The 144,179-nt window shown below is 38.2% G+C and overlaps 1 protein-coding gene across 4 annotated transcripts; it reads right to left on the bottom strand.

Annotated features, from left to right (window-relative positions):
• Nucleotides 1–61,935: 61,935 nt before the first annotated feature.
• Nucleotides 61,936–130,378, bottom strand: KCNN2 (potassium calcium-activated channel subfamily N member 2). Of its 4 annotated transcripts, XM_040090000.2 has the most exons (8): nucleotides 129,230–130,378; nucleotides 128,952–129,047; nucleotides 110,020–110,438; nucleotides 85,242–85,383; nucleotides 72,485–72,595; nucleotides 69,857–69,984; nucleotides 65,255–65,324; nucleotides 61,936–63,425 (listed from the first exon to the last, which is right to left on the bottom strand). In XM_040090000.2, exons 1-8 carry the CDS (start codon nucleotides 130,376–130,378, stop codon nucleotides 63,138–63,140), a joined length of 2,403 nt encoding a protein of 800 aa, XP_039945934.2. In that variant the 3' UTR covers nucleotides 61,936–63,137. The 4 variants fall into 4 exon arrangements, with proteins under 4 accessions (XP_039945934.2, XP_039945935.1, XP_039945937.1 ...); XM_040090001.2 differs by lacking the exon at nucleotides 72,485–72,595 and having other exon boundaries at nucleotides 129,230–130,266; XM_040090003.2 differs by lacking the exons at nucleotides 110,020–110,438; nucleotides 128,952–129,047; nucleotides 129,230–130,378 and adding exons at nucleotides 95,479–95,517; nucleotides 101,819–101,984.
• Between the last annotated feature and the right edge of the window lie 13,801 nt (nucleotides 130,379–144,179).

Genomic DNA, 144,179 nt, shown 5'->3' with positions numbered 1-144,179 from the left:
AGAACATTTCTGGCCAGAGCAGCTCATCTCAAATTCGTCCCAGACCGACAGACCTCCAGGGGCCCTGGAATCCGTCATCGTGAAACCTGCTGGTCAGCGATCAGGAGACCTCTGAGGCGAATTCAACAACAGCTGCACACAAGCCTTTGTACTTTGGTAAGAACAGTTGGATCTAGATCATGGTGGGGACGGCTTCCCAAGAACAAATCTCTATTTTAGCAGCCCTAAGGGGGTTGGTCTCAACACACGGTGTGGCTCTCAAGGAAAAAGAACTTCAGGTGTTGATGCTCTGGGTCCGTTGTAATTATCCTCACTGTGAGACCCGTGTCCTATTTGAGCCAGGATTTTGGCAGGAAGCAAATAGTGAGTTGTATGATAGAGCCACAAAGAAGGACAAAATAGCTGCTAAGCTGTTGTTCACGGGTAGAATTATGTTAGAAGCTATATCAGAGAATACCAGTGCAAGTCCCAGGACTGGGCAGCTGCCAAGTGGCAGGTGGGAGGACAGTAGCGCTTTATCTGTCGGCCAGTCAGAGGGAGGAGACAGACAGCTACTTTCCCCAGGTTTAATACCTCCTCTGGGAGATGGAGGAGGGGGGAGCTCTCAGCTCTCCCAAGGTTTGCCACAAAAAACGGCAAAAGCTGATCAAATGCCAGTCCCAGGAAAGACGAAACTTCTGATTCATCCTAGTGATCAAGAAGAACTGGACATGCTTTACTTTGAAGCAGTTCCTGAGGGTACATCACGCTCATCCCAAGAGCGGGGGGAGACAGGTCCAACACAGAGTCCACCTCGGAGCCCCTTCACCCCCCCACAGTCACCGCACAGCAGCAGCCCACCGCTCCTTTCCCTTTCTGCGCAGAAACAGGGTGCGTGGAGGGAGGAGGGAGTGAGGGGGATGCCGGGAGAACAGCAAGTCCCCATCGAGTCGGTAATGGAGGGCGGCACTGCAGCGCGTGTGCACGGGAGCGATCCTAACCTTTCTTGCTGGGGAGTGGAACGTGGCGGAGCGTGGTTGGGAAGAGTGTCGTGTAGGGAGGGGGCAGATCGCGAGGGAGAACAGTTCGCAGATGAGTGGCACGAGGTCGCGAGTGGCAGGACTGAGGCATTGGGGGAGGCGGGACCCATACCAGCAGTTCGGCGCATGGTGATGACGCAAGCTACTGGAAGCAGCACAGTTCAAGATACATCGCGGGGCGCAGGGTGGAGGTCGGAACGGGAAACGCCAAGCAGGGTACTACAAACCCCAGAAACACCAGCGGCGGGTCCAGGCGCAGGCACGGCAGGGGCGGGATGAAGCCCGAAATGCAATCCTGCTCTGGGCGGGGCAAATTCTGATGATGAAGGAGAAGGGGCAGCCTTTGGGCGTGAGCAGGGAGGGGACACTCCGTTAGGCGCCACCGGGCCAGGACAGGCAGGGGCTGGGCAGGCGGAGGCAGAACAGGTGCGGACAGGGCGTGGCCAAGGTGGAGAGTGTCTCCAGGGTGCCACCCCCACGCGGCAAATGTCACAGAGCTCGACTCTGCCCACCAGCGGCACACAGATCGTGGAACTGCCTGCGTGCGGTGATTCAAACACAGCTGCTGCGTTTCTGCAGATGGGTGCACGTCCAAAATTATCTCAGATTTTACAAATGGACCCAGAAATGGAAAGCCTTTGGAGAACTCGACATACTCTGTCAAAGGTTGTGAAGGAAATTTCAGATCCAAATAGTACCGCGAGCCAGCAGATGCCAACTGTCGACGTGTCATCGTCACCTAGGGGCGGGACTGTGAAACCACAACAATCACAATGAGCATCAGGCACACCAAGTGAAGCACCTTCCAGCAGTGACACAACCAGGTTACATCGCTTTTTTCCAGTTTCATATAAAAAATCAACTTCTTCAGAACAGCAATTCAAACAAAAGCCAAGAGATCCTTCGTCGATGGTGAGGGATGATGAAGCTGCACAAGAAGAACAAGACATGTCAATCACTGATGACGACATCATCCGCATCACTGCTTCGGAGGGCATTCCTATCCAGAAAGCAAAAGCATTTGAGTTTTCACGTCAAGCATCATCATTTTTGTTATCTAAGGACTTTATGAGGCAGTTTTTCTGGCAATTCAGTGAAGCAGTTTCAGAATTCCAACACTACCTAATGACTTCTTTCCCTTGAATTTTTCTTCCAAGGAAAGGTGTTGAAGAGAAATTGTGTGATGCCCAGCAATCCCTGGTTCCTGTTCTTCAAGAAAAGGAAAAGGAAACAAAACAGGATGAGGTAAAGCCTCAAAAACAGGTAGATCCTGGAAAGGATGAAGCAGCAGTGAAGCTGCAAACACAGCAATCAATTCCAGTGTCAGACAAGACACAGGTTTGTGGTGCACGGGAATTTCTTGCAACAGATTGGACTGAAATAAGAAAGCATGCATTGAAAGGGGAGACGCTTCAGATAGGTTCAAGAAGTGTGGCAATGCCAGTGACTTATGATGCACAGGATGCAAACCTAAGATGGGAGCGATTGGATCATGAAGTCATCAAATATCTGATGAAAGCCATTCATGATAATGGATTGGGGTCTCCGTACTTCAAACAACTTTTAAAAGGGACATTCAATATATATGATTTAACACCATTTGACCTCAAATCCCTTGCTTCAATGATCCTCACTGACTCGCAGTTCATGATTTGGGAAGCAAAACGGAGAAGAGCTCTTAATGGGCTCAGAGACAAATATCAAGGAGGAGCGAATGCAGGCCTCACCACTGCACAATTGGCCGGTGATCTACCACTTGACAATCCAGCTCGTCAAGCTAGACTTTTTCCTCGGGAAGTGTTGACAGACATCAAGAATGCAGACAGAAAGGCAATGGTGCAAATTCCACTGACAGGAGTTACAGAAAGTAGTTATACAGACATAAAGCAAGGTCCTTCAGAATCATTCACCTCATTCATTGATCGTCTCACACAAGCAGTGGACAGGCAAGTCAGTGACGATGGGGTGAAACCACATTTGATTTGGTGTCTTGCATTTGCAAATGCCAATCCAGAATGCAAATGTGTCATCAGTGCGATGCCAGGCCAACCCTCTTTGGCAGAAATGATAGAGGCATGCAGCAAGGTGGGGACACCACAGCACGTTGCAATGATTTTGGGGGATCAAGTGGAAAAGGTTGTCAAAGATGCATTTGAAAATTTTCAACAAAGGCAGTGCTACAAGTGTGGCAAACAAGGGCACTTCAAGAAGGACTGCCCACAAGTTAGGAAGAGTGCAGACTCATCAGATGCTTGTCCAACATGCGGGAAAGGGAAACATCAGGCAAGTCATCACCCTGCAAGAAACAATGCGAATGGAAGAACTCAGTAGGGAAACTTCAAAAGGAGCACGAGTTGTCAACGCATGACGACACAAGTAATGGCGATGACTCAGGAACAGGCTCCACAACAGGGACAATCATTGGGGAATGACAGTCCAGCGCTCTCAGCAGGACAATCAGCAGAATCCCCTGTGATCCAAAGTTGCTGCCACCAGGGGCGCAATGTGACTTGGCAACTTCCAAAATGATATGTTTTTTGGATGACAATCACACAATAATACCCACTGGTGTCACTGGAACTTCATGGAAAAGACAGGACTTTTTAATCATAGGTAAGGACAAGAGCAGTATTTTAGGACTTGTTATTTACCCTTCTATCATTTCAGCAGATCGCAATGATGAGTTGACAGTTTTAGTGAAGCCTCATCAACCTCCATTGATCATTCCTCAGAACACATCGATTGCCAGGGCGATTGCATTGCCACCCCATGCTGCAGAATAAGTCATGCCAGCGCTCCAGGAACAAGATTCTTCTTCAAGTGAGCACGTGGAGGTTCATGCCTCATAGGTGAAACACATAGGCCGAGACAGACCAATTCTTGTCTGTGAATTGACCCGTGGTGAGAAAACAATCGCAATCAAAGGAATGCTTGATACAGGGGCAGACATCACAGTAATTTCATGTCTTTTTTAGCCCAAGAGTTGGAACTTAATTGCTCCCTTGAGTCCTCTTTCAGGCATAGGGGGAAATTCCTTATGTCTGCAGAGTGAAGATGCGATTGTTGTCTTGGGACCAGGAGGTAAGACTGCAATCGTTCGCCCATTTGTTGTGCAGGGGCCCATCACAGTGTGGGGGAGAGACATTTTAGTACAATGGGGTGTGAGGTTGGAAGTGGATTTTTAGTGAGGGCCACTGTGGCACTCACCACTTTGAAACTGACCTGGAAAACAGACAGTCCTGTCTGGGTGGATCAGTGGCCCCTCGAGAGAGAAAAATTGAGTGCTCTCAAAAGTTTGGTCAGGGAACAATTGGAAAAGGGACACATTGTAACAACAAACAGTCCCTGGAATTCCCCAGTGTTTGTCATTCGCAAGAAAGTCTCTGGCTCGTGGAGATTGCTTCATGATCTCAGGAAGATCAATGAAGTGCTTCATGATCTCAGGAAGATCAATGAAGTCATTGAGGAAATGGGACCACTTCATCTGGGGCTTCCATCTCTCTCAATGATTCCGAGAGTTTGGCCACTTGTGACCATTGATCTCAAAGATTGTTTTTTCAACATCCCACTTCATCCAGATGATGCTCCTCAATTTGCTTTTTCCATCCCAAGCGTCAACAGGGAGGAGCCTCTGCAGAGATACCATTGGGTTGTTCTTCCACAAGGTCTCAAGAACTCCCATATCATCTGCCAATGGTTCATTGCACGAGCACTGTCTCCAGGGCGGGAAAAACATCCAGGAGCAAAGATCATTCATTACATGGATGATCTGCTCATTGCAGCACTGACACAACAAGAATTGCAGAAAGCTTGTGACTGTGTGATCGCAGAAGTGCAACATGCAGGACTGGAAATTTCAAAAATTCAAGAGGTTGCACCTTGGAAATACCTAGGATGGAAAATCACTGAACAAACAGTGAAACCACAGAAAACTGAAATTAAAGCAGAAGTCAACAACTTACAGGATTTACAACAACTTTTGGGAGAAATCAACTGGATGAGACTGATCTTAGGGGTCACAAACTATGAACTTGCATCATTGTTCAATCTCTTGAGAGGGGACAACAACATCAAATCTCCCAGAAATATCACTCCCGAAGCTCAGGAGGCCCTTGAGAAAATTGCTGGAGCCCTCCAGCAGAGACAGGCACATCGCTTTGTAACATCATTACCATTCTTTCTTACAGTGTTGGGGGAAAAAATACAGTTGTATGGGTTGATTTTTCAGTGGGACTCATCACAAAAAGACCCATTGTTGATTTTAGAGCAGATTTTTTTATCTTACAGGTCTCCAAGGACGATCCTCTCAAGTCTGGAGATGATAGCTCAGATCATCATCAAAGCTAAGACCAGGCTGCTGACAATGTCAGGGAAAGATTTTACAAGAATTTACCCGCCTTTGAAAAAAGATTATTTTGATTGGACATTGCAGAAATCAGAGGACTTGCAAATTGCATTGTTAGATTACTCTGGTGTTTGTACTATTCATTTCCCAAGCCATAAGCTTCTGAAGGCAAAAATAAGTTTTAGGGAAAAGCCAAAAATAAGTGAGGTGCCGTTGGATGCAATAACGATATTTACCAACAGCTCAGGGAAAACTCACAAATCAGTAAGCACATGGCAGGATGCCATCACGGGGGAGTGGAAATCAGATATAAGAATAGTACAAGATTCACCACAAATAGTGGAATTAGCAGCAGTGGTCAGAACTTTTGAGCTGTTTCAGCAACCTTTTAACTTGATCACAGATTCAGCTTATGTAGCTAATGTAGTCAAGAGACTTGAGAGTTCGCTCCTGAAGGAGGTTGACAACGAAGATTTGTATTCATACTTGTTGTGCATGAAGACATTGTTGCAGAACAGAAAACATAAATACTTTGTCTCTCACATCAGGGCATATTCATCCCTCCTGGGATTTTTAGTAGAAGCTAAAGCACTTGCAGACAAATTGACCATGCCAATTTCAAGGACTTTACCAAACATTTTTGAACAGGCAAAATTGAGTCATGCATTCTTCCATCAGAATGCTCAAGCACTAATGGAAACTTTTCACATTTCCAAAAGTCACGCAAAGGAAATCATTAGTGCTTGCCCAGATTGTCAGCTTGTACAGCCTCCTGCTTCCATGGGAGCAGTCAATCCAAGAGGATTGCACAGTTTGCAGTTATGGCAAACCGATGTCACAAAATATCCATCTTTTGGGAAACTCAAAAATGTTCATGTTTCAGTTGACACATTTTCAGGTGCAGTCTTCGCATCGTTCCACACAGGTGAGACAGCACAACATGCTTGTCAACATTTCTTGCAGGCATTTGCATCATTGGGTGAGCTGCAAGAAATCAAAACAGATAACAGACCAACATATATAGGGAAAGTGCTTGAAAAATTCCTGAAGAGGTGGGGTGTCCATCATACCTTTGGTATCCCACGCTCTCCAAGGTCAAGCAATCATTGAAAGGACACATCACACATTGAAATCCCTTTCAGACAGACAAAAAAGAGGATAAGCAGACGCAACACCATACATGTGCTTGAATAAAGCCTTGTATGTGTTGAGTTTTCTAATGGCTCTTTTGCAGAGCCAGCTCCACCAATTGTCAGACACTTTTCAAACAGCACAAGAGCAAAGCTAAAGGAAAATCCTTTGGTTTTGGTCAGAAACCCAGAAACAGGACAGATTGAAGGGCCATTCAAATTAATAACTTGGGGCAAGGGATATGCTTGTGTCTCCACAGCAGTCGGACCGAAGTGGCTAGCAGCGAGGCACGTGAGACCGTAGTGAGTCCAGACGCAAGCAGAGGCGGACCCCAAGACCGGAGAAAGAGAAGTGGGCACGCAGATGTGAGCCGGTGTCAAGACAGCAGACATCCCTTCGTTCAATGTGCGAAAGAGACTCTGGGACTTGAGTTTTCTTTGGGGTTCGGGTTTTCTTTGGAACTTGGGTAGTGTTGCATTTTTAGGGATTCCCATGGGAAAAGGGCCATTGAACATGAAAAAACTATACTTGTGCCTCATTCTCTCCTTGGTTGCCTTGAGCAATGTGGCAGTTTTGCCCATGGCCCAACCAAAAGAGAATGTTTGGGAAACTCTAGCCAAATCATCAAGTTTGGACACCATCACTGCTTGACACACTCAAAGCCAGGGAAACCCTTCTCAACATGTTTAGTGGGGTTGCCAGTGAGCGAATGGCCAATTCCAGAAAGCATCCCTCCAGCCATTTCAAAGTCCATTGTAAATCTGGTGGACAGGTGGGATGTTTGGATGAAGTTCCTTCCTGTGGCTCCTTTTGAACCTCAGGAACTGGAAATCCTTGGATCGGTCCAAATGCAATTTTGTGTGAAATTCGGCCTTTCTGGAGTGGCACAAAACAAAACAATAGACATCACTCCAAACATCAATTTTTACAGAAATTCATCATCTCAGTGTAATTACTCTAAGATGCTGGACAAGCCATCCAACCATGTTCCAGTGCAATTACCGAGAGGAATATTTTTCATATGCGGGGACAGAATTTGGCCCGCAATCCCCGCAAATGTCAAAGGTGGTCCATGCAGCATTGGAATGCTTTCATTGCTGACATCCAACATGACATTGCTGAGAGAACAAATATATAGAGGGAAAAGATCTATCAAAATGTATGATCCAAATTGTGATGACAATGTTCACACGTGAGACAAGGCTCAGAGAATTGCGGTTGCACTTTTTTCACCACAAGCAGCATCAGGAGTAGCCTTGATACAATTGGATCACGTGGGTTGTTGGCTGAGGAAACATGCCCGAGCCACCTCTCTTGCACTGAGTGACATGTTATTGGACGTTGACAGTGTAAGACGAGCAAGTCTCCAAAACAGAGCAGCAATAGATGATCTATTGCTGACACACGGGCAAAAGTGTGAGGAATTTGAGGGAATGTGTTGCATGAATTTGTCAGATCATTCCAAGTCCATTCATGAGAACATCAAACAATTGCAGGAGAGTGTGAACAAACTTGGAGAGGTAACTGGGTCATGGATGGATGGTGCGTTCAATTAGTTTGACCTTTCACCATTGTGGAAGGGAATTTTAAAAACATTTGTATACATTTTAGTAGGGCTTGTAATTCTTCTCATGATCTTGCCGTGTTTGCTTCGATGCATACGGCAGGCCATAGACAGAATTGCCAAAGAGATGTTTTTAGTTCAAACAGGAGGGGGAGATGTTGGAGTACAGGGCATTCCTTTGGCTGCTCTGCAGGCTCAGAGACCTGGACAAGGGGGTCTGGGACCCTAGAACAGAGCCCAGAAAGACACTGGCTTTGATCTCAGTCCATGGGAAGGGCTTCCTGCACTGCGGGAAGGATTGCAAGCCACAAGAGTGTGAAAGATAGTAGTTTAGCTTATCACAGGGTGAGAAAACAGTAGGTTTGGGTTTTCAATATGGAGGTGAATGGGAGCAAGATGGAGGATTTGGGGCATTGTCTCCTGCTTCTTCTTTCTTCTTCCTTCTTCCCTCATTCCATTTTCTGCAGTGATGGTGGCACAAAGTAGTTCAAAGAGATTGGGTCAAAGTAGAGATGACCTGTTCAGTGTAAGTGATAGGTATTGGCAAATAATGATAAATAAAGAACTCGTAACAATTAGTATAAAAGATGGTGACAGCCCAGTCCAGGAGGAGTCACCAGATGCCCGAGCAGCTGCATAGACCTTAGTTGGGCACTGAGAAAATTGTAAGATAAGAAACAATAAACAAAGCACGCAACCTTGAAAAATCAGAACCTGAAGACTCTGTCTCTTTCTTGCATCTGGCTCAGAGATTTGCAGAAGGCAAAAAGACTCTAAAATCACCTGAATCCCAGAACAAAAACTGAAAGATGGCCATCATCAATTGATGCTATCAATTACCTGCTGGCCATCACACAATGTTAAACACATGACAGATAAACCAAGGGAATGCTGAAATCTTTCTGTACAGTAGATTGACATAGAAGACTGTGAGCTGTAATTACGGTGAAGACTTCTTTTTACTGTGTTGAAGTTGCTAGATTCAAAGTAAAGCTGATTCAGAGCAATTGTCTTAGATTCCTGGGCTCATTAGATGTCTTTAGGATTAGTATTGTAGAGAAAGATATTTTGACAGTGTTTCTTGACAAACTGTCCCTCTTTATTTTGAGGCACATTGCTAACTTTTAGAGTTCTGCTTCCTATTCTACACCTTTAATTGATTAAAAGTTCCTGCCCAGGAAGTGGTGTTTAAAAGACCTGTGCTTAGGAACATGATTTAGTGGACTTGGCATAGTCAGGTGTATAGTTGGACTCAATGTTACTGTGTTCCTTCCAACCTAAATGATTCTGTAGTTTTGTGATTGTAGGTTTTCATCTGCCTACCTCAGTTTTCTTTGCAAATTGGTCAAGCATCTTAACTAAGTTAAATCCAAAACTCTGAAGATGCATGTATTCCTTGCCTAATAATTACTCAGCTGAGTTTCCTGTAATCTGAATAAACATACAAGTGTTATACTGAACCAGCTAGGAATTTCTGAGCACTAACAGTCCCATGGTATTCTAGTTTTAAGAGAAGCCATGTTACTGGCAAACTGAAATTTATGTTGTTTTACTCAACCATGCAGTTGGGTTTTGTCGAGTTTTCTTTTAAAAATGCTGTTCTGTGCAATCTACTCAACAGCAGTAAGAAAACTGATTCAGCATGGGACTTGAACATCTGCCTGACAGTAAGCATTCAGTAATTCCACTGATTACAATTAAAGGGTTCATGTGTTTAAAGTTAAACACATTTAAAGTGCTCTTCTGAGTGGAACAAGTTTTAAACTGATGTCACTCAACTACCAAGAATATAACAATAGGCCTAGAGATGCTTATAATCAGACTAATTAAGACAAAATACTTAAGACTACTATTGCCTAGGCAATGTAATTTCCCGGACTGTGTTTCTAGTTTTCTTCCCTTCAGTACAATAAAATCAGCATTAGATCTCCCCAGATTTTTCATGACAGCCTTGGAGTGTTTTTCCTTTTTTATGTCCACTTTCTGACTTTACAATTTCAAGTGTTGCCTACATTTTTTTCTATAAGAAGCCATTAGGAATTTAATTAAATTATTCAAATGTACTTGTTACCTAGACTCAGAAGGGCTTCCTGCTTGCTGCCAAAACCAGGTAATCATTTAGGGTTGACCCTCCATGTTGTCATGCAGGGCATCCTACAGTTGCAGAAAAAAGCAGGGACTTCAGTTAGAAAAATTCATGTAGGCCATATGCTAACTTTACTTGGGACTGCAATTTTTGGAATGAGGTGCTCTGGTTTTGTTCTTGAATGTCAGCTTCCCCCTCCCCACATACCCCCAAATCCCAGGATGTCTGAAGACATTCCTACCTGTGTGAAACTTAAGGAGGAAAATAGGGAAAAAATAGGGCATATGGCAGATTCACTGAAAATTGTAATGTTTTAAAAGTGTATTTATTTATTCCAGGTGTGTCATAGCTATGTGTACTTCTTGAGCTGAATAAAATTTTCAGATCGATGCAATTCTCAGTCTTTCATATTTTTTTCATTTAGGATGCTACTCAAACTATAATAATGAATGTCTGTAGTAATGTTACTTATGACCGTCTATTATTTTTTAGTACCTAAACAAATAATTGTCTAATTTTAGACGCTGCTTATCACAGCAACTCTTCTCATTTGCATTTAGTGGTCATTGAATAACCTTACAGAAGTCTATATCTAGTTATAAAAAAGTGCTAACCTTATGAGCTACCTGCATAATTAATTTGCTGCCATTTTCTTCCTCTGGTGTGTGTTGCGCATGGCTGGAAACTGAAGAGATGAGCTCTAAAAACCTCTGTTTATTTTCACAGTCTCCACTTAAAATGGGCTGGTGTTTCCTCTTATAAAATCCTGCTTTCTGGAGTCTCTGCAGTTGTGAAATGTGTGCAAGTGAAGAGGTAGGTTGAGATTTCCAAGCCCAAGAGAGTCACTCTAGCAAATGGTCTTCTAGATGTTGTCTTCTGATTGGAAGGCTGCAAATGTTACAAGTCTGATGGGTGTTCTGATGAAATCTGATGACTACTGCTCAGTAAATGAAATCAAGTATTGACCTTGATCATCAAATGTGATTATTGATGCCAAGTTCATACACTTTTAAAGTACTTTCACCATATAAACCTGAAATTTTGCTGCCTTTTTGTTTTGTTTTTTTTTTTTTAAACCTTCCTCACTGAAAAGGAAATCATGGGGTAAATAATCTGGAGAAAGAAACAAATTTGAAACAATTATGAAAACTAAGCAGTACATAGCATGTGTAGAAGTGATTAATTAAAGGTCTGTCTGTTGCCGTACCAAGAAAACCCACACAAACTATTAGATCTCAGTCTGCCGTTCCACAAAGAGTGCCTAATATACAATTTCCTGTTTTCCTCTTTTCTCCCACATATCCTTGGCTTAAGTTTGAAAACATATAGAGTGGACAATTTTATGTTGCGTTGGATGGTGATTTCAGGTAATTTGCACACTGCAGTGTTGATTAATATATTTAACAAACAACACCAATCAACAGAAGATTGCAATGAAACAGTGATAGAAACCATGTTTTGGAAATTAAGAAAGCAGCTCAATCAGGAAATTAGTCATAATCAGAGTCCAGAAAGAAAAAAAAAAAAGCATCAAAAGCATTTTAAAATTCAGGTGCTTTCTGTGTAACTCTAAACCCCTCCTACAAACTCACAGCAAGGCAAGTATCATAATGTAAATAATTAATTTAGTTGGTGTCCTGGTGTAGGGACAAATTTGGGGGAAAACCCCTGAATAGGATCCCTCTGGGAAGCAAGCCCAAGTGGCCCCTCCGTACAACCTGTCCGGCAAAAAACTTTTTTGGAGAAAAGAGGAAAAAACTATTTTACTTAACAAACAAAGTGCATACAAGTAAAAAGAATGAATAATATGAAACAATAAAACCTCTCCTTCTGAAGTGAGATGGCAAATTGAGAAAGTCCTTGCCGTGGGTGTAGCTCGGCTCTCTCTCAGTCTCTCCTCAGTCCCAGTCCCTCCGGCGCTGCTGGAAAATGCCGAGCTCCAGGCCCCGGTGGGCTGCAGGTGCAGCCCCCAGTGCTCCCCTGGGTTTACAGTCCAGAGCAGGTTTAAACAGTTCCAAGAAAAAGGAAAAAAAAAACAGTCCAGGGAACTTCTCTGCCCTAGCTAGCTGAAACTAACTAAAAGTAAAAAAAAATCTCTGTCCTGCAGTCTCTCCAAACCTCCACCGAACACCCCGTCCGCAGAAGAATGTGGAGGAGTCAGGCAGTTTTCTCAAAACAAACTCCGCGCTTCTCCTTACTCTTAGGACCAGTCTTAAAGGCACAGAACTCAATATACAGCACAAACAGAACAGAAGACTGGGGATACAAGCATCATAGGACAGTTGGAAATAAAACTGTTTCTAAATTGTTTTAAATAACCTAGAGAAAACCAGTCTTGAAGTAATCTGAAAGTCATTGGAAAATTCTTCTGGCCTCTCTAAACTACCTGGAGTCTGATGTCTGATTAAACTCCCCAGGCTTAGAAGAAAGGATTCTTTACAGAGCCTACACAGCCAGCAATAATTTGTGCAGTTTAATTCAAATTACAGTAATTTTCACAGTTCAGTTGATTTTATGCATAGACAAGGATCCTGATCAAAATGGGATTCCTTTCCTGTCTTTACTTGGCAATGACTTGACTTGCTGCTCCTTGCTTGCTTTTTTTCTCACTGTTTTACAATGTCTACTGCAGTTACATCTTTTAACTCTTTCTTTTATGTTTGTTTTCTTTGTTTGTCTTCTGAGTGCATTTAATTTTTTGATTACTCTTCAACTAGGTTCCTTGAGGATGTGTATTCCCTTGGACTGCTTCAACTTTGAAGAATTTCCAGCTTTATCACAGAAGCTGTCCTCTTGAAATGCACCATAACCTTCCATTCTTTTTTTCTTTCTTAAATTTTCCTTTCTTCTTCTCATCTCCTTTTCATCATCAGATCATACAAGCCATCATGAGGTGGTGACAGTTCAATAGTGTTGCTCAGTTCAGGGAGTTTTGTAGGACTGCTTTCTTCAGAGCTGCAAGTATGAGCAAGTCTACCACTGTGTTCTACCTGAGAGTGTTCACTAGGGCTGCTAGTGGGTAGCAGGAAGCATTAGGTCATTCTGGTTCCCTGATTTCAATTTGAAATCTTCTGCAGTGACACCATTGCACTCTCTCTCAATGGCACAACAGCTCCCCCTCAGCCTCTCATGTGGGGCTTTGCCTCACATCCCTTTCGACCTCCACCACCTGGCCATGAGGATGGTGAAGAGCCTTGAGGGGAAGCCGTGGGTGGCTGAGGTTGCTTGGAGAAGTCACTGCAGCTACAACTTCTTGTGAGGGGAGGAGGATGGGCAGACACTGATCTCTTCTTTCTTGTAAACAGCAACAGGACTGAGGGTAATGGTATGAAGTTGTGTCAGGAGAGGTTTAGGCTGGATATTAGAAAAAGTTCTTCATCCGGAGGGTGGCTGGAACAGGCTCTCCAGGGAAGTGGTCACAGTACCAGCCTGACAGAGCTCAAGAGGCATTTGGACAATGCTCTCAGGCACATGGTGTGACTCTTGGGGATAGTCCTGCAGAGGGCCAGGAACTGGGGTTGATGATCATTGTGTTTCCCTTCCAACTCAGCATATTCTGTGATTCTGTGATAATTTCTTCCAATCTCAACTCTTTATTTTCCCTTTGCTTGCTAAACATCTATTCAAGCTGTGTGTAATAACCCCACTGAATGTGTGGATCATACTTTCTAAATGTTTTATAATAGCTTGAAGCCACTATCAACTGAAGGACAATTTACAGTAATTTGGTGTAGCAGTAGGGAGGAAATCTACTTTGTGTGCACTCCACAGAAACAGGTTCTCAACAGGTCAGACTTCTTTCTTTTAAAGCAGAATACATCCTGCAGAGAAAATTTTGAACACATTAATCATTGCTTCTGACAAAATTTTTTCAACTGCATTAAACATTAGCAATTAACATTTTCCCCATCAATCTTCTAAAGTCACTGTTTTTTTAGAAAGAACAGATTATGGTTTTCTATTAAAAAAAAAAAATCATCTATAAACCCAAAATTCTATTTACACTGATTGTTTGGTTGAGTTGGACACTCAGTACTCTGCACTCCCAAAAATTGATGCAGGTTCGCTTCTTATACACAGCCTTCATTGCCTTCCCATTGAAATATGGGCAGACCTCTGCATAAAATAATCACTGACTTTTTATGTTCTGAAAACTTCTTTTCCTCTTTTTCTTTGTACAGTCATTATTTTGCAGGTTTGGGTAATAAGTCAAGCAATCTTTATTTTTGTATCTTTGTATTAACTCATTTTAGGGGTATATCTTCATGAATGACAAATTAGCAAGACCTATTTTACTGTGAAAAAGACCTTATAAATGTTTATTTATATTCTGTACTTCAAAATAACGGTAAATGAAGATTGATTTGTAGGGAAAAGAAATAGAAAAAGAAAAACTCATAGAAAGGGGCAAAAATTTTCAAAATATCTATAAGAATTTAAAACATAAAGTAGACCATGCTTTTACCTCACAATTTCTGTCTGAAACAGAAAGAAAATAGTATTCTGAGGCATTTTATATGCCTTTTGGAAAGCAGAAGATACATGTTGTGAAATCCTTTTCTCTTGAAAATTTCCTTGAAAAATTGTGTACTTTCCATATTTCTTAACTCATTTTATATTGATCATGAACATTCCTGCATACCTGGGAAAGAAGACACATATTTTTTCATTTTAATCAGGTAATAGCTTCTATTTCCACTTGAGGAAAGCCAGTAAAGAACAATTATCTGGTTACCATTGAAAAGAACGCCTTCTTTATTATTTGGGAGTCTGATTCTGAACCTAAATCTTCTCTATGAAAAGCAGCTTTGAAGAAATAAGTGAAGACTTGAATTTAGTTATACAACTATTTAAGATGTAGTAGAAATTGGCTGCAATTTAATGAGCCAATGTGAAGATATGATTTGTGAGGTAGACTTTAAAAAAGACACAACAGGAGTCATACCATAGTCACAGATGTTAGTAGTAAATATTTAATTAAGGAAAAAAAAAGATATTCTGTTCTCTGCCTTGTATTAAATAACCTTGCTCTAACAAGGACACCAAACTTTGAATAAACACTAATAGAGAAAATTTCCAAATAATTAAGGAAGATATTAGTATACTGACACAATTTTTTTATCCTATATAGTCCTGCCATATTTTGCAAAAGCAGCATGTTAGATGACTAGGCTGTGGCAATATGACTGTGCCCAGAGACTGAAATTTGCCCCTGCAAACCTCAAAATGATATGTAGACCTCTCCAGACAAAACTCTCATTGATAAACAACTCAGCTAGAAGTTAAATACATTATCTAGTATATCTACCTTTGATACTTTCTTGAGAATTCAGTAAAATATATAGAAATAATTTGAAATCTGTGATTATATCACAGTGCTTCATAAATATGAGATTTGGAACAAACCTTTCACTGGGAGCTATAGGCTTACTGTAAGCTGCTACCAAGTTATTTCACCAGTCTGAAGCTTTAGGTGATCCGTTCCAAATCTTGTGGAAGCTGAAAGGTAACAACAAATATGTCACAACACAGTCGACTTTTCTAGTAGGACATGACCCCAATGACATCCATAGGAATAGATGTAGACTGAACTATATTTCAAATATTATGACATAAATATTGCCATCCTTTTCTCTACCTGTTTTTCAGGTCATCTCCACAGTGTAAAACATGGTCAATTCTTTGAATCAAAATATATAATAAAGTCTTACTAAACAACCCCTTATTAAAAAAAAAAAAAAAAAAAAAAAAAAGAACCCGAAGTCTGGCAACTAGATATTACTAATATTTAGCTTTTTAAACGACAGATTTTTCAGTTCAAACTCATTTCTATTTTTAATGGAATCTAATGACTTGATGCTCACTGTTGTTCCTTTCTTGTGTAAGTATTACCTCTGCTATTACCAATAAATATTGCATTCACTTACAAAAATAAATGCATCTTAGTGGACTAATTTACTCTCTGTTGGGATATTTCCAGACTGACGATTCTTACTAACATTAATGAAATTGCTATATGGCATGCAGTGTTGGGGAAGGCCTTGATAAAAGCGACAGCCTGAAGTAGTGTACCCTTTCATAAAATAAGAATGTGTTTAAATTTAAAAATGTAGCCAAAAGAGCTAACTAAATTAATTATGACATCTGCAAAATTCAAAAGTTGTACAACTTTCTTGACTTCTCTGTCTCACAGCCACCACACAAAATTCAGCTTTGCTGGTTTTCTTAGTTCTTAGTTCATCATCGTTTGAATAATAACTTGTCTGAAATTAAACTGCCTCTAGTTGCTAAAAACAAGCTTTAGCTATTTCGAAATGCACAGAACAGTCATATGTATGGACATAGCATATAGTAAGTATATATGTAGACACTAAGGCATCAGATCTCTCAAAGAATTATTAGCAATGGTGTGTTTTGCTATACCTCATTATACTGTTAGTTGTTTGTTTTTTTAAAGTTTACAGTCTTCAGTAATCCAAATATGGCACATAAACTGCATAAATGTCACCAAAGAGCTGCACTCTGAAAGGCAGAAACTGTGATCCATGCGAGGTAGAAGCTCTGTGGGTCATTTCCTTTAATAATGCTTTGCTTCTTCATCTCCATCTGCAACATACAGAAGTCCCAGCTCTATACACACAAATGCAGGAATAGCAGTCCCTTGTTTTTCCTAAATTTCTGGATGCCTTCAGTTGCTGAAAAAGAAATGTTTGTAAAGGTACTTCTATCTATTGTATGAAGTGCCTATGGAGAACTTTGAGAGTCATGACAAGACCATATATATAATATATTATCTATAATAGTAATGAGTTAGTTGTCATATTGATTTTTTTTTTCCAAAAATAAACAAGGACAGCTCTTAATATCTAAGTACCTTTCAAACTCAAGAGAACGATTTTGTCCAAGAATCCCCGTTCTCTTTTTGCTGTCTAAGAAATATTATCTGACAGACCCCAGAAACCATCATGCCCTGACATTTGAATAGGGTCTCTAAGCTTCAAGCTATGCCTCTGAAATTCTTAGTTATTGTTAACCATTATATCATCTGTACGACTTATCACCACACCCAGTCTAGGGCTGGTACATGTTCTTCTATATGTCATTGTTTAATTATAGAGTGTATAAGCATTTTTAGTTTTCCTACAATACTAACATCATTTTTTTTTTGGAAAGAGACCATGGAAGTCTCACAGTCTTTCTGTGTTTAAAAGTAGGACTTTGAATTTACTGGCTTGTGTGCACTGTCAATTTTTGCCGATGAATTGAAATTACAATAAGTAATACCATAAATAAAAAATAGAAAAATCAAGAGTCCAGAGATGAAAATTACTGACAAAACCAGAGACCTTTTGCATCTGTACCTGCCTCTGCACAGTTTGTTATCCAGTATTCTGGGATTTTTTTGGTTTTGAAGAGCTACCTTTTTTCATGGGACTGCATTCCACATGCAAGGTGATGAATTGTATTGAGCTATTCCTTGTATGTCTGATACCCTCATACCCTTTGTCCTTTAAGTTAATATTTTAGAATTATATTTTGCTATAATGTTGTAAGTTCAGGTCCATTTTCTCAAGTTAAGAAATTCTTGGATAAACAGAGGAAATCTGGCAACTTTGCCCATTAGAATAGTGGGGAAAAAAAATGATCTTTAAAATTCCTAGGTGCACAGATTCTTTTTACATCTATGGTTATCAGTGGCAAGTGTGGTGGGATCTAATCCATAGCTGAGTTCCTATGTAATATTGAAGTTCAAATTAAAATTTACCTAATTAAAAGTAGCTGTGTGTAAGAACAACTTTCAAAGTGGATAGATATGTTACATAATATAGGAATTTTCCATGAAAATTATTTTTACATTTCACTGAGGAAGTTTGACATTAGTGAGCAGAGCTCAACCTGCAGTATTCATAGCAGAATTATAGCAGAGGCTGTGTATGTCTTGGTGTTATCATCCCGACTGTTCAGCTGCAGTGCACAGAAGCCTACTCAGTGATGTTTGAAACAAAAAAGTGGGCATGCAGAATTACCAAAGTTCTAAATTCTTAAATACAAAACCTAGAGAATTTTATTTTAAAACAAACTTTTTACCCAGTTCCATTGTAATTTACATAATTTGCTAGTAAATATAAATTCATTTTTTCACGTGTTATCTTTTATAAAAGTTTGACAATTATAATTCATAAGTGGTCGTCCTATATATAACTTACTTGAATACCTCTGTATTTTTAGAGGTAACAGTTATACTTTGACTCAGCAGTGATTCAGCTGAATGATTCCTTTGGAACAATAATGAACGTATATACTAGGCATATTTAATCTGCTATTTTTTATGACACATTTATATTAAAAAAACCAAACCACAGCTATATGCTGGGGATAAATGTGTGCATTTTATGATTTCTGGAAAAAATGAAACATTATTACTATTTGATCTCAGAGAAATATTATAGACAATTATTCTTTTGTAATTCTTTTCACTAGTCACATCCAGAGAAGTATGTAATAGCATCTAACACTTCCTATTATAACGTTAGATTTGCTGCAAAACTTCTACAATAGTTTCAGTGTAAACATGGTTGTGATGGTTTTTACCAGTCCTAAAACCAAGGAGCCAGACACAGGTGATAAAATGCAGTTATCTTTATAATGGATCCTTTACGGTGTGCAACACACCGAAATACACACCGAAAATGCACCAAAGATGCACACCGTAACATAAAGCAGACACAACTTTATATATTTAGCAAATCAGCATGTGTGACAAGAATCCCCAGCTGGAGACATAAGTGATGAGGTAAGTCCCCTTTGGTTTGATTCTTGTCTAAAACTCTCCCTTTAGATACTAACTAAATTTTGTTTATGTAAAAGTTTCTCAAGTTGTTTTAACCTTGCTTCTCAGAGGAAGCAAGATTAGTATTGGAGGCTTTAGGAATGTGTTTTGCCTTTCTGTCTGAAAGAGTAAGTGAAATACTAGTTATGAATCTATGTGGTTATACAGTAATAGGATCCCAAGCTACAAACATACATACATACATATACACATATACATACATAAATACATACACACACACACATACATACATATACATATACATATACATATACATATACATATACATATACATATACATATACATAATGGCAAAAATCAGTTTGGCAGCAGTTGGACAGAATCAAATGGTGAATTACAAGATAAAACATATGGATAATCTGTCTCTCCATGTATCTTCTTAGAAGTTTATAGAGTAATAATTAAAATTATGAAACCTGAGCACTTACAAAACACCAGGGGAAATGCACCAGAGGGATCCAGGACCAAGAGGACACAGTGAGTTCAAGCAAAATTTCCTAAGCATATAAAGAGGTTCCATTCCCTTTCAAATCTGTCCTTTACAGTCATAATGTGTTTCAGACCAAAATGGGTAAGGAACCAGATGTCCCTTCCACAATACTTGCCTAAGAAAGAGGCTAACTGGTGAAAGAATCAGAAAGCATAGATCCTGTTAGACCAAAAACATTGTTCCACTGTGAAAAATGTCTAATGTTCACTCGTGCCACCTGACAACCTGGAGTATTAGATACACATATAACATGGTTTGCTGTATTTGTAGCTGTTAAAGACAAAGGAACTCCTTTCTTTTAACAGAAATTAAGTATTAAATATCTTTGCCAAATTCAGCTCTCTTTTTTAGTGTGGTTTTGAGACCCTGCTCAATACAAAGCACAGATATGACACCTGTTTTAGCTCAGGTTTGGCTTGCTGCAACTACCGCTGTTCTGCCTTGTCTTGGCAGCACAGCCTCCATCAGGAGACTGGGAATCCCAGTGATGCCAGCAGCGGGTTTTAGTATCCCCCACAAAGGAAGGCTTAGCTGAAGTGCCTAAGGAGAGAAACAATGATTTGCTTTGTAACAGAAAGAATTTATTAGGGTCCCTCAAGTGAGAAAGAGAGAAAGAAATGGAAAAAATGGAAGTCAGGCATCTTACAGTTACTACAAGTAGAAAAATTCGCTGTCCTTGAAGTGAAAAAAGTGATGTGAGATTCAGGATATCCAAAATCCAAATGAAACGTCAGTAAACATGTGAAACACTGTAACACTTACCTCCCTCAAAGAAACAGACTACAAATGAAAGCTTTGTCTTTTGAATTTGTTTGAACTGAGCTTTTTACAGCAAAACGAACAGTGGTTCCATGAAGAAGAGTAGGGTATGACACCATGATAAGTATAACCTTTTGAATATGATATTCATGAAATACCTTGAAACTCTTCTCATTTTGGAATTAGAGCAAACCCAGTGTAAAATGTCCAGCAGACCATGTCGGTCTAATAGAAACCATTTAGTAACACCATCCAGGATGATGTTCCAGCACAGAATGGAGGCTCTTTCTCACTTCTAATTCAGTCAAGGAGAGTGCTACCTACTCACGCTGCAATGTTTCACTGACACAGCAGAGTGGAGCACCGTGCATCTCTGGTACCAGCTATGACTTGGAGGATACAAACATACATTAAAGCACTTCCTCTCGTCAAGCGCACAGCTAAGCTGAAATAGCAGTTTTAAATAATACAAGAAAAAGTCTTCAAAAAATGTACTTTGTCAATATCTGGCTCATCATTTATTTCTTCTCCCCTCTCAATGACAAATGAAGGACAGCAGGGCTTTTTCTACACTAAATACTTTTAATTTCCACGTGATTTTTAAAGACGGTTTCATTATGAGGATATTCAGGGAATCTTTCTTTAGAACTGAATTTGTTATTATCCACAATATTACTTCTAAATTTCCTGAGCATAAAATAATAGGATCAATCTTAAGACCTCTTTTTTAATTATAACAAATTAATGGTTAAAGTGTTCCAAAAATTAGCTTAGAGATTAATTCTGAGTAAAAAATATGCAGTTCAGTTTCAGTTTCTGCACATAAATTACAGTCTTGGAATTTTTTCGTGGCATCTGATCTGTGGTTGTTTTTCAGTTAGTTCAAGTCGGTCTTTATCAGCTTCTCCATGAACACTTATACATTTTGAATAACTATAATATCAAGAGAAATGTATCACCTGTTGTACTCTACTCTTATAAATAGGGTACCAAGAAATTACTCCAATGTACCTTATTTTACCTTATCTATTTATCTATCTATCTATCTATCTATCTATCTATCTATCTATCTATCTATCTATCTATCCATCCATCCATCCATATATATATATATATGGACATATATATATATATCTCCCTTTAGCTGTGATCTTAATGGCAAGCATATTTCTGAGTAGAAAAGACAACAGTCAAGCACCTATGTATTCCAGTAATTGCTTGCAATCAGAAGAGGTAGAAAGGGCCAGGATACAGCCACTCATGAGTGAAAACAGTGCTGAGTAAACTCTAATTAATCACAGAGACTAGAATTTTCTTTGTTCCTTATGGCAGATATATGAGGAAAAATCAGGGAAAATGCAAAGACCAGTCCATGATAATAATTTTCAGCAATGCATGAATATCTAGAGTCCTATCAAAGTACAAACACACTTCTGTTTGAGTGAGTGGCTAAAAATTATAATGAATGCCCTTTATTTTACCACTGTAAGCGGAAAGCATGCTTTTACATCTAGAGATATAGTACACTTGTATCACATTAAATTATTCTGGATGAGGAAATGACCTCATACACTACTGTTAATGTTACATTTAGGCCTCTTCTATGATTCTGTGGAGAAAAGAAAAAATCCTTTCTTATGGAAAGGATGCAAATTTGAGATTCAGAACCTTAGCTCCCTTATGTCTATTTAAAATAATTCTTAACTTCTAGTAGTTGTGTGTTGCCATATTATGAATATAGCAACAATTGCGGTTAACGGATGTGCTAATTCTAGTAGTACTTGGTTAATTATGATTAATGTTCACAGCTCTCAGGTTTCAGTGCCTGAGAGAGATACCCCTCAAACATTCTTGATATTTCTGTTCTATTATCTCAAGTGGGTAAAATTACTTTATTCTTAGTCCACACTATCTTTATAAAACTACTCACTTGATATATCAAATTATTGTTTGCATCCTAAGTAGCAAAAGTCTGACAGATGGAAATTTGATTTATAGTCATAACTTCTGAGAACAAAGTAGTTAAGTTTATTCCTCTGTTATTTCAAATTTAAAAGAAAAATAAAACCAAACAACTAATTTTTTTATCTCTTGTCTGAGTAAGAGGTTATGGTTTGTTTCATAAATAAATGTGTGAATGCAGATTTTTGAAAAATACTTTCCTTTGACCTAATAGAGAATAAAATACTTTTTGCTCTTTCCTAGCAATTTACCCTACTGGGGTAGATAGATAATCAAAATATTATGTGCTGTAAGATTAGGAGAGCCTTGGTGTTTGCCTGCATAAGAAATTCTTCAAAGAGAATGTTTGATAATTGAGGCTTTTGTACTTTTTTTGGATAATTTTGATAATTTTAATAATTGAGGCTTTTTTTGAGGGTAGTACTCCCCTGCTTGTCCTTGAACCTGCTGTAATAACACAGCTATCCTTTGCAATCTAAAACACAGGTTGGAAGACTTTGAGTTTCTCATTTGAATGCAGAGAGTACTGGATCATGAGTAAACTGTCTCCACAGACAGTCACCTGAAATTTTTGAGGGATTGTGATCATATATGTGGAGCCTGTGGTCCAAGTGCCATGTGTTGCTGTGCAGTGCCAACCTGTGCCCCTCAGTCTGTTGAGATAACTCACTGTAGGAGACAGAGCTCAGCCAGCAGGCAGTGGAGCTCATGCTTTCCTTCAAGTAACAAGTAGCTATGGCTGTGAACTAGAATTTATCCTTAAATGGAGTAGAAACAAGATTTTGGGGACTTCTTTACAAAAATAGTTGTAGGTGTGACATAGTCTTGAAGAGGAAATGAAAAAGCTACATTGTGAACTTGTAAGTACAAGAATTAAGTACAAGAATAAGATTTAATGGCAGCTTGCTAAAAGGTTCCTATCACAGAGGCTTTCAGTATGGAAGCGGCATAGTTATTTTCCCAGTAGAAACAACCCCAGAAAAAAATTTCCAAAGGATTCCTTACAACATTCAATCTGCTGTTGAAAATGTATGTGGAATACTTCAGTGCCAATCCTGCTAGACAAGTCTTGTTGGTTATCCAGGAGGGTCTTTCTGAGGTTGGTGTGAGCCCACAAATTGACTTCTAGGATAACAATCTCTCTCTCAGTCTTTCCTTTAAAAATTATGGTGGTACTACTCTCAGCTTTACCTGGGTCTTAATTGGTCATATATTATTTATTCTCTTTCCAGCATACAAAGCTAAAGTTTCAAATTTACTTCCTTCAGGATGTTACATTTTAAAAAAGAAAAGATTACTTCTCTGGCTATTTTGTCATGCAACTTAGAATGCAAAATATAACGACTGTTGCCTTTTTCTCTAATGACTTCCTCTTGCATTAAAGATTTCTTTGAATTCCCTGATGTCATCAAACCAGCAACAGAACACTTCTTAGGTAGCAACAGGCTTTCAAAGCCTATTCCATTTTTTCCCAATTTATAGTATGGCCTGTTGAACACAGCAAAGACTAGGTCCTTGAAAAAACATATCTAAAGATAACAGTAACTTCAAGAGAAAGATTTTAAAAGTAGTTAATGTATTATCCTGGTGGTACAATTTTTTTAATTTTTTTTTTTTTTTTTTTTGTAGTAGTAGTAGTAGTAGTAGTAGTAGTAGTGCTTAAGTAGTTTAAGTACTGCTCTGCACAACCTAATTTTAAATCCTAAGCACAGGATAACACATTCCTCTTTTACTGCTGCATGACTTGGGATATGCTCATCAGTTGTCACTCCTATGGTCTGATGCTTCATTATATAGAGAAAAATAGTAACTAAGGGAATCTTCTTGTATTTGAAGGGAAACTTCTGCATATCAGTGATATGGAGAAGCATGCTAATTTTTACATAGGTCAACTTTTGCTAGGAATCAGCTACAGTCTTCTCAGTTTCTCAGAATTAGTAGTAATAGTGTAGTATGTCCTGAGGAAGAGTCACAACACTGAATGGCATAGGCTGTGGTTTGAGTCATCCTTTCAGAGATGCTGATCAGCACAGGACTCTTCTCCATCCTGAATCTGGCAATCTCTGCTGGTCTCAGACCTTCTTTGAGTTTTCTGTATGTGCCTTTCCACATATTCCCTACTCCAAGCAGCTGGATGCTTCTCATCCCAGACCTGAGCTCTGCCTGGGGGCAGCCACTGGAGGTGCCCAGTTTGTCAGCTGTGCTCATATTGCACACACCTGGAATGAAGGTACAGAGAGAAGCAAACTACTCTGGACAGATTGAGCATTTCTAGTAAACAAGGTGAGCAAAAGAACGATCTGCAAGATGTTAGCCATGTATGAGTGTTTAATACATAGGACTGTCTGCAATGTGAGAAGTAGGTTGAAAACTGAAATGCTGAAGAAGATGCTGACAGCAGCTAAATTTATGAGAAGGAGGAGTCTGTATGAATGAGAGAGGATATGGAGGGGGAGACAGCAGAGGAACAGGTGTCCAGGGCTGAGCATATGATTTAACCTGTGGGAAAAGATAGACAAGGGTTGTGTGTGTCCTCCTTTCTGCCTCCCTGAGCACAGTCCTAAACTCTCTGCTGAAGCAGCTGCCAAGGACATGACAGTGCAGAACAGAAATGTGGGTGCTTCTCAGTTTTGCTAACAATAGTTCTCTTTTTAAAAGAGTGGAAGGAAAATGGTAGAGAAATGTGGGGTTTTTAGCAGTGTGGTTGGTTCTGAAGCCTGAAATGCGTCTCAATATCCTCATTATCAGGCATAGATATTTCAGGATCAGCAGCTCTTTCTTATTTTACTGTAAGATCAACTTTGTCCAAAATTCTTGTTAAACCTGTCCTTTGGTTTTTCTTTCTTGTTTACTCCAGTTTGCCTCTATTTCCCTATAAGGAAATATCCTAGAAATAAGTGCTCTGTTTTGCATACAGCCATAGTAAATCCACTTAGTTGGAATTTGTATTCTTCCTTTATCTCTGATTGGAATTGGAAACTGTGCTGCTCCTTTTATAATACCCATGGCCTTGCACGTGCACGCATTTGCAATTTACCACTACTGGCACAATAAATCTTTTAGCTGCTTAGCTGCTCAGGTTCTCCTGACTTTTCAACATCTTTTTCCTGAACCTTATCCAGGAAAGTGCTCTTACTATGAGTAGCAAGGAAAACAATTTCATGCCTGTAGTCTTTTTAATTTACAGATTTTCTTCTTCCACTATTTCTTGGGCTCCAGCCTGTTAAGTCTTCCAGAACTATCCAGAAGTAACCTTACTATTTTGAAATTCATATTTTCTACCTTCTCAGTTTTACAGATATGTGATTTGACTAAATATATAAAAAAAATTGGTACAAACATCAGAACATTCTCTTAATTTATCTGTCTCTAGAACTTCCAGTAGTTTTTATGTGAGAATGAAGGCCCTATTGTTTTTAAAAAGTAAATAAAATACTTTTATGTCCCATCCTCCTTTGCACTCCTTGTTTCTATGTGGTGAAGTCTTTGCTCAGTAATTTTGTTCATTTCCCTTTCCTAGATGTTTATATGTTCTCAGAGTTTAATCTTTTTATGTAGTCAAAGGTAAGTATCCTGAAGATCTTAATGGATATTCATGAGGATTTTTCTATTACTTATGGATTTAAACAAAACCTTAAAGAAATCTTATTCTAAAATAATACCAACATTTTGAATTCATCAGGAATCTGTTTCTCTGCAGTGTTGTCCTACACATCAGTCAAGACATGGAGTCTTTATGAATCCAGATCCTGTGTTCCAGGTAGCAACAAAACAACACAAGGTTTTTATAACAAAGCTATGAGATGTGATATTGAATAAGATCTGTGTATGAGCTGCTGTGCCAGTAGACAAGGTAAGAGTTAGAGTTTCATAATAGGACCTTGTGATGGTTTATTGGTTGGTGTCATAAACAAAGGAAATATAACTCACTGGGTCATCAAGGTGATGCTTCTGAACATCTCAGAAAGGGCTTAAGTGTACACACAAGAAAAAAGGGCTCTAAGAACTGTGGAAAAACCCTGCTAGACTCTACGTGAGCACTTTAAATAGCAAGAAAACTTCTTTCTGAGATTTGTGAAATTCATGACAAAAAGTGGTGGCATGGACAGGGTGTAAAGAATTATATGTGAATAGAAGTATGGCCTTAAAGTAATCAATTAAATCAGATGACACAGCCAGGGCACGGAACAACATTTTTCATTACATATGCCCTATGAAACAACAAGTTTAAAGTGAAGTAAAATTTAAGTTAGCCAGTTACTCAGCTAGACAAATGTCAGGGATAGGAAGTGTATGGGGCAGAAGGGAAGCTAAGCAAAGAGGAAAGTGACTTGGAATCAGCTGCAGCTTGAGGAACTGTCATCTCCTGCTGGCTGCGTATTATGGCCAATGCAAGTCCTCTCAGGCAAGTGTCCAATGCAAAGTCAATCAGGAACACACTGGATTAGTTTTCAAGACCTTAATTCATGGCTGCAGAGCCAGCTTGCTCAAGTGAAGATCTGAATGATTTGAAGACCCCCAAGGTTACAAGAGTAGGTATTGAGAAGGCATCAGTATACCTTTTAAATAAACATTATGGTCTGTGGCACTATGTAGCTCCTTCTGTGTTTCCTTTGCATCTTTGAAGATGTGAATGGAAAAAGGAATATCTTTTCATTTTGGGTGCTGGCATATTTCTGATATATTCATGTTATTGTTATGCACAAAAGTCAAGGTGACATTTCTCATATCTTCCTACAATCCCTGCATGACTATTGAGACATGAGAATGAACACTACAGTTCCAGCACTTGTGTGCTGGGTCCTAAATTTCCTAACCTGTGCCTTATGCTGAGCTTTAAAAGAAACTAAGCTCCTGTGGGGATAAAAATAATAGTGTGGTACAAGATAAATAAAAGAAAAAGGGAAAATATCTTTTGTTCTGGAGAGTCCTGCATCACCCACCTGGCCTCCTGCTTCCTGAATGGAGAGACAGGAAAGGTAATTTTCTTTATCTTATGTCCATTGAAGTATCAAAATGCAACTGTATCATAGCCATTTCTCCCAAAATAATGTACAATAATTTTAATAGCTTACTGAATAAGAAAAAATAAAAGTTTGCTCACAGAACTGCTCCACAATTGAGTGTTTACTATGATAAAAAACAGCATCTAAGTCATAGAGGTGCAATCAATTCTGTACTGAATACTTCAGAAAAGGTGGTTAGTATCACTTTCTGCAATGCTTAGCTTGCTTTTAAAGCAGTGACTAGTCTTGAGACTACTGACTGTTGTATGAGAGAAGATCAGTGGTACTGGTGACTTGGTTGCCGTGGAAGGAAGAGTAACCCTGTAAGAGATGATAATAAAACATTGGAATACAGCAAAAAAAGGTTTAAGCATTGTGAGAAAATTGCTAGAAAGACTAAATGAGCACTTAAAATCAAAAAGACTTAGAGCTGAATTATGCTGTGGGATTTGAATGGTGCTCATTTTCAGAGTACTGCACTGGAAAAGCGGAGACTTTAATGTACTTGAGTTAGTATCTGCCTTCATGATACCTGAAGTTACAGTATGTTGAGAGTCATAACATCCAATGGCAAATTGTCATCAGAGAGGTTAAAAACTGTTATAATTAATCAGTATGCCATAGGAAAAATCCAGAATTCACTGTTCTGTGTGAAGAAAATTAACTGGGAGCCATGTAATTATTCTTGTCTCTAGGTGACTGTCAGTTTCCAATTAGAGAGGAAAAAAAATTCATACTAAAACATTTTTTATCTCCTTAACTAGAAAAAAATAACTTTACATAGTCTACTACTACTACTGTTGTAAGTAGTGTGAAATGCTAATTTACTGAGAACATCTAATAAAAAGAGATAATATCCCCTGAGACTTCTGGAATGTACATTAAAAAGAGCAACAGAAGGACACAATCTCAAAGCTGAAAATAGCTGATATAAAACGAGCACCACTGCTTAACTCTGGGGTAAAGGGAGGGATTGAAAAGTCTAGGATATCATCAGGGAGCTAACACTCTTTTAAGAGCCAGAAGAAAGTAGTGAGGGTGTTAAGAAGGTTGGCATGCAGTATGATGTATCAGCCCACGTGCAAACCCATCACATCTTAACAAAGAGAGTGCTGTAGAGCTGGGCAGAGTGATCAAGGATGGCCAAGAGATCTGTGGCCACCACAGCTGCACCACTGAGGAAGATGGTCCAGGAAGCCAATTCAGCAGGTCAAGGATGGCCAGGGTCTGCCTGAGCTGTCATGCAGTTCCCAAGCCAGGAAGGCAGAGGTGGTCAGCAAGTCATTGCACAGCTCACTCTTCTTTCTCATTGTGTTTTCCCAGTAGCTCCATTCAAGGTTTCACCATGGCAGAGATGACCTTGAATGCAGGCATTCAAACACTTATGGCAGAGGGGGACAGCATTTGAGACATTAACTTTAACAGTGCCAGGCCATGAAGCAGTGGTTAGTTTCCCCTCAGCATAAAAAACAGTCTTGTGTTAACTAATGTTAAAGCAGAAGGCTCGGGAAAAAAGAACTGGTGTAGTTACAAAAACCAGTGGAGAGATATTTAATGAATATGGTAGAGTTGTTTATCTCCCAATAACTTTGTGTGTGCTTCCCATGGAACAGAATTTACTTGTAAGTGTAAGGGTCATTGTCTTATAAATGTCTCTTCCATTTTTCGACTGCTGCTTCCACAGTCATAAAACAGGATGGACACAGTATGAACTCAAGTCACTCATGGATGAAAATCTGACTGGGCATGGCATGGGACCACAATTCCGAAGAACTTGTCAAATGATGTGGTAAAGAAAATACAACAAGCAAAACCTTGTCTTTCATTAATTTGCCAGGATAAAACTAGCCAAAGCCTGCTTAAGAAAAACTGACCTTTTTGCGAGAATGTTATCTACTCACAATAGTTTATGCCACAGCAGTTCATGGCTGCATCTTCTTCTGGTCCAGCACTGAGAGTTCAAGAGCTAAAGGCACTGTGTTCCTAGCACTGTAGAGTAAATACCTTTGTTGTCTCATGGACAGACAGATTCAATGCCACCAGAATCTCATCTAGATCATCTCACTCAAACTTAATGTTCACACATTAATTTTATCCCACCTTGAAAATTGACTCTTGTGCAAATGGGAAGTGTATTTAGAAAAGAGATGAAATTTTGTTTTCATGGAGTTACAAAGTGGACTGCCTCTAGTTCACTAGCGTAAATTTATTTTTAAAGAATGCATTGCTTTCATTCTTTATTTTTCTTTTAAAATGTTCTCTGAATTATGTAAGATTACAAAATTCTTTGAAACCTTTAATCTAAAAGGATGATGCAGGTTGATGTCTTGCTGTGACCCATGAACCTAACATAACCATGTTTGGTCTTTACAATGATGACTGACTCTCAGTGGGAAAAACACTTTCTATTTGAGCTGGTCTTACATATTCCCTACTGCAGGAAATATCCAGCAGTGTCTAGTTCACCTATGCTGGCATTTATACCTCTGTGGTGGTTCATTCCCCCCTACCCCTTTTCAGGCTGCAGTGCAATCTGAAAAACTCTTGTAAGGCTTTGGCCTTGAAAGCAGTACCTGAGTTCACCTCTTTCCAAGATTATCAGAAACACAGTCTGTTCCCAGGAATTGCTAACAAGCTCCTGTTTACCTGATGATGAGCCTTGGAAAATATTCCTCTGGCCTGAATGGCATAACATTCCTGTTCTTACACTTTCAAAGAAAGAGCTGATCCAAACTGTGGCTGCGATGAAATGTTGTCACTAAAACCTGCTCTCTTGTGACCCTATAAACAGTGGTCCAAAATGGGCCCTTTGAGCTCTCCTGGACCACAGTGGGCTTGTGACCAGCAATGTCCCTCTGAGTTGGATGCCTTTTAGAGCCAGCAAACCCTCAGATTTACTGTACCTGGAAGGCTGCCAAAACTCAATGTGTCCTGGGCCAATATCTAACTCCTTGAGGCCTGATCCTTCTCCTGTTGAGAGATGCAAAAGCATCCAAAGTGAGAACTTCACTGACTTCTGAGGGGAATTTCTCACCGGTTACCTTGCTTGCACTGCGTATTTCTGTCTGCACACATGCCGCTGTGCATATGCTACAGCAAATCTGAGAGAAATACTGCTTTTTCAGATTCTTAAGTACTTTGGATATCAAAGAAAGTTAGGCCTGTAAGTAAAGTTAAGTTATAGTTATAAAATCATTTAAATGCTGCTAAATGCTATTCTTTTTCTAAATTGTTAAGTTCTAAGCTAAGTGTTCCTAAGTGTCCTTCTGTTAAATTACTAAATTTGACATTGAAGTAATTGTTAAATGCTTTGGTTAAATGCTGTTAAGTGTTATTCCTCTGTTAGCCTGCCAAGGTTAAGCCACAAATTAAGTTTATGTTATAAGCTAAGCTGGGTATTGGTTAAGTGTTTTTGCTATGTTAAATTGTTAGGCTTAAGGCATGAGTTAAGTTAAAATACTGCTAAGTTTGGATGTTGTTAACTTTTAGGCTGTGTTCCTTTTTATCCTTGCCTGCACTGTCTTTTGATACATGCTCCCCCCGCCTCACCCCTCACCAGACACAGACCCCTAAACACACACACAAACACCCCTAGAGAGGTTCCAATTAATTTCTGTTTGATTGCCTGGATATTGTTTGGTTTTGTTGTTATTCCCTTTCTCCTGTGCCTTAGCTGTCTTGTAAGTAGTAGAGTGAATCTTGCTAATGAACTACTTGTGCTTCATCACTTAAAAATAAAATCTGATTTTTGCTCATACCCTTACTGATGATTTTTTAAGTTATTTCCAACACTCCCACTGGTAACAACTTCTAAGCCTAACTCTGGATGTATGCAGTCTAGTATGGGAAAAGACAAATGTTTGGGTATCAAGTCACCTCAGTTTTAACATCTTAGTCTCTGGGAGGTCTATAAGAAATTCTAAACAAATTTTCAGCACAGATTAGAAACTGAACTGGGAAAAGATCAGCATCTCTGGAAAGGGTGAATCTATACCAGATAGTGCAGACCAGGAAGTGGTTTGGCTTGTTTCCTGCTAAAAGGATGAAACTCAGCATGGGGCTTGCTTTTACCTGTCTCCTAGATTTTGTTTTTAAAAGGCAATAGTAGTTTCTGATAGAAATAATAAAAATAAATAATAATTACAAAGGAGAAAAGTAGTGGGTATGTCAAAAAACAAGCAGAAACTAGAGAGAGAGAGAGAGGGGGGAAAAGTGCGTCTGAGTTGGATTTTTGTGTTGAATTTTTGTTTGGGTTTTTTTTCTTCTTTTTCTTTTTCCTTTGTTGTTTTTCCTATGGGGTGGTTTGTGGTGTTTTTGTTTTGGTTTGGTTTGGTTTTTTTGTTTTGTTTTTGTTTGTTTGTTTGTTTGGTTGGTTGGTTGGTTGGTTGGTTGGTTTTGGTTTGGGTTTTTTTTCTGCTGGGGAAGAAGATTGATTGTGGAGAATTTCAAAGTTAAAAGGTATATCTTAAAGGAAAAAGATATATGTCTACCTTATTTGCATGTAAAAATCCTTTCTCTACAAGCTCACAGGTGTCTGACACCTTTTGACATGTATTTCCATAAGTATTCTATGTCTGACCAGAAAAATAGGCCTCTCAGTGCTTCTGAGGCTCTGCATAATCAATTAAATCTGTAGAAAATGATGGGAAAATGCCCCAGTATTGCCCAGCAGTTTGCTCTCTGCAACTACATTCTACATGAGGCACTTGAAGAAAAACGCAAAAGCAAAACAAAAAGCAAAAGCAAAAGCAAAAAAAAACCAAACCAAACCAAACCAAAAAAACCCAAAACAAACAAACAAACAAACAAAAAACACCAAAAAACCCCCCCAAAATAAACAGCAACATCAAACAATAATAAAAAATCCCTGGTTCTTATTTGTTTCCTTTTTTTAAAAGCGTAGTTTGAGAAAGGGAGAAGTCTTTCTTAAATACTTGTTTCCTTCAAACTTTTCATGCTACTTCTACATTCAACTTCTTTTTGTTTTACATAAACTTCATCAGTAGTTTTAATTCTAAATGTTATTTATCTTACAATTTTATAAAAATTTTCAGACTAATAAAGTGAGAAAGGCAATGCTTTAATGTAGTAGAGGGATAATACTTGGTTTAGTTCTGCAGCCACTCAACTTTACTTTGCAACAAAGATTCTCAGAATGTGTTTGAGAAGACAATGTAATAAATGTGTTCAGCAATATTAAAAATTATACTAATTTTCTGGTTGCTGTCTTGAGATTTTGAAGGATTTTTTGATGGATCTTATTTTGGGTTTCTGAATTTCTATGATGTTGAAAGGTGCAGTCTTGAAAAATCCTCATGACTACTTGGAAACACATTCAAGAAGCTAATTTTTTAGCTACAAAAGTTTGGGCCAGGAGCAACGTCAAAGCTACTCACTGTATTCACTGTGATGCTCTAAAACCAGCTGCAGAGTAACTCTAGCTTATTAAAGAAAAAGTAAGAGCTAGTAGACAGTTGTGGTCAATATGAGAAAAAGCTGATGGCAGGGGTGAGGAAAGGCAGTTTTTTGTTCATTTTTGCAGCAGTGTGGTGGGTGCTTTTTAAAACAATTCACTGAGAAGGCAGGTCAGTTGGGCCAGAGAATGGTTTGACAGTAGATGAGATAATTTTGTTAAAGAAAATGGAGATGATGGTGTGGGAAGGAAAATAGAAACTACCAAACCAAGGACAGCTTTTAATGACACTGGATAAGGTGCAGTAGTGACAGACCTCAGACTCCAGTGCTGCTGGCAGCTGGATTCCTGTGTGTATACACCAGATTTTGAAAACAGTATCTTCCCAAAACATGCGAAAATTTGAAATATCTGACATAACCAGATTGTAACATGTACTATTAAACTAGTATAACCCTAACAACTGTTTTCTTCTGGAATGCAAGTGTGAGTTCTGTGTGGACAACTCACTGTTTATACATAAAGAGCTGCATTGTTTGAAAATGTAACATTTCACGGTAAAAAATTCTCTTCCTGATGGAAATTAAAGTAAAATAGGTATAATTTCAAAGATGAAATAGCTCAGAGTAGCTGCATTTATATGCCAGCAATTTGCAGATATTTGTATATTATAAAATACAATGCCACATTTTTAATAAGCAAAACCCTAAATGTTTACTACAGAAAGTTTTTTGCTACACAGTTCACAAGTTAAAATGATACATGGCAACTTGCTTAAGAAACTCCCACCAACTGGTGATGTGATATTATGTATTTGTAAAGATTTTTTTGAGACTTTTTAAAGAAATAATTTCCAGTATCTTAATAATAGCTGTTCGGTGAAAGAAGAGGAATGAGGGTTTTCTATTCCTCCTGTTCAGCAGATAACTATTTCTCCATATCACAACAAAAGGGCAAAGAACCTATGTCCCAGATAATATTTGACTCTTCTCCTGTACCATATGAAAGTGAACAGCAAAGAAGCAAATGCCTGATCCAAATCAACAGTACTTGGAAAGTGTTCTAGAGTAGCCTAACCTTCCTTCCTAGACAAGCTTCAGAAGCTGAAGAATTGAAAGCCCCTGAATGAGCACTTAATTCACTGGAATGGTTGCAAACATTTCTCAGCAGGTGTTTTCAGACATTTCTGACATGTTCTGAAAACAGAACAGAAACTACAATAATTTGATGCTTAGGAGCTGCAGTGCAGCAGGGCTAAACAAACGTGTAAGAAGGAGTACCCCTTTCCTGGAGCAAATATAATTTGTGAATTATACATCCTCCAATATGTCCTGATTTCTGTTTCTGAGCAGCCCTAGGATCTCACACAGACTGCACAGGATGATTGGCATGCAGTTTTATAGGGTGAGTGAGAAAATATATATGCACTTCATGGATTACCCTGCCTGCCACCCCAACTCAAACAAATTCTGAAGGAATCCATCAGGCTTTCCTGCTTTCTGCCCCTGGCACACTGGCTTATCCTCCAGAAAGAAAATAGACAAGGAGGGCAGAAGAGCAGCTGCTCAGGGCGTTCTGGAGTGGACATCCCTGGAAGAAAGCAGAAAATCAACTGTAGGAGGGTAGCCTAGTGCATCCTCCAGAAAAGTTTGTGATGTTAATACTTGATACCCCTCTGGTTCAAAAAATAGTTTCATTTTTAAAATAATCTTTGCAAGGGACCAGCTGATAACGGAGGCAGGCAGAAGGAAATGTATATCTGCATGATGGCTCAAGCTATGACCAAAGAGCAGCACCCTGAGCTCCAAGAGTCATCACACAGGTATTTCTCACAACAAAATTGTTAACAGAGGTATTCACCTAAGAGTGCACTGTGGCAGAGCCAACCAGAGACAAAGGCAACTAAACCCTGAGAAGCAGCATGGAAGATTGCAGCATTCCCTCTTCACAGGGCCCTGGCATCCTACAGAACTTAAAAACCCACTTTGTCTCAGTTAATTTTTAAATTTTAATTTTTTTAAAATTTAAATAGATCCAGGCTCATGGAACTCTTAACATGATATTTCTCTTTTATAATAATCTTTCCACCAACTGGACTTTAGATTATGGACCAGGAAAACATACTGTAAATAACAATGTATCAGGCAGACTATTAAAGTTGATCTCTTTCAAATGTTCAGTTAGAAGTAAGCAGAACAAACACGTTTTGAGATTACATTCTCAACAGAACATTACAATTGCAGAAAATATTAGAAATGGAAAACTCTTAATCTTGTCTTGGTTGACTGTCTTGATCCAAGTATAACATGCCATCAGTGGAGATCTGTGATTCCCTGTTCTCATTCCTGTTGAGTCTGTTCTCCAGTTCCAAAAATGAATGTGGCAGCCACACAGTGTTCTTCCGAAACCCTCCCTTTCATACCTCCTTCTGGCACTACTTATTCTAGCAAACCAAACAACACAAAGGGATGAAACAGAGCAGCTGCAGTGGTGGAGGTGGAGGCTTTATGGGGGTATATGAAAGAGGCAACACTTTCCATTGGCCCTCATGCTGTGCTATCACATTAACTCAGTTTGGTACCATGTGAGTTTGAGACGCCCACACAGGCAGAAAAGTGTAATATTGTGAGAACTGAGTGTGAAATGCTGTGAATTGTTTGGGTGAGACACCTTGTAAATGGGAGAAAATACCTCTTAAGTTACACTCAAAGGATCTTGACAGTTTCCAGGATGAACTCCCATCTTTCAGTTTCCTCTGTCCTCTCCTTCCTTTTCAACCTTGCGTAGTACCAAAATGACAAAGAAAGTAGAAACGTCAGGATTTAGAAGCATACTACACTGGCTGCTCTGAGTTTGTAGGGATGAACACAGATTTGACTTGAACTGGTCAAGAAAAAAAATCCCTCTTTTCCTTTACAAATGTTCTACCTATTACTATTTGATTGTCATCTTTTTAGCTTTGGGTTCTGTGGTGAAACAAGTCTGGTTCTGATAGACCTGTCTAAGTGACATCTTCCCATAATTCCACCCAGGAGCAGATGCAGCTTTCATGGTGGTGAGCCAGCCCTTGCCCTGTCATGTCTTGTGACAAATGACAGGTGCTGACAGGTGCCAGCATGGGTACAGACAGCAGGCCAGCCTCTTCTCTGAGGAGTTCTGCAGATCCAGTTGGGTTCCCTACTTCTGGCTGGGTGGACAAAAAGGCTGGGGAGCTTATGAGAGATGCAGGGAGAGAGCTATGTACCCTCCAAGTGGTTCTGTGCTCTCTACTCCAATCAGGAGCTGCAGTTTTGAGTTAAAAGCTGGAAAAGCATAGAGGATTAATGCTAGAGTCATGGAGGCTGTGCAGACCTACAGCAGTTTGTTCATATTCCTTTTAAGTGCCATCCTCTTGAACGCACAAAATTTGGGTTAGGTCCAAACCTGCCAATTTGCCCTACCCAAACACAGCTAAACCCACTTTTACAAATATGGCAAAATTTGTGCAGTCTTTTCATGCTCACATGGTGATTTTTTTTTTTTATTTTTTTTTTTTTCTGTGCAAAAAATTGTTGTTTAGGCTATAGATGTCTTTATATTTGCTGGGTGCTTGTTTCTAGGGTGGTGGGGGTTTTTTTGTTGTTGGTTTTTTTTTTTTTTTTTGTTTGCTTGTTTTTGTTTTTTTTTAATAGGTTATGCAGCTCCATTTGCTCTATATGCACCAGTAGTTTCAGAAGAGAGAAGCTGTGTCAAAAGAGCTAGCTACTGTTCAGAGAGCAACAGTTACTCTTGGGTGGCTCTTCCTAAGATCTGGGTGCGCTGTGTCTCTGTAGGTGTCTTATTAAAGAGGTCTGACCTCCTTTCCTCATTCCTCCAGTTTAAATTTTGAGCACTCTTTTATAAAAGTGCATTTTGTGCCAGTACTACAAAGCCAATATTATGGTCTATGATTAAAACCTTTCCTATTTGTCTTAATCATGTATCTGTAAACTTTTGAAAAGTATGCATTGTGATTCCATGTGAATCTTTTGTGGCAGCAACCAAAAAAAAAATGCTCCAAATCTGGCAATCCTTTTGTGATATTCATGATTGCCTGTTTTCAACTCACTAGGGGAAAGCAATATTTAGGGAATTTCTTGACTCTGTCCTCTATAGCAGAAGGAATGGAATACAAGGTGGTTTAACTTGCATTGTAAGCAATCCGAGATTTTAAAAAATAGATCAAGTGTTGTCTCCCTGATAGTTACTGAGTTGGCTGCTCCAGTTCCTTACCAGTGAGAGGGATGCTATCAGTGCTTGAAAGTCTGGTTAGTTAGGAAGAAATTGAGAAATAAATGAGCTCTTTGACTCAGAAAGTTTTAAAAATTCCTCTGACCCTTGTATCAAGAGAATCCATTCTTGAGCCTGAAAAAAGCACTCTGCGAGGAGCTGGGAGTTTAAAAACACTGAAGCTGAACTCCTCAGGCACAGCTGCTCATTACAGGCTATTTTATTTCACAGTCTTGTCTCCAATACAGTTCAAGTTTCATGGTGATTTCAACAAGCTGTTACAAACAGCTGTTGTATATTAACAGAAGACTCCTGCTTTCTTATGTTGCTGAGCTTTCCCTCAGAGCGACTGACAGAATGGCTAATTAAAAAACAAACAAACAAACAAACAAAAACTACAACAAAAAAAACCCCAACTAAACCACATGGTCTTTCATAATTTCATTTTCAGAACATGAGTTTGGCACTAGTCTAAGATAATTGAACTTCCTCTTATGACACTGGGATTGACAGTATTTATAGCAATCTAATTTAAGTTTTTGCTTCCCCAAATGGATATTCTGTCAATGTTAAGTTTAAAGAAGTACTTGGAGCTCCCACCAGGCTCAGTTTTCTATCTAGAAGATTTTCGTACGTTGTTTTCAGGAAGCTGCTGGAAGACAACCTTGTGCTCTCAATAATAAGTTTGCTCATGCTCAACTGCCCATGGTCTATTGGTAGAAATTAATGTGCGCTGCAGGACTGTGGATTTGTGAAGTTAAAAATTATTTTTAGGTGCTTCTTGTGGCTGTGCTCTGAGTAGCAGGAAAAGTTCTTTCACCTTATGATTATGAACATCTCCTCACTATTCATGTCTACCCCCACACTCCCCAAAATTCATTTAAAAAGAGTTAGTCTTCCTCAGTTATAGGTGTTTGTATCTTTCATTGTACACAATACAAAACTTGCCTGTAGATAAAAGAAAAAACAATACTTGGTCAACAGGATTTCCCATCATAGACTGAAGACAGTTTAGAAGATGGTCACAGAACCATTATCTGCATCTTGTTAATTAGCCACTCCATCTCCCTTATCTTTTCAACAACCCTTTACCTTCCAGCTGTGACCATAGCTTCAGAAAAATAAGCCGTGTTAACATTTGATGACCTCAATCATAAAACAGGAGATTTTTGTGGACTCTTCACAAACCTATAAAAGACCTTTTAGATGGTAAAACAAAATAATTCCAGAACGTTCTGTATTTTGTGTGCAAAAAGACAGAATTTTATTAAAAAATTAAAACTTTTCAACTCCTCAGTTTTCTGACTGAAAGCAGCAGTCATGTTGTTTTATACTTTTCTCTTGAGTGCTTCCACATTCACAAAGGAGAGTGAAATGGCTGCTGTCAGTAGTTTAATGGTAGCCAGCAAAATCTCGATACTCCAGAAAATTTATATTAACTGTCCAGCCAGATGGTCCTTAATTCTGTGGCTTTTGAGGGAAAGGATGCTGAAAGCTGTAGCCAAAACAAAGCTTATAGATTTTGTCTAAGCTTCACGTCATGGCCAGAGCTAAAGGATCAAGATATAAAACTCACTCCTGAGATCTGTTATTTAGTTGGTTTCTTTCTTGTTGGTGTGAACGCTGCAGTTTACATCAGTACAAGGCAGTTCAACCATTTGGAAGCCATGCTCATCACGTAACCCCAGCACCAGAATCTGTATTGCTCAACAGGGGTATCCACTGAAATCCCACATCTGTGGAGAACTGCTGCATCTTCCTGTGAAAATACAGATCATTCCAGAAACATTGCTATCATCCAAGTCAAGATCCAGTTACATGCTTCATTTGTCCCTCCCACACACCCAGTTGTTGTTGGGCACATGTCTGTAAATGGCACACAGTGTCCCTGCAGACTGCTGAACGTGGTTTTTATGACAGTAATAAATCTAACCCCAAGCCCTTACCTGCATCAGCCTCTGATCAGATCTTTAAAGCAGTAGACAGAATTGCATAATTGCGTTGGGCTGAGACTATATTTCTGCTTTGTGCTAAGGAAGAGTTTACTCAGTATGTGTTTCTTATTCTAGCTGCCTGCTGTGAAGCGGTGGAAGGCTTAACACATCACAAGGATCCTCCACTATTTAGTGGTACTGGGGAAAAAAAAAGTCTAGTTTATGCTAGAAGACAGTTCCCAAAGGAACTCACTGCCAGTGCATCCAGAAATGAATTTTTATTCCAGTGTCATCACGGCAAGAAATATCATTGCTCAAAGAAGTTTGGACTAAGGTAGTTATTTGTTTAGCAAGATAGATTAGCATTCAGTAATTAGTATATATTTTAGAATATGTGATCTTTGCACCTGCGTAAGAAATGTAATATTTCTGACCCATACTTCTTGAGGTGCAATTTCAGAATTGTAGTGCTAAAATTAATCTCCTTTGGTTTTGCTCTCCTTCTTTTCCCTGCCTCCTTCTTCCCAAAGGTCACATGTCTGAAAGCATTCAGTTACCTTTTCTTCATTATCTCATATAAGAAGCACAGAGAAAAAGGAAGACCTCTTTAAAGATTTTGGTCCATGTCTCTTCTGAAGCAGAGCTTAGGAACTAAAAAACAGTGCTTTTCATTTTAAGTGGGATTCACTTAAATTTAAAAGAAATTTCTGGTTAAATTCACACAATTTTGAAAGAAATAAGCCTGAGATACTCTATTCTGTACTGGTGTCAGGCACTAAAGAGCACAAGACTGAGTGCCTCTAGAGACACGTGATACTGGCTGAGCTTCCTGTGACACCAATATACCAGGGGACAGGAGGCCACAAGAGAAACAAGCACAGTTGCTCCATGCTTTGTTTGGATCTTCACATTAATTCTTGGCTATTATAAGGCTGTCGTCCGCCTTGTACCTTGCTCTCCAGCTGCGAGAGTAATGCTTCACATAAGAAGTAGAGGGCTACTCTCTACAAGGGAGACTGCAGTTGATATTTATTTTGCAGTATGATTCTTGAATTTGCTTTGCAATAAGACACTTTACATTCTTGCTTATGTATGTACTGAATATGAACTACATAATTTCCTTTTAGCATTAATGTAATTTAAAAAACAAACAACTCTGCAACACAAGTGGATTCAATTATATCATCTTGGCCTTCAAACATATTTGAGAGAAACTCCATTTCATTGTCAGAGAATATAATAATTCTGGCAGAATTATTTTCATGTCTAATTTCACCTTATTGCTAAGGTCTGAATTTTTCCTTTTGTTTTCTGTTACTCATCACTCAGGTATTTACCTCCAAGATTTATTGAAGTGATGCAAACGACAGCTGATTTTTTCTCTTATTGCAACTAATCTTGATAGCAGACAGAAGTTCTCATTTCAAGAGCTCATGCAAAAGGATGTCTGTCTTCCTTACGAGTTTTAAGTAACTCTGCCTCTTGCAGTGCTGCAAGTCCTGGATTTGTTTTGGAGAAAAAAAACAAAAAAAACAAAAAACCACACAAAAACAAAAATAAAGCACCATCCATCCTATCCCTTCCTATTTTCTTTACCACATTTCTGTGAAATGAGATGCACACAATGCCTCAAGTAAAATGTAACATATTTAAGAGAATGGAGACTCAGTATCTGCAAAAACAGTAGCAGATGATGCAATTACAGTTCCGTTTTAGTTTTTTGGATGGTGCAGTCAATTATATCGGAGTGGAAGCTGATCAAATTGGACAGTAGTATTTCTGCTTACACCACAGACAGCAATGTCACCTGTTTACAAAACACATATAATAATTAGTTTAAACAGACAGTATGTTCAGAATTCAGGGGTGTGTGCTGCTGTTTAGGGAAGCAAAGTACTTTATTAATATTACAATATGTGAAGTATCAACAAATTTGGTAGAAGCTAATGCATTCTCCAAGCTCTAAAACTAAGCTGGCTATTTCTGAACTGGCATATGGATTTAGGAGTTATATCTGGAGTCTTTTAAGGCCAACACAAAGAAGGCAATATTTCTCCTCAAACTTACACCAAGAAATGTATTGTGTATAAAGATTAATACTGAGTCCTGCAAACAGCATTAAAACTTTGAAGAGTGTAGGAAAATCAGGGTGTATTATATACTCACCAAGAATTTGATTTATTTATTGGCATCTCCCTAAAATTATTTTTCACATAACATCATCCAGACAATTTTTTTTCCATTCCATGGCAAACAAAAGCTGGACAGGTGTTCACATTTAAGGGATTTTAGTAAAAGCTGTTGTGGAAAGAAGGTCTTAAAGAGGAAACTTGATAACTGATGTGCCAAAGTAACATTTACAAGACTTTTTATTCCACTGAAGAAATAATGCTAACTGTTTTTTGGGAGAAGCATTTCGGTCTGTTTTATTTCCTGCACATATAAATGCAATGTACATCCTGTGGATTGGAGTAACATGTGATTAGTAACTAAGAACTGTGGACTTATCAAAATAGTAAGTCATTGACATGACTGCCAAAATGTGCACAAAAGGTTGAAAATTACTTTTTTCTTCAGTCATGTGTGTGCAATGAAAAATCTGAATATATGGTTATTAAACGCATGTTTATTGAATATAAGTGTCCAGGAGGGAACTACTATAGTGTTGACTTTCTTCTATGAAAGCACAAATTTGAGGTATTTGGTAGAGCTGAGATGAGGTAGGAAGAAATGAAAATCTTTGACTTTGTTGTTGTCAGGGTAAAGACAACCGCACAATTTACATCCCATTCATTACCTAGTCTTCAGGTCTTCTCTGCTTCTGTGACCTCTAAGCAGGGTGGTTTGAGATGTCATACCATACCAGTGAACATACACACACTGAAAAACAGAATGGATAGCTAATATTGCATTATATGGAGAAGAAATCAAAGCATCAGTAGTAAATGTGGGCTGAGAGGAAAAAGTATGATTCTTTATATGTACATGAACAAATGCTGGTTTGCTTCTGTACCTATGTGGCTAGGTAACTCTGGCCTGAAAAGCTGTACTGTAAAGTAGTCAGGGTCTGATATGTTCCAGACACTGTGGGCTCCAAGGAATTGACAGTACTTTCTAAGTAGTCCTGTAGTTAACGCATAAAGCATATGTTAGAAAACTATAGGCAAAAATTTTCCCCTTTTTACCTGCACCCACCAGCTGCCTCTGAAAGGTGAACATGCACATCTTTCCCACAGTCAGACAGGAGATTTAATTAGCAAATGCCTGTGCATGGAAGGACTCTTGTGTAGACATCCATCTGAGGATTTTTTGCAGTCGTAGGGGAACAAGATTTTGTTACTTAGGCAGCTACCAATAACTGCAACAGCAAACTAGCAAGGTGTTGTGCTCCTCTGAGGAATGGTTTTTCCTCTCAGAATCCCCCTGAAGCCTGTGCTATGTAGTTTAACCCTTCTTCCCTATTATGCCTACTCCTGACCCTATTGGCTCAGGGCCAATATCTTTCCTTGGCCCAAAACGAGATATATCCGTCTCTTCCTGGTTCTCACTCTCTCTCTTCTCGGCCTCCTGGAACATCACATCGAGAATAAAGCTTGGACTGGAGCTGGGGGGTGAGAGCCACTCTTTTTGAAATATTTATTCTGTCTCTATGAAATATATTTCCCTAAAACCCCTGAATAACTGAGCTAGCGAGAGCTCGGGGGGTAGCTAGAGGGAGTATATTTTCAGTTGGCCCCCAACATGGATTTTTAATGAAATATTAATAAGCCCACACATGAAGTGTGACTCCCTATTTAAGGGGTTAAAAAAGCTGTTTGGGAGGTACAACTACCTAGCCCCTATCAACTATTTTTGCACCCCCTAGCTGGGGGTGCTAGGAAGGTCGGGAGTTTGCTTTTACTACAAAAGTGAGTCAACCTTTAGACAGAAAACCCTGACGTTGCAACGCGTGCCCCAGGGTTCGCTAAGATCCCTATAGTTTAATAGTGGGAGGGCACTAGGCCCCTGAGCCGCAGTGTGCTTGCGAAACGCGGTTGGTTTTTTTTCCTCTGCAGAACGGCTGGTGTTCTGTACCAGGGGAAACTGTGTGGTTTTGGGGTGGACTAGCTACGGGAGGGTCCCGGGACAGAAGCCGGCACCGGGACACCCCCCTGCCCGTGTCCCCGCAGTCGGCAAAAGCGGCTAGAGAGGGCCGCCCCAGGCCGCTGTGCAGCCCGCCTTCCCTCTAACCTCGGGACGAGCGGGATGCGGCGGCGTCCTTAGTTTTTCACATCAGGGGTTAGATTTTCAAACAGTTTGCCTTTTAAAACATCAGAAACATGGGCATACGCTTATCAATTAATCAAAAGAGTGCTTTTAATAACTTAGAAACATTTCAACAGATCTAAAATTTTCAGATAGGCTCTTAACAAAATTTATCTGCTGGCTGTCAGCTGAGATTCCAGATACTGCTTTACAAGATATAAATTGTTTCATTTTGCGATGATGTGGGAAAATTAATAACTTTAAAGGTTGAAAATGGGGAAAACAAAATTTCTTTCTATATTCCAATATTCTTACAAGTACACAAGAAGTTGTTAGCAGAAAACAGCAGACAGTCATGCAAAACCTCTCAGCAATTCCCCATTCCCGAGAAGCAGTGTTTTCCTGATTCCACGCTGAATTCTGCTCCTCAAACCCACTCCTCTTCCTTATACCCTCCTGTCCCACCTGTTTTTTCCTGAGTAAGATGCAATATTTTCCTCTCAGGGCTCTGACCGCGTGGATGAGACCCTGCGGGGCTCGCACCACGCGGTCACTCCTGATGGCGCACGCCATTGTATTCCTCCTCCTTCCCTCTATCCCTTCTTCCCCCCAATTCCCACCCCGACTCCATATCTCTTACCCAATCCCCCACCCCACCCTTCCCCCGAGTGCCTCCCCCTCCCTCCGAGCAGCTGCGTGAAAGGGGAGGGGGGAGGGTCCCTTGCAATCCCCAGTCCCATGGTGGCTGCGGGGAAGGATAGGGATGGGCAGCTGCCAGCCCATAGCAGGGGAGCGCGGGGAGTGTCCCCCCCGCTGCAGGGTCTGAGGAACAGCTTAACCTGGGGCCCCGGTGAAGGAGGGAAGAGATGCCTCTTGCAAGACCCCAGGGAGGGGTGGGGACAACACCCCCTGGCTGTCCGGGCAATGGAGAAGCAGCAGGATTTTTAGCAACTCAGAATAATGAGCAGGAAAGCATGCCATCTGTAGCTCCTGTTATCTATGTAGGCAAAAGACATATTTGCAGAGAGTATCACGCCTTTACATACCAAGATAAAAAAGAGCTTTGTAAAATGCAGAAACAATTTGGGAGATCCAGTGAAATATTTAAGGACATGATGAAAGCTACTTTCAGTTCAAACGAGATGGTACCCAGTGACATTAAAGATTTATTCAGATGCCTATTAACTTCCTCAGAGTATGACCTATGGGAAGGATTATGGAAAAAAGCTTTGAAAACAGTATTGCAGGAAATTCAGCAAACTCCTGATGCTCAGGACAGCAATTACAATGACATCACACATGACCATCTGTGTGGTGAAGGTGGTTATACTGCTCTGGAGGAGCAGACCCGATTGTTATCCAAGTTAGTTTTAGATAAGATCTGTAATGCTGCAGAAAAGACTTTTTATCAGGTTCCAACATCTGAGATAAAGACCAGTTATGTAAACATTAAACAGTTTCCTTCAGAGAATTTCTTGCAGTTTGTGGACCGTCTGAGGAGTCAAGTGGAAAGACAAGTGCAAGACCCAGTGGTACAGGCAGAATTGATTAAGGAGATGGCTCAGAGGAATGCTAATGAGACCTGTCGTAGAATCATTCTTAGCCCTCCCCTTGACCCATCGCCTAGTCTCACACAGATGATAGAAGCCTGTACCAGGAGAGCAGAACTTTTCAGTGCACCTGAAAAGAATCCAGGACTGACACACTCAAAGCCTGTGGCAGTTGCATCACCAGGACCAAGGAGGCAACCGATGTCATCAGACCAGCTGCAGCACATCATCTGCCACCGCTGCAAAAGGCCAGAACACTTCGCCAAAACCTGCCCATAAAACCAGAAATGCAAGTCCAAAAAACAAAAAAAACTGAATTCACAGTGCAGCCCAGATTTTATCTCCTTGACGCGTCAAGAAAGAAATTTACAAAGCCATACCCTGGCAAATGTCTCTCTCTTAACAAAAACGGGGGAGAGCAGGTCACAGGGTGTGGGGGTACAAAAAAATAAAAATGTCAAATGTTCAACTAACAAGGTATGGCAGCCGCAAGGCTGATATAGGCTCATGACTACCAAAGGTTTTCATTCAGATCTACTGATTGGACAGTAATTACAGTGGATCTGCAAAACATTTCACAGGACATGAAGGTTAACCACATGGAACCGAACAGTGAGTATTTTGTTATTGGAGACACAGCACACACACCCTTGGAGGTTGAGGTAGCTCCCATGACCATTAAGGGAAAGATAACAGGCCTCATGCTGTTGGCGTGCTGCATGCACCCACCATTCTACCTGGTAGAGGGGCAAGTTCTTGCCCAGGCCATTCCTGTTCCAGCTGAGGTCCTAGCGGATGGAAAATCACCGTAAATCTACTGGGCGGAGGTGGTGGGGGAGAACAAACCTTCTCTGGCATGTAATTTAGCCTGTGTGTCAGACCGCCTCAATCTGGAGGGGGTGCTCGACTCCGGCGCGGACGTTACCGTTATACCTGAGAGCATGTGGCCATCACATTGGGAGCTGCAACCTGTGGCAGGCAAACTTCAGGGCATAGGAGGAATCACAATGGCAAAAATCTCAAAAAACATAGTGCAAATTGAGGGACCTGACGGGAAATTGGCAAATGTCCGTCCATTCGTTGCTGAATATAAGGCTCCCTTATGAGGGAGAGACACCATGTCACAGTGGGGAGTCCAATTGGTCATTCCTAAGACACCCCAGGATTTTTGGAAATAGCCACTGTGGAGCACCCTACCCACAAACTAAAGTGGTTGGACAATAACCCAAGATGGGTAGCAGAGTGGCCATTGAGTAAAGAGAAGCTCAAGGTGCTTGAGGACCTTGTGGAGGAGCAGGTGGCTCAAGGTCACCTAGAAGAGACAAGCCCTTGGAATTTCCCAGTCTTTGTAATAAAGAAACCGGGAAAGGACAAGTGGAGGTTTCTCCTTGACCTCCGAGAAATAAACAAAATTATAGAGGACATGGGACCACTCCAATCAGGGATGCCTTCTCCAACAATGCTCCCTCGAGACTGGCAATTGGCTGTTCTAGATATCAAAGATTGTTTCTTCCAAATTCCTCTACACCCAGAAGATGCCCCACGGTTTGCATTCTCAGTTCCTACCATTAATCGAGAAGCCCCAGTGAAGAGATATCACTGGAGAGTACTTCCCCAAGGTCTGAAATCTAGTCCTTTCATATTCCAACAGTACATAGCCTCATTACTGTCATCGGTACGTGCCAAGAGAAAGGATGCCTGTAGTGGTGTAAGAGTGGTTTTATTAAGTTATTAAGTTATTTTTGTAAGATTTTTGAGTTATTTTTGTAATGGTTTAGTCCACTATACCCCCCTGTGTTATGGAATAGTTTTCCCCCTTATGAGTTAGGTATTTAAACAGACGTTTTCTGTCAGTCATTCCTTCCCTGCATCTGTCCCTGTCAATTCCCCCCCTCTCCTCGTGGTTGCCCTGTCTGTCTCTTCGAGACCCTTCCCTGGATTCTGGAAAGATCCAGGAGAGGTGTCAAGTGGTAGGCTGGTGCCCGGGGAATCCCCTCCTACCCTCCTGTGATTTGTTAATGGGTCAGAAGTTGACACCCCTGTTACCACCCGCGTGTTCCCTGGTTGGCTGACCCGTTGTCAGCCCTCCCCCGTTTATAAGTGGCTGTCAACCTTTGATCTCTGCTCTCTCTGGGCAGCAGAAGGCTGAGGCGGAGCTCCTTGCCGGGCTCCCCTTAGTAAACTACTTTCTGCCCTGCCTAAAGAGAGATGACTCTTTTTCCGTCGCCGCCGTCGCAACTCCATTAGGTCCACTCGCTGGTGTGGGGAACCAAGAACTCACTGGGAGGAGGTTACTCGCCCTGCCTGTAACCCTGACTGATCCTCGTTGTGGCAGTGCAGAACTGAGCTAGCCTGCACGCCCGCCAGGCGTGAGAGGACACTGCTATAGATGCCATCATCCTTCACTACATAGATGATCTACTTGTGTGTGCCCCTAATGACTCTATACTCCAACACATGCTTGAGCTAGTGGTTAAGGTTTTAACCTCTGCTGGATTTCAATTGCAGGGAGATGAGGTTCAAAGGATGCCACCTTGGAAGTACCTGGGTCTACAAATGGCTGCAAGGACCATTGTTCCGCAGAAATTGGAAACTGAGTGTAATCCCAAAACCCTAGCAGATCTCCACTCCTTGTGTGGGTCTTTTAATTGGCTAAGATCTTGGCTAGGCCTCACAAATGAAGATTTAGACCCTCTCTTCATTTATTGAATGGGGAGAGGGAGCTGGTTTCTCCCAGGGAACTGACCCCAGAGGTAAAGACAGCAATCAAAAAGGTACAGAAGGCCTTATCAGAGAGGCAGGCTCATTGATGTGAGCCGAACATACCTTTCCAATTCATTGTTCTAGGAAAACTGCCACATTTGCATGGTTTGATTTTTCAATGGATTGAGGGGCAGAGAGATTCACTCTTGGTCATAGAGTGGGTCTTCCTCTCTCACGAAAGATCCAAGACCATCACTGAGCCACAAGAGTTGATAGCTCAACTGATTCGGAAGGCAAGGGTGAGATTGTGTGAGCTGGCTGATTGTGACTTAACATGTATTCACCTTCCGGTCAAACTTTCCAAGGAGGGAAGGAACTCTCCCAAGAGGTTGACTAAAGAGATATTTAAGCATTTGCTCCAGAGCAATGCCAGTCTCCAATTATCTCTGGACAGCTACAGGGGACAAATATCAGTCCATGCTCCATCTCACAAGTTGCTCAATGAGGAATTCCACCTCATTCCTCGTGAGAAGAGGAGTCGGAGACCACTCAAGGCTCTCACAGTGTTCACGGACGCATCCGGGGCTTCCTGCAAGTCGGTGATGACTTGGAGAAATCCCCAGACTCAGTGTTGGGAAGCTGATGTTGAGTTTGTGGAGGGATCCCCCCAAGTGGCTGAACTAGCTGCAGTGGTAAGAGCCTTTGAGAAGTTCTCGGAACCAATTAATTTGGTAACAGACTCTGCTTATGTGGCGGGGGTAGTGTCCAGAGCGGAGCAGGCTGTGCTCAAAGAAATTGACAATGAGCATCTCTTCAGATTGCTTTCAAAGCTAATTTATTTAATTTCTCATCGAGAACATCCGTTCTATGTGATGCATGTAAGATCACACACTGATTTGCCAGGTGAAATTGCAGAGGGGAATCGTCAGGCTGATACCTTCCAAGAGGCAAAGCTGAGTCACCAACAATACCATCAGAATGTTCCAGGCCTGATCCGTCAGTTCCAGCTAACATGGAGCCAGGCTCGAGCCATTGTGGCCACCTGTCCCAACTGCCAGTGATGCCATCGATGGGTATGGGAGTTAACCCCCAGGGCCTTGGCAGTTGTGAGGTATGGCAGACAGACATCACGCACATTCCTAGTTTTGGATGCCTCAAATATGTTCATGTAAGCATTGAGACACATTCAGGCACAGTGTATGCCTCTGCCCATGCAGGGGAAAAGACTGAACATGCCAAGAAACACCTAGTACAAGCTTTTTCAGTTGGGGATTCCGAAAGAAATCAAAACTGATAACGGCCCAGCATGAGCATCCAAGGAGTTTCTGGAGTTTGTCCAGCAGTGGGGAGTGGAACATAAAACTGGCATCCCTCACTCCCCCACAGGTCAAGCTGTGGTTGAGCGAGCACATCAGACGCTCAAACAGGTCCTGGCTAGACAGAGTAGTACAACTGTGTGGATGTCTCCACATGAGAAACTCTTACCATCAGTTTTCTGAACTGTTCATTTGAAAACATGAGTCCATGTGGCTGTGCCCTCCACGCCGGGCAGGCACGGACCACTGGCTGGCTCAGATCTGCACAGCGGCCAAAGCGTTTCGGTCGGGGTTGCAAGCTGGCAACCTTTCCTTGTGGGACTCAGCTTCTCACGGTGGCTGGCCTTAATTGCGTCGTGACTGTGGCAGTGGACAAAAGGTGACTCTTTCTTAGGCAGGGTTAATGATGCTTTATTTGGGTCAGAGCAGCGGGAGTTCTGCCACTCTTCAAAGTGCCCAGAGAAAAAGCCCCTTTGAATTTCCCTCCCTGAACTTATAAACGGGAGAGGATTCAGGGGTGGCAACAATAGGTTAGCGAATCAGGGAATTCGGGGGGATCACAGGAGATGTCCACTTGTAAACATAGGACCACTCACAGGAGGGGAAAAGGGGATTTCCCAGGCACCAGCCTGTCTCTCCTGGGAATTTCCCGAGCCTGGGGAGGGGTCCCGAAGTGACAGACAGGATGCCCCAGAGCCGGGGGGGAGAGGGGATTGACAAGGATAGGTGGGGGGTGGGATGATTGACATGAAACACCTTGCTATGCAGCAAACTCATAAGGGACGAACCGTTACAGAACTGGGGACACAGTGGAATGAACCATAACATGAAACTTATAAAATTTACAAAATTACTGTAGAACTTGATAAAACAATTCTTGCACCACCACAAGTCCACCAGTGGTACGCCATTTTAACAGTGGCAATCAGTTCAAATTGTCTCAGCGTCCACCGGTCATGATTAGGGATCCAGAAACTTGGGAAACCTAAGGTCCCTATGAGCTCGTGACCTGGGGTCGTGGCTATGCATGCGTGGCCCCTCCCTCAGGCCCTTGGTGGATTCCCCAGAAGTGAGTGAAACCTTTTGCCCCTAAAAATCCAGCTCCAGCAGAAGGGGATAAGAGGCAAGTAGCAGTTGCATCCAAAAGAAGATGCCACCGGATGGAGGAAAAAGACTCTTACTAGATGTGGACTACTTCCGGCAGAAACAGAAACTTTTAACATGTTTTTAAAATGTTTGTTTTTCTTTTTAGAGAAAACCTACCTCACACTCAACCCTGTGATGAACCCCATACAAGTTGTCATCTTGTTATTGCTGAACCGTCTGGCAGCTGCAAGGATCATCCCTCAGCCGCGTCAAAACGTCTGGGTGACCCTGGCACAGACACTTCAGCAGGAAAACATATGTTTGTCCACTGCATCAACAGATGTCCACCTGTCTGGTAGGAATTCCGTTATGGGCAGGAATTCCATCTCGGCTTTTAGGAGGGCCATGTACCATAGGGCAGTTGTCCGTATTGACACTCAACCAAATTTTAATTGGTGAATAGACTCACAAAAACAAATGGGCAAACAAAATTCTAAAGAGGAGTGCTGACCAATTGGATCTAAATTGTGATTCAGAAATTTTTCATTGGGCCAAGTCAAAAAGAGTTGCTGTGTCCCTGTTCCTTCCGTGTGTCGCAGCAGCCAAAGCTCTAGGTGAATTGGGCCATCTAGAGTGCTAGGTAGTCAAACAGGCAAATTTGACTTCCACCGCCATCAGCTCTCTCCTAGAAGATGAGGAAATTACCAGACAGGCCACTCTCCAGAACCATGCTGCTATAGATTATCTCTTATTACTTCATGGACATGAATGCTAGGAATTTGAAGGACTATGTTGCCTAAACTTGACCTTGAAGGCTCCAAACATCCATGCTGCCCTTTGAAGCATGAAGAGCTTGATCGGACAAGTGAAGCAAGAATCTGAGGATAGGATCAAAGAACTGTTCAAAGGCTGGAGACTTACAGGATGGTGGACTTCTATAGTTAAAATAATTTTGTTATTTCTTGTTATTCTTTTCCTTGTAACAATAGCGTTTGGGATCCTACGCTGTTTGATTTTCAAGGCTATTGGTAGTCTTATACCTTCTGCCTCAGAAGTCAACCACATACAGTTGGCAAACCTAAAGCAGGCTGACTCCCCCACCAACTGTCATTAGTGGGAAAACCCCACATTCTGTGTAACCTAATGTTCTTCTTCTAATGTTCCTAAACAAAAAAGGGGGAGATGTTGTGTTCCTCTGAGGAATGGTTTTTACCCTCAGAGTCCCCCTGAAGCCTGTGCTATGTAGTTTAACCCTTCTTCCCTATTATACCTACTCCTGACCCTATTGGCTCAGGGCCAATATCTTTCCTTGGCCCAAAACTAGATATACCCCTGTCTCTTCCTGGTTCTCACTCTCTCTTCTCGGCCTCCTGGAACATCACATCGAGAATAAAGCTTGGACAGAAGCCTGGGGGTGAGAGCCACTCTTTTGAAATATTTATTCTGTCTCTCTGAAATATATTTCCCTAAAACCCCTGAATAACTGAGCTAGTGAGAGCCAGGGGGGTGGCTAGAGGGAAGTATATTTTCAGCTAGGTAGTTTTTGTGGAGATTCCTACCAATCTCTACCAAAGCACTTATATACCCCAAGCATGCCTCCTTGCTTTAGGAAGCGTGCTAAATGAAGCAGGCATGCAGGGTTATAAAATTTATCAGTCCCTTCTTTCTTCTTAAGCCTAATTTCAGAGAAGATCCCTAACATTGTAGTAGAAAGGCAAAACTAAATATTTTTTTAAAACTTTTAGGATCTCAGCAACTGGAGAAAGAGAGGATTTATTACTACACTGCTTGTGAATGAGACATTGCAGTGACAACACCTTTGCAAGAACTGGATCCTCAGTTTCTGTTGGGCAACAAGTTCTGTGGTTCCTCCACTGAAGGAAACATTTATCTGTCAGTTTTTGTGAATTATGTGGAGGGTGTTGAGTGATATGTTTGGAGAAAGGTGCATGGGTTTGACTTTGGGGTTTTGTTGTCAGTTTTCAATTGGCTTTGTAGAGGTTTGGGTTTGGGATTTCTCTCTCTCTCTCTTTTGCTGCTGTTGTTGGTGGTGATTTTTTGTCTTCTTTAAGAAGACGGTGGGATTGTCCTGACTGTTTTGGAATATTTTACCAACTTTTTTGCAACAGAAGACACATTTTAGTCTTTTAGACCAGTTTGCAACAACCAAGGTGAAAACAGCTCTCTGAAGTTTGGTAAAGTTACCAGCTGTGCAGATCCAGCTATGCATGAGCTGAAAGAGTATTGAGGTTTAGAAGCATCTGTGTGAGCTCCTATGTGATTAAGCTGACATTCAGCATCTATTCATCTGCAAGACTTAGCTATGGCCACAATCCCGTGTCTTTTTTGTCTCACAGCTATACTAAATCTTGCAGGTATTTGTTAGGAAGATGCAGACATCACAAAAGCATTACCCAATATTATTTTTGTTTAACTGGCAACATATTTTTAATCAACATGGAATCCTCTCTTTCATTTTCCAGCTTCATCTGTTGCTACAAGCATTTTTGTGTTTGCCTCTGTGGAATTCTCCAGGGAAGTTTGCCACTGGTTTGGTCTCTGGCTGCCTTCTCTCAGGGTGAAATTGCAAGACCGTAAGGACTGAGGTTCTTGAGTGAGAGCTCCAAAGCAAATAGAGAAATTGCAGAAACTCTCAGGAATTTAGGAACAGAAGAAAAATAGCAAAGATTAAATATGCAGAAATATTTTTTTTTATCTTAAATCTGGCATACAATTGTCTACAGTATTAGCTATTTATTTAGCTTTCCTAATGCTATATAGAGAAGAGCCTTCAAATTTTTATGGTGTTTGGTACCCATCCAGGTCAGTTACTCTGCCCAAGGAAGTTACAGTGGATGTATAGAGAGGCCTCAAACCTTGAAACGAATACAATAAGGAAAGTGAAAGTAAAACTACAGAAAGAGTAACATAGAAATCCAAAGTCATAATAAAAGTTTTCAGATTTTTTGCACTATGACTTGATAGAGTTGAAGAAGTTACTTTGGACAAAAGATATCTTGGGCTAAAGGTACTATCTCAAATTAGTGATAAAATATACTAATAAAATTAATACAGTGATATATCGAGCTTTTGAAATAAAAATAACCCAATGCACCCCTGCCCCCCAAAAAAAACCCCAACAACAAAGCACCAAAACATCATGAACCAAAAAAACTCAAAAACCCCCACAAACAAACAAACAAAAACAAACAAACAAAACAAAACAAAACAACACAAAACAAGAAAGAAAGACAGGAACTGTCATGACAAAAGCTTTATGTGAGAGTCGTGCACTTCCTTGTTTATCCTGTGTGACCCTGACTGCCAAGGTTATATGTCAAGGATTTGCAGGCAATGTCTTGGAAAGTTTATGTGCTTTTGAAATATGATTTGCAGATTCCACATGCTTAGCAGAGAGCTGCCAAAAGATTGCTGGTAGAAATAAATGTAGAGCAGCAGGCGGCCTATGAGCTTAGGGCTCCTGTCTCGACTGAAACCTTAAAATTCCATGATAGTTTCATGTGGCAAAATTGGTGGATGGGTTTCCACATGCTTTTAAACTAGTATACACTGAAATGCATTTGAGAGAGAGAAGGAATTGTCTCACTGTGTTCAGTGACAATGTAAACACAAGACAACCCCAATCTTTTCTAACCAGAGTAAACTTATTTTGCCTTGTTGTCATTACAAATCATCCACAATACTAGTGATAAAGAAAACAATGAGTGTAATGCACCAATTGATTTCAAGAGCCTGTTGCTTATGCTTTCTGTTTAATTCTCTGGTAGATGTCACACAGTTTGAGGCAGAGTGGCCAAGGGTAACTGCAAAGATGAACATATTTGTGTAAACGTGATTTTGTACACCTCAAACATAATCCAGAGAAGTACCCTTCTGTTACTGAAGTGAAGGTATATATGTATAATAATTTATAAATACCTTACATTAAGTAAAGTGAAAAATACATTAAGGGGAAAAAAATAAGTTGTACTTGAGTATCAGAAAGCAAAAGTACAGAACTTGATAGGGCAGCTGGTGAAATTACCCATCTTTAATTCTGGCTCCTTATGGGATTAGTCTCCAAAGTGCAGAACGATTCCATTCTTTCTGGAAAAAAATATTTTTTGTTCATTCTTTCTGTTATATGAGTATTTTTAAAGTAATTATCTTTTGCTTCCTCTTTAAAAATTGGTGTTGGCTTTTTTTTTTTTTTTTTTTTTTCTTTTTTTTTCTTTTTTTTTTCTTTTTTTTTTCTTTTTTTTTTTTTTTTAACACCTCCTTCTTTCCCACAAAAAAAGACTGGGGACAGAAAAAGCCCAGGACTAACTTCACATGAGGCGTTAGTTCTCAAAACTGTGTCTGGCACTTGCATCATTGACCTGCTCTCTGTCTGGTTTACTTTCAAACTCCACCAGAAAGAGCTTCATGGTTTTTTGGCAATGTTACTCTTGCAGTGTTGCCTGATTGCAGAAGTTCAGGGCTGTCTCTGACCCAGAGAGGAAGAAGCTAAACACCAAGCTGCCCAGGGTTCTTCCTAGACAATATGACAAGAAAGAGGCAGTAGGAAAGTGTGTACGTATGACTTTCTACAGGGACCTGAACCTAGTTTTCCTGCTTTCTCAGGGAAAGCATCCTGTCACTGAAAGAATGAAGTCGATGAATGGGCAACTATTACAGCACATAACTGGAAAGGAGAAGGAGAAGAAATCTGCTTGCTGGTGCTTGCTCTAAGCTTCTTTATGCTTCAGTCCTCTGAGGAGACAGAGAAAATTAGGCAGCTAAACCTTCCAGACATGAAAAATATATTTTTCCTACAAATGTCATTGCTACGCTGCTTTGGAGTTAATTCAATGTTCCTTATCCCTCACCTGTCTGAAAATGAAAGGAAATGTGTATTTACAGCTGCAGGTGATACACATCCATCCCTGATGGGTTAAAAATATAATCTCAGTGAAAAGAGTAGTATTTCCTATAAATTACTTTGGATAAATAACTTCATTGTTCTCAGAGACTTCCATTCCATATGAAAGTTATCTAGCAGAAGTGCCAGGGCTTACAACATAAACAATTTATTTCTATCAAAATTTTCAGACAGTCATGTTGGAAGTTATTTGGAACAATAATAAACATGCAGGGAACCTTCTGGCTCTGTTTAAGTGAAGCAGAGTCATGGGAAAATGTTTCTTCATTCACAGAATCAGATCACCACACCCTTTGCCGGGCTTATTTGTGCAGCTGCTTTGTACCCAGCCGTGCTGCTCAACCTTTTGCATTTGTCATGCCCTCAGCTGAACTGAGCCAGAACTGCTCAAAAACTGTGAAACTTGGTGTGAGGTGTGTTACTCAGTAGCTCCTCCCAGGGCAAATTGCATGAATCACAGGGCGAAGAACTTCATATCCTGAATTGTGCATTTAAATACCACCAGTAAGTCTCTGGCCATTTCATACAAATGTAAAAAATGTTTTCTCTGACTTTTTTTTTTTCTTTCTTTCTTTCTTTTTGCATGTGTGTATGTGCATGTATGTGTGTGTATATGTGTGTGTGTATAGTCCTTTTTGAATATTGTATACTTCAGCTGCAGATCTTTGAAGAAAGCTGACAGTGAAGTAGAGATTCATATGAGTGAAATGTGGGCAACAAAGAGATGCCCTTGTGCTGCTACCAGACACCAGACTCTGACGCACTGTCTGCAGATAGGCCTATTTCCTCTCCATGGCAAATGTGGGCATGGCCTTCAAGGGACAACTCAGATGTATCCATAGCCCACTAATAGGAACAAACCCCTCTCTGACCTATTTTTGCCTCTCTGAAATTCATGGCAAAAAATTATGTGAAATCCTACCTGCTTTTTGCCCATCTCTCTTTTGTTTCCTTTCCACTGAAAATAGTATCTGTAGTTCTCGAAATGCAAATATTCATGCTGCTGTATTACAGTAATTGCTTCAAATTGAAAATAAGTACAGCTGAATTACTAAATGCATTTTAAAGTCTGGATAAAACAGGGTAGAAAAGCAGGAAATATAACCCTGAATATATAAGTTCTGGAAAAGCAATCTATTTCTTATGTTCAATTTTTGTGTTCATTTTTATGCACTGAAAAAAATATGACCTAAATTCCTACCACTGTGCTTTCAATAACTGAACAGTTTCCTCTGTGTAGATTGCAACTAAAAAGCCTGAAAGAAACTCTTCCAGCTGTTCTTCCACTATTTTCCAAAGTAGCTTCGCAAATCATAAAAAAGCTTCTTCTCTGCCGACCTGACTGGGGGTGATGTCCTGAGCTCAGTGGAAGGTGTTACAATACAGCTGACCAGGTGAATTCTATGGGCATAGGTATTTTCTGTTTTGTCTGTGGAACTGGCCCGGCAGCAGTGCCAGCTGACCTGCCTCAAGTCAGTGCAAGGGTACAGAGCCCTGCAGAAAGAAGGGCTTTCAAACATTGAAACCACTGGAAATGTAATGTGTTTGATCCACCATTACTAGCCACACTGACTGAAAGCTCTGTTTCAGAGAAAGCCAGTGGAACCAGCTGGTTTACTAACACATTTCAACCTTGGGACTCTTTTCTGAACCTGTGTAGTTAGGAGTCAGTCTACAAGTCTTTTGTTTCATAATCATGCAGCACAAGTGAGACTGAACAGCAGCCAACACAGACTAGGCTAATTGACATTTTCTCCTGTGCCTTTTTTTTTTTTTTTTTTATTAATTGTCGATTTAATGTTTAACTATGGAGAAGCCAAGATCCCAAACCTCATTGCAAAGCCAGAACACTTTGGTTTATTCCCCTTGAATCCTGATAGCTGGTGTTGGTGGAATGTTGTTGATTTCTATCTAGAAAGCAGGTCAATGTCTGAAAGAGTCCTGCTGAATGGCACAGTGAACTAGACCCTGTGCTTTCTTCCCAGTGATAGCACAGCCTGTCACGAGCGACATCACATTTCAGACGTGATAAGAAAAGCATTTTTCAGTCTTTTAGACCATTTAAGAAACAGAAGAAAGTAACGATGCAGTGGTGTGGGAGGATGAACAGAGGCAACATGCTGCTGCTCCACTGGGGGCCATGGCCACCTTCAGGTTGAGCGTTGCTGTCTGCTCGCTCCAGTATCAGGCCCTGGGCCAACGGCGTCTCAAGGGCCCCAGGACCACCTCCTCTCAGATCAGTCTGGGCAGCTTTGTACCAGGGATGCTGACAGAGGGAACCAGAGTTCCCAGTGCTCAGCAGCTGCTGGAGGAATTAGCACAGTGCAAAGGATTGAGGGTGTGCTCCAACAACGAAGGGAGTGACACTACCCCCTTTGGGGAAGAGTGGGCCTCTTACCCAAGGTGCATTCGTTTATGCTAAGTGATAGTTGGGAAAAAAAAAAAAAAAAAATGGAGCTCTGATTGTTATATTACCTAGGGTGCCATACTATTTGAAACTTCAGGTTAAGTTAAAGAGTGGTTCCAAGATAGATTTATTGTGCATGTCATGTTCAAGTGATTATCCTTCTAACTCCTCCATCAGGAAAACTGATCTGCTACATTTCATTTTGTGCAGACTTGTGGTACTGACCACAAACACAGTGGTGTTTTGTAAGTTCCAGACTATTCCTGAGATAAAATTCTTGTTTGATTTTTGCTTGAAACCACTCAAAACCTCATCTCTTGCAATTTATATTAGCCTATGGAGGCTAGGGGCCTGTCTTTTGAGAGATTAGTCTAGCACAATTTCTTTCAGATCTCCACATTTCTATTAGAGTTCTTAATTAAAAAAAAAAAAATCCTGCTTTTTTTCTGTGTGATGATCAGCCTTCATATTATTCACATTTTGAGAACTTCTGCATATAAGGTGATAAGCTGGTATTAAACACATACAGTGTGTCCCTATAATTCATTGTCAGGAAATATAATTACACAGTCTCTTTCATTCCATTGATCCCCATGAACTTCCTGTCTGTAGTGAGGCTTCACTTAAACCTTCTCAAAGCTCTGAAGCCTGTAGCTGGTCAATTTGTCTACTCTAACATTTTAACTCCATTATTTTTCCTGGTGCTATGTGATGGTCATTTATCTGGACTGGAGATGCTTTTCTGTTCAAAGACCTACATTGCTGTAATCCACATAGGAAAATATGCCTGTCCTCTTTAGACTCAAAGTACTTTGAAATTCAGGTTAGAAAGGGAGCAGTAAGTCAGAATAGTCATAGTCTTAAAGTAAAACCTTTTAATCTAACTAAAAGCTTGTAGCTCACTTCATGTATAATTGAAACCAGTATAGATTCTCCTAAATATTTGAAGATACTAATGGGTTTAAGTGAATCTAAATGAAAGGCAAGTCAGCACAAAGCTTGAGTTCTCCATCTGATTTTGTTACTTGCCATGCTAGTTTGAAACAGGTTCAAGATTGTGGCTTATGTTTTTTTCCTTTCACTGACACTGTGTTGCACATCCTTCAATATGCAGATAAGCTTTGCAATCTTCTGCAGAGGAATCTTCCTCATATAAAGGCCCTTAAATTATTTATCTAATAGATCTTCAGCTATATCCCTGTAACAAAGTCTAATATATGGCAGTATGGTGATGCTAATTCTGGTAACTGCCTCCATTTTAGGATGTCTACATACCATAGCTCAGACCACGCTGCACCTGCTTCAACCATGTGCTATACTGTCCAGCTGCAAGCAATTCTTGGCAGGGAATCAAGTGCCCGCATTGGGCTTGATGCTGTGTTAAGCCAAAAGTCTTGAGCAGAGTTGCATAAATTAACACAATCCTCCTCTCCTACTTATTATGATCATCTTGCACATTGGACTGCTGTTGAGAGGCAGGACACATGTGCTCAGTGCTGTGCTAACTCCCTTTATAGTCAGAGAAACCTATTCTTTCTGGAGTGAATGAAACCCTGTGGTTTCTGGACCAAAACTGATGTGCAGTGAGGCACTCAGGCAAGTCAGAGCTAACCCTATGCACACCTGACTGCAAAGCATCTTCTAAGCATCTCTTTTTCTTTAGTCTCCCAGTCATGGAGAGAGATAAGCTTTTAAAGATACACTACCTTAAAGGTTCAGAATAAAAAGGCTAAGATACATTATAGCTTAGTTTTCTCTGAATTTGTGCCAACAGATATAGGACCACATTCATAAGACCTAATTGCCAGATGTAGGCTAATTTTATTATGCACATATAAGGTTCTGTGTACATAAATTTCCACACACATAAATGGTTGGCTTTGAGTGCGTGTAAGATCCACCTGAGAAACGTTCAGATATGGCAGTGCTCTTCCCAGGCTAGGGCTGGCTTGGACCTGGGTAGCCAGGAGTGCTAGCCAAAATTTGTCTCCATTTTTACTTGACTGAGCATTTAGATACCCTGATGCAGAGATGGAATTTGGAAAATAACATACATAACTGTTAGCTCCTTTGTACCTTCCCCTCTATTTCATTGCTTGTCACCCCTTAATAATTATTAATAAAAGGGGAAAAAGACTTCAAGGACTTTGATTTAAGAAAAGAATGGATATGACCAAAAAGTCTGGCAGGTGGAGAACACACTTATTAATCAGAAAATCTTCTGTGGATAAAACTTAGTAAGAATCTTTCACAACTATTAGCTACAGGAAAAGAGTTTTCAAATAATTTTAATTTTTAGTATTGATAAGAGTTACAGATTTTATTCTGAATTTTAGACACATTGAACACCTTTTATTCTTTTATGCTTAGGTATGCTCTTAATGTGTGGCATATCAACTTGAATGTTTACATATGATTTGACATGGAAAGGTCTTACAATTTGCAAAACAGTATGCTTATCACTTATCTTTGCTGTAATGATGACAGTGATTCCAACTCAGTTTGGGGAGCCATAGTTTTGAAACAGCTCACAAGGTATGGACCTCCAGAAGGCATTTAGAGCTCCTATGCTGGATGCCAAACGTTTAGATAGCATCCATATTACATACATCCTTATGGAACAGCAGGATGTAAAGAAAAGCTGAGTTGCACAAAACTGTCTGGAAAGATCTGCAGGCTTAAAATACAGTATAATGATCTACAGAATCAAGAATTGCAGAGCACTTGCAAGCATAAAACATATGAATGTATTATTCTGATTCTGCAAAAAACCTAAATGCAAGTAAAAACTACTATTTAAATCAATGTATTTAATTTTAAGTTTAGTGAACAGGTCTATTTGTGATCTTACACTTCAGTCGTTCTGAGCAAGATATCTTTGCTCGGTGTCTTTAAAAAGGCAGACTATCAACAAGACTCCCAAGAAACTGATAATGGAATCAGTGTCTGGAATGCAGTGAAAAGGAGAACAACAGCAACAGAAAGCAGAATTTTCCTACTGGTGAAACTAAGGCAAGAGGTGCATGAAGATTTACAATTGTAATATGCTAAATATGGTAAAGATTCCTTCTCATTTGTAAACAATGTTTCCAAAAAAAGTGTACATTTAAATATACAGTTTCCAAGATCTGTCATAACAATATGTTTTCCTTTCGGTGATCATATATGTCGACAATGATAGAGCTAAAATTTTGAAACAAAAAAGTCAGTAATGGAATTTGTGGTAGCACAAAAGTCAGACAAGGGAAGACTAAAAGGAGTTTAGTGTCCGGAGTAAGAAAATCAAACCAAGAGTGCTTTGTGCTCTCCTGAATAAAAGTTTATATCTGTCCTTTCATGTAGTATATCCCCATGCAGCACCTTAGTGCTGAAATTAGATATTACAAGAAAAAAATCGTATGTGCTGAAAATGCAGATAAAGTATCTGTAGTGAGCTTGAAGGTAAATTAAGATGTAGAACTGCAGCATTACATGGTGACATCATTTGTTTTTCACTTTAAAAAGAAAGAAAGGAACCCAAAATAATTTGGCAGGTTGTTACAGAATGCTACTGATGGAAATAATCGTGATGCATCTCACCACTGCATAAAGCTATGGCAATAATATTAAGTTCAGGCTTCTGAGTCCTAGTGAGTAAAAGAAATGGAAAGGTCAAAGATTGACAGCTGCTCTTTCACAACAGAAATAGCCAGCTCAATACTTACAGCTGGATCTGAATTAAAATTGACAGATTGACAAGAATTTTCATAGTGAAGCTACAGTTCTTTAAAAACCCAGTTGTGCAAAAAATGGGTGTTAAACACATATTAAAAAGATGTAAACAATGAAAGCTAATTCAAGCTGACAGGAGAAAAAGGAATGTATTCAAGCTACAGAAAGTGTATTTCACATTCAATGTCAAGAAAAGTATTCTAAATTAAATGGAAAAAAAGAAGAAAAAAAGAATTCTAAAACTTGACTAGTTAAGGACTGCACTAGAAAAGTATTAGGACTATATAATATCCATCTTTTCCTTTGGAAATGAACTCCATAAAAACAAAAGCAGAACTGCAAATACTATGCATACTGCTTGTTATTTCCAGTCACAAAATATCACAGTCTGTAAATAAGGCACGCCAAAGGCATGCAACTGTCCTGCTCTAGGGGGAAAAAGTCATCATCTTTCTCAAGGACATAAAAAATTGGAGAAATTCTTGACCTTTTAATATGCATGCAATACCTCTGGATATCACTTATACATTCATCATTTATACATTCGTAACACCGGAAAAGGAAGATCCTTTAATTTGAATAGGCCTAAAGTCTGCTGTTTTTCAGATTATATATTTGGTTTGGGGAATTCCGGTTTCTGGAAAGAACAGCTATTCTGTCTTGACCAGAAGGGCTCTGCCCTGACTTGTTGCATTACTCTTTCCTTCCTGTCCTTGCTGACCAGAAGTCACAGTGTTTCATGGAGCAGTGTGCATTTCCTTCAAGGAGCAAGTTGGTTATCTCTAGGCAGACATAGAACTACCTAGAAACAGACAGCCATGTCTACTTGTTCAGCTACAGATGTCACCCTTGTCTGTAAACTAGGGGAGAGGCAGACTGGACTGGCATATTTCGTAAGTAGTAAATACTGAAAAATGTCTCAAAAAGTCAAATAATTTTCTGTTTGTAACTAGGATTTGTGAATGCAAGTTGCATGTACTGAGCATTTAGTTACCCAGTTTTGCTACTCTGGAGCATAAACCAGGAGAAATGTCAGTCAACACCTTTTCACCAGTGCCTACTGGTGACTATGCTTTGTAATTTGCTTGTGTGTGTGTGTGTGTGTGGTTTTTTTTTTTCTTTTTTTTTTTTTGTTTTTTTTTTTGTTTTTTTTTTTTTGCTTTTTATTTTTTGTTTTTTGTATTTTTTTTTTTTTTTTTACTTTAATAAAGTAGGAGAACTTATTTTTATGCATGAAAATAAAGTACTAGATACCCTACTGTTGTAACTCCAGCCTACAACTGGCTTTTTACAGGAGACTTTGGAAATATTGCTAGAAGTGTTTTGCTAAGCTTGACTGCATAGCAGGAACCATGGGGATTGCCCAAACCTAATGTATACAGGACACTGTGCTGCCATCACACAACTGTGTATACTGAAAGTCTGTGTGTCAATCATTCACTCCAGAAACACAAAGAAAGGAGTGGAGAAAGTAGCAACCTAACACTTTCAAAACCCAAACAGCATTATTAGGAGACCTCTGGGAGAAAGTGATACTTTTGATCTGGACAAACTTACCTGGCATTGTTATGAATAAGTAAACAGGACTTTGCCTGTGCTTTTTGCATGCCAGTTGCTTTACGGATAGTCAGTTTAAAAGATCATTGCTATGGGCAGTGCATAAATAATTTTATATACATAAATACATATGTATATATATATTATCTATGTGTGTGTATGTACCAATGCATGTTAAATAAAAGTCCTAATAATATTTTAAAATCCCATAGCTTATTCTGAGACTTATTTTCTAGGGTAAGCTATATATTTAATTAATCACTTCAGAAATCAAAGCTGTCAGTGACCTTTTAAAATGACTATACATATACAGCACACTGTTAGAGTAATAATTTTTTTCCCCCTCCACTGCAAGCAAAGTTTAGACAGTTAGCTTTCACACTGAGAAATAATTATTAAGCTTCAATTTAGTTTCTTTAAATTTCATAATTAAGTCTTTTGATTGTGATTTTTTTTTATTTTTTTTAATTTTTTTTTTTTTTGGTTGTTAGGTCAAGGTAATCAAGTAACTATGTGCAGAAAATAACATTTTTATTATATTAGATTGTGTATTGTACTAGTAAAGCTTGTTTGAAGTGCATGAATAAAAAGTGAAATTACAGGAAGAACAATCTAATATAGCAATACTAGGTGCATTCACTGTGCATCTGAGAGGAGGGGGGAAAAACAAAAAAGTTTTCACTCATTTTGGCCTAAAATGTTTTCAGGTTTCCAGGATTCTGACATCAGAACCCAGATAACGCTGGCTAGAACCATAGGGCTTTACAATAAAAGCTAAAATATTGACCATATGATGGCAAAGAGTCTTTATTTTGCGGTTAACTTATTCTCTTCTAGCTACTCTCTGATGAAGTTGGTGGTGCTGTGGAGGATGATCTCCTTCTTCTTGACAAAGATCGTGATCGTTCAGCACTGTAGGCAACATGCTTATCATAATTTTGTATCTGAGCCTCGAGGAATTCCCTCTGTTGCTGGCTGATTGTCTGGCTAATCAGTCCAGGAAGAGCTTGAATGCTACCAATTAATGTTTCCAGTTTAGTTTCCAGAGTAACAATTCTCTTCTCAAAATCTTCACTTCTTTCATTTAAGTCAGAAATCATGTCATACATGATGTTTTGGGTCTGAAAGTAGAAGGATGTAAGTAAAGGTTTAGAGAGACCTTATAAGTATTGTAACAAGTACCACAACTCTACAAGGGTTTGTAAATGAGGATATGAGTATTATAACAATATCTAATCTTGTGAAATAATTTTCCATGTAGATTAAATTACAGTAAACTAAAGTTTCTACTAGATTTCTTGAGCAGAAATGTAATGTCTTTTAGTAGCACTTTAGACATCAAAGTTGGCATCAGACCTCTTTCAGAAATTTAGGCGCTTGGGAGTGCACCAGGCTAAGTTTTTTAAACAGTCAGTGTTCAGTCCCCACCAGGGGACTGAAGGCTCCACTGATGTGCTCCATCCTTAACTTTTCTTTATTCTGGTTTTAAATACCTTTATTCTTCTAAGTAGCGCACAAATGTTGCTCACTGGCTTTCTCCTTAAACTGAGCAAATTTTCTTGAATTGGAAGTATGAGGAGTTGAACAGATTGTTTTTGGAAAATAGTGCAAGGATGCTTTTCTGCTTTTGCACTCGCCCATCTATCTGGCCTCTATGAAACATTGCTTGAATATGTCAAATATATAGAGTTCACTTTAAAATGACACAATGGTCAGTAAAAATGTAATCTGAAATGTGTTATTTCATAGAGACTTAGAATTGGTTAAAAATAATGGCTGAATGTCTGCCTCTTATAAACTGAGGCTTCAGATTATTTGAACTAGAGTCAAAACTGGATGCAATCCAGTAGCGAAAACAGCTGAAATTTATGAACCATCCAAAGGAAAGAAAAAGTAATTGAATGACTGCCTAAAGTGTAAAATCACTTCAGTGTCCGGTATGTTAAAACCCATTGCTCTGCCTCCTGTTTCAGGATGCTAGCATAACCCTTGAAAGTGAAGCAGTCTACACAAAATAGTATATTAAAAGTCCTTATTAGTTGCCAGAAGCATTAGACTGAATTGCATTTTCACCTGAAGTTGTCAGGTGTTTCTTTAAAGCAAGAGGGGAATGAACACTGAAGACTTTAATCTTTGCTTTGATGCACTTGAAATTGAGGAGGATTTTGAGGTAAATAATGAGGTTTAAAAGAAACCCTTAGGAAGAGCCCATTAATGCCTCTAATATAGCCTCAAATTAAGCTCACAGTAACGGTTAAATATTAAGATCTAATGAGAAATCAAAAATGCTATCAGCTCAGACCTCTAGCTTTGTAGTTATCATATATCTATGAAAAATTCTAGCAACAGTAAACAAGCAGCTTGCAACTTAATAACCTCTTTTACCTCAACTTAAATGGCTTAAAAAATACTTTAAAAGCCTTATGATATATTGGCAAACTAGGCAGCTATTCTACATTATAAAAACTTAAATAATGCAGATCTAAATTTACTTGTCCAAAGTTTCTGCTGCATAAGACAACAGGAACAGGAAACCAGAACCTCTAACTCCAGTCTGGAGGCTATTTACTATAGTCCATCATGGCACAGTCACTATCATCACATGGCAAATCTTCTTACTACACAGCACTACACCACTACAGCCCACTCACAGTTCAGCATTTACCATGACCACTGTAGTCACCTCAGGAGCTCTCAGGATCAGCCTCTCAATTGTGAAGTCTTTTTGAAATGTACAAAAAAAAAAAAAAAATAGATACACATGGCACATTCAAACTTCCATCAGGATGTTTCTTTCAGTAGGTGCTACCACAAAACAGAAGGTGCTACACACATAATTTCAGTTGCTACAACTCACAACCTTGTTAACAATATTTGCACGTATAATGTATAACATTAGCACTTCATTTTGAAAGGATAAATGTTCAAACAACAGTAACTGCCTACTAACCTTTGCCAGGTCCACCAAAGTGTTGGCTTGATCATTCAGTTTCCTTTGTTCCATTTTTACACTTCTTAATCTAAAAAGTGGAATTTTAAGTCAGCTTTTTTTTTCATATGAAGTCATACTAGGATTTCTAGAGAGCATGCACAAAACTTACAAGAGCAAATAACTGCATGGACAATGCCTTGACTACTTTGTGTAGAGTCAGAATCAGTCATGTGCCTGCTGCAATGAGAAGCATGCTTCTTCAACACCGCAAAAAAGGAAAGAGCAAGGAAATGTGATGTCCTTGAGAATATCATTTGCCATGGTCAAAGTTGAATTCAAAAAGGAAGATAACAATTTATCCAGACTACATGAAAGAAAGCCAAAACATTCCTCAAAGCCTCAGTATCGTGACAAGTAGATATAGGAAGAAACATAGAACAACAGTTTTTTGTTATTATTGTTGTAGTAATCAAGAATCTTCCCATGCCTACATGACTAGATACAGGTATTATCCCTGTTCTGTCGGAAATGGATTGGATTAGCAGGTGTTGGAACCTGATGAACATACAGTGATAAGTGAGTTTCTCCTTACTTTAAACAGAACTTCCATCTGACCAGCAGCTAAATAACCAACATGCTTGCCAATACGTTTAGTTTTCTTAGATAATTTGTGACTCTAAATATGATTACATTTTAAATTTATATCATTCTTTTTCAAAGAACTATTTAAACTACAGCATTGAAAAACTATGAAAGAAGCAGCAAGGGTACTTTTTTTTTTTTTTTCCCTTTGATGCCTACCTATCTGCATTATTGTTGCAGATTATGCACATTTTTTACAAGACACATAACCCTTCTTATACATTCCAAGATAGAAACCCTGTGTTTTCTGGATTAACTGGTAGAGGAGTGGTTTGTAGATTTGATTTTCACAAATTTCTACCTTAAGTATGATTCATTGAACTGTTCAACATCTCATAATAGATCTATACTTGGACCTTCAATGACTTTTTTGGCTGTTGTAGAGCAGGAAATAGGGTATTTCAAAACCAATTTATAAACAACATGTGATAAGATGTCCACCAGTGTGCCAAGGGCCAACCAAAACAACAATTGGTTAGCCATCAAATGGAAGTGAGTTTGGCAGCATTTTGTGACAGGTGGGTTGCTAATGCATTCTCTGCCCATTTCTCAATGATGTCATTACTTAGCTAGTATAAAGAAAACCTTCTTGAAGGTATTCCAAAACCAGAAAGTTTCTTTCATCTCTTTAGTTTACCAGCATTTCCTTTCATATCTAGGCAAACCGGTATGAGAAAGTAAGTTGTGGAGAGTGAAATATAATTTAAAAATATCTTTAAAATAAAAATAACTCCGTTAAGGTAGAAATGAACTGATCACATAAAACTGGCATTCCAGGACCTTGTTCCTGGAATATCATATGCTATTCTTACCCTGGAAGCTTCTTTCAGAGCACAATATGAATACAGACTGTAGAGTGGTGTTTTCAGAGGCTACAAGGTGGAGTTTTTCTAAAACAGACAATATGAAGGAGTCTCCAAGGTACAGAATTATATCATCACACTGTCAGAACAGAATAATTATTCAAAGGAAAATATTTCACTGGAGAATGACAACCCCAGTGTTTTGATGACCATTCTCTCAAATAATTTGCAGAATATGTGTTTTCTGCTTTTCTTAAGATTCACTGACTCATCTGTTTGACAATTGGTATTTTAATTTTAAAATTTGAGGAAGTTCATTATTATTGTAGTAGTACAAGTACCAGTTGACACCAACATGATAATTCTTCATGCTAACCAACCCAACACCTATCACAGGCTGTAAGAATGTATAGATATGGCAAGTCTTTAGCTGCAGCAGCCGGATTAAAGAAAACCAATAGACATTCGTGATATAATTCATTAGAATAAAATTTTAATTTTATGAACTTCACTTATCACAGAAAAAGATCATGACTCTGGATTGTGTTTCCATGGCAGCAATCAGACCACTGAAGTTCACAAATAAAAACTTTATTTTTTGCATGCAGACAGTGGTAAATTCTGCAAGTTTAGAAAGGAACAACTTATACAACTTACTTCCGAGCTCTATTTTCATTTTGTTGAAAAAAGACAAAATAAAAGAAAACAAAGTGTAAAATATACTAAAACAACCAAATTACCACAAAGGGCTTGATTCAGCAGGTGCAAACTGCTAGCAAGTTGCTACTTTCAGTCAGTAGCTGCCTGAGGAGGAGTCTAACTCACTTGCATTCCTGATGAAGGGAATGTGCAATATCTTCGAGCCTTCCCATTAACTATCAGTAGATATCTTATCTGTAGCTTTTCTTATTCATATAATATATAGCTTGCTTTTTTATGATTTCACCTTCATCTTACCTAGTGTGCATGAGAAACAGAACACCCAGATGAGGTGAATGCATTTTAGAGCTGTGACCATAGCTGTTATCATGATCTAGTCTGTTTTCTTTTATGAAATTGGCCCTGAAATGTCACTCTTTCTATTTTTGTGTCCAGTGAAATGGCTGGAAGACAAAGGAGGGAGACCAAACAAAAATTAAGAGTATGGATAGATGGAAAACCCTAAGTCACTTGAGAAAAAGTGCAAAGATGCAAAGGGATGAGAAATTAATTCGCATCTATCAGGTCAGCTACAGGAAGAAAGCAAATTGCTACTGCAATGTTTTCATCTATGGTGCATTCTTCAGCATATTGAAAAAATACATATTTTGTTTATTTTCCTGAATGCAAAAGTTTGGGGGCTGTAGTGCAAAATGGTAAAAGATAGACAGAAATGATAAAAATCGCTGTGCAAGCTAGCTGTCAAGCTAGGAAAAAAATTACTGATGCCACCTTCTTCACCCCACCTGATTAATTAATTTTTAAGGGAGATGCAGAACACACTTTATATCCTGCAAAATTCTTCTAAGCTTGAGTGATATAAAAAGCTGGAGATCGAGCCTGCTGTGCTTTTTAGATTCTTTTCTGAACATATGTGCTCATACACACGTAAACACACAAACACATACACTCATACACACAAAATAAATAGTAAAGTTAAAATGTTAAGGAGCAACCTTTGCAATGAAGGATTCAAGTCCAGCAAGGGTGCACACAACATGCCATCCTCTTCCCAGAACCCCCACCGCTCCCCTCCACCTTCCAATCTTTTAAACTAAGCAGCCAAACTGCTTTATAAAAACATACTTTTTATATTCACATTATATAAAATGCCTTAACTTCTCTTGTCTTTTTATTCCTCAAAGTATTTCCACAATGACACAGTAACATTTAATCCTGCAAGTTTTCTAAATGTAATGCAGTAATCAATGTTTACAGAATACGTCATAGCTTAAGCTTAGCTACCTACTGCTTTAAAACGTTGCTATGAAAGAGAGAATGATTGTTAGTCTAAATTTACTAATAGGAAATGAGTAAACCTGGCCTTTCCTTCCTGTTTTTCCTGCAAGATGCTACAAAGATGTTCTTCCATCATGGATGCTTCCCTCACATCTTTTCACTGGTTGTCTCAAGCACAGACCTACACTCAAAAATTATGAAACTATCAATTTGAAATTAAAATTGATTTATCTACTTTTTCTCTGTAACTCATGGGAATATCTTCACAGGCTATACAAATGGCTGCCTTAGGCTGGATAGGGATAACAAATAGAATAGACAAACATATCCTGACCATTCCTCAAAAGAATTCTGGTTCCTGAGGACAGAACTCAGGAGATTTTTCCTCCCATATATTTCAAGGAACCATTGTGTAGTTCTGCTCATTTGGATGTGCTTTATGACAAATACATACTGTAAATTTTAGATATAGTTTGACAATACCATGGCACAGCTTAATCCTACTACCAGTTTTAGGTCTCAGGCTTGTTTTCAGACCCTAAAGCAGAAGGGAACAACTCATTTGAATAATGCCAGAGGTGCTCAGTGGTCTCAACGATTGGCTTACACTCCCATTTTCTAGAACAGATGGCAGGGGTCATAGCTGACATAACACCATTGGATCTTAAGCACTGAGAATATATAGTGGAGAGAGGCAACTAAATGCTAGTGGGCCATGAAATGATACTTGAATATTCTTTTCATTAAGCACTATGTATGTACTCTCTTCTATCACATCATTCTGATTTTGAAATATTAAAGTATCGACTACAAAGAAAATGTGTTGCGGGTTTTTTTGGTTCGGTGTTTTAATTTTGTTTTATTTCCTTCTGTCTATTGTAGCTTGCATCTTTCTTCCTGGAAGCAAATGTATAAAAATAAAGGATAGTATCAGTTGCAAAGAACAAAAAAGTCTTAGATAATTCCAGAAGCATGGTAAACTTCTAAAAAACATTAAGCAGTTTATATAGACATAAACTGCCAGAGTACCTTTTTATTTTATTGTAACAGAAAATACAGTAAAACGGTTTCTTTGTCTTACTCTGAAAGAAAATCAACCTTCAGAACAATCTTCTGTGAAGGGAAGGGAACAGTGAGGGTAGAGGAGGGAGGGGGCGGGATGGGAAAGTGTGTCAGAGAGAAGGAAACTAACAGAGAAAACTCCTTGAGAAGAAAAGCAAAGCAAAATAGTACTTACTGATGAATAGCTTGCAGGAATTTGCGTTGATGTTTCCTTACTTTTGCATGGTCTATTTTTTTAACCAGCTTTGTGTTTTTATAAATTAACCATGTTTCCCTGAGTACATTGGCCGCTGCATTTTTCACCTGTTTAATAAAAGAAAAACACCAGGCTGACAAAAGTAGTATTATGTTATGTTTTCATTTTTCTGTTATTAACTCCTCCCAAAGCTTTTGCAATGCTGTCATAACTATCAAAAGTGGGTACCTCAAGAAGATGCAGCATTGAGGGAAGAAAACATCAACTGGGTTAAGGGGATGGCTGAGCAGTTTCCTTTTTAAATAGATGTGATGTTTGGATCAAATCTTTTTGCATCCAGGAATAATTTTTCTCTTCGAAGAGTTGGAACTATTTTGTGTTTATGTCAATAAAAATTACAGTGAGGAAATACTACTAATGCTTTATCTGTATGTTATGTTAATTAAATGTATTCAACAGGATCATAACATTTCTCTCTTTCTTGTTGTATGGATAGCACTTCTTAATTCTCTTAGTAATTTACAGTATTTTAAACTTCCAGAGCTATTTGAGCAATTTTTTTTTTTCTTTGGGGGGTGTGTGTGTGTGTGTGTGTGTGTGTGTGTTTAGTTTTTATACTTGTTTCTCTTTTAACATTCTCCAAGAAGATGAAAAAAATGTTGTCAATTAATGTGGGCAGAGTTCTGTTTAAAAAGTGCTTTTTTTTTTTTTTTTTTTTTTTTTTTTTTTTTTTTTTTTTTTTTTTTTTTTTTTTTTAATGAGGCTTTCCATAAAATGTTAATAGCATCTACAGTTCTCTTTTTAGGCCCTCCAAAACTTTCAAGAATGCTTAAAAACATACAAATAATTTGAATGCAATGTTGATTAATGGCTGAATGACTAGGTTACTTGGAAAGAAAAATTGTCCTGATTATTCATCTTTATTTTCTCTCCCTCCAGGTTTATACATCACGCCAGTAACTGCAGTGTCAGAGCTAAGTCAGTGGCTAAGACATTGCAGGAATGTCATGCAATAGCTTGGCCCAGCAACAGGCCCATCTTGCACCTGAAAGTGTTGGAGAACCTTGTCCTATCTTTATTAAAAGCACAACCATGGTTTAGAGACCTCCCCACCACCCCTAAATAGCCCTTGGATTTCCATAAGGTATGTGTATCTTCAGGCTCTGAGGAAAGCTCCTCAGCATCTCCATGATTTGTGATCTGATGTGCATCTTGGATTTGTTTGCTTGGTTCAGTATCCATGTGCTTTGAGTTTAATGAGCTTGAAGTTATGAAAGTACCACTTAGATAATGTATTAGACTATCACTGAGATTTATATGAAGAATATATGAACAAAATAAAACTTCAAAAGTCATAAATAAACACCAGACTCAAAATCTGGCCAATCTCCAGGACACATTTTGGGCTCAGCTGTCAGATAACACCAGAAAAGTAACTGTGTTAGGAAGGGACAAATTGTTTTCTGTAATCTAGCATCAACAAGAGCTTAACTGCAATAGGAATGTAAATCAACAAGCTCAGAAAGAGACCTTGTCAGACACCCTTTATACCTATATAAGAACTGTCTTCCCACTCGTCCTTAAGTCTTTCCCTGCTGTGACTCCTTAGAAGAGATAGAGGCTGCAGAGAAATGAGAGCCAGCACAGCCAGAGCAGTGTTCTGAGAAACACAGCATGTGGGGATGGGATAGGACAGGGCTCTCTGCAGCACAGGCCCCATGGCAGTGCAGCGCTGCAGCACGGCATGGAGCTGTGCCAGGACAGCCATCCTCCTCCTCACCTGAAGCAGAACTACTGTCTCCCTCTCGGGCACTGACATCCCTCTGCGCCCATCAGTAAGGAGAAACTCCGCTGAGTTCCCATTGTGATTATAAAGACCTTTGTCTCCACATTGACTCTCCTCATCAATGTAGATTGAACAATGTAGAATTGAGTGGACTGTAAAGCAACTACTCATTTTCTTGTTCCCTCAACACTGACCTGTTTTAGCCCAGGATTTCTGTTGCCTTATATGCTGCATTTTCTTTCATTTAAATTATTTCTAGAAATACCAATGATTTGTATTGACTAAAAAATAGTCTCTTCTAAAAATAATATATACAAACACCTTTCAAGGTTCCTCAGTACTGTTTGCCACTGAACAAACCATGCATTGTGTACAAAAAGCAGTTGGAAAGACTACCTCACTCACAAACCCCAAATATGTTGTTTTCTTAAGAATGTCTCTCATAGCTTGAAAACCTTGTTTTTATCTGTCATTTCACCTATTTTAGCTACATGTGCCACACAAAAGCTTTTGGTTTAATACAATAGTCTAGTTTCACAGCACTTAAGTGGTATGGAACTAGACCAGTAACTAATTAACACCAAATACCTTCCAGTTACAAGGACCTTCTACACGATATTCAAATCCTTAAAATTTGGTGACAACTTGTAGTTGCCCTCAATTTAGAGAAAAACTCAAGACATTGAATTTCTAATCTTTCAAAATAATACCCATGATAAAGTTCAGCAAGGATACAAAGCAGGAGACTACTTAAAAACAAATGCAGAAATAAATTAATACACTGTATTCCTTTTCAGTTGTGAATATAAAGTATGACTTACTCTTTTAGTTAGCTGGGTGTCCATCATGAAATTATGCACATGTTTTTCAGCTTTGGTAAGTTCTAACTTCCTTGCCACCACAGCTACCACCAGTGCAGTGCACCCAGCACCCTGAAAACAATAAAACAAATCCCTGAGATGTTACTACTGCATTTTGCAGAGTTTTTAGAGGAAGCTTCTCCTTTCCTGTAGAAGTATGGCAGATATCAGGTGATTCATCCCAGGTAAATACAATAAACATGCTATAGCTATTTATTTTCAAATACTATGAAAAGTCAGTATATAGAGGCTGGTAAACTGTCAAGGTACCAAAATAATAATTTATATGTTTTGATTTTCTTTTTCCTGCAGGGGTTGAAAATTTGAACATATCCCATTTCTAATGCATAAACAAGGGAGGTGTTAAAACAACTTTTTAAACCCAGAATGTTAGTAACAGAGTACCCTGTTCTTAATCAAGGTTATAGCAACTGCTAAAAAGGAAATAAGATTATATTAGTATTTAACACACACACACACAAAATAAAAGCTCCTCAGGATTTTCTGCAGGGCCTAAAAATAGTAAAATTCGTATTTACTCACTTTAGTATATTTTCCTGTTGTTCTGAGTCATTCAGTGATCTTTTCCTGTATTATTCCTTCTCATCTTATTACCATACAAGATAGAACACATACACAGGACTATGTCTTCCAAAACTTGTACAGAGAAAATACCAATCTTCTAATTTGTACTGTGTATTTGTATGCACATGCATGTATATACACAGACATGCATGTGCACAACAGGCTTATTCCGAAAGTTGCCTGCCTCTTTGGAATGACAGTGCCTTTATCAGCATCACAAATTTAAATGCTTCTTTATGGGGCCGGTGAAAGAGAAAGAAGGCTAAAATAAGCCTGGTAATAAGCAGTGTCAATTATATACACCTAGAGGTATCATTCACTTTACATTTTTTATAAATTCTGATGCTTTAATATTTTATTTTAATAAACAAATTTTACAGGTTCTTTTTTTTTAAAGAAAGTATAAATATCTCATTTAATATACAAGGCGGTATTTAACTTGCAGGTTCATTCCAAACTAGTTCTCACTGCACTTGTGTCAGTTACTTTTCAATATAAAGCAATCTCTTACAGCTTCTCATTGAAGCTTAAACCATTTTCATGCACAGAGCTTTTTTCTACTCACTGTGTATTTCTCCCATAAATGTATTCTCTATCCCCAACATCTATATCTGTCTTACACTTACGCAGAAAATCCAGAAGAAATCTCAGAATTCAGCTTTCAAAATACAAAATCCATCAATAAACACATGGAAGTTGCAAAATAAATTAACTCATTGGAAACCCTTCTTCCACAGTGTCCTTAAAAAACTGGATTTTGTCTCTCTGTGTACTTCCTGAGGCACACAATGAATTCTGTGAAAGCCTTCAATTAATAATTTCTCCATTTCCCTGGTAGTTTGTTCCAAGTAATCTATCCAATTCCTCTCAAGCACCTTATTTTCTGCAATTAGTTCTCATCTTCCATCCTCAACAGCTTCAGCATTCCTTCAAATGACTCCTTCATAATTTTGCTGCATTTCCCGCTTCTTTCCTGTCCTCAGTACTAAGCCTTTGCTGCTCTCTGTCTCTTTGTTGTCCAGTCTTGTGATGATGGAAGTTCATGGAACTTGAAGTTTTGCTCTCTCCATGAGTCCAAATGGTGCTAAAAGTTGTTTTGTTTTTCCAGACCCCATTAACAGTTAAAAGGGAAGAATAAAGCCTGCACAGCTTAAGGCTAAGCACTTCAGAAGCCCACTGAGCTTTCTGAAAAGAGGACAAGGCAGAAGAAGCTCTAACATGTCCTATCTCCCCAGAAAACAGACAGTGTTCTTTAGGTCTTCCTGTCAAGGGAAATGCTAATGCCAATGCAGAGGACATCTCTATAGGCAAATAAATTAATAAATTACCCCGTATAATAGCAAGGAAATGAAGATAAAAGAAGACATCTTTTGGTTCAGTATGTCAGGAAAACCAGGGCCAGATGTTGATTTAATGACATAACCAGAGTTCTGCCTGTTCACAGCAAGAAAGCTAGAATGGAAATGAGCTTATAAATACAGACCCCACTGGCACAAAACACCTCTTTAAGCCAATTTTCTGGGGGAGAGAAATACTAGACAGTTCTTTCCCAACCCCCCTCGAAAAGGCTAGAGGAATGGTGACAGGCAAAAGAGTTTGGTTTGGGACAAAATCATTCCAGCCCTTGTGATTAAGTCCCATGATTTTTCAATGTGGCACAGCAGCTCTAAGGGCCAAATGCTGTCAAAAGTAGGAGTTTTATGCCTCATAAAATACACTGCCTGCAGTGTCACAAAACTGTCACGTGCAAGATGTGACAACCACCTCTATGGTGTATATGCACTGCTATCTTCCTCATCTCCTAAACAGCTTAATGTGATGGCAAGGTATTTTAGATTTAGTTTAAACTTCTTGGTTTTGTGTTATATGATTGGATCTCAGGACACAAACAGGAGCTCTCTTAGTATTTCTCCAGAAGTAGGAAGTAATATACTATCTGCATGTTTACATTTCACAGTACTGTGAAGGAAAAAAAAAAAAAACAAAACCCACTCATAGCAGCTTCCAACAATGACTAAAATTCTACTCTTAACTATATGAAGCTAAATAATAATTTATGTTAGAGCAACCTACAGTATCACATGGCTCCCCTAAAAAGCTCAACATTCTTAAAAATACTAAGAAAGTGAAAATTATTCAAAATTGCAAAAATTAAATGAGGGCAATATAGTTATTTAAATGATAGTAGCATTGTGTGCATGATACTTGCCATGTTTTTTGAATATGCTGATTCACATGTAAGTCAGCTTATATGCCCTGTTTGTTATATCAATGCTATGTAACACATCCACTACTCATTTATTAAAATTACTCAAACTAAGTAAAAGCGCTAATAATTATTTCAACTGCAGGAGGGGTTTTCTAGAGAAGAAAATTCTATAAAGTCTTATATTTGATTTCTGCATTTTATAACTTTCAACATTATTTTTATCCAGTTTTTAAGTAAATAATAAAATAAGTCATTGCTTCAAGCTCTTGTTCGGGAGAATTATATGTAAGATGAAGTAAATGAAAAAGGTAGGAACGGATATATTTTCATGTATCAAAACATTAATCAATTCTATCTGGAATTCAAACTCCTTAATCAGCTGCCTGACCATCTTCTGCACTACTGTTATTGCCAGGTATTTTGGTTTGGTAAGCAGCCTGATCTTAAGGGCACTAAGGACAGAAATTATTACAACACATGCAGTGTAAGCAAATTGATCAAGTCAAGGCTAAGGTTTGATTACATTGTTCATTTGCTCCACTTAAAAGAAACACGTAATAACAGAATTAACCATCCATTAATTTGATGGTGTTCAAGTACTCTATGTTCAAGCATTTGTCAGCAGCCACTCATTTTAAAAGCTGATCTACCTTAAATCTTCTATTTTCCAGAAAGCATGTACAAGTTGAATGAAATGATCTACTAAAGCATGAGAAGTCCCCAAAGATCACAGATTTAAGAACAGGCAAGATAAGGACTCTGCTGATGAGCTGAGCAATGTCTCTTTCCTGTTTGCAAGGATCAGAAGATGAAGCACATGAATTTCATCCTGAACACACAGTATTTCTTGCTTGCTATGAAGTGTAGCCTATTAGTCTACAGTAAAAGCAAGAAGTTTGAAAATAAATATATCCATAGTCTTCTGACTGAGCAAATCAAAAACTCTGGACTTCACAGTGGCATCAGATCTCTGATGGTGATATAGAATTTACACTTAGGAGCAGTACAGCCTTTACATAAGGTTCACAACCATTTACACAGGACAGAACTCACCCTGATTGTCAATCTGTTTAGCTGTTGTTCCTTAAGAAAACAATTTGATGTCACTGCAAGCAATTTGAGGACATTCTTTGTATCTTTTATTCTAAATATACTGTTCCTGTTAAGGACAAAGAATGACACCTGAAGTTCCAGGCTCGCAACAGTCTGTGAAAGCTGATTCTCCTCTCTAGCCCTCTTTGATGCCCAGAATCCAAAATTAGTTTCCCTGATAGAAACGTAGTGAAAGTGTTGGCATTTTACTTATATATGGTCAGACAGTTGTTAAACATTAGTAGGATAATGATTTTCTCTGCTACATAATCCTAAATGATGACTGATACTCCTTAAAAAATGAATGGAAGGATGCATTAAATTGAGGTGAAAAATAATGTCATCAGGCATTGATGTCAGGCCCATGCTATTCAAAAAGGGAAAGAGAAGAAAGGTTAAATTAACTGTATTTTAAGTTATAGTTTAAATTTAGCAACTGAACAAAATCATTTAAAACAACCCTCAGAAAAAATCATGACTATTACTTGGTGTTGTCTTTCACTTTACTTTCAGGCTTTATAAATTGCAGCTTTCCCTATCTTCTGCACAGTCTCTCATTTGGCACTTAGTTCTGAATTAGTGCAAGCCTCCTTTCCACTGCTTTAGCAAACTATGTCTTTGACACATCAGAGATTGCTGCAATGGTTCTTTTCTTTGCCTGTCATTCTTAGAGTGTTACTCTGGACTGTGTTGATGTAGTCCCTCCTCTATGGCATCATATACAAAAGATTTGCCCTCAGTTGCAATATTTTATGATTCCTCATGGATTTCAGCTCTAGTAAGCCCTTTCAGACAAGATCCTTAGCATCACTTATTTACTTAGTAAAAGCTCCCTAGAAATATATAAATCTAATATACAGTTTTCTTTTAATACCTTACCCTTTTTTGTTTATGATTTTACTCACTACAAAGCCTAGCAAAACCAGTGAAGATATGTCAGATTCTTGTATGCCAAGATCACTTCTACTGATGCTACATAATTCCTCCTTATTTCCCACCTCTATTTGCTCTATGAGAATGGCAAACTCTTCAGTATTTTGGACTATGTATTTCTAGTCTCTTTAACATAGTATTGGTATCAATAGGATTAGGAGTCCTGAAGGGCTACAGGAATATAAATAAGAATTAATAAAGGTCGTAGGTCTGTATTACCCAGTTATAGTGTGCACATCATACTAGACCCATCTTCGCCTTTTTCTTCCTTGTCAAAGCTATTCATCTCAATATACTTACTACATACCAGCTGAGATACCATTTGCAGTCCAGTCACAGTCCTCTGTCCTCTTCACTTATGCACCCTGAGTTTTCTGCTGATATCAGTAGACTTACCATACAAAGCCGACTAACTAGAATTACTACAGAGAATTATACGTTACAGTAAACCACAGCTTACAAAGCCATGGCAACTGGGGGCGGGGGGGGAAAGGCGGGTGTTTTCCACAGCATCCAATGAAAATGCGGCCATGGAATCTGGATCAAGACTATGCCTTTACTACCACTCAGAAGTGCTAAGACTGAACGTTCACACTGCTGCAAGACAGGGATTGCAAAACTGCAAGGATTCAGACTTCAAATGCAGTCTAGCATGTATGGCTAGCATTCTTGTCAAGGCCCAGTTTTACTGACAGACAGAGAAGTGCTTTCAACTCTTCAACCAGGGGTTTATTTAAGGCAAATAAAGCTTAGCACTGGCTGCATTTTCAGTTAGAATTGAAAGCAGAATTTGGTCAGTAGACAAACCCTGTAGTCCTCTAAGTAAATGCTTCTGGCATTGTCACTTGGTTCTTTTTTTGATAAGGTTTTGAAATACCTTTACAAGGCAACAGTCTTGAATTGAGTCACTCCTGCGACCACCTGGAGGATGCTGTTGGTGAGAAGGGAAGAAACACTGTGTATCAGTGTCTCTATTGAAAGCCACCTGGCATCTCTGGTTTATTGGACTGGAAGTGAAATGCAATCTTTAGTGGTGTAGGTGTCACAAAAATGTCCTGCTATACTTGCCTGTAGCTGAAAGAAGGCAGTTGCCACATTTCTTGCTCACTTCCCTGGTGATCCACTGAGGGAGAGAGAAGGTGCACTTTGCAGACATATGGTTCTGGTGGAAAATTTAGCTCTGCACCAGAAAAGGCACAACATTCCTCCTGCTGTTCTGCATAAAATGAAAATCCTGTAAGAATTTAAACAGGCATTTTGTTCATTTGGCTCTCTCAAAGGTGGACATACATGACCACCACGGAAAGGGGGAAAAAAATTAAAAAAAAAAAAAAAAGAAAAATTTCTTGAAGTAAAAAAAAAACCTCTCCAAAACAAGAAGGACGGAGGCTAGGAAAATGGTGCTGTATAAATGTGGGTTTGCATTTGTCACTGTTTACTGGAAGAGATGTGTAACCTTGAAAGACTGAAATAAAATGAGTAATAGGACAACAACCATGCTATCTCAGCTAAAATACTTTTGCATTATTTATACTTTCAGGTATTCAATATTTGCCTGGCTACTATTGTCTTCAGTGGAGTTTGTCTGCATCACATCTAGAATTTTATTGCAACAGTTAAACTTCTAACCTATATAAGAGTAAATGAGCAGATTTGTTTGCTTCTAATTAGTCCATAAGGTTTTTAGCAATGTGGCAAAAGTAAAAATTATGAAGACCATTAAAGGTTATGTGGAAATGTGAAACTGATTAAATATTGTTACACATAAGAATAGGTAGTGAGGATGAAGTAAACTTCTCGAGAAATGAAAAGCTGGGTACTAGGAGAGACAGCTAGGACAGCATAGGACATAATGATTTATAACATAAAGACAACATCTCTTCTACAGGAGAACCTATAAATGACTGTAGTGCTAATTCAGGGAAGCCTGACAGTTGAATACACCCTGTTGACTGGGCTTCTGCTAAACCTTCAGTGGTCTTAACAGCTAAAACACACCTGGAGAGTTTATCGCAAAACGCATAAAAAGTTTTTGCTGGGCAAGGGTTGAAGTCTGATTTCATTAAATGAGCAGGTTTAACAGCCTATAAGGCTGATGTGAAATATCACTTCAATAATTCAGGATGAAAGCTACTACTAATGTTCTTCACCTGTGTTGTAAATACAAAAGTTTCATGAGAATACATGTAAAAGTATACAAAACCTGCTGTATTAAATCTAAGGTTATTGCAACTGAAATTACATTTTCTCAGAACAAAGAAGTTTTGCTGCAACAGTCATCAAGCTCCAGTCATACCTATGTGAACAATAACAGCATAATACAACTGCTTCTCATTCCAGCCAGGAACTAATTGCCTTTGGATTTACTGAAATGCATCCATAACTAGACCAAAGTGGGAAACTGTTCCGGTGTCCTCTGACACTTCAAAAACTTTCCTGCTCTACTGGTACAAACTGAAGACCTTCTGAAGAAGCTTTTTTCCCTGAAGTTTTCTAGTTTTGAGAGATGGTGAAACCTTTAAGAGATGTTGTTTACTCAAATGGAGTAGAGCCTCTGCCATTCTCTTACCTTTCAGATTACTGCCCTCTCAGCCACTACTTAAGGGATCATGTTTTGAAGCATCTCAACTTGATTTTGATAATTTGTAATTCTTTACTTCAGTGATAAATTTCATTACAACAAGCCACAGACATAAAATAATCCCTTCTTTATTCCCTACAGAAGTTTCCATTTTTGCAATTTGTTGGGCTGGAACAACAATAGTAGAGGAGCTGACAGATTTCTCAGCAGCTTGCCTTTTAATAGCTTTATCCCTAAGAATGTAGGCATCATTGACTATCTTCTCCATATAAAATTTCTTCTTAATACATTGTCTACTTAGGTTGTACTATGCTAGAAGTAAAAACCACAATGTATTCTAAATCCTGATGTTGCTTATATTTGTTACTGAATTACCAGAATCAACTGAATTATATGCTAGCATATTTCTGAGACATGGACCCAAGATGCTATCAATTCTCATGAAAAGCTTTTCATATTTTCTGACCTCTCAGAGAAGTAAAAAATATTGAGCAGTGTTCAAGATGTTTGAAATATCCTCTTATCCACAGAACTATTCACCACAGTGCTCTAACTAGAATTGATCATACCTTTTCAGCTTTTAGAGTGTAATTCAAAATACATTTCTGTATTTTATAAATGATTATGTTTCTCCGACACACTATACAATTAAATAATGTGAAAAAGTTTTCCTAATCACACATTGTTTTAGACATTATTATGCACAATATATTTATGACCTTTTTGTACATTATCCATAAAGTTCTACAAAATAATTTTCGTATTTTCTCAAATCTGATGTTTACCTTATTTTTCTCATTTTCAGGACTCATCCTAGAACACATGGAGACAATGTTAACTATGCAGGTTAGAATCTACTTGGTTTTCACCTCTCTTCCTTACAATCTAGCAACTACTAAATTTTAAAAATTATACAGTCCAAATTTTGCTACCAAAAAAAATAAGACAGAAACTCCTACTCTAAGTGCAATGTTCCTCTTTTAGGCAGTTTTCTGTATTTGTTGGTAAGACTGGTGTGTCTACAATTTCCATTTGCACAAACATCACAGTTAGCCTTAGATGAAGAGTCCTCTGCTCTTACAGCAGATACACCTCATCCTCATCACTTTTTTCATGATACAGAGGAAAGACACTGTGATTGTTTAGAAATAAATGCAGACTCTCAAAAGACATTAAAACCTTCAGTATGAGAAGTTTTAAAATGAGATCTCATTAATTTTTGATTCACCATTTGGAACTCATAAAAACTGCTGTCCTTAAAGCCAGATTGTACACAATCACTGCATTGCAACTACTCTAATAAGAATACTTTATCTACATGAACGGTCTTCAAATAGTGTAGCTAAAAGATGCCACTTAAAATATTTTGCACAGAAAATCTCTACTCTTGTCCACAGCTATTGTACACATTAAAGAAACTTCCCTTATTTATTTGGTAATTTCATAGGCCTAACAATCTCTTTGAAGTTCATTTCAACAAGAAAACAATCAAAGTGTAATTTCCACATTAGCAAAGTAGACACTTTTAAATAACATCTGTTTCATTTAAAGGAAACCTCATCAAGCTATACCCAACCAACCATATCCTGTGACAGGACAATTGCAATTCATCTATTTTATTTGTAGCAACATAGCTTTGGCCCACATGTCTGCTTCGAACTGGTGGCTTGACAGGAAGATTCTACATCCTAACCTTTCCATAATACAATAAATGCAATGCCTCACCGCATAATGATGGATCAAAAAGTAGAAATGTCCTTCTTAAAACTTGTAACAGGTCCTTGTATTTGCAGTCAGAAGAACTGATTGCCATTGTTTTGTGTCACTCCAAAAGCTTACAAAGTTATCCATCTCACCATCCATAATTATGCACCTTTCCACATCTTCTTACACTCATCCTTACCAATTTCTACTGAGCTTCTTTAATTTTTTGCTAACTTCATTATTGTCCTTATAAAGCAAAGAAAATTTTGCTAACGACTCCAAGGCCCTAGCTGCAGCAAGTAATTAAGAAAGTGGAATTGCTGCCTACACAAGCAGTTCTGCTAAGAATGCATTCAAGGAAAGTGTTCCACCTGTAGTGGAGATCACCTTGCTGATGAGCACCTGAGAGACCTGCTTGGGTGGGCACTGACAGCCAGGCATGGCATCTTCAGCAGGCATAAAACATGCGCAAATACAGTACACCAACAAGTTGTGTGGCATGGTGAAGATGCCATAGGTCTCTCTATTTCCTCTGCATCGTGTTCTGAGAACAGTGACAGCAGCTGTATGTGTCAGCTGATGTATCCATCACATTCTTGCAGCCATACATAATGTATACTGGGGGCAGAGGTTTCATTGCTACTGATGTACAGTCCACCTGGCCCACAGTATACTACTGCTGCCTAGTAAAGTCTCAGTGGAAAAAGACGGATTGGTAATTGAGGCATCCAGTTCAGTTTCACTTGCTTGACTGTAAAACATCGCATTGACCCCTCTCCATGACACTGTGTTAGTAATTTTATGAGAGTTTCATATATTTAAATGCTTTGCAAGAACAAAATGCAAATAGTTCATATTTTTCATTTTTTGCCTTTTTTGTTCACAGGGTTTGTTTTGTTTTGTTTGGGGGGTTTTTGTTTCTTTTCCCCAATTTCTTTAATACATTAATTAAACTTCTTTGTTATCTTACCCTCAACAATCCTCAAGGCATTTTTCCTTTTGTTATAATCCGAATATGTGTAAAGATTTTCCTATTTTCCAGCAGTGTGCATTTGTAGAGTTTAAAAGATGTCACTTGACACTATTGACCAAGACAGCAGTACTTAAAATTTCAATCGCCAACAAAACTTGGTGCCACCAGCAGACTGCACAAAGTCCACTTCCCAGGCTGGAGTACAAGGCAGGGTTCAGCCTGAGCACTCCCATTTCCACTGCACAGAAAGCAGTTCCTGAGGCAGAAGTGAGAGAACAGACATGGCACCAGAGCTCCTCCTTCAGAGAGATCAGGCTTCTTCCGCCACCAGTTCCACAAAGCCAATATTACTTCTTCGGTGGTATATGTAACTACTCTTGTATGCACGACTATTTATTCCTCCTTCCATCCTTTTTAATAGGGACCTTACCCCGAAGCAAACATTCAGTGGTATTTGGCATTGGTCACACTAATCCAATGCATGTGCTGCCTCAGATGCTAATGAATTACACTCTACCTCTTTAAATCAAATATAAGCTTTTATTTTACCACATCCATTCAACAATTACCCTTGTGTGCCTTTTAATTAAATCATCAACTGCTCCTATTGAAATAAAAATCACTAGGTCTGTTCTTCTAGGATTTTATATTTTCCACAACAAACATTAATTGCTTACTATACAAGTTTCAGAAGAGTAATTGGTTTAAAAGAATAATATTCAAGACTTGTAAGATTTCGGTATTGCAGGTTAGGCTAGAAGAGAGTTCGTTATTATATTTACTGTGCCATACTTCATATTCCTCAGGTCCTTTATAAACACAAACCAAACCAAATGAAAATACAAGCCCCAAAAACCCCAGAGTAATTCCAACATCTGACTTTTTCTCATTGCTCCATATCTTTTTTTTCTCAAAGATTACTTTAATGTAATTAATGGTGAGGCTTTCACTATCACAATGCAGCAGCTACTTGGCTTGGGTTTTTTTGCTAAGAATGCTTTCTCTCTCCTAAGATGTTTATCCCAAATTCATTATCATGACATCCTTATTCGAGCTTTGTTTATCCAAAGTAGCTGTAGAACTTATAATCACTAAAAAACCCAATCAGAGACATGAAGCTATACATTTTACAAGTCTACCAGTGTGAAAAAGAGATGCCAGTGTGTGAAAACAATATGTATGAATCCACACATGAGTTTTTCATGGAAGCAGTGGAAGTCACTTTATAGGAAGGGTCTGTCCTCATTCTGCAATCCCTGCACTGCAAGGTGGCAATAAACACTGCTTCTCCGTCCCTTTTCCTAGTGAATTTATAACCACATTTCATTCTCTCTGGCATCAGTATCCAGCAAGGAAGAAGTAAAGACAAATACCCCAGAAGATGGCAGATTTGAGCTCAGCAAACAGCCTTCAAAAAAGTCCTCTGAGCCATTCCTCTGCTTTTAGCCTGTACTTTTCAATTCCACTGTAAACTCTGTATTTAAGGAGATATGCATTTACCACCTTTTGCAAAATATACTGGAAGTCTTTATCAATATTTATCAATAAAGGTCAATAAACTGAAACTAAGGGTTTTAATTTTAAATTTTTTTAATCATTTGTAAAAAAAACTTTAAACATTATTAAAAAATATGCCTTTTTTACTCTCTTGACATAAAATACACACTTATTATAAACAAATATTCTGTCAACCTATCTGCTCAAAAGGGGCAACACTTTGATACCATTTGCTTTCAGCCATAATCCCAATACAGCTGTTTTAACAGAGGTAGATATTGGAAGTGCATTACTTATAATCACTGGCAAAAATTCAGAAGCAAGTATGTATCTTATCGTTGTGTACAGTACATATATGACAATCATTCAGCCTTTCTCAGGGACATTGACACAGTTTTTACAAATAAGAGTGGCAGGGTCCAGAACTTGTTTACATCTAATTTACTGCAGATATGTGTAAATATTCCTGGCATTAAAATACATTGCCTTACTCCCTGCTTAACTTTGACCAAATGGTGCAGTACAAAAAGCTAAAACCAGACATTAAATACGCTTTATGAATATATATTGAGCATGTGTGACCTAACAATTGCTTCATGGTATCAATGGTAGGAAAAGCTCTTACTGTGCAAATTGTGCAACATAATTCCACTTAAAGCAATGGACTGCTATAAATAATATGCTATAAGACTTGTAAGAAATAGAGTAGAAACCTATAATCAAATGAAATACTTTTAAGAGTTTAGCCACCATTATGGCTCTTTGTGATGAATTTTATGAAACAAAAGTCAGAACTGAAGATCCATTATTGGTACTGGTCCAATTACACATGCCCAGAGATGATCAAGATGATATGATGCCTTAATATTTAATGAAAGATTTCTGAAGCTATGAATTATGTCAGGGTGCAATTTGTTCCTCTGTACTTCATTACACTGCTACTAAATTCTTGCCTGAAGAAAAAGAAAACTCCATTTTATTAATGGAATGAAAGGAATGAAAGATGGTGAGAATGGTCCGATTAAATACACACTCCACAAGATAGCAGATAAATATTCCTTTATGACTATGAAAAGTTTTGGGCTTAATTTCAAATTACTTAATAGCAAATGTAATCTCATATCCAATTTAAAAATTCACTCACCATGATTCCAGTAAGTAAACAGACCCCTTTTCCACAGTATGTATTTGGTACCATATCCCCATATCCAATGGATAGAAAAGTTATTGAAATCAACCACATTGCTCCAAGGAAGTTGCTAGTAACATCCTGTTGGTCATGGTATCTGAAAAGAAGAAGAAAATTTCTTTATCATGAAAACATTCATTAAACTATTGTGCTCTCAGAAAAAAATGCATTAACTGGTCCTACAACCATTTTTCTATACAATCTCATTTTAAAAGCAGCTGTAAGGAATGAAATATAACTCAAATACAATTACATCAGCAGTAATGAATCAGAAGGTATAAAAATAGCACCAGCAGTAGAAATGGTTTATAATTTAGTATTTGGTTATCATTGTAAAGTAGCAGAAATCTCTTTGTTTTTAACAAAATCTCTTCACCAGGGGTACAAGTCCTGGTGTACCCCTTATGCTACTACATTCTGCAGTAGCATAAGACACCAGTCTACCTTAGTTGCTGCAATCTGAGGCAAACACGAGAGTCAGAAAAGGTTGCGTGCACAACCAGACAGCAGAGTACATCTTCATCTCCTTGTCCTAAATGTAAGTCTATGATCAGAAATCCAATCCTGAGTTAACACGTAAATGCTGACTTGGATAACCTATGGTCTTCCCTCTCCTTCTACAAGTTCAAGGTAAATGAAAAATTTTGCCATTGTATTTCTCACCATCAAAAGACGTGTACCTTAACAAAAACTCCCTTTAGTGTTAAGTCAGCTATTAAGTGAAATTTCATGATGGGCCATTTCTTGACTTAGTTTCAATATTATAGTAGAATATGTTCATTTTTCCCTCCCAAAAACCCTTCAGTTCAGATTAATAATGTTGTCTTCACATGAAATATATATCTAATAGTAGGTGAAGATATATTTTTAAAACCTGTTGTCACCAGTCACTCTGTGGTGGGGAAAAATGCCTAATAGCCTAAAGTAGGTGGAATTTTGCTCCCTGGACAGACCAGCTCTGCCACAGAGACTATCTGAAGCAGCCACTGCAGACACAAGGTTGCAATCACCCCTGCAGCTGCTATGAAGCCTCAGGTTAACTAAATGCTATTAGATTACCCAAGGGTATTATTTTAGCCAGTCCCTGAATCCATGTCTTACAGGGGGTGACAGAGGGACATTTACTTAATTACTTCACAGATCCGTAAACAACTTGCTTCCCTCAACTGAAATAACTGCTTCTGTTTCCTTCCTTTCCAGACTGCAGTCTCCATGACGGACCAAGAATGCCAAGCAGGCACACAGGCACTCTCAAGAAATTCCCTATTCTCACACTTGTAAGATATTCACCATAAATATCTGCAAAGTACTATCTTCAAAGTCCCACCTATGCTCTGATGATTACAATAACATAAAAGCTCTTTGACTTCCAGAGATCACAGCAATCACTCAAATCAAGTCTGTTCCATACTTTGCCTGCATTTTCCTCTCTCCTGGTGTCAATGTTGTCTCTCACATACTTTATACAAGTTTTTCTGGTTTGCCTAGAACAAAACCTGGAACAATATAGTAAAGCCCATATTTGGAGGTCCTAAAGATATTAACAATGGCAACCACAACAACAAAAAGAGTTAAAAAAGAACAGCAGACTTAACTCATGACTGTAAAGCTTTGCATATAGCAAAACACAATCTGGCATTGTTTTTTTTTTTTTCCTAGACTGCACTAAAAGTTATGGATTTTAGTCTCCACCTAACAATGTAGCAAGTAACAGCTGTGAAATATATGGATGCATAGAGAGAAACAGTTGTCCCATTCAGAAGGCAAGAAGAAAGCCTGTGTACCTATCATGCTAATCCCTACAGAGTATCAAGTAAGAGATATGATGCATAGGGTCTGGATGAGCTTCACAGAAGGGTACTAAAGCCATAATACATTCTAAGGTTAGCAACTCAGGTAAATATTAATAAACACACACATAAATATTTATAATACATTTCTTTAATGCCTCTCTTTGGATTTTGAATCTGGTCATTTCCATGCTCCATTTTCCAACTGAAAAAGACAACTCATTAAGTTCCATAAATAAATAACCCATAAGGAATATCAAAACTACTTTCTTAAGCTTTGAACAACATGAGGAAGAGATAAGGGAGTGTTTATCCACTTACCCTCCTTTACCCATGCCAGAAAACATACAAGCCAACTTACACATAGGTTCTTTAAAAAAGGAAAAGTTTTACTTGGAGAAGTTTCATTGGAGACACAGAGACAAGTAAGGTTCCCTAGATGAAGTATTCCTTAAAGCCATCTACATCAGTATTTGTTAGCACATTTCAAGGACCTGTTCAAATGTTTCCATCTTGTTAGCTCAGGCCTCCTGGATTTCCTACTCTGAGTATTTCATCTAGTTATGATTTTAATCCTATAGTTCAGCAATCAAATGTTGCATGCTTAATTAAAAAATCATCACCAGTACTTATGAAGGAATTTACTGTGACTAAGAAACAAAGCTATTTTGTGTCCTCTCTATCACTGCAACTGCTCAAGCACTGTAAAGCATGCAAATTACATAATTTACCTAATTTAATATTTTTTAAAAAAGAAAAAAAAAAAAAAGAAAACCTTTTTCTTTTGCAACCATAAATGGAAAGTTGAAGCGCTGACTTCTCAAGTTAAAAATATGTAAGTAAAATTGAGACAATATAAACCGGTATTGCACTCATGATAATCCTATCATTTCTTTGTGATATTTTTAAGAAGATGATTTAATCTTGTCTCATATTTTTTGCAAGCTCGCTTAAAATTTTTGAATCTCTGTGGTTCGCAATTCTAGTAGACACATTGATTGAGTCCTTCTCCACTTATCTGGATTTGGATTTTCATAAGATTACAGTTGTGGCAGCATAGAGTTCCAAGTACTTTACTAACTCACTAGGCACCACTATCACTTGGGACTCAAGCCTGAACCAGTAAAGCCAGGAGAGTCTTCTGCTACCCTGTGTCTACAGTCAGGTAAAAAATTACTACATCTGTATCAAAGCAGGAAAAGTGGTATCTTAAGAAAGTAGTATTGCAGAATCTTACTTGTACAGTCATGGAAACGGCTAAAAATTAATACTAGAGGTATTTAAATGGCTTTGTTTTGAGAAGGGGGAAAGAAATCAACCCACTCCCTTTAGACTTGCTTTCAAAGTTATCACAGCATCAAAGACTGAACCTCTCCATTTACACCAAGAATAGCAACATGGCCACAGCAGAAGTTAACATTTCTCAAGTTTTTCTGTAAGTGCAGCTGTAATGTACCACACCAGAAGTCACCAGAAGACCTCATAAAAGCCATTTCTACAACTGTATCTTTCACTTCACTACTGAGATTATCCCCAGTAGAGTCAATTCCAGTAGACATTTAGAGAGAAGAAAAGCCAACCACACCAACACTGGAGCAGTGCTGTCTCACTCACTGTCAGTCATCATAAGCCACTACAAACATCTCCTCATTCCAGCTGGATGTAACACATTCCAATATTTAACTGTAGTTTTCCTAAACTATCCATTCACTCTATACTGAGACTTCTGAAATCCAACAAGAAAACACTTTACCATGAAAAACTAGAAAACTTGAAAGCTCATAATTAAAGAAAAGGAAACAAAGATTTCCTTTCAGTGACAAGTTTCACACAAAGCAGAATCTTGTCATTACCATCCAAATTCCAAAATGGAAGACTTGTTGTCATTAAGTCTTATCTATATAAATATATTAATGAAAATATTTAAAGCCCATTATTGTTAATCAGTAAAAACTTGCATAAGAAAAACAGTGAATCACTTGATGATAAGAACTAGTATTTAACTGTATTAAAACTAGTATTTAACTGTATTAAAACTGCATCTATATACAGTTTGATTTTCTTGATTACACTCAGCCTCACACAGCCACAGAATAAAGGGTCATTTCGAAAAGCTGTGTATTCCTGCAGTGTACAAAAATCATTGGCTGAAGTCACACAGGCTTATTTAGCACAGAATTATTTAGCACACTTCTTTTCTAATAAGGGATATGTCAGCAGGCAGGCAGTGCTGCAGCTGGAACACACTATTCACCAGGCAATCATCATCCTGTGAAACATCACTATCTAGTTCTCACCAATCAGCTTATATAAATCTTGATATCACTCTAATTTAAACCAAAAGTATCTGAATTATTGTATTTGTGAAAAAAATAGCATGGCTCAATTCTCTTTCAAGCAAAACTGTCTGGCAGTTTTACAACTCATCTCAGAAAAATATAAATATATTCCTCAGGTGACAATACTGAAGCAGCTTTGTTTGTCAAAGAAATATTTCATATTCTTTATCAAACAGCAGTCTCTTTCTTCTGCTTTCACTGCTGGTATCATGATTTTCAGTACTGCTTTTCTTCTTTGTTTATATGTGATGAAGTTTCATTTAATTGGTAGAACATCTGATTTTTAGCTGTATGTAATTATCACACATTCACATCTGGACATCTAAGACACATTCATCTTAAAAAGATATTAATAAGAAGTAATCAAGTATAACACTAAGCTTGACCACTGGTGCATTAATTCACACTCAGTGGTTTCAATTCAGTTACTCTTGCCTCCATTAACAGCCTCTGTTAACTTTGCTATCTTTAGTTTTGCCTTCTTGAATAAGTCAAGAACTAAAAATGATCAAAAAGATGACCATTTCTGTAGGGAAGAAAATGGACTGCTTTTACCATAATCACGAAGAAAGTCCTGGCAATGGCAATTCAGACTGAGTTTTTTCTTCTCAAATCTTAAAATCTTTTAGATTATTAACAGCTGGAAACAGGCTTAGCCCACTAAATCAGAAACTTGTCAAGGCTCTGTTAAGAAACTGTTTGATCTAACCAACTATTAGAGCTACCCCACAGTATCAGACCCTTCTGTTACTAACTGCCTTTTTAGTCTTAGTTAGATGGTTAGTACTGGCAGCATTGTAGCTGTGACGATAGGAGAGATGTCTTTGCATTCCTTCTCCCTTTCCTCCTGTTTAAAAGAAAGAAAAAAAAAGAAATCCATAATGGCACATGGAAGGAACAGTGGAGCAGACTCCAAATATGATAAAGTAAATGGAAGAAATTTTGCCTGCCATGATAGGCTTAGGATCAGAAGGACAGCTTGGAAAAATGTATGCCGCTCCTTATCTTTTTTCTAACGCATCTGTTGATGTCCCCTAAATATTTATGAAGAACAGAAAAAATGTTCTTGTCACAATAACTGCTTAAGGAAAGTATGAAACACCACAACAAATGTCTGCATTTCAAACAGACTGACTCACAGCAGTACCAGTTGTGAACACAATCAAAAGTAATGGGTAAGAGTCAGCTGAGTGGATTGCTTCTACCACAGCCAAAAATGTTCATGATTTTTCTGCTAAGAGCATCTTCGGGCTATTTACAGAAAGCTAATAAAACAAAGAAATGTGATGTATTCTATGTAATTAGCATAAGTCTTTATGCTAGCTAAGATGAATGAAAAATATAGTCTGAAACAAAACAAAAGGACATAGGAGAGAAAAATCAACACAAAATCAGATGGGTGAGAGAGTATGTTTTAAGAAATTTTATCATTGTTTTTTAACATAAATTATGGCTTAAATATTAGGGTGAAGACATAAAATTATCCCTAGCTGTTGTCAGATACATAACCATCAATGCTTGAGCAACAGATAACCTACCAGTAGAAAAACAAGAATTAATTGCCCTTTTTACTAAGGGTGCCAAGCTTTTATTTGTCCTCCACTGTGGAGACCTTGTCTTCAATGGTGCTGTAGAGAGCTGACGCTGTGCTAAATCAGTATATCTGTCTGCAGCTCTAGTAGATGGGAAGGTTTTCCATCTTTCCAAAAGAAGCCATTCAGTTACAAGCGAAAAAAGCTGCTAAAGTTCCTTAGAAGTATCTGAATTGGGTTTTTTGGTTTTTATTTTTTCCCCTTTTTTAACAAGCTTTCAATAATGTGTTAAGCTTTCAAATAGTGTTAAGAATGTTGAGAAGAATCTGTTGAATCAAATCTCTAAGTATTGAAAAATTGGGAAACCTTTAAATTTGTGACAGCAATCCACTAGAAAGAATAGAAGTAAAGATAGGAGAGCTCAGTATCAATGTATCAAAAAGTAATCCTGCAAATAAGGTCTTGACTACAAGAAAACAATAATGTTTCTTATCAAAGTTTTCAGAGAGTTTAAGGAAAATTTTTTCTTGCCTCAATTAAGAAACACACCCACCTCTCCTCAAGCCCCAGTTTTGGTACTTATACCACGCAGAACGTATTCTTACTCCCACTGTGTTCTTTTCAGTAGTTTAAAGCTATTTTGTTCCTGCAGTGGCATAACTGAAGTTGTGACTTGTTGTGACTCAGCAGAATAATGAATATTTCTAAAGCTCTTGGAAAGCTGTACAAAAAGTCCTAAACAAACCCTTAACTCCTAGAGAACTGAATGACCTTTGCCTACAAGATGCATTTTTTAAACATATACTCTGACTGTTTTGAAAAACAATCAGGTTCACTGGGCCTAAACATGGCTCATTTTAATAAAGTTAAATGTGCACAACAGAACAGAAAGTAAGGCATGTAAAAATACCTTTGTGTCTCTCAGAGATGAAAGCTGGGACTACCAGTAGAAGCTGTCACAAAAGTTCCATGACTGTTTCTTCTCATTTAAAAAAAATTTACATCAATTATTCTTTGTATAAAATTCTACTAAATCTTAAATATTTGGAGTAACATATTTTATTATGTTCAGACTGCCTTCCTTCAGAAAGATATATCTTCTTCATGCTCTAGAGCAGGCTCAGGAATTCAGCTTTTCTCAGCTTGGTTTCTTTACCTTTGATAATATTCTGCCACCAATAAAAAAGAGTTAGCATGTTTTAAAGAAGCGCCTTTAGATTTTAAAAACACAACTCTCTAGCCCTTCCCAGTTCCTATTCATACACCCAGACTCTGCAGAATATGCTTCATATGCATATGAAGCATAAGCTTCACATACTTCATGCAGATGCATGCTTCATATAGCTCAAGCTTTAAGACGCAAAATCATGCTCTAATGGTTGGCATTAGTTGCTGGATCAGTAGCAGCAATCAGCACCAAAACAGTATGGTATGAATAAGTATCCTTATTCATGAACTTGGCACGTGTATTACAATGTGCTTCACAATTCCATGATCATATGTCACCTTTTGGTCATCACAAAAAACACACTAGTAACTTTTCCAATGCAAAGCACAACTGGTCACAGCATAAAATACATTACTGGCATAGTGGTTTTGGCCTCACTTTTTTTGGAATAAAGTATCACATTTTAATTTTTCATAGCTCTCTGACAGCCTCTTTGGATGAAGTTAAACTATTTGTTACAGCTGATGATTATTTTGGTGGCCTTCACCTTCCATGCTCTCAGCTCCCAACTTCACAGTTTGATTAGCCCATATGCTCAAAGATCTGTCTAGAACACAATGAACTCAAAATCCTCTATAATGACATGCATGTTTAAAGACAATTCTCTTAAATTAGACATTAAAAATTTGCATAACACCAAAATTCTTCATTTTGCCAAAAATAGTGGCATATCCCAAAGAAGCAAAATACCTCCTAAATGCATCAGTATCCATACATGAAGCAACATGGAAAAAATTCTTAGTGAAGAAGCAATACATCAGGCTTTCGATAGAGCACAGGAAAAATTAATAGCTGATACCCTTTTGTTACTTTAGCAGCTTAGTGAGAAGAGCACTGACCATGGGGAATGAACTTCTTATCCTGCTCTTCTCAAACACCAAGCTGATTTACATCAGCATCTTCACATCACTGTTCTACCTGTTCAGATACAGGCTGTTAAAGTATCTAAGAATATGTTTTTGAAGCTATTTGAATTTAAAAATAAATTTAAAATGACTTTTTAATCCAGTGGAGAGACATACTGTTTGAAAAGCCTAAGACAGAAGCTGAAAAAAGGAATACGCCTGTTAAAATCCTTGACAAGCCACACTTTGAGTAGTCATTAACTCTGCTTTGAAAGCAAAATTCAACAAGTAATCCAGAAAGGAAAGCGACTGCAAACACACTGACTATTAGAAATAAAATCTGAAATATCCAGTTCTTCTATAGTTCTGTAGACTATCTTTATTACTGCAAAATAATCTACTATAAATATACAGTTAATGTGATATTAAAATATATGAAAATGAAAGAAGGAAACTGAAATGGCATAAGCAAGCTTGAGAGAAAACTACTTTTCCATACTTTAAAATCTTATTTTAAAAGACATGCATGCATATTTCCTAACAGCCACATTATTTACACAGTCTAATCATTAAATTTGTCAATACAATAAGAAGGATTTTTTTTTTTTAAGTTTGCTTTAATTTTTTGAAGTCCACAAAAGCACTGTCTAAATCTGTGCTATGACAGAAATATGAATCATTGAAAATCAAAGAGTTTCTTAATAGCGCTACTCTGAATCATTGATTATATTCACTGGCAACTAATTCTAACCCTTCTAAAATTTTCCCTTACTTTGCATTTTGCATTTCCTCTGGAGATACCTTGTTATTATTTTATACCTAAGCCCCTCTCAGAAGAAGGATTTTTTTTTTTTTTTTTGAGTTTATCAAAATCACCTGATATCTGAAGATTCTGAATTCATTTGCTGAAGAAAAACTTTAGAAATAGAAGTTTTAGAAAGTAGAAACAGAATTAATCACTACAGACTTTAAAGGAAACATACCTCTTTTTTTTTGTTTTCTGACATAAAACAGGAGAACTAGGTAGAAGTTGTCTTTTATGGGGGGAGAAAACAGGAGGAGGTGAAATTATATAGTAAAGATTATGCTGAACTCTTCAAAAATACTTTCTGAAAAACAGAGCACTCTGAAGGCATTTTTTTCCAATGGAAAAAATTTATCATCACAAAATTTACTAGTTCTGTAGCTTATGTATTGCCTTCAATAACAAGGAATTAAGTAGAAGCTCATGGTCATAAAGCCTGCTGGTTTGGGATTTTTTTGTCTAAATTTCATTAGGATAGCAACAATTTTAGTAACATATGCAAGTTCTCTAATGTAATGGTGTAATGGACATTGGGAGCAGATGACTAAAAAATAAAATAAAATAAAATAAAATAAAATAAAATAAAATAAAATAAAATAAAATAAAATAAAATAAAATAAAATAAAATAAAATAAAGTAAAATAAAATTAGATTAAATTAAATGCCAATTCCCTTTCCTTTAGAGCTGAAACCCAGAATACTGGATTCATCAAAATGTATGTTCTGGATAAATTGAAGAATAAAACTGGTTTAAATACAACAGCACCTTACAAGTAAACATTTTTAAACATCCAGACGTAATTTACTTAGTTTGGATCAGGGCAGAAACCTGCAGTCAGTACAAGTTTCATTGAGCTCCTCAGAACTGGGGACCAGTTTAACACTCTGTATCAGGAACACTGCTGCAGATATAGGCTTGACTTAAATCAGCCAAATTGAACTTATTGTTGATTATATTTTAATTTCTTTTATAAAAAGGAATGACAGTATTTACAGTTTAGCTTATGTGTGTCACTGCCTGAAACTAAAGAGATTTTACTGAATATTTCTAGAGACAATTCCAAACCCAAAGACTGTGTACTTTTGAGAGTCAGCTGAAGGTTGTACTGGATTTCACTAGCAGTTCACTAGTGAAGTACTGGGGTCTACATTTAATGATCTGAAGTATAAAAAATATAAAAACATAACTATGAATTGCTGTATGGAAAAAGAAACAAAGAAAGCACTTGTAGCAAATATTTTTCACATTTTATGTATGAAACTTCAGCATGAGATTGTCAGTATTTGAGAAAAAAAACCCCAGGTTTCTCCCTTTTGAAATTTTGTTCTCTTTGTCAAACCAATCAGAAGGCTAGGAAAATACTTTGGAGTAAATTTTTGTGATTAATGTAGAGACATTCAATTACAGGGACTGAGAAAGGTTATCTACACAGAAGACATTCTTGTGACTCTGTTACCGTATGTCTTCCCATGGAGTGAGTTTACATGGACCAACTATGGGATGGAATTCTGCCACAAGGTCCTCAAGGCAAATGCAAGTGGAGAGAATACCATAATTTCAGATAGGCTAGAAAAATTGTAATAGAGCTACATGTAGTACTTTACTCTGGTGATGGTAATAAAGGAACATCATCCTCATTTGCTTATACAGACCTCTGCAGTGTCACATTTGAAGACAGATGTGTTGCCCACCTAAATGCAACCAAAAAGAAAACGCTTAAGAGACGTTCACAATAATATGTTAAATATGCTAGATGTAATTATGGTTTTCTTTGCTCTATATTAGGCCTTGACATATTGTAACCAAATTCCGTTACACCATCAGTGTGAAATCATATGAAGTCTGAACCTTGTACTTTTCTCCCCTCTTTTGTCATTAAAAAGAGTAAAATCTGACTTTTTGCTTGTCGGGAAAAAACTACATTTTCAGTTTGTTTGTCATTTGCTTTCAGAACAGAACTTTTGTAGGGATCATCCTCATTTTAATGACAAATATTTACTAAAAACAAAGGATCTCGCACTATTTTCTTCAAAGACTATGAACACGACAGAACACTTGTAACAGATTTTTTTTTTTTTTACCAAAACCATTTTGTTGCCTGATATCTCCGCCTTCATTCAAGACTTTTTGACTACATTTTAACTGCTTTCAACAAAGAACTGAAGAAAGAATGCAATTTGGTGCTCTGAAGGAATTTGAGCAAACGACATTTTTTAGGAAAAAAACGTTTTCACTCTGTTTTTAATGGAGGGGAGTACTCTGGATGGAGCGGCAACAGAACTTAACCTTTTGCACTATCTACACTTGAAGCATGTGTCTTAGAGTTTATATGTAGAACATGTTGGAAGAGTCCTGTAATAAACCAGAAGTTATCTAGTGCCTATTGTTTACACCACTGGCAAATTCTATGGGAATCATACCATGGTACATACGTGAGTTATCTATGTGACTTTCATGCTTCAACTCAGTTGCTTGGTCAAGATTTAGACAGGCAAGCACATAATCAGGGGCCATGCTAAACTAAGGACGTACACAGTGGAAACATTCAACTTTGGGATTGCTGTCTGTAACTATACTTACTAGGAAAACTAGATTTAATTTTAATTGTTACTAATTATTTGTTTTTCATAGTGTTGAATGCTTCATAAAGGCTGTCAACATAACTAGCACTAAATTGCAACAACAAGCTGGAAGATTAAATGTTAAACAAGCTTGAAATCTAATTTACAGTGCTCTTTTAGGCCTAGAGATGAGATGATAAGTTCACTGATGGGACAAATACAGAGAAAGTCTAATATGCACAAGCAGGTCAAGCTCTAGAAAGAATGGTGCCCTTACAGAGTTATTAAGCCTCCTCCATTCACTTGTTTGACTTTCAAGACTTTACAAATTTAAGAAAAACTCAATACAGCTGAAAAAAAAAAATCACAAGAACTCTAAATGTGACTGGAGAGATACAACTTTTCTGGTATTTTAACTTTTTCAGCTGTCCTTCTTCATAAAAAGTATTTGAAATTATAATTTGGAAGCATCACAAAAAGTAACAAAAAGAGCCTTTTGATTTGTGGTTTTTCACTCCCTCATTTTAAATGAGAAATGAAAACTTTTTTGCAGGTCAAGGACACCTTATTCCATTAGAAAAAGTCCATTACATTAAAGAATAAACAAGTCTGAGATTTCAGCATACTTGGTTTAGAAAAGAAAAGCTAGACACTGAACTGTAGATGTTTGTCTCATTTGAGTAGAGTACAGGCCATGTTATACCTAAGCTATATCTCTGAAGCTACAATACTTTCATTTAAAAAATTTATAAACAAGCTTGTGTTGTAAATAGACAGATGGATGGATAGATGCACAGAAAAATCTTCCTGTAAGAATTCAACTATATTTGCGTGTTACCTTTCAGAGAACTCAAAAAATTATGTGACTAAAAGAAAAATTATCTTTCATGTTTTAAAGAAAACCCCCTTGATTTTCTCTCAACTGCATCTTTTGAGTTCCAAAAATTAATTTGTGACTCCCTTAAAGGGGGAGAGGAAAAACAATTCCAACTATACGGATTAAAGATCTCTGGAAAACACATGAGATCTATAGTCTTTCTTTTCCATGATGTACAGCTTCAGCCAATTTGTCCTCCAGATTCCGAAATCCTGACTGGAGGAGTACGTGTGGAGCTGTGATACAATCACAAGGACTTCAGCAGGAAATGGCTTATGTATTCTAAATATTCTTCCCAAAAGCATGACAAAGAAAAATGTAAACATGCAGATTTAACATTTCCTCTATTTGCATACCTCTCCCGTGGTTTCTCAGAATGACTATATCTAGATTGCATCTCTACCTCTACAATAACTTGAAACAATATAAAACACCAGCACTGCAATCACTCTTTAGTAGAATCCTTTGCTTACTAAGTTCAAATAAATTTTGTTATTCAGAATAGGGACATCACACCAAGCAATAGCAGTAAACAAAATTCTATGCACGACACAAAGAGCTCAAATGACTTTGGTCAAGGTCACAACAGAATTGTAGGTTGGATTCTCTAGCTCATGCTATTTTCAACAAACAGAACACCTTCTTTGTCAGTAAATAATGCATTTTGCCACTAAAAAAAAAAAAAAAAAAAAGCAGTTTATTGCTTTTGTGACTTTACAAGTTATTTGTATATATTTAGCATACTTTTGTTGGTATACTAAAACCTTCACTCCAGTGTTCTATTCTACTAAAAATGTTACTGCCACTTACCTCAGTAACAGCAGAGTGCTAGGGCTGATCCTACTAAAACCATACTAGCAGAATTGTAGTCCAAATTTTTATTTTCTTTTGAAAAAAAAATGAAAATAAACTGATAGAATGTACGGTTTCTGGTACAAATTGTTGTGTCTCCTGCAGATACTAGATCAGGACATAGCATCTGCTTCTTGGCCGACTATCTCTGCTAGATGTGATTTTCTAAAAATCAAGATAAATACTCCACAACATCAGAAATACAATCACTGAAGGACAGTGGTGTCCTGCTGAGGTACACTGACTGAGTCAGCAGGTCTTCTGCCTCCCAGCACACAAACAAGGAAGGGAACTGATGTGATCTGCTTGCAAGGAGCAAATACCACTCTAAAAGCAGTATTATTATCATGCACATTTTTTTTGTTAAATCCTTGTAGGCTTGAGAAAAGAAGAAAATTCATGTAGAAACTATTACTGAGGGCTGACAAGTATCAAGGTGTTCAATTAACTAAATGTAACATATAATTTGCCTTTGAACACCTTGAAAAGAATCTACTGCGAAAGACTGCAATTTAACATCAAAGTTTAAACAGTCAGGGTTACAATTTTAGAAACTCATTAGTCTGAAGGTGTATCATGATTTTCTGAAAAGATTAATGATTAAAAACAGAGTTAAAAAGAAAAGACATTTGGGCATGAGTACTTGATCTGAAATCTCTGTTCAATTTTAGGGAATGTTGTATCTCTGATTTCAGACTGTGAGAAGCTTTGCCAATTCCATCCACTGCATTCTTGTTAGTAAAAAATAATAAGAGGTCACCTTTTACCCAAAGAATTAGAACATCAAGTATCTTCTTTATGAAATGCAGTGAAAATATACATTGTTTTTATTAGAAAGCAATTACTTAATGCAAATATTTTGCAAAGTTATTTTCCACATGTACTACTGCCTGCCCAAAAAAATGCACAGTCCAGCTCCTGAACTGACACTAAGGTCATATATATATATTCTGGACAATTCTCCGGTAAAGTCAATTAAACTAGAGCGTCTATACACTGGTATATCCATATTATTCAGTAACAGCAAAGAATGCAGTGACTGAAGAACATGGACTATAGATAAATGTCATCCTTCTGTAGCTACCAAAAGCAAGCCTGAAGCTTGATAGCTGCATTTCCAAACAGCAGAGTACACTGCACATTCTCCTACCCCCCAGCAGTTGATGAGGTAGGTGGTACAAACCCATGGCCAAGTTTCTCCCTCAGGCATACTGTAGACAACTACTGAATTAAAAACAAAGCAACTGACCCTGCTGGCAAAACTGATTATAACCAAAATATCTTCCACACTACGCTGTACTTTTTTTCAGAGCTGATCAAGAGCTTCTCTCCTTTAGAACTCAAGTCTTCCATCTACTCTCTATGTACTAGAGAGGTGACAGCCAAAAAAAGGAAAACAGGCTCAGCCAAAATACTCTTCTCTCTGCAAGCACCAGTAAATTACAACGGGACTAAAATATTGTTTCTTCCTTCTACATAAAATTCTTCAATTTAACTTTTATACATCAGCTGAGGAAACAATGTATTTCGACTCTTTGATGCTTTATTTCATTAAAAAAATATCCAGACCATATGGGACAACTAAAACACAGACTGGCTCATGGTTCTTTCTGTTAACTAAGACAAGGTACTCCTGCTAGGTGTCTCTTGTGTTTATTAAAAAAGATAATAAATTTTACAGATCATAATTAGGCACTGGTTAAAGTCTTACTAAAAAAAAATTACACTTTCATATCACAGAACTGTTAACTCCAAAATAATTTATCAAGAGTTATTCAGTCAGCACTTTCTTCCTGAACACGGATTTTTCTTGGCAGATGCTAACAGCTTATGAGATCACCAGGTTACAGGTTGAACCATATAGGTTTTGACAGCTGAGTCCCAAACTTTTAAAGATTTTTAGCCACATTTCTGTTTAACTGTTTGCTCTACTGTGCAATGACCAGAAGCTCACTACTTTAAAACTGAGTCCTTTGTATCTTTCCTAGTCTGCTCTTGAGTTTTCCTATGAAAGAAACACCCAACCAAAGATAAAAGGATTTAAAGATAAAATAAATAAAATCAAAGTTCAGCTGCTGTGCTCAGGCAGCAAGATACAAGTGTTTCATTATATTCTAAAATGGATATGCATCCATTAGCAATGCCTTGGGTAATAATCACTAATTTTTCTTTAACTAAAAGGAACTATATCCCCTCTTCTTGAGAGGTATGATCTATAGTTCAATGTGGAAAGGTAAAGTCCTAAAGAAGGGGGGAAAAAAAAAAAAAAAAAAAAAAAAAAAAAAAAAAAAAATCTGAGGGCCAGTCAAGCTGATTGGTCTCACTGGAGGCTGGGAAGCTCATATATCTATGTCTGGAGAAAACATACCTGGACAAAATACCACTGGAGCATGGCAAGAGGAGGGAATACAGCAGCACAAAAGGAGCTGTGGAGAAGAGACCTTTACTGCCTAGCTCACTCTTGCATGGCCCTCAAAAGCTCTTTTAGTGTCTTAGTGAGCTAGTTAGTGTGCTAATGTTTAGTCTAGTAGACCACTAAATCCCAGCTTAAGATTTTGACTATTTAACTCCCTAGTAAGTGAAAATTGCTTTGCACTTTCAAGCTGTGTATACATTGCTTATAGGGTCTCTTTGTACCTGTTGAAGATACACAAAAAAACTGTTGCAAAAGAGGAATCATAGCACTCCAGGCAAGAAAACTGAAGCACAGCTGTAGTAAGTGAAAGCCCTGGTATTGCAGAGCTGCGTGTGGAAAAGCCAAGTTTTAGTATTCCAGTCTTATAGAAAATCCTGATCTTTGAAAAATTAAGTTCATTTATCCAGTCCTACATACAACTTTCACGTCCCAGGTTTTCAAAATCTTTCTGCCTTGTACTCCAAAACTGCCAGCAACTCAGGATATTTTTAATGCAGCCAGCCCAATGAGACAAAACAAACGCTATGGAACAACATTTGTATCTACTCAAGTTTATAAGTATTAAGATATTCTTTAACATGACCAGTGGCCTACATTATAATGCCATCAAACAAAATAAGCACTCCTGAACAATGCGTCATTGCACTCCTACGCCTGGGACACACAATCTTGAAGTCTAGAACACTAGCAATATGAATGCCATTCACTTCATATTAAGTGAATACTTTTTTTACACTTTCAGCTGACCATGTTTGTCATAGCAGACCACATTAACACTAATATTAATAAAAATCTGCTATTCTGCAATTACAGATTGAATAATTATTGTATATGTATTAGATTAGGTTTTATTGTTTTAAAGACAGCATATGCTGGTTTGTACTGCTATTTTCACATTTTAAGTAATCTTCTGCGAGTCATAAATATTTAGTTAATTCATGGAATAAATAAATTTTTTAAAAATAACCCTCCCCACTAACAAAAAAACCCCAAAACATTGCAAAACCGAATTTCAGGTCTGTGTACAATTCCTGATACTGATACTTAAGTTTATACCCAAGACTCATGGCAACAACTTGGGATGATTTGCACAATTACACAGGCAGATGCAAAAATTTTAGCCCCATCATGAAAAGATTTTAAGCTAATGTAAACCCACAGAATTCGACAGATTCTGCAGCAGGTTTCAAAGCAAGCTGTAGCCCCACAGCACCGATCCCCTGCTTCTATGTGTTCTCATCCTATTAGGATACCTGCTATTCTGGAACATTTGGAGTACTTCTTACCTACATTGCACCTTCCCAGTGATGAGGGACTGGTCTCTTTTGCTGTCAGCTGAAGATACACTTTGCTTGGCAACTGAAGATACACTTAAGCCCTGTGTCACAAGCACTGTATACGGAGTACAATACAGAGAGTTATATACAGTGCCAGGCTGTTTCTCACCAGTGAGGTGAGATTGCAGCACAGTGCTGAGCACAGTGCCTGCGCACACCTGTCAGGAGCACAGCTTCTCTGACCTTACCAGATATGGCACTTGGAGGTCCCACCACCAAACTGGCACGAACATGCTTCCCCCTCTGCGAGTGAGACCACAGAGGCTCTTGCCTCAGGCTTCTCCACTTGAGACAGGGAGTAGATAGGGAAAACCAGCCAGCTAGCAAGGTGTAATTCCTGCCTGGGCAGTGTTCTCAGCACAAGCTGTCAGCACAGTCAGCATCCATCAAAACTGAACAGTTCAGCTTAAACTGCTCTATCAACACATGAAGGCATCATCTGCATCTGAACACCACTAGCCTTCAGAATTGTTTAGCTCCCTTTTTTCCTCACTAGAAATTGCTATATTTATTAGTACTGCAGTACCACATATATAAGTGTTATTTTTGGACACCACTGTGCTGAGCAGTGTGCAAATACAGTTCAAAGACAACCCCTGGCCCAGAAGCTTGCAACCTAAATAATCCAAGATATTTGTCCAATTCACATTGCACTGATGCCTTCAATACTCTATTTATATACTTCAATTCAGTGAAGCACTCCTGTGGAAAGCCACAGGAATTTTGTCACTGGATTTCATTTATCATACAACAAGGCTTAAAAAGAAATATTGGATATCAAACTGGTTTAGAGAAAAAAAAATACTGCTAGTAGATTCATGTTCTATTTTCTCAATCAGAAGTGTTCTAGATTGATCAGCCGAGCTCTGAACTAGTATAATGTCACGGTTTTGGGGAACACAAGTATAAATGATGACACACACCAATACTTACTGCTTCTAAGTGATGTCACTCCAGAACAGTTGTAGTAAAAACTATAGCTGATTTTGAACTTTTCAAGAAAAAAACCTACCCAAGCAAGAAAAATCTGCTATTGAGACAATAAATTAACAGGGTAAGAATCACAGAAAAGGAAAATAAAAAACATATAAAATATTGAAAAAGCCTCCTCATGTTTCCCGCCACAAAACCACTAATTCCCTTGAACTGCACAATTCCACAACACTATCTATATCCTCATGTTGACCTCATAAATTTGAATTTTTAGGACTGAAGTGTAAATTCCCAATAGAAGCCACTCCTCAATATCTAAGGCTAGAGTTCAGTCAGCATATTGGAAGCTTGTTCACAGTGAAGTGATAATGGTCTACACTCCTCATTTTGCCCAAGAAGCAATGAAAAAAACCAAACAAAACCAAAAACCAACCCAACCCCCTACCCCCCCAAACCTAACAAACAAACAAACAAACAAACAAACAAACAATGAAACAAAGAAGCAAACAAACAGAAGAAAAGCTTAATTTCACACTTCAGGGTGCACTTTTCAGAGATGTTAAACTGTTGGAACAACAAATTCTATTTTGAAGTGACAAGGAATTGATTTTTGCTTCAGTATGACCCTATTTTATAAAGATTGCTTTTGGCATATTATGGCAAATAGTTTTTACTCATTTTGAAGCAAAATATTCTGAATAGTTTAAAATGATGGTCAAAAGAGGAAGGAAAATTTCAATTATCAAATCTAAAAATATGAGGATCAGAATATGTAACTTTGGATCCAGTAATGAAATAATGATTTAAAAAAAAAAATCCAAAAATCGTTTTCTTATCTGAAAGAATTTTCTTTCAGATAGTGTCTACAACCGTTCTTACTGATTAGAACAAAGACTGTTCTCTTAATTATGTTTTATAGCTTCAAGATTAATTAAAAAAAAAAAAAAATCATCCTTGAAAGCAGGTAAGTACTGTCCTGTAATTATTTTCATCCTTTTAAGACTCTTCTGTTTAGAGAAATAGTTTTCACTTTGCTCAAACTTTTTTAACGATACATGAGCTTTTCCACTTCATTCTATTCTACAACAGATATACATATAAGGCCTTTGTAAATAAAAGGGAATTTAACCTAAGAAAATTTTCCTTGCTCTACTTAACCTGAAAGACAGATATTTTTTTCTTTCATTAACCAAGTAGATTTTTTTGTTTGTAAGTTGGTTTGGTTTTAACTTTTTGTCTTTTGCACTCCTTTCTGCAAAGGTGGGTCTGCTCTTTTTGGACTACAGAAATATTGATCTCCTTTGGCTTGATATATTTTTGTGAAGTAATGACTATATCCAGCAACACTTCATCCGTTATTGCTACTTTCCATATTTATAAGGATAATTCTAATAATCTAAACAAACTGAAGAGTAGTCTTACTTGTATTCCCGAAGTTCTTTTGCTGAGAACACATAAAGAGCATTTTCAAAGGGAAGGAAAATATGAATTTAAAAGAATGGCAAACTCTGCATGCATTAGAACAGGTGCACCTGCTTCCTTCCTTAAATACACATAACTGTTTTGTTTTCAAGCGCAAAAGAACACATCATTTAGCTATTAATGAACACCTATTTAGCTATTAATCCTTCTGTATACATCTAAAAAAGGAATGTTTTATTTAGATCAATTGCTCTTTTTTGGATCTGGGTTATGCCTCTACCAGACATTCACTAATGTACTCCTGTAAATAGATGCCCTTGTTGCCTTCACTGTGTGATAAAATAATGAATCTGATTGTCTATTTATAACTTTTGCAACAAAAATGCTATTGGTTTCATGTGTATTTTGTTATTAATTGCTTTGAGATGTAAATATTATAAAACAGTAATCCAACATTTAAAGTTAAGCTACCTCATAGGCAGAGAACCATTCATTCACAGCACAGGTGCAAGTCAGGATGATGACAGGTGATTATTGCTTATCCTTGTTTTGAATATTTACCTTTTATGCCTGGTTTGGCACCATTGAAGAAACCTGACTGCCAGTAGCACATTCTAGTTGCAGTGAGCTGTGAGCCAAGGGAAGGTAGAGAACCATGATAAACAGCCAGCACTGTCTATTCACAAATACTATTTGATCTCTTGACAGTCATGAGACTGGGGAAAAAAAAAAAATAAAATTCATATGTCATTGCTCCTGACCTTCTGAGCCTAAAAATAGCCTTAAAATTAAATACCCAGGCTTGCTTTGCTGATGGTGGGTTTTGTTTGCTTGTTTGTTGGGGGTTTTGTGGGGTTTTTTGGTTGCTTTTTTTAAAACTCAGAATAAGAATCTTCACACTGGCACTGCAGAGAATGCAAAAAGCAATTTCCATTTGAAGGTGGCCTTCTGAATATGCATGCAATGTACAATGTCAGATAAGGTCCTCAAGACAATTCTTTCAAGAACTGAAATACATACTGAGAGGAAATTAGATAGCTAAGAAACATTTTTTCCTTCATGAATTACAACTTAAAGTGTCAGTGTATCCACTAGCTTGTATCAAATGAATCCTTAACATTTGCCTCCCAGTTGTCATATGTGAGCTGCTTACTGGAAACTTCATAATGGTATATTTCCAAGAAATGAGGCAGACATTTATTTGTAGAAAACAAGAACGAGAAGAAAGCAGAAAAATACGTCGCCATCACACACAGATGGGATTGTGTGTGGTTTTTGTTTGAGTCTGCTTTTGCTAAAAGAAGGAGAGAATACTGAGCAGAAACTGACAAAAGGGAGAAGTGCTGACTAAAAGAAACTGCTCAAACGGGTTTTTTGTTTGAGTCTGCTTTTGCTAAAACAAGGAGAGAAAACAGCAGGAACTGACAAAAGGGAGAAGTGCTGACTAAAAGAAACTGCTCAAACTGAACTGACTTCATTGCCAGAAGTTAAAGAGACTAACAAATAGAACAGCAAATGGTGCCAAAAGTGTTCTCTCTAAGGAAGAAGAAAATCCAGTTCTGTTCTCAGTTCTCCTCTGCAAATCCACAGAAATGCCAGGCACATGGTGTGATCTCTTCCGGTCATACAACAGTGTAATGTGGACATTTCTGGTTCATACTGATTGGTACATGGGCACATTACACCTATGTGTGTATTCAGAAGACAATTTTTTTTCTTCCTTTCCATAAAAAAAGAAGAGATCATAAAGAATGGCTAGCTTCCACACAACCTAGAAAAGCAGCCCACTTCTCACAGAAGAGACACTCATTCTACAGAAAAGTAGAAGCAGACTTGCCAAATTATTCAATGACTTAATGCTAAACATACATACTTTCTTGAGAACCCAAACTTTCTCTTTTAACTGATATAAACCACTGATGTCCATGCACAAATCTATTTTCAGTAGCAACATATGTATAGGAAACTGCAAAAAAATTAATCTGCTTTTAGGGCTCAAAACTCAAATATAAAAGTAACATACTCCTAAGTGTTCTAGATCCTGTGCCTCAGAGATGTTATAAACACAAACATCTTTGGAGTTCGACCTAATAAAAAATTCGTATTTTCATTATGAAGCCTACACATGACAGCAATATACTGCTACTGGCAATGAGAAGGCAGATGTTGAAACCTATGCAATGCAATCTTCCCCTCAAAACAGACATTATGTATACAGCAACACTTCACGCTTTCCCCACCTTTACCTTTCTAATTCCCTCATCTAGATTACTCTGCAACCCTAGCAACCCATTTATACTCAGCTGACTGTCCACCACCATTATCTGTACCACGTTCTGCCCTCATACATGACCTTACACCACTGCAATCATGGAAAATACTTTGCTCACCAACTCGAAGTGTCACTTGCTATAATTAGCATTCTGGGAGCTAACTATATAGTCATTAAGGCACTGAGAAAGACATCCTGTCTTAGTTCCGTGTATATCAAGTGATCAGTCAGATGACCATCAATGCAGTGAAGTCTTTATTCAGACAGTCAACTTGCCCGGCTCAACCCATGACCTGTCTCTACAGGTTATCTTTTAAGAGATGGATAATGACGCTCTTTCATGTTACCTTCCTCACAATGAAATGTGGGCCTTCCAATCTCCATTCCTATTCCCAGGATCGTCTGCAATAATATAAAACTAACTCTGAATAGAAAAACAGTCAAAATATCAGGCTGTCATTCAGCAGCAACAGCTTTTGCTGAGCACACACAGCTCCACAATAAAAGACACAGCCTCCTGTGACTTCTCTTCTCACTGAGAACATGGAACAGAAAGAGAATCTTTCCTCTCCATTCCAAAATCCTAATATTTTAATCTATTACATCTTATCACCATCATCTTGTTCCAATTTGCATGGACAGTTAAACAATTTAATACACAAAGGAAATACTGATAATGCAAACTCTTACATAATGCTACTATGTAACAGAAGTGATGCAAAGAAACAGTTAACACCATCAAATTTTATTAAAATAAATCACCCATTATCAAACCAAAACTACCAGGTTGCTGCCTAATTCCTAATTTCTGTTAGATGTATCAAAATTCATTATCTTTCCATATATAGTGTCAAGCAGAATAGAAAACACTCCTAATGATAGAATTTATTTTCAGGGTCATTTTGTGTACATAAAAATTCTACTTAAAAACAAACAAACAAACAAACAAACAAACAAACAAACAAACAGGTTCCCTTGAGTTAAAACTGTGAAAAAAAAATCAAGATCAGCTGGGAAAAAGTGTACCTTATTTATGTAAACTAAACTTTTAACATCTAAGCAATTCAAAGACATAATGACCTTGTGAGACATCTTCTGAGGACTATGATTTCTACACAGAACAAAAATTATTCAGTGGCCATATTTGTCCTTTCTCATGATAAATGGCTATTGTATCTGCCGCAACTATGTAAAAAAAAAGGAATGTTTAGCTTCAGATGGTAGAATATTAAGAGCATTCCACTGTGTGGAGTTTTGAGCTTTTCTTTTGAGAACTTTTTCTTACCATATACTTCTATATGGACTATGGATCCAAATGGTTTTGATGGGCTGACTAGTACCTGGAATCCAGCGTCAGTATCACTTGTTTGGCAAAATACTTACATATTCCCTCAAGCAAAAACTGTAGGCAAAACACACAAAACTGTGCAACTAGCATGAATAAGTACCTGATTCCAAAAGCCAAAATATATTCCTTTTAATGTTTCTGAAATGTAAAATTAACTTTTTTTCCTTTCTTTAAAGATTAATCTTGGACTGGGATCCAGTGACAGAAGGCAATTATGCTAAAGATATATTAATCTAGTACTCACTTCTATATTTAACTTGCTTTTAGTTGCATTGTATTGTGTTTAGAGGAATCTGTGGCTATTCAGCCTATTGTCCAAACTATTACAGTCAATTCAAGGACAGCAACTGCAAATTAAAATGTGGAAAATCCATTACGAACTTAGCAAAGAGTTGAAGAAAATTCAGCTTTTTGCAACCCTGACTTCAGTATACCTAACCAAATAAATAATCTTCCCTAGACAACAGTGATGCATAAGTGTGTCACTTTCTAAATATAAATAAGCAAACTAAGAAAATCAAAACTTTATGGGAGCTCTTGTCTTCACTCCCTTGACTGGAAAATTGGTGAGGTGATCTATACCATAGATTCTTGTCCTGCAATCTGTATTCTAACAACAAAAAAAAAAGTTTTAATGACATGTATCAGACAGTAGGAAATATTTTTCAGTAATTTTCACTGAGTTGTACCAGTTTATTTTGAATACACATGTATAAAAACGTTAGTAAAAAAATGATTATTTCATCATCACCACCATCATCAAGCAGTTATATGTAATGATGACAGCAATGGATGCTGAAGTTATTCAGAGCCATTTCACAACCGACAGTTTGGGAAATGCCTGTGTAGACACTCAAGAATTCCTGAGAAGCAATTATATAGAAAGAAAACTGGTGGGAAGAGAAGTGGATAATATGAAATAAAGAGGAGTGACATTGCAGAAGACAGTTACATCTGAAATAAGAACATGCTTATGAAAATACAGCTACTACAGAGTGAGTCAAAACCCAGGGTACTCCTCCGCTGCTACTATGGGGACTATTCTGAAATTGTAATATGTTATTCTTAACATAGCACTTTCAGAATATTCTTAAACTCTTAGTTTAGCTGTAATATGAGGAAAAAATATTTATACAAAGCAATTTTAACAAAACTATTAAAATGTGATTTCTACAGTCATTTTAAGATCAGATATTTTTTCCTTATAACAAGTTGAAAAGGAGTAACTTAAAAAGGCATAATGGTGTTTAACTGCTGACTTGAATCATCCAGCTGTCACAAGTAACTCCCCTAAACTGATTCTAAAATGGGCAGACATGGAAAGGAATAGGAAAAACAAAATGGTCAACAAACAGGAGCAGAAATGCTTAAATATGTTGAAGATTTTCCACCTTAAGGAAGAAGAAATCCTTTCCAGGATCTAAGAGCTGACCAAGGCATTAAGTCTTGTATAGAGAATCATTTTGATTGTCTTCTTAAGAGTTAACCTATCTCATATTCCTAAGCAATCCTATCCAATCAGAAGCCCATTTCTTTTTTTGTTAAAGCTATGTTTGAGAAATTCAATTTCAGGTTGTCAGCACTGATAGCCATTTATTCTGCACCTACACTGAAGTCTGTGGTAAAGGGTTTGGAAAACAAGCTGAAACTGAAAATTTGACTCTCAGATGCACTTTTGATTTTCACTGGAAGAAAAAGTTATGTTACTGTAAGTGTTTTTCCTGTTCCCCTTTACTGATCATGCCAACTCCTCAATGGCATTTTGCACTCTATCTATTTTTCAACATAAAAAACTCAAATTACACATCACCCCCATGCATTTTCACTGGCTATTTTTTCCACCCTATCCTCACTATATTTATCTTACAAAGAAAATAAATGAAAACTGGTATAAATGCAGAACATTAACAACTACTCTTAGAGGCATTTTGTGGTATCTGTCTACTGTGTTAAATATATCAACACACTGAAATCAAATTGTAGTACTACAGTAAACAGTGGGGCACAGATCTCTTTGCAGAAGTCCTTCAGATTGGGAGGCAAACCACTCCTAGGGACTAGGGAGCTCCATTCTAACAAATGTTTAGGTCCCCTTAATTCAAAATTTAGGTGACAAAACAGGAGTGAAAAATAGAAAGACAAACAGAAAGAACAGAACAAAAATATCAACCTTACCTTTCACAAGCTCGGACAGTCCATGCAGCAATTATCCATAAGGAGATACTAAAAACCAACAGTACAGTTCCTGGACATATTGTCATTAGAGTCTTCATAACAAAACGGGTATTGAAGTTTATCTTATTTAATGCTCCAATGCTTCTAGATGAGGCATCAGTGAAAAGTTTGCTATGCAAAAGCATAACTCTGGCAATAAGATATAGTCTTAAGAACATTGGTATAGATAAAATAATATCCACATCAGCTGTTGTTGTGGATGGAGCGTAAGAAAAGGCGAGCCGGGCTGTCCATGTGAATGTGTAATTCCCAGGTATGGGATGTATAGCACACACCAGTATTTCCAAGCAGATAAAGAAAATACGCTCATAAGTCATGGCTATTCTCCAGTCATCTGCTCCATTGTCCACCATGAACAACTGAAATAATAAAATATAAGGTTAACTTTAGTACATAATTTTAAAAATTGTTATAATTCCATTTTAAATTACCATAGTTTTCTATACTGTCAAAGACCACAAAAAACCCAAAATAATGCCATTTTAGAAAAATTATATTATTACATCACTATGAAAAGAAACATAACTCTGGTTCAGACAAAAAGATTTTTTAATACGCTATTTTTAAAACTGCAATGAAACTGAATTTTCATTCATTATTAACTAAGAATTCCTCATATTTTTAATTGTAATAATTTGTTTAAAAAAAAGTCTGGACCCATTAAGCCTTGACCATTCAAAATCAATTGTTTACTCTAAGTTCATAAAATTGAGAAGTATCTTTTTTCTGAATAGATAATTAAATTACAAATTAAATATATTTCTTAAGATTCCTGTTAAGCTTCAGCCAAGGTGATATTATAGCTTATGTAGAAGTATCCAAGATTTCTTCAAGGCACTGACACTGATCAATGGAAGATACTAAACTACATGAGAAAGTACACAAAGACTCAAGAGGATATCTCATGGTGAAAATATGAAAAATAATAGCCACCAAATACCAGAGTAGCCCAGGCAGCCAGGTGATGTCCACTAGTAGTGGAAAATTAAATGCACATGTTAGCTCTTGCACAACACAATAAAGGCCTTCAACTTGTCACCCAGGAACAAAGACACTAAAACATTTCACTATTTAAAAATTATGTGCCTGATGATTTAATAAATAAATAGCCAATCAAGCAGTACTTGTCACTACCTGAAAGCAGAGATATGCAAGACCTTGCAAACTGACTTTTTTTAGAAAGGAACATAACCCATTCGTACAAAGAAGATACAATTTCAGACAGAAGACCTTCCCATCATTTCAACCATAGTTTTAATCTAAACAAAGCTGTTCAGTAAACCAGTAAGAGGAAAAAACTCCCAACTTTTGCAGAACCTTGAAAATTAGATTACTCAAAAATGATGGGTGACAAGGCAAAGTATATAATGAGTTCCCTAATGTAAGAAAAGTATTTTCAGCAATACTAAACACTATACATTACATACACATCAAAACCCCATTCATCTGCACTGTTCTTTGCCCCCTTCCTTCTTTCGAATGCTTAAAAATACAAGCTTGATTTCCCTTTATGTGTTTTTAGTGATAAAAAGCCACTCCACATCCTCCTCACAATACCTTCAGTATGTCATTCACAAAAGTGCTTTATTGAAACAGTTTGGAGAAGTGACAATCACAAATTAACCTCATTGTTGTTGAACTGATACTAAAAGAAATAAAGTTAACCACAGTAAGGAACACAAAGAAACCCCAAAATAAATTTCTGCCTTTGTGGATCTGTTTTTTTATCCCTTATGCTCTTTCTCTTCATCTTATTACACTGGGTGTTGGTGACAAAGTTTTGGCTCTGGAAATGGCTGCAGGGATGGGGTGAGCAAGAAGCAGTCAGGGTTGCTCTGCAATGTACCCACTGCAGGACACAGCTGAGTCCACCAGTGAAGCAGGTGGTGCTTCTGTGAAAGCACAGTTAAGAAAGGGCAAAACATGGCCCAGGTAGTGAAGAGTAAAAGAAAAAATACAAGAAAAAACCCTGGAAATTCTAAGGTCGGAGAATAAGAGGGAGGAGGTGCTCCAGGCACAGGGCAGAGACGAACCCATGGAGAGCAAAAACCATAATAAAGGAGGCAATTCCCTGAAGCCCATGGAATTGACCACTCCAGAGCAAGCTGGATATTTGCTGAAGAAATGTTCAATTGCAGAGAGCTCACACTGCAGCAGATTCTCCTTAGAAGAAATAATGTTCACTTAAGTCCCATGCTGGAGCAGATTTATCCTGAAGGGCTAAAGATCATGGAGAGGACCCACACAGCAGCACAGAAAGAGTGTGAGAAGAAAGGAATGGCAGGGAGGAACTGTCATGGACAGACTGCCATGCCTCATGCCCCCTGCACAACTCATGGAAGATAAGATACAGGAGCTGGGAATGAAGATGTTGAGCCCGAGGATAGGCAGGTGGGGCAGCATATTTTTTGCCATCCTATTCTGCTTTAAAATGTCAATAAAGTAAATTAATTTTCCCCAAGTTATGACTGTTTTGCCAGTGCCAGTAACTGGCAAAGGAGCTCTCCACCTTTATTTCAACTCACAAACTTTTTCATCTTATATTCTCTTCTTGTCCTGAAGAGGGAGAGCAAAAAATATGGCTGGGTGAGGGTCTGACATCTGGCCAAGGTCAATCCACCACATCTACATACAGTTCTTATCTCCACTGCAATATTTTTGAAGACAAAGTTGTACACTGTTGAATTAAGCTAAAGAAACACTGCATGAATTCAATGTATGCACCATGAGCACATATAGTTTCTTTTACCTGTGGTCACTCTGCAAGCTACAGATACTAGATATGCCAATTGGTACTGGAAAGCCAATTTATTTATGTCTGTCTGTATGTCTGTCTAACCGAAACAGTGCAGGTCTGAACTTAGCAAATGCACTATTCGGTAAGAAGGGCCAAACTTTCAAAGTACTGTAAAGCTCCAGTGCATTTGATTCTTGTAATTAGCCTGCAAATGCTGTCAGTCAGATCACAGAAGTGTTACATCAGTCATGAAGAAATCTAGATTATTTAGAACACCCAGAATACAGAATAATAGTAACCAGCGTGACTGAAAAAAAAAATATATAGATAATATCAGATTTCTCAAATGCTGTGTGGGTTTACAAAGAAAAGAATAAATTTACAACAGCTTAAAATATTTCCATTTGAAGATACATATCAAATACCAATCAAAGTGGCAGTGCTACAAAGTTTCAAAATCTACTGAGAAAAGCAATGGTCTTTTCTCCTTCCCTTTTTACATACACTTCTCACAGATTTCAAAAAGAATTCTATATGAAGAAAGGCAATTCAAGAAAAAATATACCTTCAGTACTAATTCAATTTAGAAGATGAGAACAGAAGAATGTTGAGTTAAACACAGGCATGAAAATTTAATCTTGCCATTTTCATAGCAGATAATGTTATTTTATGAGTGATTTTTTAAAAAAAACATTGACACATCATAATGGAATACATACTTGATAACACAGTCACCTGTCAGCAGAAGAAATCCTTATAGGCAACCTAGAGAGAAATTTCTCTGCAGTTCTCAGTATAATGGGTTATGCTTATGGACACAGAAGATGTCAACCTCCCGTGACCTTAGCTGTGACAATTTCTTCTAAGAAAACTAATATTTTAAAGCAATAATATCTTAAGCTGTGATATAATGAGATTTAGGAGGTAAAAACATGAAAAGCAGAAAACACCGGAAGTCACAAAGACACAGATGCAGTAAAAACATTTCTATTTCATAATAATAATAATGTTTCAAAATCACATTTATGACGATTACTTCATTACAGTTCTTTGCCTAGGTTCAAACTATGATGGATATCAAACACTCCAGACAATGAACAGGCTCTGACGACATGCTGTGAATAACAATTAAGTTTGGACATAAAACCAACAGAAAGTAACAGAAAAAGTAACAGAAATTAGGAGAGGATTTCATGTACATTTTACATACTCACAATTATGTAATCTACTTAATAGAAACTTCACTAATTTGGAAGATATAGAGGTATTTGTGCATGCCTGTGTGCTTGGCAATGTACATTTCCACTCCAGAAAGTGAGGAACGTAAATGAAGGGAGAAGTGCACAATTTGAAGGGCATGTATGCACACACTCTGCTGATTTCAGTCAATCTGGCTGTAATAACCATGCATTAATTTCAAGATCCTACTTCTCATCTGAATGAAGAATGATGTTAGCAATAAAAAGAGAGTGTAATAAAAGAGTGATCAAACCTTCCTGTAGATTTGAGTCCTCTTCACAGAGAAGAACAAACTTCAGTCAATGTCACATATGTTATACCTATTCGTCATTTCCAAATTTTTTATAATTATTCAGAGTTAAAATCTAATGCAAATACTTCATCAGTATACTGCAAGGTTCTCCAAATACAGAACTCCTTTACAGTTTTACTACCTCTCCACTTTGTGTGAAAAATTCTTTAGTTATTTTCACTAGGAATTACGTCATCTATTTCTAGCAGGTTGTACATGAATGTAAGACATAGAATCAATCTTCAACTTCAAATAAACTTGATATTTGTAATGCCCCACTTTAAAAGCATAAAAGTAAATATGATAGGTACTTATATAGATAGGTATTGGTATGTTTACACGACACTTGTGTGTGTTAAACAGTTATGTTTATGCAACACCAGATGAAAAAAAACAGAAAGGCATTTGAAACAGACAGATTACACACAACGACAAATTGGATCAGAGACTCCCTAAAGGAAAGAAACAAAATGAGAGAAGTTAATTTTCTAAATGTTGGTGAATGCAAAGAAAAAGGAAACTAGTCATGTTTTAAAAATGCCTTAATAGGCAAAAGAACAAATCTGAGAACTGTATAACTACTCTGCTGGGGATACATTAACATGGGAGTAAAAGGGAAGCAATAAACAGTGGTAAAGTGGCATCAGTGGTAGCGCTGGAAGCATTCCTTGGAGAAAGGAAATCAACTTTATTTACAAGCAAATTGTTGCAATTGTTTAATTTAAGAACCCAAATTGAAAATGGTTAAATACTGGAGTCACTTAAATCTTACAAAAGAACTGACAGGACTATGACTTTTGAGTAGCAAAATACAGCCTCTGGGAATGACGACTTACCAGAATTTTTGACCTGATATTTTTTCTATAGTGTGTAGTACACAAAATATCATGTGCACAATCAAAAAACAGAAAAACATGGTAGACAAAAAAGATTCTCTTTTTGTCTCACTACGCCAAAAAGCCAATTTCCTGTGCCACAGCATCTCATTAAGTAAAAATGATTTAAAACCATTTTCAAGTCATGATGGGAGATTGACATCTTAAGCCTTTAGCACAGTTGCCTCTAACTAAGAGATGGAAATTACTTTCTTACGTCATTGGAAGGCATGTAATCAAATGGTCTGTAAGTTACCTAAATTCCTGTTGACTTTGGAGAGCCTAGAAGAGGTTCCTGGAAACTGCTGTACTCCTCATCCTAAGTACAATGTTCCTGATCAGACATCTTAGTGGGCTTAATAAATAAGTCATGAGACAAATTGCTTCTGTACATACATAGCACAGAAGGCAAATTTTATGCTTTTTCACAAAATGGCATAAGGGATTGGCTACCTCATATTTGCCAGAATGTTTCTCACATCCAGAATCAAAACCACACTTTCTAGTAGGTCATTAGTAATTGATCCACAAGGTCTAGCTATCTACCAAATGAAACATGCTCAGTTCATTCAAATGAGGAAGCCAGGCTGCTTTATTACTTATACATTTACACATGCATACGTACACATATTCCCCTTCCAACAATAAACATCCCAATTCAAACAGAAGATTTTGAAAATCTGGTACTTAGTTTCAGCACAAGGATTATTATTCACATAGCATGTTTAAATCTGACACCTCTGTGCAAAATTAGTTTTTTATAATGATTAATATTTTGCTAAAAATATAGCATGTATGTAAAGCAAACTTACGTTAATGTGTCCTGGTGGCTAAACGGGCCCAAAATACTTCTCTCAAATAGTGCATTTAAATGTTATCATCTCAGGAATGGATGCAGAAAAAAGGCTCAGAGCATTTATTGTCTTTGTGAATTATATGTTCAGAAGTGCAGCACCAAAATTTCACATTAAAATACATCTGAAGAGTACATCTTGGTTACTCTGACAGGTCACAAGTAATCACAACCATTTCAAAAAACCGATGTGTGTTAAACAATGGTCTTACCAGGTTTTCTGTGTCCTTTTTTTAATATCTATCCTTCAGATCATTTTTAAAAATTGAGATTTTTTTAGAAAGAAAGGAATTTAGAATCAATGAATAACATAGGGTTAAATTCTGCATAAGCACACAAAGTTAAAATCCACCTACCTATATTTCCCTTCTGGTTTAATCCACTTGCTGACAGTATTCTTTTTAGCTTTCTCTATCTAAAAATATTCAGCATTCCTCAACATTCTTAAATGGTACTGTACAGATTTTCAGCTGTACTCTTCATCCCAAACTATGAAATACCTTAACACCCCCTCCCCCCTCAAAAAAGACCATTATAGCGGTAGCAATTGCTGGGACATACATGATTTCTTTTCGTATAGGTCTCTCCATATACATATTTTTGTTCTAGGCACCTAAAGAGAGACACTCCTATAATGTCATTACTTTCTATGCAGGTAATAGTATTAAGAATCGAAATCCAAGGACTACAAAGGAAAAAAAAAATTAGAAAAGACATTCCAAGATATCAGGAGTCTTTCCCAATGATACAGAGAAGAACCCCCTAAGAAAAGCATAATTATGGATTGAGCTAAGAAGTCATCAAAAGCTTATAGATATATTAAAAAAATCAAAGTAATTAGAAAATGAGCTATTAAAAATAGAAATAGATTGTAAACAGAATTAATACAAAAAATGTTATTTTAACTTTCACTATCAAACAGATATTTCACAATTTCCTAAGATAATTCTGTTTGGTGTCTTGCTTGAACAATTACAGCTGAGCTTCCTCAGATCTGTAATCAACAGAGAGATATTTAGTTACATGAATTTTTATGAACCTTTGAACAAATCCGAGCTCCATAAATAAAAGCCCACCACTCAGGGTGACTATATTCACTTGAGATATTCAGCAGAATAACCACTATGCGACTCAATCGACTAAACTGAATCAGGAGTTTCTACTTGTCAATGTCTATGGAAGGTATACCTTAATTTTAACAATAGTCTTAGTTTAATAGCTTTTTCATTATACTAGTGTTTCAGATAATACCCCCTGCGCTGCTTAAAACAATCAAAATAAGCTCCTCAAGTTGCCACATGTAGAAGGCTTGCATCCAGCATCTGAAGTATCCAAAAAGTCTTGTGCCTGGCTTTGAGAATCAATAATGTCCTTCAGGCAGATTCAGAAGCAGCATTACTTAACAAAGCTCTAAACATCACTGAAGTGCTAGAAGAATTACACAGAAAGAACAAAAACAGGGGAGTGGCTGACAAATCTGAAGGCTGTGCTGCCATTCATTGAGACCTTGATATGCTGGAGAGTTGGCCAGGGAAACTTTATGAGGCAAATGTAGGGTCCTGCACCTAGGGAGGAATAAACCCAAGTACCAGCACAGGTTGGAGGCTGACCTATTGGAGAGCAGCTTTGTGGAGATGGATTTGGGAGTACTGGTGGGTGAAAAGTTGACCATGAGCTGGCAGTGCCCTTGTGGCCAGGAGGGCCAGCAGTGTCCTGGAGCGCATGGGGAAGAGTGTGGCCAGCAGGTCGATAGGGAGGTGATCCTGCCCCTCTTGGTCCTAGGGAGGCCACAACTAGAATGCTGTGTCCAGTTCTGGACTCCTCAGTACAACAGAGACAAGCAGCTACTGCAGAAGTTCCAGAGGAGGCCACGAAGTGCTGTGGCGCCTGGAGCCTTTCTAAGGACTGAGGAAGGTTATCTGGGTATAGCCAGACCGTAAGAAACCTACCAGTAACCTAAGCTAGGCACAGCACATCTTGTTCTGAGTTCAGCTTCCATCAGCTGCCAACCTGCACTGCCCTATTCTTTTGCTGGCCAGCTCTGGCACACTCTCCCTGCCAAGAGAGTTCGAAAAAGCTCTGCCAGCTTTATTACATCTAAAAGGGAAAGTTGCAAAGTAAATTAATTGCTTAGGTCTACTTTCACAAATTTAGAAAAAAATAATGACCACACTGAAAAAACAACCATGCTAATAAAATAATCTCTAACAACAACAAAACTCTTAAAAAATTTCTTCTTGTCTTTTAAGTCTGCTTTAACTACTACACTGAACTTAGTAGTACAAGGATGAAAACATAAATATCAAAGTAAGGGGTGATTTTAGCTTTGCACTGGAGAAGCAGTTCTAAAACTTTGTATATGAAGAACACAGAATGAATTCTATATTCTTGCAGATGCAAAAGTCACTGGGAAAGGATCTACACTGCAATAGAGTTATGCTATAATTTTAAATAATTATTTTACAATTATTGATTTAGGATTTGTCTTTCTTCATTCAGTACTAAAAATAATTTGTTCTATGGATCATTGCATGAAGAAAACACCATCTCCCCAAACAACTGCCATGTGCCACTGCAAGAGAAGTCTCACTCTCTTCAGGGATGATCAGCTTCATTACTACTAGGGAAACTGAAACCAATTCTAAAAAAATGGACATATTTTCTGAAGAAACCGACAATATTTTTGCAGAGACGACAGAAGTTAAAGGCGTAAACACTGAATCTGAGGATAAACAAGATGTGCTAACTCATTTGTTCTGCCAAAGGAGCCTACTAGTGACTCTAAAATAGGAAATTTGTTTTAGGAAATGATGGGTACCAACACATCGTATACACAAGAATCTGTCTTCTCAATTCCTCCTCTAGTCTTTACTTATTATACAAATACTTCAGGTATGTGAGAATGTTTGAATGCTGTTTTTTAAAACTGATTACGTTCTTATTTAAATGACAGAGGGTGAATACACATCAGCACCACAGGAATCATCAAGTCCCTGTAAGTGTTTTTACTATCTTGGAAACACATTTTAACCCAGAATTTCATTCAAGTGTATGTTAAAAATGGCTATAAATATAGAAATAAAACTCCAATTATTCCTGAATCATGACTGTTAAAACAAGGGAAGGTATATTGTGTAGAAGGAAAAGCTGAATGGAGTTAAAAGTACTCGTGCATTTAGAAATCCTACTAAACATAGTTATGCACTAACTCCAAGTGTTTAGAGGCATTTGGTTTTATTCAACATCATGGAAAGTCAAATTTTGAGGGGGCAGCAATAAGGAAGGTATATGCTTAGTATTTTTTCCACCTGAAGGCCTAAAGTGGGCTTCTGGCTAAACCATATAGCAGATGAAGTCTTCAAATTGCTTCAAAGATCAACTTAAATAGCTTTAAGTAGGACAGTTCTCAACATCAGGTTAAATAAACATAGGCACAAGTTTCTTTACAGGTATTTACTTCTATTTCTTAACAGGTAAAATACCATTTTACTTGATCACTAATAATTATGAGAGCACTTACTTCCTCAGGGTAAAAAAGTTGTCTTAGCCTATGTCTTAGTATGCAAAGCTCTTTTTGCTGCCCAATAATTATTTGAATGTTACAGCTTCATCAAATCTGTCTTGTAAACAGCAGCTCTCAGGTAAAAGATGCTCTGTTATGAAAGCAACTTGTTTTTTTATTATCTCTGGAAATCAAATATATCAAACACATTTGCACTGATTGCACTCAATCTCCTTACCATCCACAATTAAAAGGTAAAATTGCTGCTCAAAATGTTTCAGAAAGCTTTATTTTCACAACCCTTATGCTCAATGGGACACACTAGAGCCACAAAAATTCAGATTGTGCCTGGCTGGTGTAAAAATGACAACTGCAGAAATGCAGAAACTGCAGAAATGCAGTGACAATGAATTTGATGAAAATGCCATCAAACTTAGATGCTATCAGTGAATGCTAAGGATCATTATTTCTAATAATTTTTATTATTTGTTTAGGTAGGAACTAATTCATTTTGTGCTGTCAAGACACACCTGGACATTCAGTCCAGGTTCCCAGACTGAATTCAGCTTTCTTATGTAAGTGGATTTTATTTGTATTTATTTATTTATTTATTCTGTGGATGAAATGGTGCAGACTGAATCAAAGTTACTGGGCCATTTTTATTTTTAAAGACGTGCCTTATCCTTTGCCTGCAACAGATCATAGTCTTAAAAGCCTAACAACTGTAACAAAACAAAAAATACCATTCACCAACTAGAATGAATCTTTTTTCATTAAGTGACAGAAAATGCAGTATTGCTTCAAAATGCATTACTCTAGTGAAAGACACTACCATAAGAGGTCAGTTATAGGACAGGTGCGAATGACTGTGTATAACTGTAGTAATGCCACAAAACTTGCAGAGCTATGAAAGATGGAATAAAAACTTTTATTAGGAATAAAATGCTTCATAAAGAATAATATCTCATTAGAACATATTGTGGAGCACTACATTCATTTTATATTGCAGTGTTTGGGACATCTGCAAAAGTACACATGTAATTCTTGAAAATTATAGGCAGAGATGGATGGCAATTACAGTGTCTTATTTACAGGACAAATGACTAATCTGAGCAAAAGACTACAAGATAGGTAAGCCTGAGCTTCAACTCTAGCTATGAAGCCATCCCCACATTACTTCCACAGCACCTGAACTCAGTCTCAGTGTTGCCCTTCGTAAAAACATCCCATAAGTGAGAAAAAAAAGAGTGAGGAATTGTCCAGGTAATTGCCTTTTACAATAGGAATACTTGTTATAAAAGCTTTTCCTTCTTTTCAGACTATCTTGCACCTACTCATCGAATCACAGAACTGATGTATAACTGTTTACTGAAGACAAGCAGTTACATAATATTTTGTAGAACGCAGATAAGAAAGGCCACAAAGCTCTTTATCCACAGGTGAAAATAAAATCTATAGCTATGAGCCCACATCTATTTTCTTCTCAATTATTTTTTATTTCAAATATACCCTTTTACAAGAAGAGGTTTTGAAGTTGAACTATACTTAGAGTTAGATCTATACAAGCTCTTAAATATCTGGTTTTGACCCTCATGGGTCCTACAGCCTTCAGTAACTTTTTGATTGTATTCAACTAGAATTCCATAAACAGTTCTGTTGGTCAGTCATATAACAGAGAACCCAGCTCTATATATTAGAACCCAGCTCTACTATACATAAAGATAATTCTACAGTACTAGTATAGATAAAAAGTTCAGAATCTGCCACTTCGACACAAGGTTTTGTTTCAATAGGTTTCTGTAGGAGAAAAAAAAATCCAGAGTACATTACTCTTAAAAAGATTAAGAGAGGACTTTAAAATATAAAATAATTTGAGGTTTACCCTTTTGCTTTACTTTATTATGGAACACATAAGAGCGTTTCCATCGACCATGAAAAGATTTAGAATTTCCTCAAAAGGAATTTAATTCCAAAAGATCAGCCTCCAACAAAATGAAAGAGATAAGGAAGCACCTTAGAAGACACGAATATTGCTCTTCAGAACCCATTCCTCTCACTCCTTCATGGGATATATAATATTCACACCCTTTTATAAAATGTAAATATAAAACTATGCTTATTAATGACTGTTTTCACATAGATGAAGGGCTCAATTTCAGGGACTGTTCAAGCAGGAAGAAGTGAATCAATCAGTAAGTTACAAATGTGTGGTACTCTGCAACTATGAAAATATTTATGCATGATATTAACTGAACACTTTTGTTTGCAAAAGCCTGACTTCAGAAACACCAGTTTAAAATATAAAATGTTCATATTTGACTGCCGCCTTTACAAAAGAATTATTTCTAAGCTGTAAAGCATGTTCTCATGACAGTGTCTTTTGATCTTCTGATGGACAGATGAAGGAATTTCTTAATGTGGCTTTCATTTAAATAATGGGACAAGGTCAATTTACACAACCGAATCAAGAATACATTGTGATATTTCTCTATGAAGAATGATCACACTAAGGAATCTGTGTTTGTGAATATGTGAATTAACTGGATCTTTAGAGCATACCAATTTAGAACACTTATTATGTTATGGATTTGATCGGCAAATATTTCACTGTGTATTTCTCACATCACATTTATTGAACAGAATTTTTTTCCATTCATGCTTTTCAATGTAATGTCATTTAAGTTATTAAATTAAAAAAAGGGTATGAAAAAAAAAAAATTCTATTTGTATGTGTGTTCTCACAATATGCAACTTTTGTCTTTTCTATAGAACAAAGTTGTGAAAACTTCCTCACAAAATTCCTGAACACTTTATAGTTTATTCTTAGTCCATAAAAGAAAATTTTTACAGTGATCAGTATTTGCAGCTTACCTGAAGGCAAGCTACAACATCAACTACAGCGTCTTAATAGTAATTTACAACTTAAAAGGATCTTCATAGGCTCAGAGCAATATTTTGTCCTCTACTAAGAGAAGGTGACAACTTTCATCACCAGTGGTGAAAAGAGGGGATTGAAAGAGAACCTTTTAATTTTCCAAAGTCCTAAACAGCAGCCATTCCTGTACTGATTGTCACTCAAAACAGATGTCAAATACATCTCAAATCAAACTCAAAGCCCAAGATTCTACATTTACTGGATCACATACAAACCAGAATCAAAACCAAAAAAGCATTAATGTACACTCATCAGTTCTGGCACACTTTCACCTACTCAGGCAAAAAAGAGCTGCAGTCAAGTACCTGATACAATTTCCTAATCTGAAGGTCCCACAGTTGAAAGATCTGACGTGTACAATAGTTTCACATTAAGATGGGCATGCAGAATGCCTCTAAAATGGCAGACAAGAGTATCCCTTCATTTCAGCTAAGCTACACAATTTATACAAATCCAGAATCTGATTTCCGTGCTTTCTCCCCTCCAACGGGGCAATGACATACCTTCTCATATCTCATATCTGAAAAACTTCTAACAGCCTCATTAAAAAACTGTCAGAACAACACCAGACATAAATAGATAACTCTAGGTATGGCCAGACCAATCACTCCGTGTACTGACCACCAGCTACCACCTCCTTCTATGATCTAATGAAGCCTGTTGGAAATAGAGGCACAATAGATGTTTAACTTTATTGCCCCTTCCAAGGCTGATCATTATTAAAAGATTTTTGAGCCTGCCTTCCATGCCATATGCATTGCAGTGCCTTATTTCAGAGACAACGGGCACCTGCAGTGTTTCCTACATCAACAGGATCTGCACATACAAACTGTCAAAAATGTACTGAACAGAATTGAAACTAAGTGTTTTCACAAAAATACTCTACAGCGCTAACTTGACAGATATGCTGTAAATTTGTCAAATATAGTGTCCTTGGATTCCCATGTGATTTCTTGCTGTTCATTACAGAAGTGAAATGTGTACTAAACTTAATTGGCAGAAGGAAATTTTTGAATCTATACATGAAGTTACCATGTCCTTGATCAACTGCCGCACAATGAGTTTTGCTGTTGCTTGACTCAAAATCCATTAGAATAATTTGGAAAAAAAAAATCACTAATTCTCAAGAGACTTCAGATCAGGCTAAATAAGACTTTTAAGTTTATTTCTTGATTTGCAGCAGTTTTTCATTAGACTTGCTCTCTGTGCTCTTAGTCTAACTCATTAATTTCTTAAGCTGAAGATTTACAGTCTGTGTGAGCAATCCCTGATGCTTCAATACACCTAAGCAAAGACATGCTGAACTCCACAAGAAGCCAAAAAATTGCCAGCAAGACAATGAAATGCATATGTCCCACTCCAGTGAAGGCGAAATGTTGACGTGGATAAAACAAATAACAGATAAATAAAAAATAAATAAGTTGGTCTGTAGAATAACCATTACTTCTTAGGACAAGAAACTGTAAGGGAGCACAGGTGCACAATTTTTAACACAAAACTTTTCCACTGATGCAGATAAGATAATGAAACTCCCACAGACTGTTTATTACCATCATGCATTATGGGATGTATTTGAACAATAAACAGGAATTATGTATTTACTATCATGCTTTTCTGTTACCTGTCACCTTTTCTGATACTGCTTGTTCATTTTTTTCAAGTTTTCAGGCACAGGGAAAGATTCTTGATTCTTCAGCAAGTCATTTGGACTCTCAGCTACAGTAATTTTATACAAAGGTAATGAAGACTGAAAATGTTTCACTCCAAATCTATCTAGCACGTTATTTTTCCACCACTTCAGAACCATTGGGACTGATGGTGCTTTTCCCCTGCAGACCTGTGAGGCTCTGCTATGCAAGCAATAGCTTAACCTTAACCTTGGAGTTTGCAAGCCTTTCCACTTGTGTTCTATCAAAGTATGAACTAGCAATACATTTTAAAAGTGGTTAGAAACCTCAGCTGACACACACACATAAGGTTTCTATTTGATTTAACCAACACCAACAAATTTCATGTTTCTGCATGAGTGCATGTACCAGGGAGAAGGAAAAGAGACTCAGAAGCTGTCTTAACACAGGTTAGCAATACTCAGGTTATTATTATTCAGGACAGGCAGTATGTTTATTTACAGAAAGGATACACTAAGCAGTCCAGCATTAAAGAGGTGTTCCAGCAGATATATTCTTCCACTGACCACCATCTCTCAAGAAAGACCAGGCTGTGGTAGAATGCCCAACCAAAGACATTAAAGACCTCAGAATGGCAGTTTCATAGACTTTTGATTTTAATCCTTTTGCTCTTAGTAATAGAAGAAAGTGTCAGTAGTAGTTCAGGGGTGCATAGTTAAAAAGCATTTCTATCTCTAACTATACTAGAGAGGCAGAGAGATCCATTTTTAAACAAAAGTAGAAAAACTGCAGCTTTATCATGTAAACTGCCACTCAAAATTTAAATTCCATTTTATTTATGGATGAAATTCCATTAGAGAAATGTGGAATGGAATAGTAAGTCTGAAAGGATAGAATTTAATTATGTTACATACTGCCTCTGCTTTAATTATGTAAAATAGTATTAAGTAACAAACTGTTTATTCATGATGAAGTGGATAATTAATGCATCAAAAATTTTATTACGATCATTGGGTAATGCTGTCTTTTTAGCTGTTCCCTCCTTCACCTCCTCAAACTCTCAACTGGAGTAACAGTCAGAGAAATACTTGTTCTAGGCTGGGATAACAATGAACGACATTTCTCCCATGAACTTTCAAACACAAAGCACTTGTTCTGAAGAACTGAATCAACAACCACACAGGCCTGGAGAGAGAGAAATATATATTTCATTATCTCCCAAGTGTAATGTTTTTAATAACATTATAGGCATGACAAAAATGGAACAAAACCTGAACACACATTTTGGGGTTCTCGCTAGCCTCAACTCCAACTCTGTTACTGTTGTTCATTACTTGGGTGTTTTTTTTTTTTTTTTGTTTTTTTTTTTTTTGTTTTTTTTTTTTTTTTTTCCTTTTTCTAGAAGGGGGAAGGATGTGAAGCAAACTGGCTCACAATTTTTATCCTCTTTTCTGGAAATGACAAAATAAACTATGAATTAACATTTGAACCCAACTGTTTTCAACTGACTTTCATTGTATTCTTAACACTAACTCACATTCATTAAACTCATAATAGGTCACATTTTTACTCCTAGAGTTATACAGGATAACTAATATAGTGCCATGACTGAAAACATGTTTCTGGAAAATATTTAAGCAGTTCCAGTATTTCACAAAGACTACTTAGCATCCCTACAGTTAGCCTTGTCTAAACACTGCAGTTACCACCCTTCTGGAGACCTTGGCTAGATGCAGAGCTGTGTGTAAGTTCTTGGGAAGCCCCCGACAAGGCCGTGCGGATACCAGGTTTCGGTAGCCCGAGCCGGGCGCTCCGCGCGGAGCTGTCTGCGGTGCTGAACCGGCGGCCGCGGCACTGCCCGGCCGCACGCCACGGGCTCCAGCTCCCCACCGCACATCCATCACGGTCTAACCGCGGGAAAAGACGAAGAGAAAACTCAGTTGTCTTACGTTGCTGTACCACTTCTCGGAAGAATTTTGGCAAATCTTTAGAAACTTCCCTTCCAACTCCCTTAAAAAAAAGCAGCAAGTCTGGGGCAGGCAAACGCTAGAGACTGGTTGTACTGGCTGTTTTCAAAACAATACATACAAACAATGTCACTTCAACAGTAGACTAAAGCCACCTTCTGTGCTGCTAGGTATTTTCCCATGGACATCCTTGCAGAATGGCTATTTAATCTTCCTACCAATTAATCAAGGCCAAAGACTACTGAAAAGAACAAAAAAGCTGATTCCCACTTGCCAGCATTTTAGATCATAGGGAGTTTCTCAGCCAGTAACCATCCTACAATCAGTAATGATTACTAAGCTGTCAGATCCTTATTTCCCAACTTTTTTTTTTTTTTTTTTTTTTTTTTTTTTTTCATGATAAGTAGGAAAATCTACTTATGCTTAGTTTGCTCCAACCAGCGTATGAAAGACAGCACAGCTGCAAGCTGGAGAGAGCCACCTTCTTCTGTTCTATGGAACAAATTTTCCTTTCTCAATGAATTCCTGCTTATTTACACTATAAAAAATTTAAGTATGTTTCAGATAATAATCAGAAAAGAATGTTCCAATGGGAGCAGGACTGACAAATAGCTCATGCAAAAAGTCCTGCAGGACACATTCAACCATCTGTGGGCTATGTTCTGCAGACCTTATTCATTCGTCTGCACAGAGCAGAATGTTTTCTGAAGGCAGACATCATTAATTGTGCAAACAGTCTGCTTTAAAGGTTATTTCAAAAATGTTACATTTTAAGGGTTACACAGTATCTCCTTTTGCCTGGAGAACATTATGTACACTATGTACTTAGCCAAGGGATTTTAAAGATACTTTTTTTCCCCGGGTGTCTAGTACAACATAAATTTTGTTACCACAGAATCAAGATAGCCTTTGCCCTGCGCTTTCATCATCTTATTTTTTAAAAGTCAAGTACGTACTGAAAAACATATTATGCTTAAATTCTAAAGTGAGCAGATATCTAATAGCTACAGAGGATACTACATCCTTCTAACAAACTCCTCGAAACAGAACTTCTTTTCATTTTTGATGTGAATGACAGAACCCCTTGAAGCTGCAGCTCCTCCAGGCACTGACATGACTACTGCAGTTTCTGGTGTCTCTCATTCTAAAACACAGGGTATTGCTATTTTACAGGCAGGTATACTTGTGCTCTATCTGGCAGCACTGAAAACTACATTAAGTCATATGATTGCACAACTCCTTCCATGTAGTTGCATAGATGAGGGAGTTCTTTAAATCAATCAGCTAAACAAAAGAAAACAAAACAAAAAAACCATACCACAACCAAAACGGAATGACAATTTTTTAATTTTTTTTTTCTGATCCCTAAGGGATCTGATCCCTAAGACAATTGGGTTTTTTTAAAATATTTACCTGAAAAAAACCAACAAATAATTGAATCTTGGAGTAACTACTCAATGTAAGCTGGGGGATCTGCATGGACCTACAACAATTTCGTTATCTTCCATAAAATTTTCCATTTAAAGTTTCTGAAAAAAATGCATAGAATATTTTAAGCATTTACAGGGGGCTTGTTTTCAGCTTTGCTGTTCATGCCTGAAGCAACATTTGTAGGAAGATACACCAGAGAAGGCTCCCACACTGCAGGAGTGCTACTTACTTATTTTTATACTGATAAAGAAACCTGTTCATCAGTATAACTGTAGTTTATAAATTTGCTCTTTCTCCAGAACACTCACTTGTTCAATACAATATCATTAAACAGCTTTCAATATCTTTGATTTTAATGCAGAAAAACTGGGTTCTGAGCCAGAAAAAGAAGTTTTGTATATGCAAAGACTGTACAACAGGATTTGATTCGGCAAAAAGTCTTCAGTGACATAAAATTTTCCAAATAGTACCCTAAATAGGAGACTACGTACCATTTCATGTTGAAACTACAACATTCATTTGCACAGAAGAAGAATTGTACTATGCAAATCTTTTTTTTTATTATTATTTATTTAACTGACTGGTACCAGTGGAAGAGTCTTCATTGCCCTTGAAACCAGACATTTCAGTCTTCAGCTCAAGGAGTCTCTAATCTGAAAAAGCAAAAGCACTGTATCTATGAGTAAGGTATTTTTTCCCTCAGAACTTTGAATTCTGTCTTTGAATTTTTGAAATCTGAACTTTGAGTTCAGTTGAGCCGAAATGCTACATTTTAATTTCTTGGTAAAAAAAATAAAAAAAATAATAAAAAAAATGCAACTGAAATTAGGACTATGTCACCTGGACAGAACCTGTGACAGTATCTGTGAAATTTATTCTACAGCTTTGACCATTACGTTCCTCTTACTTTCAGCCCTATCCTTCCTGACACTTCCCTGGTCACATTCTTAGATCCTGCAGTATTAAATAAAACAAGTCAAACATCAATCTCCCCCCTCCTTTTAAACACTCTCCTAGAGTATACTCCTATTCAGACAGCTCACTGAAGATTACATTCCCTGCACAGTGATGACCATTAACCTTGGCATCAAGAGAAAACACACAGTATGAAATTTAGTCATTGGGAAATAAAAGACTATTGCTGTACATCTGCTACAGGAGACGACAGGCACATCACCTAGAAAGTACCTCAAGGGCTAAGCAATCCCATAGCACAACTCTGCCCGTCGTTTGGTGCCTGTCTCCAGGGCTAAGGTCCATTCACCAACTTCGGCAGGCTTGCAGAGACCACGTTTGCTTTTTGAAGCGCCAGGAAGTGCTCAGTACTTACCACCATGACTCCCCTGGACAAACCACCTCGCACCCCCCCACCTAAGCCAGCGTTGCTCCCTGACCCACAAAAGGAAAGGTTACCTGGATTTCTCTTGCGTGGTACACGATGATGAGCCCGAGCAGGATAATCGTGGAGAGGCTAATAAGGCATTTCAGAGCGAGGGAATACAGAGACTCCTGCAAGAGAAAGACACCGCCGTTCCTCAGAGACCCATGCGCGGGGGCCGCTCCGCCCCACCGCCACCCCGGCCCGAAGAGGCGGCCGGCGGCACCGCGCCACCCGAACAGTGGGGACACCGCGGGACGGGGACGGGGACGAGGCCGCGGGCGGTGGGACCGGCTGCCGCCAGAGCTGGTACCTTGGTATAGGCGCCCCAGGAGAGTTCGGTCTCGATGACCATTACGACGATGCCGAACATGCCGAAGATGAGCGCGTAGTCGCTGAGGCGCTTGCGCTTCTCGAAGAGAGCCCGGCGGTGTCCCAGCTTGTAGCCGATGTTCTGGTTCTTCTTCTTGCTGGACTTGCCCCCGCCGTTGTTGGCGCTGCCCGTGCCGGGACCGGGGCCGGCGGAGCTGTACAGCGCCAGGTTGTTGGAGTTGTTGTGTTCGGGCTTGGAGACCACGATCTCTGGCGCGGCGGGGCTGCCGGCGGCGGGAGCAGAGGCGGCGGCGGCGGTGGGGCTGGCGAGCGGCGCCTGGAGCGGCTGCGACTCGGAGTCCAAGTCGTGCAGGTTCCTGCGGGACGAGCTCAGGTTGCTGAGCGGCCGCATAACGCCGCCGTTGTACCTGCAGCTGCTCATGGCTATTTCGGTGAAGGGGTTGCTCTCCCGGCGCTGCTGGTGATGGTGGTGGTGATGGTGATGGTGATGATGATGGTGAGTGCTGCTGCTGCTGACACTGCTGCTGGGGCTGGCTGCCTGCTGCTGCTGTAGGCTATGGCACTGGTGGTACTGGGAATATTGGTGAGGCTGTCTGGACGCGCCAGCATGGCTGGACGGGGTGAACTCGCTGACGTTCAGCTGGCTGCCGTGCCGGGAGGAGGCGGCGGAAGACAGCGGCGAGGAATGCGTCCGAAAGGCGCCCGAAAGCGGCGAGGAGGCGCGGAGCAGCAGGGGTAGGTTATCCCCCGCGGCTGCCGCAGCAGCCCCGTAGTAGGCGCAGTTGTTGCACTGGAGGCACGGGCTCTGCTGCTGCTGCTGCTGGAGGAGGCTCTGCTTGTCCTGGCCGTGCTGCTGGCAGTGCGGTGGCGCCGGCGGGCGCTGCTGCTGCTGCTGCTGCTGCTGTTGCTGCTGCTGCTGCTGCTCGGGGCCGAAGCCCGCCGGGAAGTGGCGCGGCGGGTCCATGCCGGGGCCGTTAAAGCCGCAGGAGGACCGGGCGGTGGTGCACCCTGCGCAATGCGTGACGGTCGGCAGGAGAGCGTCCTGCTGCCGCCACGACGGGCCCATCCCGGCTCCCGTAGAATCCAGCCGCCGCGTCCGATTGGTCGGGCGCACCAAAACAACGGGCATCACGTCACCTGGCGGGGGCGGAGCGGCCGCGGCGTCAGCGGGGGGCGCGGGGCCCCCGCCCGCGGGGATCCCGCCTTCCGCCCCCGCAGGTGAGGGCTGCCCTCGCCCCCCGCCCGCCCCGCCCACGCCGCGGAAACCCGGGGCTTCCCGGGGGCGGGGAGCGTGCTCGCTCCCGGGATTGCCCCCGCCTGTCGGCGAAGGGGCTTCGCCGCGGCTCTCCCCGGCGGCTCTCCCCGGCTCCCCACTCACATCTGCGCCGTCTCCGGAACATGGGCGCCGCGTCGCGCTCCGGAGCTGTCCAGCAGCGCCGCCGCCGCCCTGCAAAACACAGCGTCGGGCTCGCTCCCTGCCCGCCGCCCCGGGCCGCAGGGAGCTGGAAGGGGCCCCGGCCGCGGCGCAGAGCGGGGAGCCCTCCCCGGCACATCCCGGGCCCGTCACAAAGGACGGGTGGGGGGACGCACGGCTTCTGCCGGCTGCTCCTTCTTTCCTCAGCCGGAGGAGGGAGAGGCGCAGCCGGGGCGTGAGGCAAGCGGCAGCCGGGGGTAGTTCAGGGCTGGAGATCTGCTCCACCGGGTCGGTAGGAGCTGTACCGTGAAACGCGACCGGTGTCACGAAGCAGCTCCCCTTCGGCACCGGCTCCGGCTCCCTGCTTTCCACTGCCGGCACAGTCCTGACGTTGGTTGTCTGCTGCCATTTTGCCTTTTCCCCTTGCTTTGCCTCCCAAGCAAGCCCCCACTGAGTAATCCGCTCTGGCAGCTCCATTAGGCAGAGCAATGTCTGCATCAGGTTAATTCTCCTTTCTGTATTTATTTAAGGAAAGATTTTTTTTAAGGAAAGAGTGATGAAAATGAGGAGCGATTTGCCTTGTTACAGCTGTGTCACTCCTGTCAACTAGGTAAGACTATAAGAGGGGGTTTCTCCCTTTTTTTTTTTTTTTTTTCTCAGTCAATATTTGCTAGCGTAGAAGATTTCCTTACATCTTTAATCTCTCAGCAATGTTAAAGATAAAATCTGCCAAGCTTTTCTAGGATAAAAGCCTGGACCCTTGTAATTTCTATGTCTTCTGTGACATTGAATTTCCTTTGAAACCCTTAGATGAGTTGTAGGTTAGAAAGGTGAGTGAGGCAGTGTCATTAACAAAGTTTTTAAATATGCTCTGTTATAAAATTTTAAATAGTTCATTCCTAAACAGGATGTAGCTTTTAAAGCAAGTACACATATCACCCACACAATGAAACAACCCTCACTAATGCAGCAAATGTAATGAGTTACAATATAGATAAATAATTTAGAGATAGACCAAAATTCATTTATGTTTACATAGTATGTTATTTTGAAAAAAGCACTCATAAGTGGTAATATGTATGATACACAACATCATGTCTTGTGATAAATAAAAATTTGTCTTACAACCAAGTTTTAAATAAAAATCCACACACGCTTCATTGCATGGATGATAAAATACTTTAGCTTTTTCGTTACACCAAAGTCTATCTGGATGCTCAATATTGCACTAATTTTCCGTGGACACCAATGGCCAAGATAAAAGGTGCTTTTTATTTTTAAGAATGAACAGGCTGTTTAACACAGTTTCAGATATTCCATTTTCTTTGACAAAACACAGTGCTGTAATTCTGTCTTACTATTGCCATTTTGCCTGTGTTTTGAAACACACATGAATCTCAGGAATCTTTGAATATTAAAATTCCAGGGTACCTGGACTTCTATTCTGTAAATAAAAAGTCTTGCTGAAGCATGCTTTCAAAATACATGTTTTGCGCGCTAGTTAAAGATTAGATAGGCAAGGTTTCCTCTTTCCTTTTCTGGTTATGCTTTGTCCTTAATTTTACTTAAATGTACTTTCTTTTAAGCTTTCACTTTACCAGGAGATAAATTCTTATAACCTAGTTTACCTTGAAAAGTCTTTTAAGAAATCTGTAAATCTCCATGGTTTTTTTAGAAGTCACCAAGACTCTGTCCTGTAACTTCATCTACTCTGATCATGGAAGCTTATATTAGAATAATGAAGAAAAAAAAAAAAAATAAAGTCTTCTTATACTAAAATATTTGATGTCTATGGGGAAATGATTGCATTTATTTTTCTAATTCATATATGGAAGTCGCAAGTCCCAAACACATCTACGCCTGCTATCCTGTTTATTTGTTGAAATGCAAGGACAGTGATGTTACAAGCTTTTACATATTTTGTCTGCTTGCTTGGTTGTTTCACTGAGTGAATAAAAAATGAATATTCTCATGTCTAACACAAGAGGTCATACTCAGCTTGTTAGAAAACTGGTCAGCCACCGTTTTGCTGTAGTTTCATTGTGCAGTGTGGGATATCACAATTTCAAGGTATAAACTAGGAACTGTGGAGTTTGCATTTCCAGAACTAAATAGGTAAAGCTTCCATTTGGCATGATTAATGAGAAAGAAAAGAAATTAGCTGTTTGTTCTATCTCCCATTGCTAAGTAATTTTGAAGTTAATTTTCAAGAATGAGTGTCTTTGTTCCCCCCCCCCCCAAAAAAAAAAAATCTATTTTTGATGTGAACTGAATTGTTACATTCTTTCATACCCCACACTAATTAGTGTATGAGCTCAGAACTACTAAATCATGCTAACATGGTAACAGTGAACACCTGTGAAAGAAACATTATCTGTTTGGGATAAAGCTTTGGATTTTTTCATTGTATACTGGGTGGACCTGCTCTTACTGATTGTCATAGGGCCTGTTTCTGTTGTGCCAAAAAGGTTTTACATGAGTGTGTCTATATGCATGTGCATGCACACCCTAATATAAAGTAAGAGAGAAACATTTACTGCAGATCTCACTTGTTAATTAGGATTGAGGGAGATACTCAAAAAACAGATTTTTTTTTTCTAACCTCTCTAATTGCAAGAAGAAGATAAATAATACCAAGCAGTATTGAGCAAAACTGTATTAACAACAGGACAGGAAACACAACAGAGACAAGAAAAGTTAGATTTTTGAGAGGATAAAAACCACTATGAAATATTTGAAGTGACATGTATTGGCTGGTTATTTGAAAAGCTCACATAGCAACATGCAATGGAGATACAACACCTACAGACTACAATAAAATATATTAGAAAGCTACTTTGTTACCCTATTGCCTCTAATGCTGAGCTGCTGTTAAAATAATTGAGAATTCTGCACTCTATAGTAAGGTCAAAAGTATAGAAAGACAGTAAATAAATGGAAATGAAATAGAGAAAATAACAAAGCCTTCAAAATTTAATTCTCACAGCATATTCTTCACAGTACCTAGGGTATTTTAGAAAACAGTAAAGGAAAATGCCTTGTCCACTTAAAAAAAAAAAAAAAAAAACAAAACAAAAAAAAAACAAAAAACCAAAAACAAAACAACAAACCAAACAAACAAACAAACAAAATCAGAAAAAATCCACCACCAACAAAAAACCAAGCATTGCAGAGCTCAGTATTACACTGAAAGGTGCCATTCAATGAAAGCAGAGTTACATTAATAAAAACAGATGTAACATCAGCAGCAACAGGGTAATATAAGATCATTCAAGGATATCTATACAGCAATAAAAATGCTTTTGAGACCATACCAAGTGACTGCAGTATAGTTGCTGAGATGATGGTCATGGAAACTAACGACGTGTGTGTCAATTGCCTTTTCTGTACCATCTGGCAGGGCTTTTACCCTTCCAGACACCTCTAACATTCAACCAGCAATGTCTGATGTCATGTAATTACATACCCTAACTGGAATACCACCTCTGCTGTACCTATGCTTATGTCGAAGACCTTTTGGTAATGTTCCACATTAATGGGACAAGGAAAATACTATGACTCCATACAAATAATGCAATTATGTATTAGGAGGATGCGTGGTTTGCTGTTTCTGCTTTTGAGTTTATATAATTTAATTAATCTGCACTTTATTCTGCTTCTCTAGCAAGACCACCAATGAAAATGCAAGTTCACTCCAGTTTAAAACCTGCATTTGTAATGTGGGATATGCAGGATGTGGCACATAAGGACACTGGATTGACAACTCTAAAACAGTAATGAAAGTTTTCAAGAGTGGGGATGTCTTCATTCATAGGGATGTAGCTTAAGAAATATCTAGAGTTGCTGTGTGCCCTTCTTCCAGTTAAGGGGCATTAAGGGATGGGTGGGGGGTTTTGGTGTGGTTTTGGGTTTTTTTGTTGTTTTTGGTTTTTTTGGTTTTGGTTTTTTGTGTGGGTTGGGGTTTTTTTGGGTTTTTTTTGGTTTTTTTTTTTTTGTGGTTTTTTTTTTTTTTGTGTGTGTGTGTGTGTGTGTGTTTTGGTTTTTTGGGGGGGGGTTTACTAAAAATTACTATTTTTAATACATATTGAAAATACTGAATGTGGTTAAAAAAAATACCTGGTAAAATTATTTATTCACTTAATTCACTTTCCCATCTTTTCTGGATATTTTTATAGTACTTGAAGGTTACACAAACCTAATGACTTCGTTTCTAGCCCCTGCTTTTTTGTCATTATCAAGAGATACTGCCCCTTTTAAAGAATTTCTTAGCTAGCTAAATGTATCAACATTATTACTGTTTTAGCCAGCTGATGCAGTTGCTGAGCAGGTGACTCAAATTATGTTTAATCAAACTGCCTTTTATTACTGTCACAAATTGCAGTTTTGTAATAGAACTCAGATAACTCAGTACAATTACTGAAAGGCTAACTTAATGCAGTTTTTTTCTATTTCAGCCTATGCAAGAGCATAGAGTGACTTTTAGTATGTATGGGATTATCAAGTGTAAGAATTTACTTTTAACTGTGCAGAATTTAGTTTTTGTAGCATCTTGATCTGTTTAATCCAGTGAGACAGTGCTTACATCTAAATATAAGATTATACCTTCCAGAGGTGAATGTTAGCCATGCTTTTTCTCTCAATGAAACATGTCATTTGTGATTCATGTAGCAATTGGTTCTAAATAATTAAATTTGCCCAAATTTTAAAAATAAGGTTTGGGGTCTTTTGCCCATAGCTACTTTATCATCAGTTCTGTGTTAGGATTTAAGAACAGAATTGCTATGGTTTTGTATTGTCTTTGTTCTATTTGGAAGGTTCCTTCAAGGTTACTTAATAACAGGTTCCCTCATTAGGCTGTAAAATGCGAAAGATGGATGATGCTTTTATCAGGTGTGTAAGAGTGCTTTCAAATTAATGGTAGTTTCTTCCAGTCAGTATCCCTCACAATTCAAAATGCATATAAAATGTAGTGTTGCTTCTTTGCGTTTACTAGGAGATTTTTTATTTGTTTCTGCAATCCTGATACCCTGAAGGACTGCAATTTCCACAGCACATTCAAATCTCTTGTCACAGAAGTCTGTTAGTTTATTGCTGTCATCATCACACCTAAAGTTTTTCAGATGTGCTCATAATATGCACAAATATGTATGTTGTGGTCTTTCTCACAGAAATAATCTCTTAACAAGCTGGAAAATTTATTCACTTGCAGAACAAATGGAAGCAGGGAAAAGATGAAAGCGGATGTTCAGTTTTATGTTACCTGCAGTTACTTCCTACTCAATATACACTTAATTCTATTTGTATGCTTGTTTTTCTAATTTATGAGATTACTAGTTTGAGAAGTGAGTTTGGGAAGAGGAGCAAGGCATTTGCTGAGGGAAGAGCATCTCTTTCCTTCCTTGCTAGCTATGCCTACAACACTTCCTTCTCTCCCCTCCTCTACCTTTCACATTACCCCTCCTTCTCAGCCTTCCCTGCTGCAGAGGAAACAGTACACTTACGTTACTTCTGGGTGAGGCAGTAGAAGACAGGGGAGCATTTATCAAAATAGGGAATTACTCAAACAGCTTCTGCTTCAAGCTGTCTCTGTCTGGATAAGCTGTACAACTAAACAACTATTTGAAGTGATATTCCAGAACTTGATGGGAAGTTTTAAAAAATTTGCATTCCCTGAAGTATAATTCTTCTCATTTCTCTACTTTATCCCTTAATTTAATATTACTCAACTGAAAGTTTGCTGTGTTTTTGAGGAAAAGATAGTTTTAGTTATCAAAACCAATTTTAAAGTGAAAGGACTTATGACTTTTGTGCTGGTTTCAGTTGGGGAAGAGTTAATTTTCTTCACAGTGGCTGTGTTTTGGATTTGTGCTGAACACAGGCTTGAAAATACAGAGATGTTTTGTTATTGCTGATCTGGGCTTACACAGAGCCAAGGCCTTTCCTGCTGTTTGTACTTCCATCCTGGTGAGGACGTCGGGTGTGCCTGGGAGGCTGGGAGGAGACACAGCTGGGACAGGTGACCCCAGCTGACCAAAGGGATGTTCCAGACCATGTGACATCATGGTCAGTGCCAAAATCTGGAGGGAATAAGGGGGAAGATGGGAACATTTGGAGTGGTGGCATTTGTCTTCCCAAGCAAGCAACAACATGATAGGGCTCTGCTCTCCTGGAGATGGCTGAGCAGCTGCCTGCCCATGGGAAGCAGTGAATTAGTCCCTTGTCTTGCTTTGCTTGAGTACATGGATTTTGTCTTTCCTATTAAACTGTCTATATGTCAGCCAATAAGTATTCTGGCTTTTACCCCTCCCAGTCTCTTTCTGATCTCTCTGGTGGTTAAGTGAGCGAGCAGCTTCCTGGGGCTTGTTGGCCGGCTGGGGTTAAACCACAATGAATTTTCACATGAAATCCTAACTTATTCAGAAAATAGAATTTCTATAGAATTAAAATTAATTCTTTCCAGATGGATAAAAGATATCTCTGAAACCCAATGTATGATATTAGTAGCTCTTTTATTAGCCAAGTGACGTTTAAAAATATGTATAACACAGTACACTGCTTCTAAAAGTTTGGATGACCAAAAAATTTCTCAACAGAAAAACTACTTTTTAAAAAATTATTATTATGTACATCTTCACACATTCAGAATATATTCTACATTAGAGTGGTCTGATGCAAACATGCAAAATATATGGACAGTGTGGTTTCTTCACCCTGACCAGTATTTTAGATTCTTTATCTTTTCAGGAGATCAAAAACAAGTTCAAAGTGGAGAAGATCTTCCTATTTTAATTCTGAAATCTCTGCTGTTATTGTTAAAAAGTATGACCTAAAATTTCTTTCTCAGAAAATTTTACTAATATTGAAAATTTATCAGTGTTCAAGCTGATCTGAATAAAACTAGCTTTTTTTTGTCTCACAGAAGCCTATCCTCTGTAGTAGAAACCCCTAATAGTAAGAATCCATTTTCCCCTTTGTAATCATTACTGCAGAATGATCAAGGAGCATAGATAAGAGATATTAAGAGATATTCCTGTACTGTCTCAGGGAACAGCAGGGCAAGTGACAGAGAACAGAGCAACAAGTCATCAGAGCGTTACACACTACTTGGCAATGAAAAGTCTTTTTGAGAACAGAATTCCAGTATTCAGCAAGCTGTATTCTCTGTTGGGTGAAGGGGCAACATCTACATGCATGTCCATGTTTGGGGACATGGACTACAGTGTTTAGCAACCCAGTGTGCAGAGCTTCAGAAGTGTGAACAGAGGACAGGGACAAAAACCCAACACTTAACAAATGGTTCTATTCAGAACTCTCTAGATGGGATAAAAGCATAGCATTTTCCTTTAAATACCATCAGCCATTGTGTTCACCTCTTAAATGTAAAGTGTATGTATCTGGGTGTTCTTCACTTAAACACAGTAGAGAAGAAGTTATTTTCTTTTCTGCCACTGTGTATGAACTCCATCTCAGAGAGCAGGTCCTAAAAATCAAGCTGTGTTGTAGTGAGTGAGGAAGCAACCAATCTCTTCCCCTTACCATTGTCTATGCATTACATTTGACATGATTCATTGGGTCACTGAGCAGGAAAGTACTCAAGACACATGTCTAGGCAAAAATCAGTTGCTCCCATCTGAATAGGAACAGGAACAAACTCCCCCCACCCCACATTCCACTCCAGGAGGTGCAGAGAGTCCCGTTAACAGACACCTCTCCAAAAGCAGTGTGCATATATTCACCAAACTGCAGCAACATCTCGTGCTGTCCCCTTTGGAGAAGACACAGGATCCAGCTGGCTATTTCCCAGCTTTCTCATGATCAGGCTTCTATGTCTGCTTCAGTGCAGTAATGGCATTTCAATGTTCAAGGAAGCACACACTTTGAACTCCAGATCCTAAAGCTACTTTCAGAATTGTCCTGAAATATTGAGGCTTGTATAATATTTGCTAGAAATTTCTGAGTCTCTGGGAGTTTAATGTGATGGACGTTCAAAGAGTGCTTATACTTTAAAACATGCCAACCTGTAGTCACTGTTACTCTTGCATGTTAAATTCAGCATTTCATCTCTCCTTTTAGGTATGTTGGAAAAGGAGGATTCCCTACAAGCTAATGCCATCAAACTCATTTGTCATTCAGATAATATACATGTGTCAGTTTGGATGAGTTTTTGCCCTGCTGCCCTTCTCATGCGCATGCTACATAATTGACAGGACAGTTTTTCCAAGAGGTGGAGCTGCTATATGGATGCTAGTTTAAAATAATTTTTAGTCTCTCTGTGCACTCTTTACTTACTCTGAAGAGCTACTTCAGCTTTGGCAATTTCTTTTTCAACTTCACAAGGGCTTTATGAATTGTGCTTTATGAGCATGTTTGCATAACAGAAAAAGGAAAAAAAATGCTTTATATTTGACTCAAATATCCACAAATTTTATTTGCAATGTGAAATGTGGCATTAATTAAAAACAAAACAAAACAAAACAAACAAAGAAACTTTATAAAAAGTTTGTCTATGTTTATTCACAAAAAAGTCAATGAAGCCTATCTCTGCTTTCTCAAACAATCAGCTGTAAAGCAGTGCTTCCATGTCATGCCCTTTTCATGTCCCCTTCTGTGTATGAGGGGATTAGAACAGAAGGTTTTGTATATCCCCTTATGAGGCTGTTAAATTTAATGTTAAATGGGAAAAAACAAAAAATGCATTCAGGCCTTTGAGGTCTGGCAGCTAAGACTTGCAGGTGAACACTGCCCTTTCTGCTCCTGTGCTGATGAATAGCTCTATATCCAATGCACAAAAATACCAAAAGGGTGGCACAAGAATGTCTCGGCTCAGACCACTTTGTGCTGCCCTGTGGGATTCGATCTCCCAGACAAATGCAGAAGTTCGAAAGGTCCTGGGTGGCTTAGGGCTAGCAGTAGGATTATCAAATAAGGAAGAGAATAAGGATACCGATTGTGAAATTATGTGTTTATCTATTTCCTTTTATTTAGAACCACAAAACCTCTTTCAGTTTCTGGTTTCATCAAGGATTAAAAAGAAAGAATTCCTAAACCTATTTTGATGTGAACCTGAATTACCTAATTACTCTGTGGAAAATAAACTATTCAGTTTTACTCCTTGTCTAGTTCAACTGTTTTGAGTGTAATACTTTTGTTTCTACAGGCAAGTATTTGTACAGATATGTATGCCATATATACAAGTATATGTTGCATAGCTGTTTATGCCAGCTAACATTTGCTCATGTCTTTCAACAGAAGTGTCTCTTTGCACAAGTAAACATATATTTTGTAGACATAGTCCGAAGGCTTAGTTTTGGAAATTGTACTAGAAGACAGTGGCAAATGTTAATTGCAGATTCTAGGTGAGGATGATAGATCTACAGCAAGCGAAATACAAGGAGACATTGATAAAAAGACATACAATTATAGGTGTCATTTCCTAATGAAATGTAGAGATGTACATTTGCAGAAGGGTGGATGCTTTTGGTAGGCATAAACTCTGCTGATATGTTTTTATCTACATGTGTAAGTATGCAATAACAGGGCTGCAGGTTGGGTGCTAAACTACCCAGTAATCCCACAGTCATACACTGGAGGGAAAAGTGTAATTTCTGTTTATTATGATGAAAAGAGTGAACTTGCATGAAAATGCCCCCTAGTATGCTCAGAAATAATTTCTTTGTAAGCAGGTAAAAGCCATTTAAGTAGAGCAGTACTGCTTACTGGTCTCTGATCTGTAGTATGAAAGTGACTCATGGCAGCAGAGCTAGAAATGAAAACAAGACAGCAGATACTATGAACTAATAGTGGAACTGTAGAGATGAACTATATGAGGTGGGTAGAGTTGTAATGAGGGATAAAAAAACCTGCAATTCCTAAATATATGTGACAGAAGATGTTTGAAAAAATATCAGGGTTTGAAAAGTGTGGTTAAAAGAAGGAGAGGTGATGTTTTGGCCCGAAATACAATACATATACCAAAAAAAAAAAAAAAAAAAAAAAAGGTCTCAATTTGAGTGTCACCATATCCATTCTTCTTTTTAAAAAATGCAAGAATGTCAGTAATTAAATACCAGTGTTAAATTCTGGGAACCCATTTTATCCATGTTGAATACAAAAATCATTTTAGTCTAACTCCTGAGCAGTGAAAATTGACTTACTGGTATAAAGTATTTGCTCTTGTAAGAATAGTCCTACTAGTGAAAATATCTTGTCATTTTTACAAGCTTGATATAGATCCTAAGCAGATGCTGGAGATGGCTGACATGTCCTTCCTTTCAGCTACAGAAAGCAGATGAGGCCTGTGAGCACCAGGACTGTTCCTCTTTGTAATCTGTGAGGAGAAGGCAGTGCCCAGACCCCAATTTTAAGAGAGTATCCTATACCTGATGGGAGCTAATCAGATATTTGGTATATGAATAGTGCTCAGGACTTGGCAGTAGATAAGGGGACAATAAATTCCCCTTGCTAGGGGATGTATTAAGACTGACGTTAAAAGCTGTGGGTGACAGAAACCTGGTGAGTGGTGTGGCTGGATCAGTCAATGTGGCGCAAGGAAGCAGCTTCACTTCTTGTAGAAGTCCCTTTCCAGTGCATCTCCAGTATGCAGCAGGCTGACAGGCTGCACAAACCTGTCTGGTCTCAGATGTGCCCTGAAGCAGTTTTGGCAGTGATTGCTACAAGATAATAGGTTGGATCCCTCTTCCAAGGTCTCTTATTTGAGACACTAGTTATAAATCCAAATTGATATCCCATCTACCTTCTAATCTCTCTGACTTTAGAGCTCCGACTCACCAAGACAGTAATTTTTAAAGGTTCACATTTTAGAAAAAATAAAAATAATCCCATTTAAAATTTTTAATAATCCTGTTTCTAATATTTCATTGACTTGCTGCTAACTTTTCTGATAAGAGAAAGAAGACTTCTTCTTTTGTTCTTGTTGCATTTTATTTTTAGTCCTTTTTATTTAAAAAGCCCCTATTTTTATAACATTGTGTTTTACAAGAAAAGGCCACTCCAAAAAGTTAAGAAGTGAGAAGTCCGTGTGTTTTTTTCTTTGAAAAGTGTTTTCCATACCCTGCCAATGGAAATTATCCATTTCTTAGCCACCTTTAGAACTGAAACACCCTTCTTGAGATGGAAGGTCCAGGACAGCATTTCAAAGCAGAATACTACTGCAGTGTCTTCAAATTTATTAAACTATTCTTGTTATTCATCCTATTATTTTTACATACATCTTTATCTATGACAGCATACTGAAGCTGTTTACTGAGTTACCTGCAGTGATGTCTAATATTCCTACCTCAGGTGACGTTGTAAAAGAACATTAAAATTTCTTCATTTATTGCTACATTAAAGCAGTCATTTCCTAAGGTTCCTAGTTTAATGTCATTTGTTGAAACCAAGCTTATCTCCAAAGTCCAAGCAAAGAACCCAGGATTACTAGTGATGAAGTCACCCTTAACATCCTCTATCCTGTTAAGGCATGAGCAAAGATTAACCCAATTTACTTTTCTGGAGGCTTGTGAATGCTCATGTTTTTCTAAAAGTACTTCTCACAGAGCATTGCAGTCAAGAGGACAGATTTGGTTCTGCTATACCTGTGAAGAATACGACTCAGGCGCTCTGCAAGTTATGTCAAATTCCTGGAGGTGGTGTTACAGATCTTTTAGAACTTCTTGACTGATATATTTTGCCAAACTGACAATTATATCAGGTGCTTAGGAATTCTGAAAATTAAGCCAATTACTATTTTGCTAATAGATTTGGTATTCTTTCTTCTTTCAAGAATTTATTTTTCAATAGAAGACAGGAGAAAAGTATTCCAGGCCTGAAGAAAATAGTGTCACAGTGCAAATGCAAGTTCAGGTGATTCCCCTGAGTGTAAAGACTTTTTGTAATAATCAATAAAATACATTTAAAGTAGTTTACTGGAATTAGGCTAATTCAGAAAGAAAGAAAATATATGAAAACATGCATTTAATAATGAAATCATATGCCTTGGAGAACTGGAGAGTACTTTCTCAGGAACAACATTACAGTGGACACAAAAAGCCATGCTAGGCGAGAAGAAATTTCAAAGAGAAATTTGAAGAGAAATGTGAACTCTGCACAATATTACTTAGTTTGTCCAGCTGCTGTGGTACGCTTGTATTTCTGTGTAAAGAGATTGCATAAATATATTTGTTGGGTGAACTTGCTCATGAATGAAACAGGCAAGGAGATTCAAAGCATAAGACTACGTCTACTTCTTACAGGGAGTGAATCCTTAGTTTTGGTTTGTATAGTTGCTTTCTAGGAATTTCCAGAAAGAGAATTACCTGATAACAATTTTGTGTAATTCTAGAAATTTCCTATGCTAAATTCATCCCTTTATATCTATTTTACTGAAGAGAATCCTGCTCATTTTGACAAACTGAAAGAATATTAAGGAATGAGATCACAAGATAAAAACCAACAAAATTTAACTCTAAATAAACAGTTAATAAATAATCATGTTTGCATATTTCCCCACAGCTCCTGTATGTAGGAATAATATTTATTGCAATAGCATTTCCAGTTGACCATGGAGGTAAAGATCCATATTTTACAATAAAATAAGTTAAATTGATCTTGTTTGTAAAGGAGAATATCAGCATTTTTGATAAAAAATGATAAAAAACTTGATAAAAAATCCTTTTGCGTTGTCATCATATTCTCTGAATCCCTGCATGCCTGGAATATCTCAAGAGTGAAGTGTTTAAGGGGTGATTTTTAGCCATTAAATTGCCCATCTCCTCTTAGTTCTTTTCAGTGAGCCAAAGGAGCACTAATGTATGACCAAATACTTGAGAAATTATAAAAGATCAGTGAAGCACACAAGACCACTGGCAAAAGAAGGAACTATTAGAAGAGAATCAAAATTAGGATTAGTTTGCAATCTTTGTTATCCTTGTAACTGTATTTTCTCAATTTTAGAATTTAATTTGAAAAGGGGCTTATTTAAGGTAGGCAAGTATCACATGTCATAGGACACCTTTCTCATTTCAGGATTTTCCTCTTATGAATAACTGCACAGTAGCTTACATACTGTAAGTTTCTGCTTCCAGAAAATTTCCTAGTAGATGGATTTCTTAATCATGGTTTATACTGTCTCTCACCTGAGTATATCTTGACAATAATTTAATAAAATTATGAACTCTATTATTCTAGGACATAAATGATATGTATCTAAAATTGTTAACCAGTGAAAATCCTCACTCATTAATACAAACTTTGCTCCATAGAGCATCACTTGACCTCTGTGACCTGACTTGAAGGTTCAAAACTCTGCAACACATCAGCAGTAGTTGTAGATGCTGCATTTCTCATCACTATAACTGTTATAGGGTATCTAGCTACTAATATAGTAGGGATCCTTTACCTGCTGGTTACAGCTTGATATTTTACCTATTGTACTTGAAGAGTTAATCACCTAACTCTAAAATAGAGAAGCAACACCTGAACATAAGCTAACCAGTAGGCAGCTGCTCTGTGAGGGATG

The sequence above is a fragment of the Hirundo rustica genome, chromosome Z (assembly GCF_015227805.2).
Source record: "Hirundo rustica isolate bHirRus1 chromosome Z, bHirRus1.pri.v3, whole genome shotgun sequence".
Classification (NCBI taxonomy): Eukaryota; Metazoa; Chordata; class Aves; order Passeriformes; family Hirundinidae; genus Hirundo; species Hirundo rustica.
Note: the sequence above shows the minus strand (reverse complement) of the source record. Positions and strands in the feature narration are given on the sequence as shown.

Excerpts from the sequence above, each read along its gene's own strand:
- KCNN2 (XM_040090000.2), bottom strand. The coding sequence starts at position 130,378 with ATGCCCGTTGTTTTGGTGCGCCCGACCAATCGGACGCGGCGGCTGGAT. Across the intron at positions 85,384-110,019 it reads ACTGTCCGAGCTTGTGAAAG|ATACCATGACCAACAGGATG; the intron begins GTAAGGTTGATA and ends TCTTCTTTTCAG. Across the intron at positions 72,596-85,241 it reads GTTTACTTACTGGAATCATG|GGTGCTGGGTGCACTGCACT; the intron begins GTGAGTGAATTT and ends TATTGTTTTCAG.